The sequence below is a fragment of the Eulemur rufifrons genome, chromosome 6, assembly GCF_041146395.1.
Source record: "Eulemur rufifrons isolate Redbay chromosome 6, OSU_ERuf_1, whole genome shotgun sequence".
NCBI classification, from domain to species: domain Eukaryota; kingdom Metazoa; phylum Chordata; class Mammalia; order Primates; family Lemuridae; genus Eulemur; species Eulemur rufifrons.
The window spans coordinates 45,707,063-45,851,241 of NC_090988.1; the positions used below are offsets into that span (position 1 = coordinate 45,707,063).

The 144,179-nt window shown below is 39.6% G+C and overlaps 2 protein-coding genes across 2 annotated transcripts; both read left to right on the forward strand.

Annotated features, from left to right (window-relative positions):
- Window positions 1-1,221: 1,221 nt before the first annotated feature.
- On the forward strand, window positions 1,222-63,131 carry PRCP (prolylcarboxypeptidase). The gene is made up of 9 exons (XM_069469154.1): window positions 1,222-1,409; window positions 35,741-35,881; window positions 39,308-39,409; window positions 42,218-42,399; window positions 42,642-42,799; window positions 43,512-43,681; window positions 52,840-53,004; window positions 53,601-53,788; window positions 62,389-63,131. Exons 1-9 carry the CDS (start codon window positions 1,242-1,244, stop codon window positions 62,603-62,605), a joined length of 1,491 nt encoding a protein of 496 aa, XP_069325255.1. The 5' UTR covers window positions 1,222-1,241; the 3' UTR covers window positions 62,606-63,131.
- A 66,344-nt stretch (window positions 63,132-129,475) lies between these two features.
- On the forward strand, window positions 129,476-130,756 carry FAM181B (family with sequence similarity 181 member B). The gene has a single exon (XM_069470681.1). It carries the CDS (start codon window positions 129,476-129,478, stop codon window positions 130,754-130,756), a length of 1,281 nt encoding a protein of 426 aa, XP_069326782.1.
- Window positions 130,757-144,179: the final 13,423 nt, after the last annotated feature.

Below are 144,179 nucleotides of genomic sequence, written 5' to 3' on the forward strand. Positions count from 1 at the left end.
CAGCCCTGTTTGTGAAACTGGGGGCAGAGGCAGGGTTTGGGAGATTTTCTTCTTCGACTAGTGGAGCAGTAGTACAGTCTGTAAAGCTGGTTTGGGGGCGGCTCTGAGCCACTTGGGCGTAGGGATGGAGGGAAGGCGTGGGAGCGGGCCGGAGCATCCCTCTGACTGGGTTCTGGCGGCGTCACTGGGAGGGGAAGCGGGGTCGTCAGGGTTGGCGGAGCCGTGAAGGCAGGAGAGGGCGCTGCCGTGGCGGGGCAGGGAGTGGCAGGACCCCGGGCAGAGCGGAGACGAGGACCGCCGCAGGCGGTCCTGGGCAGGAGGGGGGCGGGGCTTGAAGTGGGTTGCTAGGTGCCAGGAGAGGAAAGGGGCGTAACCTAGAAGAAGAGGCTGGGAACGGGCGGGATTCGGGGGCGATCTGTGAGCTCCCGGCAACCTCTGTAAGGGAGGAGTTGTGCAGGCGACACGGAGGTTTGGTAATTCAGAGCATAGCACCATAGGGGTGGTTGGGCTGGCATACTGGAGTCAGGGTGCAAGGAGTGTAGCCTTTGCAGCCGGACAGAACAGTCTGCGAAGTCGTGTTGCACTTCCTGTTATCTGAGTGACTCAGTGCAAGTCCCCGCAAGTCTCCGAGCCTCAGTTTCCTCATCGGTAATTGAGAATAACAATCATACAGGAGGCACAAGATTGCTATCATGATTGAGTTAAATGAGATGATGTGTGTGCCATCATGCCTCGTGATATACTGGCATGTAGTGAACCGTCAATAAATCGTCGTGGTAGCGATTTTTATTACCATTATGTGAGATTTGCGGAGCAGATGTCGCCTTGGAATTGAGGTGGCCAGGGTCGGTTTTGACGGTGATGATGAAGATAGGGAGACAGGGCGACTCAGAGAAGAGATGGGCTTGGGGGGAAGCTTACAGATAGGGATGGGATACCGCAATGAGGTAGAAGGCGGCCCTGGCATGATAAGGGCAGACTTGGGGTGTGAGCTCAATGAAGATGAGCTCTAAGGAGCGGATGGCACGAGAGGGAAGTGGAGTGGAGGCAGTGCCCTCGGGGATGGGGGCAGTATGGCTGGGGTTTGGGCGGCGTCGTTGAGGAGCAGGCTGGCTTTGCGTTTCCACGGGGAGGAGCCTGTAGTGGCGGGCGGAGCTGGGGGCTGGGCCGGGCTTAAGGTTGGCTTTTGTGCCCGTCTCCCTACCGCCTTCCCACCCGCACTGCAGCTGCCAGCCTGAGCCATGGGCCGCCGAGTCCTCTTGTTCCTGCTCCTGGCATTCCTAGCGCCTGGGGCCACCATAACCCTCCGACCGGCCTTAAAGACCCTCGGCAGTCTGCATTTGCCAACTAGTTCTACATCCCGCCCAGCTGTAGCCAAGAACTACTCGGTTCTCTACTTCCAACAGAAGGTAAGGGGGGAAGGGGGCTTAGGGGTCCCGGGCCCAACCGCCGGGACCTCCGCCCCGCGGAGTCTGGGCAGCAGAACCCACGCCAAAACTCAGGCCCCCAAATGCCTAGGACCTCTTTGGTCTTTGGCTCACACTTCCCAGAGGGTAGCCCCAAGTCCCAGTTCCGTTTCAAGTTTCTCTTCTCATTACCAATAATTTGATGTTAGTCCTGGCTCCATACTCTTGATTCAGATTCTTTTGTAATCAGTCACTTCAACTCTCCCTGCTCCCAGAGGATCAAATCCCTTGACTTTCCCCCAAATTCAAATTATTGAATGCAACTCTGGCCCCTAGTATGTGGTGACAGTCATCTTTTGCCCCAAAGCAGCCCCTAAATACAAATTTTCATATCTTTACCTGTTAAATGATGCCGGATATTTATCCAGCCTAAAAGCCAGCGTGTCATCTTAGGATCAGCTCACAGTTGATTTTGTAGCCCTGTTATTAAAAATTTTTGACACTTCTACTTCTCCTTCCACTTCTCGTCTAGCTGATCTGGAAGTTCCTTCTCTGTCCATGTCTTTCCCAGGTGGATACTGCAGGACAAGAGTAACAATGTCTAATAATTGTCCCTTAAAAACTGTCCTTTAAAACTGGAAATAACTCTGGTGAAAAAGCTAATGCATTATATTCCAAAGTTTGTTTCTACTCCAGAGAACACTAATACGTGTAAAATGTTTTTTTAAATTTATGTACAAATAAATTTAGAAAATATTAAGCTAAAAAAAAGAATTTTTGACAGACCCTGTTCCCCATAAGACTGAACACATGTAGCCTATACTTGTAAAGGAGTATGTCAAAATTTGGGATGAAAGTGAGGGTTAGCCTCTTTATGGTGTGTAACTTGAGTTTAGAGATTTAAAACAGGCTTGATGCTTTTGTGCTTGGCTGCAGCGTGGGACCTTCCCCACAGGTCTGGATGGAAAAGTACATCCTACGTGAAATGACAAGGAACTCTTATAGTTCTGCATTTCTGGAAACCTGTATAAGGATAGGCAAAGATTTGGAAAAGGTTGGGATTAGAAACCAGTGCAAGAGTCTGAATCTTGGCTTTAGGGAGTCAGAACAGGATTCCACTTTGCTATCTCTGTGACTTTGGACAGGTAACAGTACCTCTCTGAACTTAGTTTCTTGATCTCCTGGGGCTGTGGTGATGGTTAAAAGAGAGCAGATGACATGTCCCTAGCAGAGTATCTGGCCTCAGGCACTTATTGTGTGGTTACAGACCTGTGTGAATCTTGAATAGGAATTTGGGATAGAGAGATGTCATGAACTTGTGAAATAACTTATAAGAAACAATTTTTAACCTAGAAATTTGAATCTATGAGGAAGAGAAAGCATTTTAGTTTTAGCAGAGATGCCAGGAAATAGAAGTGTTTTTCTTAGGTAACTCCTTTAAATTAACTCTCTAGGGCATAGTCTCCTCATTTGTAAATTGAGAGGATGGGACAATGACCATTGTGTTTTATACTTTACTGAGAAAAATTAAAGACTTTGGGGAGCTATCTCAGAGAAGGTACATGTAGGCTGAAATGGAGGCCAAATTAGTTAAAATTGGTTCAGTAGCCTCTCTCTCCCTGACCTGTTTCAACTGGAGCTCTCTGCTTTTATCTGTTTTATATACTGGGGTATTAGATATAACTATTCTCAGAGTTCTGTTGCTAAAATAAAATTGAGGGGAATCTATGGGAATAGAAGATCTCTAAAATCCCATTGGGAATGATGAAAAAGAGAAATTATCAGCAGAAAAGAGGGGAATGAAAGGATGGAAGGGAATGAATGATCTGTTAGTTCCTGTTTTATATTATTTTGTTGTAGATTCTTTTTTTGGCCACTTTGCTCTTTAGAAATATAATTTAAGGCTGTTTCTTTTTCCATTTTTCGGTGATTTGCAAAATCTGTTTGGCTTTACTCAGCCACCTTTTACCCACTGGTTTATAATTAGTTTATATTTTAGGACACAGATTGCACATATGTATTTATTACCATAATAATTTCATTACATCAACTCCAATTAGTTTGATCTAATTTTTTTGAGAAAAATTTTCACATATATACTTATTACTTAATCATAGGAGTTGCCAATTACTGGACCATAGTTTTTCATAGTTGGGGCTAACTGTGTGTAAATTCAACCTTAATGTTTTTAGTTAGACATATAATTTTATGTCTTTTAATAATAAACTTGCTAAAACTATAAGGCTCAGTTTTTATTCAAGGTTTAATTTTATCAAACTTCATAATGATTTCTTTATCAGTGGTTATATCTGTCCACATGACCAAGCTGGTCCCAGTTGTAATTATATGCACATAGCGGATATGGTTTTATGGAGTGGTCTCTGTAAAAAGGCTTAGGCTTTGGCCTTGTCCCTCCCCTGCTTAGAAATCCTTCATAATTCTGATTCCTTGCAGGATAAAGGCCAAATTCCTTGTCATGGAATCCACTGTTCCTTACCATATAACCCCAATTGGTCTTGCCAGCTTTTATATCCTCCCCACTCCCACACACTTACACTTTTAGCAACCTAGAACACAAATTCAAGTGAAGTTTACTGTGTCAGAAATTCTCTCTAGAATACCATTTCTCCTCTCTACTAGTTAAATTTATACTTCTGTTCCAGCGGAAATACCACTTCTTCCGTGAAACTTTGACTTCTTTAGGGACATTTAGTCTTTTTTCATCCTATACAATTACTACTATACTATAAAAAAGTATAAAGTACAAAATGTAGTTGTTGAGGGAGTGAATGCATGGCTGTCCAAAGGGAACCTAAACAAAGCAAAGACTAATATCATTTAATTGACATAAATCATTTTTAATTTTTGTTATTTTACATTCATTCTTTACCAATTATTTTTCTTCCTTCTTCAGAGTCTTCAAATATTGTTGATTTAGTAGGAATACGTAATTTCTTTTACATGAAACAACTGAATCAGAAAAAGGATAGTATATCGATTGGGCACATTAAGGCTCTGGGAACCTGTGTGATCCCAGTGTCCTAAAGGACTCCTTTTGTGGTTAGTGTTGTACTGCTTATTACCGTTACCTTTCACCTCCTGCCGGAGTCCCTCAGGGTAGAATGGGAGTCCAGAGTCACATTTTACTGAGTGATATAGTGGAGAAGGAGAATGGGTCCTGTCAGGCTGTCATTATTCTCAGTGGTAAAATAGGGAACAATATCTATTCTATTATTAATAGTCAGTCAGGGTTCTCTAGAGAAACAGAACCAATAGGATGTGTGTATGTATTTCTCTCTCAGGGAGCAGGAGGAGGAGGAGGAGAGAGAGAGATTGACTGGGAGATTTATATTTAGGTATTGGCTCATATAGTTGTGGAAGCTTGGTAAGTCCAAAATCTGCAGGGTCAGCTGTCAGGCTGGAGACCCCGGAAAGAGTTGCAGTTTGACTCCACAAGCAGTCTGCTGACAGAATTCTTTCTTGCTCTGGGTGGTCAGTCTTTGTTCCACTAAGGCCTTAAACTGATTTGATGAGGCCCACCCCAATCATGGAGAGTGATCTGCTTAACTCAAAGTCCACTGAATTAAATGTTAATCTCGTTCAAAAAAATACCATCTAGATTAATACTTCTAGACTAATGATTGACCAAATAATCTGAGTGCCATGGCCTGGCCAAATTGACACTTAAAGTTAACCATCACATCTACCAAGGTTGTTGTCAGGGTTAAGTGTGGTAACATATGAAAGCCACGTGCACAGTTCCTGGAACATCGTAGGAGTTTAAGGGACTTAGAGTAAATGCTAGTTCCTTCCCCTCTCTGTCCTAAAATGACACTCTCCATAGTGGTTATGCATTTCAGATTGTTCCAAATGCTTGACAGTTGTGGTAATGCCTCGTCTGGAAACAGGTGGTCAGTCATTTGTACCAAACTGTTCCTCTTTAACTGCTGATCAGTGTTTCTGTAAGAAGTCTGCATCTTGACCGAGAATTGAGCTCATTGCCACTGACTCCTACAGGGCCTTCTACAACGCCTTCCTTGTCTGCTGTGAGGTGGACTAAGCTGTTTCAATTTATGTACATCCCTTAGAGTTCTGCTTTCAATTCCTGTTCTAGGTTTCCCTTCCCACTTTTGTCTCAGTGGCCCTGGTGTCTAGTAAAATGTAGCTGTGTTAGGCCCCTTGGAAAGGCATGTTGATACTGATCTTTCTCTTCCTCCTCCTCCTCTTATTGGTTCATCTATTGATGGCTTTCCCCTTAGGTCTGGAGTATACTGTCACAAATATTGTGTGAATTCTGAACTGATTCTATGTTTGGTGACACAGTATTATTTTTGGAAGGAGTCCAAGAGATAATGTAGCCCAAGTAGCTGGGGCTACAGGCATGCACTAATTTTTCTATTTTTTGTAGAGATGGAGTCTTGCTATGTTACTCAGGCTGGTCTCAAACTCCTGGCCTCAAGTAATCCTCCCACCTTGGCCTCCCAAAGTGCTGGGATTACAGGTGTGAGCCACTGTACCCGGCCCAGGATATACTTCTTAATAAAGATACTATGAATTGAAAAAATTGACCATAAATTAAAATGATTAAGGAGTAAGACGTGGGAGAGTAAACTGTGCTTAAATGTCTAATGCATTAGTAATGATAATACTCTACTACCATTTATTTATTTTTAATTTAATTTTTTTTAGAGACAGGGTTTCGCTCTGTCACCCAGGCTAGAGTGCAATGGTACGATCATAGCTCGCTGCAACCTCGTATTTCTGGGCTCAAGCGATCCTCTTGCCTTGGCCTACTGAGTAGCTGGGACTACAGGCATGCACCTCAACACCCAGCTAATTAAGAAAAAAATTTTTTTTGGTAGAGTCAGGGTCTCGCTATGTTGCCCAGGCTGGTCTTGAACCCCTGATCTTAAGTGATCCTCCCACCTGAGCCTCCCAAAGTGCTGAGATTGTAGGTGTGAACCACCATGCCTGGCCGATTTGTTGAAAGCTTTAAATGCCCTAGACACTATGCTAAGTACTTAATAGACATTTACTTATTTAATTCCTATAACTGTCCTATGAAGTAGATGCTATTATTATCCTACTTTATAGGCAAGAAAACTGTCAGAGAGGTTAAGTTACATGTCTGAGCTATACCACTTATCTGTACCATTTTGTTTTTCTGAAAATAAATAATGAATTTCTAGTTCTAAAATGGATGTCATTACCTTGCTTGTTGTACTAGTCAGAATAGGCTAGTTTATGCTGCTTTAAGAAAACTTCTAAGTTTCAGTCACTTAACCCAACAAAATTTCTGACTTTTACTGTATTTCCAATGGAGCGAGCAGGGGCTTTGATGGTTACATTCACTCAGAGACTGAGTGGCTGGTGGAGGCTTCCTCTCAACATATGCTTATCACTGTAGCAGCGGGAAAAGAACATGGAAGGTCTTATATAAATGCTCCAACCTGGAAATGACTCATGTTACTTCCTCTCATAATTCCTTGGCCAGAACTGGTTAAATGACTACACCCAACCATAGGCCAGGGAGACAAAAAAGTATTGGCTTTGTAGTGCCTAGAAGGACAGACAGCACTAATGACTGCCATACTCAATCAGTCACCAACCTACCCACCCGCCTACTCAGTGCTCATTTAATGCCTTTTATATGTCAGACACTGGGCTAAGTCCTGAGGAGGCAGAGATGACATCATACTGAAGGATCTCAGATTGTACCTGTTGACCATTCCAATTGCACATGCTCAAACCTGTATCTGAAAAACATGGAAAAGCACTGAAACCTTTGTAATGACTTAGCATTCATATGATTGCAACTCGCAGGTTGCTTCAGAAAATATCCCTGAAGTACGGCAGGTTTATTTAATTTTTTCTTGTTTAACTTGTCATCATTATAATAGTTCACTGACTTGATGTATATACATTGAAACACATGATAAAAAAGGAACTTATTTATTTATTTATTCATTCATACCATTGTTCAGGAATCAAAAATAATTGTTTGGCTATCTTTATTATAAGAAACAAAATTGATAGAGGGATTTATATAAAAAAATCTTAAATGTACTTTATTGTTTGGTATTTTTTCATTCAAAAAATATCATTATGCACTGATAATTTTTATCACCTATTTAGAAAATATGTAATGGGAGAATTTATAAAAATCTTTTTTTTTCTGGTTCACAATTCAAGAAAAATCCTAGTTATTGCTTATGAGCAGTGAATGAATGAACATTTATTATCTACTCTGGGCCAAGTATTATGCTAAACTGTTTTACAGATCTGTTTTAATTCATACAATCACTTTTGACATAGATTTTTAAATTGAGGCTTATAAAGGTTAAGTTTCTTGATGAAGCTATTATCAATGGAAAAAAAGCCAAACTCTGTAAAATAATTTTAAAGAGATTTATTCTCAGCCAAATTTGAGGACCATGACCCGGAGCCACGCCCAAGAGGCCTTGAGCAAGTGGACTCTCTGTGGCTGGGTTACAGTTTGGTTTTATATATTTCAGGGAGACAGGGGTTACAGGTAAAGTCATAAATCAATACATGGGAGGCATACATTGGTTTGGCCCGAAAGGGTGGGCCATCTTGAAGGAGGGGCTTACAGCTTATAGGTGGGTTTAAAGATTCTTTGGCTTGTAATTGGTTAAAGACATGAAGCTTTGTCTAAAGGCTTGGAATGTTTTAACATGTGAGCTGTTTATCAGAGATAAGCCACCTGACATATATTTGTTGTGTAAACTGAGGACCTATAGGTTTGTCTTACATACCCTTAGGCTTGTTAATGGGTTACAAAGGATGTCCCCAAGAAGGGGGGGGGGGGGAGGATGATAAGGCATGTCTGAGCTCCTTCCTCCTGGCAGGCAATTTAGTTTTAGGATATTCCTTTGGCCAGGAGGGGGTCCATTTGGTCAGCCGGTTGGGGGGTGGGGTGGTGAGCCTTAAAATTTTACTTTAGTTCACACTATTCAAGGACGACATTGTGAGTCACATTTTAATCTGTTGCCTTTAAGATCTATGATCTCTCACTGACATAATGATACCTCTATCTTCTAAGCAGTAGTAACAAAACTGAAGTGTCTGTTCTTTTTATGTTCCATATTCAGTCTTTACAACAATCCTGTGAGGTAGATATTATTCTCCTTTTTTTTTTTTTTTTTTGAGACAGAGTCTCACTCTGTTGCCCAGGTTAGTGTGAGTGCCGTGGCATCAGCCTAGCTCACAAGCAACCTCAAACTCCTGGGCTCAAGCAATCCTCCTGCCTCAGCCTCCCGAGTAGCTGGGACTACAGGCATGTGCCACCATGCCCGGCTAATTTTTTCTATATATATATTTAGCTGTCTAAATTATTTCTTTCTATTTTTAGTAGAGATGGGGTCTCGCTCTTGCTCAGGCTGGTCTCGAACTCCTGAGCTCAAACGATCTGCCCACCTCGGCCTCCCAGAGTGCTAGGATTACAGGCGTGAGCCACCGTGCCCGGCCTATTCTCCTTTTTAGAAATGAAACTACTGAAGTTCAGAGAGATCAAAGGAGGAAACATCCAAAATATCCTCATTTGTAAATCTCCTGTTTTTTCAATCCCAAATTGTAAATAATTTTTGGTATAGCCATAAAATGGAATATTATTGGTCCTTAAAAATTATGGTCTTGAAATATATCTGACAGTGTAAGAAAATGTTCATGCATTAATGGGAAATGAAAAAAGCAAAATAGAAAACTGAATGTACAATGTGTTTCCAAGTTCATTTACTCAATTTTATATTAAGCACCTACCATATGCTAGTTATTACTCTAGGCACTGGGGAATAGCATTCTAGGCATGAGGAAAAACATTCTTTGCACGGGGAATGTCTGGACCAGTAAGATCAAGTAAAAAAATCCTGAGGTAGGTGTGTGCCTGGCAGGAGCAACCATAAGGAGGCTAGTATGGCTGGAGGGACATGCCCAAGGGAAAGAGGAGTAGGGCAGGAAGCTGGGGAGGAGGCCAGAGAGGAGGTAGGGAGCCAGATAATGGGGAGATATGTGGGCCATTGTAAAGCATTTGGCCTTAAGTCTGAATGAGATAAGAAGCCTTTGGAGCTTTAGGGCAGAAGATTGCCATATTCTCACTAATGGTTTAATAGAAACACTCTGTATATTGTGTTAAAAATAGACTATAGAGAAGAAAGGGGGAAAACAGGAAGTCCAGGCTATTGCAAGAGTTCCATTAGAGACAATGGTGGCTTGAATTACTGTGGTAGCAATGGAGATGTGAGAAGTGCTCAGATTCTAGATATCTTTGAAGGTATAGCTGAGAGGTACAGCTGATGGATTAGATGTGGGGTGTGAGATAAAGAAAAGAGTCAAAGATGACTCCAAGGGTTTTGGCCTGAGCAGCTGGAAGGATGGAGTAATCATTTACTAAGATGGGGAAGGTTGCAGGAGGAGTAGGTTTGGGGAAGGAAGGAGATAGACATGATATTTAGTTTCAGACATGATATTTGAGTCAGGAGTTTAGAAGAAAGGTAGGGCAAGTATTAAAAATTTGAAGCTGACAGTGTACAGATGGTATATAAAACTATGAGACTGCAAGAGATCACCAAAGAGTTAGCTAAGGTGGTCTTTTCTTCTAAAAATGGTCTTCCTAACACCGCAGTATTTATTTATTTAGTTTGTTTTTATGAGACCAGATCTCACTCTGTTGCCCATGCTAGGGTGCAGTGGCATCATCATAGCTCACTGCAACCTCAAACTACTGGGCTTAGCTGATCCTGCTGCCTCAGCCTCCTGAGTAGCTGGCACTACAGGCGCACACCACCATGCATGGGTAATTTTTTAATTTTTTCTAGAGACAGGGTCTTGATATGTTGCTCAGGCTGGTCTCAAACCCCTGGGCTTATGCAGTCCTCCTGCCTTTATCTCCCAAAGTGCTGGGATTACAGGAGTGAGCCACTGCACCTGGCCCAACATTGCACTATTTAGAAGTCAGGAAAATGAGGAGCCGGTAAAGGAGACTGGGAATGAATACTTGGAGGAAAACCAGGAGATTGTGATACCATGGCTGCTTAGTGAATAAAGCATTTCAAGGAGAAGAGGGTAACCAACGGTGCCAAAATAAGATAAGGACTGGGAATTGGCCATTGGATTCAGTAATGTGGAGGTTATGGTAACCCTGACAGGAGCAATTTCTGTGGAAGTGTGGTGGGGGTGGGGGGTGGGGTGAAAGCCTAATTGTATTAAATGCCAGAGAGAATGAGAGAAGCTGAATGAATCAAGACCATGAGTATAGCCAATCTTTTGAGAATTTTGCTGTAAACGGGAGCAGAGATATGGTATGATAGATAGAGGGGGAAGTGGAAGAAGATGGAAGAAATCATAGAATGCATGTTAAAGAAAATGAGCCGAGAGCATGAGAAAGTGATGGAGCAGGAAAGAAATAGGAGAATTGCTAGTGGGATATCCTTGAGTAGGCAAGAGGAAATGGGATCTGGTGAAAAAACAAGAGGCGAACAGTAATATTCCCATAGTAATATACGGGCAGGCACATTATATAGGCATAGATGAAGATAAGAAGGGGATGTGGTGGTGGGAGCTTGTGTACTGGTTTTCAGAATGCCTCTATTTCCACAGTGAAATGAGATGGAAGGTCATTAGCCAAGAGTGAGGAGGAGAGGAAACATAAATACTCCTCTAACAGAAAAGGAAAGTAAATAAACTAGGGAAATAGAGTTTGATTGCAGGGCAGCTTTGAAGTCTCAAGCAGGTTAGTAAGACCACTTAACTTGGCTGTGTGTTTCTCTGGTTGCATTCAGTTTCTTGGGTATGGTTATGGAGTTGGTGGAGAGTTTTTTTTAACCAAAATTGCCCTTTTGCCAAATGAGACCATCAAAGTGAGAGAGACGGGGGTGTGGGGGTGTGTTGAGGGGTGTATGCAAGGAAGTGATTATACCCATCAGCCAGGGGATTTACAGCGTGAGGGGGGTGAGAGACAGTGAAAAGTTGGATTATAGGTCACAGTGAGGCTTCAGGATTTGGGGAATCACAGTAGAGGGGGTGAACTGGAAAGGTAGGAGGAAATGGAATGCTTGAAATACACAGTACAATGGGATTATAGTTAATGGCAGTGACAAGATCTAGGGTTTGACCATGGGTTAGTTACCAAGGTAGGTGGAGGACAAGATCATTGGAGGAGAGTGGAAGAAGAAACTAAGGGACCAGGATAATGAAATCACCAAAATTTTGAAAGAATTTTTTGAGTCATGGTAGAGTGACAGTGAGCAAGGAGCTAAAACTGTCAAGGGATAAGGAGAAGTGAACAGTAGCCAGTAGATGATTATAGCAAGAGGGGTGGTGGGGTCATATTGCTTGATGACAGTATTTTAAGGGACGTGGGGCGGAGAGTTAGGAACAAGGAGAATACTTACCCTGTCTCCAGTGTTGGGGGGGATTTGAGAGAGAGATCATTCACCACTTGAGAGGGTCAGATATCTTTATATGTTTGTTTATAGCTGCACAGAGAAAGAGTAGAAGAAAATAAACTAAAATATTAACAGTGGGGAAAAGGTATGGGTGATGTTTCATTTTATACTTTTTCCTTTTCAGTATCTTTCAAATTATCTATAATGAACCTGCATTGTTTTATAATCCATTAAAAAAGTATTATTGAAAAAAAACAGCAGTTGACCTGTCCTGGCTGACACAGGCAGTGTGTGGCAGGGTCAGAGCCCAGGCCCTCGGACTCCAGTCTCTGTGCCCCACCCAGCACCGCACCTCTGGGGAAAGACCTGGACTACTCTTGTTCCTCTGTCGCTGCCTAGCCATGGCTGCTTTTGCCGTCTTTCCCTTACAGCATCTTACATCTTCATCTTCTGTATACAGCTAGGACAAGGATGAACTCGTTTGAGTGGAAATGGAGGGGAAAAAAAAAAGAACAATGTCCCTTTCGACCCTATTTCAACCTAAGGTTTTACTGAATGTTAGAGGAGAAGAAGGGGAGAGAAAAGAAAATAAAGATTTTCAGAGGAGCTTATACCTGTGTGAAAGATAGGGAGAAGAACTGAGGCCACCTAAATAGGACCGGCATTTATTTTCTCTAACTCTGCAACCCCTCCTGTCTGTCTGCTTTTAGTCCCTTGTTCTACCTGCAGCAGATAGGAGCTCATAAACTTACTTCCATGGTTTCCTGTAGGACTACTTTGCAGATCATTTCCAAATCCATAGTTGTTGATCTGTCTCTCTCTTTTGACCCATTTCTCTAAGGATAATCATAGTAGTAATAATAGATAATATTTATTGAGCTCTTATTACGTGCTGGCAGTGTTCTAAGCACTTTACACATACTAGCTCATTAATTCTCACAGTGACCCTGTGAGGTTTGGTATTACTGTCCCCAATTTATAGATGGGGAAACTGAGGAACAGAGTGTTATGTTTTAATCACTACCTCAATCTGCCTTTCAAAATTTCTACTTGGAGGTTCTGTAGGTCTGACTCAGAACCAGGCTCATCTGGGTTAGATGACTTGGTCTGACTTTCCTCTGGTGACACAATTATTATTATGACTCAATATTATTGAAAAATAGTATGCCAGGCATGGTTCTGTAGACAACAGATGGACTGCTCATGTGGAGCTCACTGTCTGGTTGTGAAATAAAAAGATAATTGGCAAATAGATATTAAATAAGATTATAAATTGGAATGATTGCCTTAAAAGATATAAGCAGGGTGATATGTGTGTGAATATGGGGTACAGGGATGGAAAAGCCTTTATATCAGGAAGGTTTCTCTGAGGAAGATACATTGGACCTGAGAGGGAACAGAAAGTATGAGGTCCCTAAAGCATTAAAATGTCACAGTTGTTTTTGGCTCTTCTTTCTCCTGTACTCCTAGTAATTACCAAGTTGGGTTAATTCCATCCTCAGGATGTATCTGTCTGTTACCTTCACTTGTGTGGCCCTTATCCTCATTGCAGCCCCTGTGGCTGCCTCTCCTGACCACTAAAAGACTAGACCAGCTGATCCTCTTCACTACCTGCAGTTTTCCTCTACTGCCACCCCATGGGTTGTCACATGAATCACCTCTCCTCCAGTAGAATCACTCTTCTGCTCAGAACCTGCCATGACTCCTTATTGTTTGCTTTATTAAGAACAAACTCCTGTAGCTTTCAAGGCTTTTCACTCTATGGCCCCAACCCACCTTTCCAGCTTGTTAATCTAGTCTCCACACATGCCTGTCCCTTTCCTGTCCCTATGCCTTAGTCCACATTGTTCCCTTTGCCCGGAATGTCTCTCTCCCATGGCCCTTACCCCTCTTATCAATCCCATCCGTCTTTTAAGCCCCATCCCAGACGCTGCCTCCTCCAGGAGCCATTTTTAAAAATATCCTGGAGAGTGTGTGATTGGTCGCATCTTTCTTTGTACTTCTCTTATGATACATGTCTCATTCTAGCCTTGTGTTATAATCTTTTGTACCCTCCTTGCACTTTTAAAGCAGAAACACTGTCTTACAAATATCCATACTCCTCCATGCATACGTTGTTTTACCTGAGTATTATCTTCACAAATCTGATGAATCTGCATCCTTTCCCCTCCCTCTGTCCCACTTCCCTACACATTGAGGTAAGGAAGGTGTGTGTAGATGGAGGAGAGGGAGGGCACAGAAACTTGGATCCCAACTGTCTCATTCTTTTGGAGAGCACAGTAGAATGTCAGACAAAAACAGGCCTGCTTGCTTTCATTCTCTTATTTTGGTGGTCTGGAAGCTGTGACTAGAAGTTTGTGCTGACCCTTTTCCCAACATATCTACAGAGAAAAGTTATAGTAAGGAATGCTCATTTCTTGTTTCTTTGGTGTATAGGTGAGGGCTGGGGGAAGGGTAAAGAATGAACCCATCGAGAAAAATGTCTTCTTACGGGCTACTTCTGTGGTGATTGTGCACCGCACATGTTTATTAAAGATTTTGGTTTTTCATTTGCAAGTGGAAGCCAATTAACTGTGCAGTTTATAAATCCTTACTTCCTGTTGCACACATGTCAGTTCGCCTCGCCCTGCGGTGCTGCTACTGAAGAGAGGTGGCAGCGTGTCTCTGTCAAGCCTGTGACGCTATCTGTCTTGCTGCTTGTGTCATGTGGATCGGCCAAATGGGGGAGGAAAAAGCAGATTTGTCAAAGTCAGGTTTCTTTAGGAGCTTTCTCTGAGCAGCCCTGCAGTTTGGTTTTACGATATGTAGGGGTGGAAAGGTGTGATACCTTCTCTTACCCATCATAAAAGTCATGGCTGACACTTCCCTAGTAAAAGACAGGTTAACAAGAGAAAAGCATAACAAGTTTATTTAATCAAAATTTTATGTGACACAGGAGTCTTCAGAAATGAAGATCCAAAGACCCAGGGAAAAACTTCATTTTTATGCTTAGGTTCGATGAAGAATGGACAGCCGTGTAGAAATGTGATTGGACAAAAAGGGAATGATCTACTGGTAATAGACTGAGTGAGGAAACTCAGCAAGGTCTGTTCTGATTCTTCTTGGTCTCCCTGTGTGGCATTTCTTCTTCCTGGATATAGGGCAGGACCCCCTCTGAAATGAAGGTCTTAGAACCTACTTTCAGACAAGGTAGGTCACAGAATTTCTTTTTGGTCAGCCTCTACACAGAAAGGTGGGGGGGCAGGTTAGGTTTAGTATTTCTAGGTTTTATGGCTAGCTTTTGGAGATAAGAGTTTAGTTTCTGTGACCTGCCTTGGGGGAGACAGGGGAGCACGAAAAGGAAGTGCAGGAAAAGATCAGAAAGTCTTTGCTTCTGAGGCCCTTCCAGTGTCCTTCAGTTCAAAGTACTTAGCAGGCCAAAGGACCATACTTTGGGGTGTCATTTTCTGAGCCCCAAAAGATACAATGAAGTATCACTCTATTATAGCAGATGCAAGATCTAACAGTTACATAGTAAAACAGCACAGTCATATATTCAGTCAACAAATATTTATTTAACTCTTCCTATGTGCTATACACTATATTAATAGCTAAGGACAAGGGGAAAGCGCAGACAGACCTCATGAAGCTTATAGTTTAGTGGGAAGGAAGATAGAGGAACACATTATGTTCCTTCCCTGTAGCTCATTGACTTTAAGAACATAACTTGGTGTTGCGAATAGTGTGGGAAAGAACACAGTTGATCAGAGTATGGTGGTTTTGTATATTTACCTTGTGACAGGCACTGAATAGATGCATATTTACCTCTTTACCCTGCAGAGAGGTATACTACTCCTATTTTATAGAGGAATAAAGGGCTCAGAGGTAAAGTGATTTATGCATGATCACATAGCTGATAAGTAATAGAGTCAGGATTTAAACCCAGCTCAGTTGACATCAGAGCCCTTGTAACATGTTGTCTCTGTACTGGCTGTATTTCTGAAATAGAAGGTTTTGTGGTTCATGGCTTACATTTAATTCATATAGTTCATGGCTGATTTAGAGATAGTAATCCATGTTAGACAGTAATATAGTTGAGTGCGATTTTAATTCTTCTTATACCAAGTTGGGTAATTTTGGAGAGCAAAAAAATCATAATGTAGGTTTCAGTGATACAGAACTTTCTTCTGATCTTGGCTTTGTGTTATGGAAAGAAGAGCTTTAACTTAATGGGAACTATATTAGCAGCAGCAAAAGGGGACCATGAAACCTTCTAAGACAAAACTGTGAAATATTTTGCGTAGCTCTATGCATTCATAGAGTAAAGGCTGTCAAGAGGCTTCCATTGACAATCGCAAAAAAGGAACTATCCAGGGGAATAAAGGAGGAGACGAAATAGGTGAGGCAGGAGTGAAGTCACTGCTACAGAACTTTGTCTCTGAAGCTTGGTGCTCAGTATAAGCTTACCCTAATTCCACCAGCAAATCCTCCATTTTAAGCTTTCTCAACAGTCTGTGTACAAAATTTGGCTTGGAAGAAGTTAATAAGAGTTCATGTAAGTGTCTCTAATCTATGCTGCATGGACTAATCACTACCATATATTCATCTTCCACTCCACTTGGAGAAGTCCTTGCATGTCCCCCTCTTGCATTCTGCTTTTGAATGTCTACCAGCCCCTAGATTAGAGAGTCAAGTCCAGTAAACTATACCTAGACATTTGGTTTTCTTTAAAAGCCGGGGTGGGGACTGTTCTCGTCTTTAAACGTGATGTTTAGAATAATAGCACTATTCTTCTGTTTAATAAAGTGTTATAATTTAAAAGGATATTAGACTGAAAATTTAAGCTAGTCTCCATAACCACTTTTATGAGAAGCTTGGCTATTTGACCCATGATTGTAGTTACATTACTCTGCCACTTAAGCAGACATAAATAATCCCTTGAGATATATGGATTTATAATCTTTAGCATATGAAGTGATGAATGTGATGTAAACAGATTATTTAAAAAAGTTTTTTATAAAATGAAATATCCAAATCACTCATGTTTTATTTCTGCAATATGTACCATTCCTTTAAGTTCTGTAATTTATATAGTGATGAATATATACTTAAGGTATATTGTACATGTCACAGACTTGGTGACTGGTAACTGGACAAAAAGTCATATTACATATCAGGCCGTATGTATTACCTATGTACTATATACATATTTGGTATGTAAGAGGCTCTCACTGCCACCAAGATTCTACCCTGTTGCTGTCATTGATTCCAAGTTAGCTGCAATTTGTTTTTTTTTTTTTTTAATTTTACTTTGCAAGTCATGGTTTTTTCAGTGAACACTCAGAACAAATTGCTGAAGTTTTATATCATAATTTCTTCTCTTGCATGGCAATATTAAACACTGGTACAATATATTGTTGTATATGTTTGTGTACGTGTTTGGCAGTGGTTTCGGACTTGGGAGGTCCGTGCTAATAATGCTTTACAAAATATGTTCATAACACATCAAGGCTTCACTTCCTGCAGGTCCTTGCTGGGCACTAGCTCATGTGTATTATCCAACTCAATCATCGCAAGATCCCTCTGGGATAAATATTAAAACAAGCCCAAAGACACGAAATAGCTTTTTCAAGTTGAAATAGCTAATAAATGTCAGAGTTGGCACTCAAACTCAGGTCTGTCTTCAAATTCCTTTCTCTTTTCTATAACATCCCAGAGCATTTGTGATCTTCAGAAGGAGGAAAAAAATTTTTTAAAGGTGCTCTATGTACTGATTGGATTTTATTAGTGCAAAAGTGTTTGTGTCTGTGTGTTTAAGCCTTGACACAACTAGCATTTTTTGATAAGTTTTCCTGATGGCATATGACTAGCATGTTTGGCCAGCATCACTGTGATTTAATAATGTAATTTAAACAAAGAACTACAACCCAAACAATGGCTCTGATTCAGCAGATAGGAAAGTAAGGAAGTACTTGTTATGGTTTGTCAGTGAATTTTTATTTTTATGCAGTTTGAACCGTGGGTCACGCTGCAGACACTGTCCTTTAAAACTGTCGGAAACCTCTGCTACTTCCTGAGCACTGATGGCCTCTTCCTTTGAGGGAGCAGCTCGTACAACAATTTCGGAAAGCAGTGCTGATGACTTCCTTCTCCTTGGCGTTGAATGCTTCCTTTCTCTTGAACAATTGGCTTTAGGTGACAATGACCAGTGCAGACTAAAACAGGCTTTTGGTTTGCCTTTTTATGTAGTCTAATTTCTAAAAAAATGACCACCCTTTAAAAGAGAAGGGAATTTATATTTACAACCACCTCTTTGTGATCTCCTCAAGGGCCGCAACCTTGGGTCCCACTCATCTGTGGATCTGAGAGTCCTGCAGCAGCACTAAGGCTCATCCTTGCTTGCCCACATCTAACTAGTGCAGGCAATGCTAACTGATGTTGTGAGTTCGTGTGTTTCATTTTTAAATTCCAAACTGACCTCTGCTCCCCAGGATATCTTGAGTACCAACTCCTTTCTCAGCTAATATAGACTTAGACAATGCAAATAAGTTTTAAGATCAACCTTTAAAAACATAACCAAAGAGATAAATCTGCCAGAAAAAAATCTCTAATGTTTATTATTTATTGTTATTTATTATTGACACTATCTCATTGTTTTCTGCACAGTGTGCGGGATGTGGCTTATACAGTGCTGGTGTCTCTATGCTTGGAATAGTTTGTCTTCCTCCTCTCTCTGCCTGTCAAGCTCCTGTTCATCTCTCACTGCTCAGGTCTTATATTCCTTTCCTGTGAAACTTTCCGGAGCTACTTTGCTTCCCTCCCACAGGCCATGTAATCAACTACTCTTCTCGTTGTGCCTCCTATGGAACTTTATAGATACTTCTTCTATACTACTACTATGGATTGCAATGATTTATTTACATATTGGTGTCTCCATTAGATACCAGCCTAAGTTGCAGCCTGAATGCTGGGACCACATCCATCAGTGGATCCTCAGTGTATGTCCTCAACAGCTGTTTGGATGAAAAACTGGCTCAAGCTGAAGTTACTCTTCTGAATACTACTGGCACTTGTTTTTATCATATTCTAGCTAGTATTGTACTACCAATATGGCACAGACACTGCCCAATCAGAACAGAAGCTGGTTATAGAGCTGAGGCCTTTTGCAGTACCTTGGTTCTTTGGGTTCTTTAGTTTTTTAGGACTGGAGATCTGGAGAAGGGACTGGGGCAGCAGGGCAGGTGTGTGTATGGGAACCGGTGTGCATCACTCAAGGTGCTCTGGTAGTTTTTTGCCAACTATTATGGAAATATTTCAATATTTTAAGAATTGACTGAATATCATCTTTGGTCCTCCCAGGTAGTGAGCACCTAAAGAATTAGGATACTGCTTACACTGCTTAGTGTCCCTTATGTGGATACCTCAGTGCAACTCAGAGGTATAGGTGTCCGTAACAGGATAAACGTTTATAGCAAATATTGTTATTACATAACACTTCTTTCTAAAAATCTTCTGTTTTTTTTCACGTTACTGTCAGTGGCACTACAGCTGACCTTTAGACAACATGGGTTTGAACTGTGCATGTCCACTTATACGCAGATTTTTTTCCTGCCTCTCTTTTTACCTCCTCTGTCTCTTCTACCTCTGCCACCCCTGAGATAGCAAGACCAACCCCTCGGCTTCCTCCTCCCCCCTCAGCCTACTCAACGTGAAGATGATGATGAGGATGAAGACCTTTATGATGATCCACTTGCACTTAGTGAATAGTAAATATATTTTCTCTTCCTTATGATTTTCTTAATAAGATTTTCCTTAGTTTTATTATAAGAATATAGTATATAATACATATTACATACAAAATATGTATAATTGTTTATGTTATTAGTAAGGCTTCCAATCAACAGTAGGCTATTAGTAGTTAAGTTTTTGGAAGTCAAAAGTTTTACACAGATTTTTGTACTTATTGTCTGTAGCATTCATTGGCTGTTAACTGTGCTCTACTTTGTGAGATTGCATGAACTGTAATTGCATCTTGGAATGTGGTTTAACAGGTAGTTGTCCCTCAAGTAGAGAGCACACATGCCCTAGTTTTGATACATTCATGGGGACATAATGGTTCAGACCACTTAGATTTTTAAAATGTCTTGATAGAAATAATAATAATAATTTCAAATTCTGTAGCTTGCTTGCTGAACAGCATCAATTTTGTTAAAGAAAAATGCTGTGACTCACTAAATTGAATTTCTAACCCACTAATGAATCACAACCTCCATTTTATGAAACACTGATCTAGACCATACAGGCCTTACAAAGATGAATGTGTCTCTCATAATGGAAAAGTAAGGCCTGGAAGCAAAAATCTTTACTATAGGATGAGTGTGAAGTATTACAAGAGAGGTATGAAACATGAGAGTTCAGAGGAGGGAACATTGCATGGTGAAAATGACTTCCTATTATGGGAAGATGGTTTTGTTTGGTGGAGAAGGGACTTAGCTATCTCTTAGCAGTCTATAGATATTCTCTTAATAATTAAATCATTCCTTACAGAGGTTTTTTTTTTTTTTTTTTTATCTTCCCAACAACAGCAAGTGGGAATAATACACATTCATTTTCTCCTTTCTAGTTTTCCTTAGGCTTTTATTTATTCACCATCTTGTTTTCCTTCTCCGTGTTTATGTTCTTGCATAATATCAGGGCTTCTTGTTGAGGTCTTCTGACTTGGACTGTGTTTTTAAACACTAACAAGAGCAGAGCAGGATACCATAAGAGATAAGATTTATCTCTTAATACCCATCCATTTGGGGGATGATCAAAGAAGACCATTTTAAAAATAGGGAGCTCTACAAGCTGCTAGATTATAGGATGGGAACACCATCACTTGCAAATAGTTGTAATTACCTTCCCATTGTAGGCTGCTAACATTACAGTTTTAAAGGAAGGGAATGTCCTGTAGTAAGTAGCAGTGACAAACTGTAATTATTACCCATGAGTCAGTTTCCCTCCAAATGTGCTGTTTTGTTTTCCATTGATTTTTGTTTATTTATTCATTTATTTTTAAACAAAATGAGCCTTTGTGGTAAAGCTTTTCTTGGTCCTATTCTTTGTGGCAGCTCTTTTATCTTGTAGGAGATCTTATTTAGAGGATACCCTAAATTATTTTTATTTCCTAATGAGGACAGAATTCAACCTGGGGAAAATGTATCCTCACACAGCTTTTCAGGTTCTTCAGGGTCACATACCAAATGTAAAAAATCATATGGTTGTAATGTACTTTTGTGTGTGTTTTGTTTAATACCACAATATAAAATTATGATGGCTTCCATCATGGGGGGTATTTGCTATAATTCAAGTTTTGAGCCTTTACTGTGGTCAGGGACTTACACACACACACACACACACACACACACACACTACTTTGAATCCTTGCAACCTTATAAGGAAGATAGTAGTAGCCTCTTTTATAGATGAGGCAATTGAGATACAGAGATGTGAAAATGTTTTCTGGAAGTCACTTAGTTGGAAAGTGGCACAATCAGCTTTTCAACTCAGGACTTGCAGGCTATGACGCTGGGCTCTTTCCATTGTACTGAGCAGACATTCAGTGACAGCACAATGTGGGGGCTACTGTACTGGAAGCTGTGATAAGATCCGAGAAGGAACATTCTCCTTTAGGCCCAAGGCTGTCCTAGAAAGCTTTGCAGAGGGGACAGCACTTGAGTGAACACTTGGAGGATGAGGTAGGAGTTTTTCGTAATGACCTGAGAGAGGAAGGCATTCCAGGCAAGAGGAGATTCATGTGCAGAAGCCCAGAGACTTGAGAAAGCATATTACGTGCAGAGGATTTCTGAAATGTGAAGTGGGAGAGGGGCAAGTGGTAGAGGTTGAGGCCAGAAAAGAGGTGGGCAGAATCCCAGGACAGGCATTATCAGCTCCTCTGAATTTGCCTCCACTGCAGCCTTGTGTGCCGCTGGCTGGTTGGATTGTGTCTCCTTTTTGCTGCCATCACAAAACCCTGTTCTTACCCACATTCACAATGTGCATTCCTTGTGTAGAAATGATTTCTTTGCTTGCTTGTCTCCTCTGCTAGATTGTGGCCTGCTTAAGGGCAAAGAGTGTGCCCTTTATCCTTGTATCCATTATAGCCAGGCACATAAAGTAGGCACTCAGAAAATGGTGAGAGGATGAAAGGGCCTTTCCTTGCTCAAGGAGGATCGGTATGAATCATAGTCACCTGTGTGACTCTACCTTTTCAAGGTTGAGTGGGTTTTAATTGGATAATTTTAGGATCTGTTCACATTTCCTGAGGCCAACACACTTCTGATAGAAAAATAACATAGTGTCACTGTTGGCCCCAGGGGGCCTAGAACAGGGTTAACTGGTATAGCTTAAGTCCAGCCTAAGTCACCTGGTCTTCTAGTGTCACATCACACTTCTTACTTCTGCCAAGTCATTGATGGAGCAAGGCCTGTGTGTACCGTGCTTTGTGCTGTTGGGGGTGTAGAGATGAACAAGATGGGGAGGCAGTATGGCATGGTGGGAAAAATGTAGCCTCTTCATACTGTTCCTCCGAAGAACTAACAAGATTGTATACATATAGCCCTAGTACAGCCCTTAACTTACATTATTCATAGGGACAGGCAGGAATAATACACATGGTGTGATCAATACATTCCAACTGTGATTAAATAGGGTTTTTCTAGTCTTGCAGTTTATGATAGCACAGCAGATACGAGACATGCATGTATAAATAACTACAGTGTAAGACTACATTTGAAAAGCTTTAGAATAGAGCTGAAATGACTATGGAAGCCCAAAGAAGGCAGGAATGCTTCATATAGGAAGTGGCATTGAATAGAATCCCTGGGACCTTTTGCAGAGTGAAGGGCTGTGGGGATTAAAGGTTTAATTAAATGTTGCCTGCTGTAAAACCCCTTCTCTGACTACCCTTTTCAAATGAGGTCTGTCTGGTATTCTCCATCAGAATATAACCTGGACAATTACAGTTTCTAAGCACTTTGTTGTCTGTTCCTTGTTTGTATGTTCACTAGGCACCCAAGAAATACTTGGTAAATGAATGTAATCACCGTCATTTCTCAGTACATCCTATTAGCTCTGGGCAGTGGTTATACAAGCTAGTGATATAGTGGCAGAAGCACCTGAAAGTAATCAAAGGAAGCAACTTGGTTGCATTTGAACTTGCTGTTATTGTTCTGAGCTTTTTGGTTTCAGCTAAGGATATCCTTTTCCCTTCCTTTATCTTTTTTACAGTGCCATTATCATTTAGACCGGATGAATACACAAAACAATGAGTAGTCTGTAGAGTGTATTTTTAAGATGATGATAAGAAGTCCCTCGAGGCCATTTTATAGTAAAATCAGGACTGAAAATTTGACATTGGAGTTTCCCAGGAGGAAAAAACTTAGGCATTGCTTTCTTCAGCTGCTTCCTTTTGTGGGTGTTATTCATGTGGGTATTTTGTAAAGTTTAATTTTCCAGAGTTCTTTAAAATCATGTATTTTTCAATGTAATAGAAATAATTTTAACGCAATCTCTAAAAAGAGAACGTTGTAGGTTTGTTTCAGTGGTTCTCATAGTGTGATTCAAAGAAGATTATGGAGGAGGAGGAGTTGTATTTTAGCATTATGATGTAATATATATGCTTGTATGTGCTTTTTCTTTTAAAAATTAATAAAAGGTAGTTTATTAATTCATCAGAGGTTAACAGGTGAAGATTGTGGGTCCTGATGTCCTTGGTCTCACCAGAGTGGAATAGGGACTGAAAAGTTTGAGAACAATTAGTTTATCACTTTCTATCAATTTCTTTAAATAGTTTTTAGAGAAAAAGAGTGGAAGTAGAACATGTATTATTGACTTCTATTAATATTAAGTGCTGGGGGGAGCCTGGTGGCCTTGGAACTCTTTTACCAATTTAGTGGGGTGCTTAGTGTTTAGAATGCCCACAGTCAGGGCCTGTGCAGACTCAGTTGTCAATGGGCAGTAGTGGTGGCTACAGCTGTTCGAAAGACTTCCTTTTGTTGATTGTTGTTAAATGAATACTGCTGATGTCATACACTGGGCCCTTTTTCACTGTGATCTTTCTTGGGTGTATGATGATGATTGTTATATATGTTATATATGTAGCAATTGAAGAGATACCATTGTTTGAAACCTGGGTTGTTCTTATAATCATCTCTCATGTGGACCTTTCAATAGCCTTCTATCTACTCTTCTTCCTTTCTTTTATCACTTCCAGGCCATCTTCCACAGAGTAGCCAGAGTGATCTTTTAAAAACAGATCAGAATAAGTCTTAAAACTCTTGAAGGCTTCCCATCTCCCTTGTTTACCACTGCTTTCATTTCTGTTTCTACAACAAGTTCTTTCTAGCCCCTGGCCCTTTGTATTTTCTGTTCCTTCTTTCTAGAGTTCTTTCCTGGGCTGGCTCCTTCAGGCTTCAGTTCCAATACCACCTCCATGGAGAGGCCTTCTGCATTTGTTTCTTATGCCTGCAAAGTGCCACATGCTGGGAGGCTTAAAATAACAGAAATGTATTCTGTCACTTCTGGAGGCCTGAAGTCCAAAATCAGGGTTTTGGATTGGTTCCTTCCTAGGGGTTCAGTGGAGAATCTGGTCCCTGCCTCTCTCCAGACTTCTGGTGGTTGTTGGTAATCCTTGGTGTTCCTTGGCTTGCAGCTGCATGACTCCAGTCTCTGTCACATGGCTGTCTTCTTTTTGTGCATCTGTATCTTGACATGGCATTCTCCTCTCTGTGCTTGTCTCTGTGTCTCCTGTCTTCTTATAAGAACATCAGGCCGGGCGCGGTGGCTCACGCCTATAATCCTAGCACTCTGGGAGGCCGAGGTGGGCGGATCGTTTGAGCTCAGGAGTTCGAGACCAGCCTGAGCAAGAGTGAGACCCCATCTCTACTAAAAATAGAAAGAAATTATATGGACAGCTAAAAATATATATAGAAAAAATTAGCCGGGCATGGTGGCACATGCCTGTAGTCCCAGCTACTCGGGAGGCTGAGGCAGTAGGATCGCTTGAGCCCAGGAGTTTGAGGTTGCTGTGAGCTAGGTTGACGCCACGGCACTCACTCTAGCTGGGGCAACAGAGTGAGACTCTGTCTCAAAAAAAAAAAAAAAAAAAAAAAAGAACATCAGTCATATTGGATTAAGCACTGACCCTACTCCAGCATGACCTTATCTTTACTAATTATATCTGCAGTGACCCTATTTCTACGTAAAGTCACATTCTGAAGATTCAGGAAGGACATGAATTTTGGGGGGATGCTATTCAATCCAGTACATCTTTCCTGATTCTCAATTTAAAGTAGTCTGCATTAGTGGATACAGTAGGCCTCACTTATCTGTGGGGGATACATTCTAAGGTCCCCAGTGGATGCCTGAAACCTAAGGTCCCCCAGGATGCCCAGTGGATGCCTGAAACCTCAGATAGTACCGAACCCTGTATATACTATGTTTTGTCCTATACCTACGTACCTATGATGAAGTTTAATAAATTAGGCTCAGTAAGGGACTAACAACAATAATGAATAATAAAATACAATAATATACTATAATATAGTATAATATACGATAATAAAAGTTATGTTAATGTGGGGATTTCTCTTTCAAAATATCTCATTATACTGTACTCATGTATTTTCTTAGCAGGGTGAGTTACTGAAACTGCAGAAAGCAAAACTGTGGACAATTGGCAGGTGGGGGAGGAAGGGGGAAAACTACTGTATCTGTAAACATACTCAACAGTTATTTATTCCTGGCCAGTGATGAGCAAGGCACTTCATTAGACCACATGACACATATTTTATGCAATTTTGGGCACACCGTCAATAAAAAGGAACATTAATCGAACGAAGGTGTGAGTAGGTTTATGAGGATTTTAGAAATAGTGAGTGTTATACGGGAACTAGTAAGAACAGGGATTGCTCTGTCGGAGAAGAGATTTGGGAAGTCATTACAGCCCTTGGCAGGAGGAGAGGTAGTATGCAAGACTGGATTGTTAAGTTACATAGATCTCAGGTCTGAACTCCTGTGTGTGAGACCCACAGTCCCCACCATGCCTTCTGTCTGTATTATTTGTAGTTACCTCCCCGTTTCTCCCCCCAGCAGAGGACATGTAGTTCCCGCTTGGTCAGCAGCCTGGGAAGATTGAAACTGTTATGGGTTGGTCTTAGATTTTGGACTTGTGTTCTCCATTAAGGCATGTGATTTGTCACTGGGCAAAAAGCACCTTCAGCTACAGCATTGTGCAACTACTCTTCCAAAGCCAGTAACAGACCCACCCAATAAACACACCCACACAAACTTGATCATCTTGGGAACTTTGCTGTCCATTCTCATTGCTTTGGGTCGTGCTGTTCTGTGAAGTCATGTTTGGTCTGTTTTTATACCAACTGCAGGGTCATGACGCATGCATGTATTCATTTATTCTCTATATATTCACTGATCTTCTAGTGTATGCTAGGCATTGTTCTAGTGACTGGACTTAGCAGTGGACAAAACAGACAAAGTCCCTGCCTCATTAAGTCTCTATTTTCAGCAGACCTGTTTCATTCACTGTTGGTTTATAGAAACAATTCAGATTTAAGCTAGGTTTGTTTTTATAGGAAGATTTTCATCTAAATCTGTGGCAGCCCAATGAATCTAATCTTATCTCCCATGTCTTCCCCTCATAAACCATATACCTCCTGCCATAAAACAGTAACAGCTCTTGAATTTATGCTTGTTCTGGACAGTTCATCAGACCTTGACACAGGCTTTTGCTCTCTTTGCTTGAAATGTTCTTATGTCTCCTCTGTACCTGAAAAAATTCTTGTTATGCTTCTAGGTTCAGCTCAGAAGTCACTTCCTTGGTAAATTAGGCCTTCCATGATTCCCTCAGGCAGGATGGTAACTTTGTTTCTGAGCTCCCACAGTACTCTGTGTGTAGAACTGAACCAAACCATTGTGTGATTGTTTACTAGTAAGTTCATCACTTTTGTTACATTTAGAACTTGAGAAGGATGGGATTATATTTTAGTTCTTTCCTTAATGCTTGTCGTTTAGTGAGTACTCAATGAATATTTTTAAATGAAGGAAAAGTTTAATATTGATGGGATTTAGTGCTATATAATTTATATATTATATGGTGAAATGGAAATGTAAACAGCATATATGATAATATATCTTAAACGAAATTTCAAATGTTTGCAAATCTGTTAATTATATTATTACTCTACATACAGAAAAATGCACCATCCTAACTTCAGAATCCCCTCATTGTCTTTTGGAGTCACTTTCCCCCTGCATTGGTAACTACTGTCCTGACTTCTAACAGCATAAAATTTGACCCTTGACTTTAAAAAGAAGGGAGATGATTGCCATAGTTCAGTTATTTAGAAAAGAAATATTTAAAATAATTGGCATCTGGGTCTCAGTTTTTTATCTAAGCCTTTGGACTTGAGATCTAAGATCTCTTCCTGTCCTAAAGTTTTATGAATCTAATTTAAAACTTTTAAGGTCTCTCCCACTTTACTACTTATACAAGAGCGCCCTCTGATGGTTTAACATTTTCTAAAATTTATGTACAGTATTTACTGCAGCAGCACTTTGTTACTAATCTGAGAGCTTAAGCTGTGGCCAGGCAATTCTGGTGGTACCAAACTTCCTGAAGCCATCTGAACTAACTGATCATGTGGTGCCTCCACTGAGCTGTTTGGCCAACAGATGATTTCAGAATGCTCCTCTGATGAAACACTTCACTGTTGTTTCACAAAACATGTTATTTCTTGATTACCAGAACACTCTAGGTGTCCTCAAGGGCAGGATACCACCACCTCTGTTTTTGCAGTAGAGCAGAGAGTATTTTATTTCATACCATTTTGGTAGTTTAGAATGTGATTCCCCCTCTGGGGCCCAGTGTTCTTGGTCAGGGGAAAGAGAAGTTACTGAACATTGGAGTTTTTGGAGAGGGTGTTGGAATCCATTTTTCTACCAAGCATATACTATTTTTTTCAAATGTAATTAGATGCTGTTGTGATATTCATTTATAATACTATTGAATTTATAATAGCTTCTCATATACTTTCTCAAGCACTGGCTACTAAAATATAACACATGTATTATAGTTTTAACATTAACAAGGCGGGCCTCATACTCAGAAACATGGAAAACCACTGATTTAGATTTGAACTGACTTCATTTAACAATTATTTATAAAGTATCTGTCTTGTCTAAGAGCACTATGGTAGCTATCATGTTCTTGCCTTTCAAACTATCCATTTATAAGTATAGGAGGCTGGATTGCCAACTTTTTCCATGACGGACTCTCCCATTTTTAGTTTTTTTCCATTCCCCATTTGCCATCTTCTCTTTAAATCATTTTTTTCCTAAGAGTCTCCTTTTTAAGATTGGGGCATGTTACAAAAAGGTATAGAAGGAAGGGAATGCAGTTCTCTCTCTTAGTTAATATGGATAGAAGAATGTGTAAAGAAGAGCAGTGTCTTATTGCATGCAGAGATGATTTCATTTGAAAAATGTCTCTGGGGAAACTTGCACCTTCCTTATTAAAATGTAAGCTAGACCCTGTAAGGTTGGCAAGGAAGACAGCATCCCTGTAAGAAGGGAAGGACAATTCCTGTTTCTTAGACTCATCTTCCTCTTGAGGGGACTCGCAATCATTTCCCTTGCCATCACCACATTATTTTCAAGGGATACTACTTCCTCTTTAATTATTTAAGTCAAATTTAGTCTCCGATACTTCCTGGTATTCCCATTGTACAGATGAATAAACACAGAACTTTTAAGCAGGGGTTTTGAAAGGTCCAGACATAATAAAATGGAAATAAACAGGGAGTCCCCTAACAGCCAGTGATCTGACTGGTAAGATGTGGCAGGCTCTCTGATCTTGTCCTAGCTCTGGGGCTACCCCTGTGCAAGGATAACTTAGCAGGACCTCACTACCCAACATCCAACTATAGATCTAGGGCCTGCCCACACTCCACCTGCCTTCCAGGTTTTGGTTCCTTCTTTGAGAACTTGTGTCTTTCTAAAGTGAAGGTGTCCACCCCTTCAGGGGAGACGAAGCTTGCTGAGAAACATCTTCAGTCTCCATTTAAGAACTCTAACAGCATATAATGACACAATCCTCAAATTAATACAGGACACACACATCAAATGGGAGAAAGAGGGTCTTTTTTCATTTTAGCGTCTCTGGATTAGAGTAGGAAATCAGAGAGACCTCCTTCATGGTGCTTTGATTTATTGGAGTTGTGAGTACATTTTTTTGGTCTTGCATATCTTTGAGTATGTTTTTTGTATCTTTAGTAAAATTTCAGTGAGCTATTATTAAATATCTGGATGCCTAAATAAAACCAACTATATACTGATTTTTCTAAAACTAAAGGCTTTTGAGAAGGAGTCAATGTGATTTTATTTTTATCAGTGGCCTAATTAAGTGAGTTAAAAATAGTATACTAATAATGATTATTGAGTCAGGTTGGTGAAAAGATCAATAATCCACATGTTCTGCAATATAACTGTTAGTAAATGGCTGGAGGATTTGTCCTTCATTTTGTAAATTTAGGAAAAAGACACTCACTCTACTGTCTGCCTGCTGAGGATCGAAGTTTGTAGTCAGCCCTATCTGCAGGAGTGTTATAATGAAAAGAGCAGACAGATCTGGGTTTTGTCAGAGGCAGGATTGGGTAGGTGTTAAAAACACGTGAGAAGAATCATATTTGATTTCTACTTACTAGTTATGTTACCTTGGGCAAGTTATCTGACCTGAGTGTCAGCCCCCTTACTGTAAGACTGGTAAAATGGAAGTGCCCCGAGGGTGACTGGGGGGAGGGTGAGGAGATCTGCATAAAGCACCAGCACAGTGCCGGGCACCTAGTAGGTTCTGTGTCCTTCTCTCTCATCCCTCCTCTTCCCACCTCCACTGCCCCCAAATTGCCACCAAAACTGTGTCTAACAGATGTAATGTTCTTACTGGTTTTTGTCAATGTGAACTTTATTCCCGAGCAATTTTAAAGTCCAAATAATTATTTTTGCCACAATGAACTTTATTTAAATGATGTTCTTTTTGTTTCTTCTTGCCTACCCATTCTCACAGATACAGCTCTATACTACATAGCAAAGGGGGAAACATCTTTTGAAATTTCTTGGTCCACATTCAAGAAAGAACTGTTGTGCATGACTAGAGGTGTCTTTCCTTTTTGAAGTCCTGCTTGTATTGTTGTTAAAGCACTATTATTTATTTCAGTTGATTCAATAAACCAAATTGCAAAAATAATTTCAAGCGTCAGCTCTGCCTCTGATTTGTGACCTTGGCCAAGTCACTTGACCTTTCTGAGCCCATTTTCTTCAGTTGAACTATACAGATTGTGTTGTGATTTATAAAATCGCTCTTGATTCAGGAGCCCAGAGCTGGAAGTGGCATGTGGGCCCACTTCTCAACAGCAGAGGGCATACTGTCCCCAGTGTGCCTGGCCATTAGGCATTGAAAACTACACTTAAGTAGCTGGAAGTTGATATCCATGATGATGGGGAGGAGCAAGAAAATTCTGTAAATTCTAGTGTGTAAAGAACATTTTCCTGCATATTTCCAGTTGTTTAATATTTAGGTAAAGTACTCACAAAATAGGGGATTTTGACAATCAAAGAGTACTTCCTATAATTCTGTAAACATCATCATCTCTCTCCCATCTAAGTAGTCCATGCTTAGGATTGTATGCAAATGGGATTGAGAGGAGAACTAGCATTTATTGAGCACTTATTATATAATCAGGAACTATACCTAGTACTTTAGGTATATTTTCTCTATCCTCACAGCAATCTTTCCAGTTATATGTATTATTCTTATTTTATATAGGAAGACACCAAGGCTCAGAGAGATTAAGTGATTTGCCTGAGGCCTCACAACTAGTAGAGATTCAAGTTCAGGTGTGTTAACTCCCAAACCTACTTGCTTTCTACCATACCAGGGTGCTTCCTTCTTTTCCCCAATCTTAACACTTAAGGCTGATTACTAGGAACAGGAGTGCCCTGGGTGTGGCCACACAAGGGAATTTGGCTTTCTCTGTCTCTGAAGTTGTCATGGCCCTTGTAATTCTAAGATGGAAGCCAGAAGTTGAGATCAGCCTGGGCAACATAGGAAGACCTCCGTCTCTACAGAAAAAAAATTTTAGCGTGTCGTGGCGTGCACCTGTAGTCCAAGCTGCTGGGGAGATTGAGGTAGGAGGATGGCTTAAACCCAGGAGTTCAAGATTATAGTGAGCTATGATCACACCACTGCACTCCAGCCTGGATGACAGAGCAAGACTCTGTCTCTTAAAAAAATAAAAATCCCATGGGAAGGCATCTAGTTAGAGAGCCATGTACTTGCTTTCTTAAAGTCCAACACAGCCAGTCTTTCCTCCCTTGTTGAAACCTGTTGAGCTTCAAATGATTGTTGGCTTGTATTTGGGGGCTTTGTTGGGTGATAATTCAAATCTTTAGACACCAGAGTCTCATTCAGCATGATGGGGAGCTTACACCATTAGTGGTATTCTGAAACCTGGATCAAGAGAAGGAATAGAAAATTCATGTCTTATTTTGGTGCTTATTCTAACTCAGTGGTTTTCAAAACTTTAGCTGTATATCAAAATCACCTGGAAGCCTTGTTAAAGCACAGATTACTGTGTTCTACCTCCACAGTTTCTGATTGTTCAGGTCTGGGATTTGGCCAGAGGGATTGCATTCTAACAAGTTTCCAGGTGACGCTGATGCTGCTGGTCCAGGGACCGCACGTGGACTAATTGAATGACAGCAGGTGGAATCACTTGTTTATCTTTCCTTCACTATCTGTTTCTCTTGCTCTCTTTTATTTTTAGGCTGAGTGGATGGAGTTGTATTAGTTTAAGAAATGCGGAGGTTGTAGCTCAGCCAACTCTTTATCCCATTGCTAAACTCAATACTTGGCCAAGAATAGGAGTTCAATAGATGCTTGTTGAATGAATGATTGAGTAAATTAACATATAGAATAGGAGGGGTTTATAGCACATGGATATCATAATTATATGTCTAGTCCATACAAACTGCTCATTTTCCTGAAAAGTAGGCACTGTGTAGATTAGAATAGCTTATATTATAGGACTACATATAATGATGATGATGGATATCAGGAAGTATGCAGTTAGGTGCAGTTTTGTAACACTTGCATTTTGGAACCTGTGGTATGAATGTGAAGTAAGAGTGTGTGTGTGTATGTGTGTGTGTGTGTGTGTGTGTGTTGATAGAACTGGGTGGAGGGAGTCCCATCTGTTTTATTTACTTGATTTTATTTTTAGAGACAGGATCTCACTCTGTCACCCAGATTGGAGTGCGGTGACATGATCATAGCTCACTGCAGCTTCAAACTTCTGGGCTCAAGCATCCTTCTGCCTCAGCCTCCTGAGTAGCTGGGACGGCAGGCACACTACCATGCCTGGCTAACCCATCTGTTTTAGAATGAACTAGAACCAACCCCTAGTCCAGGGAGGCTAGAGCAGCACTGGAACTGCCTGTGTCTGCCCCAGACCAGATGCTGGATTCTCACTCCTGTCCCTCCAATGCGCTGAGGAATTCAGCCCCCATCATCCTAAAGGCTCAGGCAGGCTCTGTACTGTGGGGTAACTCTGTAGGCTGAGATAGTTAGTTGTACATAAATCTTACCATGTTATAGGATTTGGTGGTTATATTTTAAATGGTGAGTTAAACAAATCTCAAAGGATTAAAAATTTTCAAAATATATTTAAAGTTCAATTTAAGCTTAAAATTATTTTGTCATTCTTATTTTTTGATATATTTTGTATTATCTGTCTTGCACAGTCTCAGTATCCTGTGTGTTTTGTCTCTTTCAGTGTAGACTAAACTTTTCTTCCTTTGAATTCACTTTGCTTTTTTACACTGAAGTATTTCAAATAAATCACAGACAGTATAACATTCTATCGCTGAAGTCTTCAGTATACAGATGTAAAAAATAAAAACATTTTCTTATGTAGCCAAAATAATATGATCACTCCTAACAAAAAAATAACAAGTCTTTAGTACGGTTGAGTATCCCTTATCTGAAATGTTTGGGACCAGAAGTGTTTCAGATTTGGGAATTTTTTTTGGTGGGGGGAGATTTTTGAATATTTGTATTACAGTTACTGGTTGAGCATCCCTAATCTAAAAATCCAAAATTTGAAATGAGCATTTCCTTTGAGCATTGTGTTGGCATTCAAGAAGTTTTGGATTTGAGAGCATTTCTGGTTTCCATTTTTTGGATTAGGGATGTTCTACCTGTATTATTTAATGACTAGTCTATATTAAAATTAATCCAGTTGTCCCTAGTGTCATTTATATCTTTGTTCAAACTAGGAGCCAGTCCAGGATCATGCATTACATTTGATTATGTTCTTTAAAATTCATTTAATCTAAAACAGTCCTTTTTTAATGATATTACCTTGCCTTTGTCTTGTAAAATGTCCCACCTTCAGATTTACCTCTTCAGTGTGTTTTCAACTTGCTCTTCTATCCTTTGTATTTCCTAGAACCTGGAAATTAGATATAAGTTGAAAATTTTTGGCAAGAATACATCATAGGTGATATGTGCTTCATGCTGTGCCACATGGGGAGATACATAGTCCCAGCCTGCCCCACCATTAATGATGCTAACACTGATCACTAGATTAAGGTGATGGCAGCCTGATCTGTCCGTTGTAAAGTTGTTTTCCCCTTGTGACAAGAGTATTTCTTATGGTTTTACTTTGACACTGTATGTGTGTTCCTCTTCCTATCATCCATTCTCCTAATGCTTTTCACACCAATTGATAATTCTTGCTTGAGTAGTAACTTTAAAGCACTATCATTTTTCTGATTTTGGCATTCCTTCTGCATTAGGTAACATTTGACTAGATCAAGCTCTTCTTAATCAAATCTGAGACTATTTGGTACCCTCAAATACAATTCTGTTGGAAAGGCAGGTTAAAAATGTTGAATTTTTTACTTTTTAATTCCCAGTTTAAAAGTAAGGAGTTCATTTAATGCAGGGGTCCCCACTGTATAATTATTTCATTATATATTACAATGTAATAATAATAGAAATAAAGTACACAATAATTGTAATGCACTTGAATCATCCTGAAACCATCCCGAAACTACCTCCCTGGTCCATGAAAACATTGTCTTCCATGAAAATGGTCCCTGGTGCCAAAAAGGTTGGGGACTGCTGATTTAATGGACTCTTTGAATAAATTTTTTTCTTGCTTTTTTTAAATTAATACTTTCATGGACTAATGGGATTTTCAAGAATTGAATGTTTTAGTTAACTACAATCATTATTCTTTTTGCATTCAATTTGTTTTATGTTCAGTTTACCAAAATGTTAGCCAGTTGATAGTCTCTTATAGTTGTCTGTTAAATATAACTCCATTTTTGAGTACTTCCTTGCTTCCTTGCATGGCAAGATGTGTAGGCTTATCTTTTAGCTTCCTTGTCCCACATATCAATCAGCCACTTCATTAACAAGTCCTAGTTTCTTTTAGGGGGAATGGTATTAGATATCAAAATCACTTGACACTTGAAGTATCTATTGTGCCCTGGGGGACAGTGTTTATAGACCTTTTCTATGGTCTATTTAGTTCTCAAATTTTTCATATTCAAAGTTTATATAATGAAAATTCAGATACTAAGGGATATCTGTAGTTTGAAAAATAATGGAATGTACTGTATACTTGAAAATCACTGAGTAGATTATGTATTCTCACCACAAAAAATGATAAGCATGTGAAGTAATGCTTATTTTAATAAGCTCGATTTAGCTATTCCACAATGTATACATATTTCAAAATATCATGTTGTATACCATAAATATATATAATTTTTGTCAATTTAAAAATAAAAAAATGAGAAAATAATGGGTTCATATTTCTATTATCAATTCAATTTTAACATTATGTTTTTAAAGTAGCTACTTGATTTTATAATTGTATCTTTTCTTTTACATTGAAAATCTTTTTTTTTTTTTTTTTAATAAACTCTTTCTTTCTTTCTTTCTTTCTTTTTTTTTTTTTTTTGAGACAGAGTCTCACTCTGTTGCCCGGGCTAGAATGCCGTGGCATCGGCCTAGCTCACAGCAACCTCAAACTCCTGGGCTCAAGCAATCCTCCTGCCTCAGCCTCCCGAGTAGCTGGGACTACAGGCATGCGCCACCATGCCCGGCTAATTTTTTCTATATATATTTTTAGTTGTCCATATAATTTCTTTCTATTTTTAGTAGAGGCGGGGTCTCGCTCTTGCTCAGGCTGGTCTCGAACTCCTGAGCTCAAACGATCCGCCCACCTCGGCCTCCCAGAGTGCTAGGATTACAGGCGTGAGCCACCACGCCCAGCCTACATTGAAAATCTTAACCACCCATAACAAACATTGCTTTCTCTTACAATATAAAGAAAATAGGACCAGGCATGGTGGCTCATGCTCGTCATCCTAGCACTTTGGGAGGCTAAGGCAGGTGGGAAAATCACTTGAGGCCAGGAGTTTGAGACTAACCTGGGCAGCATAGTGAGACCCTGTCTCTACAGAAAAGTTTTAAAAAATTAGATGGGCATGGTGTTGTGTGCCTATAGCCTTAATTAGTTGGAAGGTTGAAATGGAAGGATCACTTGAGCCCAGAAGTTCAAGGTTGCAGTGAGCTATGATTGTGCCACTGTACACTAGCCTGGGCAACAGAGCAAGACCCTGTCTCAAAAAAAAAAAAAGAAAGAGAAAATAATTTTAAAATATGATATATCAATATTAGTATTAATAATAAAATCAATAATATTTAAAATTTCTTGTGATTATTTTTGTAATTTAGGTAGATTTTACTGGAAGAAGTAATTACTTTTATGTTGATATCATTTAATTACTTTCCTTTGAAATATGTTTTGTCTGTTTTTATCATAGGTTGATCATTTTGGATTTAATACTGTGAAAACTTTTAAACAGCGTTATCTAATAGCTGATGAATACTGGAAGAAAGATGGGGGATCAATACTTTTCTACACTGGTAATGAAGGGGACATTATCTGGTTTTGCAATAATACGGTATGTGCAGATTTGTGAAATTCCAGTGCTCAATTTGCCTTTTATTATGATAACGTGGAAAAAACCTGTTCATAATTGTAAAGTTTTTTAAAAATAACAAAAAGATAAACAGCAAAAGTACATGAATAGTCAGTTCACAGAAGAATAAATACAGATATCCAATAAGTCTGCATGTTCAGCGTGAAAGAATTACAAATGAAAAAAAATACTATTTTTGAAAAGTTGAATTTAAAAAATTAAAAAAAAAAAATCCCAGCTTATTTCTAGAGTGAACAAAGATATAAGGGAAATAGGCATAGGAATGTTATTGCATATAGTTTGTTTTGATTATGGTCACTAGAAGGTAAACACAAGGGCAGGAATTTTTATATGTTTGTTCAGTGATGTGTTCTCAGAGTCTAGGACTGTATTAGGCACATAGTAATATTTGTTATTCAACAAATCATAAATACTTCTTGAATGAATGAATAAAACCTAAACCAAGCCAATGCAAATTAAAAATATATAAGTTTGTCAAATAAGGATGGGAAAATGTACAGTTGTAACTATATTTTAGTTTAGTTTTCTTGTTCTACCATTTTTCTTGTATTTGTGAGTATTAAAAATAGTATAGCCTGTTAGCTTACCTCTTTGAATATAGTTTCTATCACCTTTTATAATAATACTTAAATCTATTAACAAAACTTAATTTATAAGGACACATGAAAGGAAGAAATTCTCCTTTTCAATGTATCAGTGCTATGACTAGAAAATGTCAACTTTCTACCAAAAAGCCAGTCTGTGAATTATCTTAAAGTGAGGACTAATCATATTATTTCCAATGCCAATGCTGGCATGGTACCTAGTGTTCAAGAGGTCTTAGTCAATGTTTGTTGAACTGATATAATTGAAAGTAAGGATATGAATCCAATTACACTGTTATTGCATTCCTCATTCCTGACCTGTTTTTTTAGGAATATTAAGAATCTGGCCGGGCTCGGTGGCTCACGCCTGTAATCCTAGAACTCTGGGAGGCCGAGGCAGGTGGATTGCTTGAGGTCAGGAGTTCGAGACCAGCCTGAGCAAGAGCGAGACCCCCGTCTCTACTAAAAAATAGAAAGAAATTATCTGGCCAACTGAAAAAAATACATATAGGAAAAAAAAAATTAGCCAGGCGTGGTTGCGCATGCCTGTATTCCCAGCTACCCGGGAGGCTGAGGCAGAAGGATCGCTTGAGCCCAGGAGTTTGAGGTTGCTGTGAGCTAGGCTGACGCCACAGCACTCGCTCTAGCCTGGGCAACAAAGCGAGACTCTGTCTCAAAACAAAAAAAAAAAAGAATCTAAATATTTTACTTGAAGATAAAATAATTCCTGGAGAAATGAGATCCTAGGATGTCTGTTTCTTTTAGATCAGTAACAAATGACATCAGAACTTCCTTTCCATTAGATTTCTGCTCTTTTCTTCTGTGAAACAATAGAGGCTGCCTTGTCTCTTTTCTTTTTTGTGCGACTTTCCTTTAATGCCAGGGCCACAGGGCAGCTTCTCCTGTCCAGCTATTTTCCCAGTTCCTTTTCTCCTTGATCGTAGGCAGGTAGCTGTTCCTCCTTCCATCGCCTCACTGTTCTGAAAGGCACTGTGGCAGAACTTAAGGCTTGCTGGGGACTCTCTGTCCTCAGAAGTGGTAGAAAGGAACAGATACTCAATGTAGGAACAGTTCGAGGGAACTGACTAGAGCAGATCCTAGAAGGGCAGATCCTGGCACTTCCACAGCCCCAGATACCTTTCTTTAGGTACCAAAATGTTCTAGCACACTTTTGGACTTTCATTTATTGAGAGGCAGTGTAGTACGGTGGTCAAGAGTGAAGACTTCAACCAGACGGACAAGATTTGAATTGTGATTTTGCCACTTTTGCTTTGTGACTTTGGGAACATTTCTTTGCCTCAGTTTTCTCATCTGTTAAATTGGTATAGGAATAATATCTAGTTCACAGAGTAGTTGTAAAGACTAAGATTAAGGGACTTGTAAGCACATAATGTTCACAAATGTTAATATCTTACATGAACCTCTTTTGAAAAATAAAAATACCCCTGAAATAGATGCAGGCAAATCATCACTTATTATGTTGTGAACAAGTTCAATGAAATTGCTTTCTCTCAAAGCCTGAGGTCAACTCCACAGAGGTCTGGATATTTTGATGGATGGTCTTTACCCTTAAGATACTCACAATCTGGTAGAGTAAGACACACATGTAAGCAAATATTGCAGCACAGTAATGGTGATCTATACCTAGTACAGTGGTGTGGAGAGGAGGGAGTGATCAGCATTGCCAGGGTCAGCAGACAGAGGCGGGTGTGCTTGAGGTGGATGTTGCAGGATCTGTAGATGAATGGGCAGGCAACGAGAGAAAGTGGGAGTTATGAAACCATCACAGATAACAGGTTAAATTGCTTATCCTCATATACATACAGCTCTTCTAATTGTACATTTTTTGATCACAACAAACAAAAACATTTTGAGATTCTTAGTCCTTGCCAAAGAGTAGCAATTCATTAAAAAGCGACAAGGTACACTAGGAATGACAAATAGTTTTAATCTGTGTTAAATCTAAATCTAATCGACTGATATTGGTTGCCTACAATGTTTTGTTGAGAAAGCATTCCGAGGCCACAACTGAGGTAAATGAAAAAAATGCAGCGATTGATTAATGACTAGCCATTGGTATTGGAGGAAGGAGGTCAAACAGCACTTGGCGAATGGTGCTCTGGAGCCAGGCAGCCTATGTTTGAATCTTGGCTCTGCCACTTACTAGCTAAGTGAATGTCAAAGGTTATATAAACTCTTGTGTCTCAGTGTCCTTATCTGTAAAATGGGGATCATCAAAAAGTACCTGTTTCTTAGATAGTTAATGACAATTAAGTGAATTAATACATATAAAGTATTTATAACAGTGCCTCAGTTAATATTAGCTCTTGTAAGCAACTATTTATTTTCCAATAAATAAGATTAATAGAAAACCCCAAGGGAGTTTAATATGCTTATTTGTAGTGTTTTCTCTTTTATTTTGTAAATGCTTATGAGTAGGCAGCTTACTTAGGTAAATTTAACTCTTTCCTAGAAGATTTGGCACACAGTGCAATTTGAAGACCATTGTGGACATAATGTTGATTCTAGGGCTAGAGTGTCAGGTTAAAAGGAGTTGGAATGACCAGAAGATGAGTAACCTGGGATTATTTTTGATTGTTTCACTCTAATACACTGTAAGATTGATGTGCAACAATGAAACAGCAAGTATGTCATTAATCTGTAGAACAAACCTAAATCGTACAACTTTTCAGAGATCTCTTTTTGTTCTGGTTTAACATCCGTTTCATACAGTGTGCAAAAAGGTGCGTTGACTTTTTTTCACATCTTGATTTTATCCTATGAATTTGTAAATTCTTCCTAGGGGTTCATGTGGGATGTGGCTGAGGAACTGAAAGCTATGTTGGTGTTTGCTGAACATCGATACTATGGAGAGTCCCTACCCTTTGGTCACAGCTCATACAAGGTAAGTATACTTGTACTTGTAAGTTTAAAAGTTTTTTTTTAAGTTTATAATATTTTCTAATTAATATGCCATTGTGAGATAACTTGGACTTGAACTGCCTGAAATCTCAATAATTTGTATTTAATCTTTCCTTTTTTTATACAATTTGAACAGATTGAGGCTTTTTTAGCCACATTATTATCATTTCTAATGTTAATCAGTTTTTAACTCAGTGTTCCTAGGTTAGCCTCTGCCGGTAAATCTTACTTTATGGCTGCAGAGACCATGTAGGGAGCTTTTCATTAGTTCAAAAATATCAGTGAACAGTTCTGCTGTATAAATTATACACACATTATTGGGCTTTCCATTGGAAAAAAAATATAATGAGTATGCAAATATTTATCTACTAAGGTGTTTTTCAATCAATAAGGTAAGGATAAATAGGCTCTATGATTCAATGGGGCCAGCTGGCCACTTGGATTCCCTGTTGGCCTTTCCTGTACCCACAGGAGCTTTGACATCTGCTGCAGACTCTATACCTAATAAATCAGGACAGTTTTTCCTCAACTGAGTCACTCATGTACTATCCTTGTCATTCTAGCTGTATTAGTTTGCCACTTGTACTGTTGTTATTTTCTTAATATTTTTGTTTATTCAACTTACTTTTTAAACTTAGCATTATCTTAACCAAGGGCTTCATGTACTGTTTTTTTTTCAACTTACATTAAAGTAAAACAATAAATGTTACATTAAAAATGTTTGTGCATTACCTAGCACCACCAGTGTGTGTGTGTGTGTGTGTGTGTGTGTACACACACAGACACATACACATATGATATATATATTTTTTATATATATATATATATATATATATCTCATGCTTTTGGGAACTCTCAGCTAGAAGAAATTGGGGTCAGTTATTTTCTAGGCTGTCTATTTTGAAAGGAGTTTTTATTTTTAAAAAGTAGGTTTTATTACCTTTTATTATAAATAAAATAAATAAATAATAAGTTAAAACTGTCCTTGTGTTATCAATAGAAAGCAGAATGATTTGTTGATATTTGCTGGGTTGCATGGGACACTCTGTTCCTTAGCTTAGTATTTTTCATAAATATCTGACTATGGGAGTAGACAGGTCCTAAAACCATGGGGAAGCAGTCACCTTGTTCCAGATAGAAATATAACTCCCTCTCCAAGTCCCTGTGATTGATACTCTGTTAGCAAAATGGAGCTAGGGGCTCTTTTTGGTATGCTTCTTTCCCTTTGTCTGCTCACAGAATTTGTCAGTAGCATGATAAATGTTACAGATATTATGAGAGGATTGTAAATAAAAATTGCACTGAACTATACATAGGGCCATAAAAACTGGAAGTAAAGAATAGGAACAGTAAGAGAGGAGATAAGAAGTTAAAAAGCTTACATCTTGGATGAAGGGGAAGGCTAAAAGGGTAGGTGACATTAGTAGGAAAGAGGAAAGATGGGAGTTATGTGATTCAGTAATATGCCAAATGATGGAAGGAATCAGAGTGCTGAGACCAAAGCCTGAAGGTCGAACAGGTTAGCCTAATATAGGTATGTAGCTGTATTATCATCTATTAGTATGTAAAAGACTACCTCAAACCTTAGTGGCCTAAAATAGCAATAAACATTTATTACCTTACAGTTTCTGTGAGTGAGGAGTTAGGGGTGGCTTAGTTCGGTGGTTCTGTTTCAGGAGGTCTCCCTAGGTTTAAGATGTCAGTTGGTGCTGCAGTCATCTGAAGGCTTGACTGGGGCTGGAAGATCCCTTCACTCATAGGGAGGACCATTCTCCTGGGTGATAAACTGGTGCTGGATGTTGACAAGAGGCTTCGGTTAAGGGCCTACTTTAGTTCAAGACTTGGCAGCTATTTTCCCTCAAAGTTGGCAGTCCAGGAGAGCAAGGTGGAAACTGCAGGGCTTGTTTATGATCTAGCCCTGGTAGTTATGTGTCATTACTTCTGCCACATTCTGTTCATTAGAGCCAAGTCACTAAGTGTAGCCCAAGTTCAAAGGGAGTGGAATTAGGCTTCACCTTTTAAAGGAAGGAGTGTCATGAATTTGCAGACATATTTTAAAAATACCTTGTTAGCCTCCTCAGTTCAGCAGGACTCTAAGCTTCACCTTCCTATACTGCAGTAGGGAAATTGTTCCCACACAGACAGCTAGACAATCATGGAACATTATGAATTTCTCTCAGGGATCAATGTCTTGTGTTGCCGGTTTTCTAATGCCTAAAAATAGTTTTTTTTTCTTTCCAATTTTATAGTAGTTTACAATTGGAAGGCTAGTTTTATCCACTTGTTGGTATGGCCTATATAATATATAATCTTTCTGATGAAGAAGGATGAGTTTTATTTTTACTGATGATTCTTATCTCAGTTGTCCACAGGATTTAGTTTATCTTTGCCTATGTGGTAGACATTTTAGATGTGTCAAAATTTGAAATAAAATTTATAATAGTTGTCTGTTATGCTTCCTTTATATTCCATCACATTTGTTGTTAAATGTTATTTATAGTTTGTTTCTATTATTTCTACAACCTCAATAAGGTCTTTGGTAAATAGCATTTAACAGACATTACATTTGAATGCAAAATACAGTATAGTCTTCCACAAATTTATAATCATTTTTCCATGAGTTATCTAAATTAGCACAGCTATTGCTTTGACTGGGCATTTTAGCTCAATTGCCTAGAAATTCTATTTGGAGAAAAGCTTATCTGAGTCTGGCTCTTTTCTGGATCTGTGCTATGCCTAAGCTGCTATTATGTGCACATTTATACACATGTTCTTTGTTATTTTTCTTTAGGATTCCAGACACTTGAATTTTCTGACATCAGAACAAGCTCTGGCTGATTTTGCAGAGTTAATCAAACACTTGAAAAGAACAATCCCAGGAGCTGAAAATCAACCTGTCATTGCTTTAGGGGGCTCCTATGGTGGCATGCTCTCGGCCTGGTTCAGAATGAAATATCCTCATATTGTAGTTGGGTAAGTACATTTGTCTTGGACATGCGTGCTTCCTAATGATTTTCAAGGCAAACTTAAAGACTCGTTATGGGTAAAACATGTTCCATTCTATTGTACTGAGATTTCTAGTTTCTGTTTCATTAATGGGTATGTTATTTTTCTCACCATTTTTGTTTAGTATCAGTTTCAATTTTAAAACTTGATTTAGAGATGTTATATATATATTTTTTCTTTGCTCCTTCCTTGTTTTTCTTGCCTTTTAGAGCTCTTGCAGCTTCTGCCCCTATCTGGCAGTTTGAGGATTTGGTACCTTGTGGTGTATTTATGAAGATTGTAACTACGGATTTTAGGAAAAGCGGTCCATATTGTTCAGAGAGCATCCGCAGGTCGTGGGATGCCATTAATCGACTCTCAACTACAAGTAAGCTTTTATTAAGAGAATGGGATTGTGGGTTTTTTTTAACCCTTGCATTTATTAAATTCAACACTTCTCACTTTTTAAGTAAACATTTTATTAAAGTATAACATACATTCAGAAGAGTACACAAATCAAAATTCATAGCTTGATGAATTTTCACAAAGTGATAATAGAGTGTAATTAGCATCCTCATCAAGAAAGAACATCATCAGCATCTTAAAAATCCCCTTATGCTTTTTCAGCCACTGCCTCCACACCTGCCCAGCTAAATCTCTATCCTCACTTCTAGAACCACAGATTAATTCTGCTTGTTCTTGAATTTTTTAGTAATTGGAATTGCATAGTATGTATTATTTTTGTGTTCACTGTCTTGCTCAACGCTGTCTGTTAGATACATTATTTGTTTTACTTAGTTGTAGCTTATGCATTTTCATTGTTCTAGAGAGTTTCTATGTATTTATTTATTTCAACAAATAGATAAAACTGAAGAATAATACAGAATATTAATTCTGGTAAACTCCATGAGGGTAGGTAACTTGTCTATCATGGTGTTCTCCAGTTGCTCTAAAAATACTTTATTGAGTTGAAAAAACATTCTTGGAGAAGTGCTATATAAGATTTGCTTTTCTAAAGTACTATATGAAGAATAAATGATCTGTAAAGCCTTCTCTTGACCAGTACATTTTAGATGCCAACAGTGTGATTCTATTTGCAGGCAGAGGTATACAGTGGCTTACTGAAGCCCTTCACTTATGCAGCCCATTAGCTTCTGAGAAGATCCAACATTTGAAAGACTGGATTGCTGAAACCTGGCTGAATCTGGCTATGATAGACTACCCTTATGCGTCTAACTTTTTACAGCCTTTGCCTGCTTGGCCTATTAAGGTAGGAAAATGTCCCCTCATTGTTTTTAATAACATAGTTCTCATTTGTGTGTGTGTGTGTGTGTGTGTGTGTGCGCGCGCGCATGTACATTCTCTGACTTTCAGCATCAGAGAAAATTTCAGTGGCTCTGGAGTTGGTCAAACCTGGGCTGGAATCCTGGGTTCTGGCACTTTCTGGTTACAGGACTTGGATATGTTCCTTTACTTTTCCGAGCCTCAGTTTCCTCATTTGAAAAATGGAGATAAAATGCATCTATTATAAATTTGTATGAATTAGAAATAAAAGCAGAGTTGCTGCTAATGGAGTAATTAATATGTGCCAAATCCTGGGCTGTGCACTTTGCATACATAATTTACTCAATCTTTATGCTGTACACAGGCAGTCCCCGGGTTACGGACGATCCAACTTACAGTGTTTCATACTTACAAAAGAGTTCCCAAGGCTCCTCTTAAGGATAATTTATAATTAAATAATTGAATTACTAATTCTAGAACTAGTTTCTCCCATGTGTGTAAACAAACCCACATGGCATAAGTGGTTCCTCGGTTCAGCATCCCTATGCTAGCGGCTTGTCTTTATTTTTTACATTGTTACTTAGGCACAGCATCACTTTCATCTTAACTTTTTTATTTGATATTGTGAGTCTGTGTTTACCCTTATGACCATGCATCCAAAGTGAAAGTTCACTGCAAGGCTGGGTGAGCCTACAGCAAAGAGAAAGATGATTACAATGGAAATGAAAGTAGAAATAATTAAGTGTTCAGAGAAAGGCCAGATGCCATCATTCACTGGGAAAGCATAGGCTTCAGTTGCTCTGCTATCAGAACAATTTATAAAGGATAAAGTGAGAATAATAGAACATGAAGAAGGCAGTGCTCCAATGAAAGCAGCATAGTGGGTTAATTATTGAAATGGAAAGGTTATTATTGATTTGGAAGATCAAAACACACTTGTAACATTCCTGTTAAACTAGTGTTGATGCAACATTAGGTGTCAACCTTTAATATTCTTTTTTGAAATTTCTCCTATCTCCTACATAAACTTTTTGAATGAGTTTTTGTGTTTTATTTGTTTGAATGAAAAGAAAGAGCACAATAGTTTCTGTAACTTATTGTTACAGTACAGGAATATTAACATTATTACACTGTATTATTACTACCACAACGACCCATTGTAGTATTGTTATGAGCATTATTGTATCTGTGCTGTTCATCAGACATCCAAGTTACGTATAAATCCAACCTAAAGACGTTCTCAGGAATGTATCTCACTGTAACCCCGGGACTGCCTTTATATATATAATGCCTGGATCTATGTAATACATGGTTGATGCTTAATAAATGGCAGCTATTATCATAGTACTATGATCCAGTCAGCTGCTGAAGCATTCTGAGTGCTACAAGCATTGTGAAGGAATGATCGCCACACAGGATGGTAGAGTGGAAAGAACATTGACTTAGATCCTGAAGGTTTGATCCAGAACTTCCACTTACCAGCTGTATGATGTTGGGCAAAGTGCTTTTCTACCCCAACCTTCTGTGTCTTCCTTTGCAAAATGGGATAACAATACTTACATGCTAAATAGGGTTGTGGTGAGAATCAAATAAAACATTGGAAGTAAAAACACTTTGGAAAGTGTAAAGACACATTACAGTATAAATTTTAAGGTTTTTTCATGTCAAAATTCTTTATTGTATATGCTCTTTTTAAGCATTCCTTTGTAAAGAAATTTCCTCTTAGTTTTAAAAACAAATGCTGGTCGAGTTGATGGTAAAGTTTGGAGAATATAACTGACTCTACAGCTAGAATGGGTGCTGGAAATGAAAATAGAATTGGTAATATGAGAACCAGGTTGCAAAAGCACTTTTAATTTAACTGTCCCTTTGAACTATTACATATGCACCTTACTTAAAACTGTAACTAAAATGGAACAAGTCCATTTGTTATTAGAGTTATTTTTCTTCATGTAAAAAGTAGAATGATGAGTGAGTGTCTTACACATAGCAGGCTGGAGGTAAATATGTACTGAATTGAATTTTGACAATGCAGAGTTATTAAAAAGAGCAAATCTCTCTCATGTTAAGAAAATCTGGATCAAAATAATAAAGGGAAACTAAATCTAGACCACTTAGTCTCCATAAATGTCTATGTGCTAATAATGCCTTATCCATCTATATATCATTTTACTGTTTACAAAGCATTTTCATATATGCTGTCTCATTTAATCCTTACAAAAATCTGTGGGGAAAAAGAGGTATAATCTCAGATTTGGGGAGAAGAAATTAAAGCTCAACTAAGAGGTGCTGGAAGTGGGATTTGAACTTGTTTTTGCCACTGTTCAGAGCCTATGATCTTCTACCATATTGCACTGAATTAGCAGGAGACTTGACCGAAGGTTTGAGCAGATCGCTGCTCACAGTGTGACAACTATCAGATTTAACTCAGTACTTACTGTATCTGTGTACTAAGTGAGAATTATATTTGCATCTTTATTCTCACTTGAAGAACAAATGAGTTGTCAGATGATAAAAACATATGGGGAATGCCCTTATTATTTAGAACAGAGGTTGGCAAACTTTTTCTGTAAAGGGCTATGTTTTAGGCTTTGCTGGCCATATGGTTTCTGTCACAATTACTCAACTCTGCAGCTGTAGCATGAAAGTAGCCATAGACAATATGTAAATGAATGAGGATGGATGTATCCAATAATACTTTATTTACAAAAACAGGCAATGGGCTGGATTTGGCCTGGTGATTGTCAGTTTGTTTACCCCTGATCTAGAAAAAGAGCCAGCAGAGGAATATAGCTGTTTAGTGTCAGTTGGTTTACTGTGATTTGGAACAGTAAGCAAAAAAAAAAAAAAAAAAAAACCTTTGATCTTCTTCCCACTTCTTTAATGTTCCTTTTGAGATATTTTGCTGTTGAGTCTTAAATATAAATAAATATTTTGTCCTTTGCTCCTAAATAATTACTCAAAACCAGTGGAATGCACCTTAAATATTTTGTTGTCTATTTTTGATTTAGTACAACCCTTCTTTTATCTTTTGTACATATATATAATAAAAGTTTATTTTTAAGGTAACATAACTTTGTGTCTTTCCCCCACTATCACCTTTTACTTCTTTTATCCAGGATTAATACTTGTCATTCTTTTCAGTTATTTCTTACTGACATTATCCTTTCTCTTGACAAACCAAAGAATTCTTGATTGCTTATATTATATTTATGATTCTGTTTCCTGCCTGCATAGCACCAGAAGTAATCTTCTCTCTTGCTTCTTGCCTGAGAAACTTCCATTGCTTCTGTCTGTCTCCAGTTTCATCCAATAGTTAGTTCCGCATCTGATTTTCAGAATTTTTCCACTACATGTCTTTCTCCCAAACTTGTAGCTTCGGATCACTTTCTTTCACTGTTCATTCTATTTCTCCTTTCTTGACCCCCCTCTCTGTTCTCCCAACCCACTAATCCCTGAAACACTACCCAGTTGGGGACCGCTCTTTCACTTGGATAGTTCCATTTAACCAGGACTCCCCCTCCCTCTGATACACTTCCTCCTTTTTAAAGGGCTGACAAACAGCCGCCCTTTTCTGAGTCTGTAACTCAGGCTTAGGGTGGTGAGATAATATGTAACAGTTGGGTTATGAAAAAAAGCAGGTGATTTCCAATTCTGTCTGGATCTTGTACAGTTCTGAAGGATCCATGGGCAGCGACTAAATGCCATTTTCCGTGTCAATTCAAGTATCGTTCTTTTTAATTTGTCTTTGGGCTTTGCACACTCAGACTCCATTTGCTTTTGTTTACTGTTAACAGAAGCTGCAACATTCATGCAGAAATAATCATGGACTTGGCCAGTAGAACACAAGGAAGAAGAGAAAAGGGAAATAGAAAACCCCTCTGTCATTTGACTGTTCTGTCAGCATAAAAACTACTAGGTCTCTTCTCAGCTTAAAGAGCGGTTTTAAAGGATACTGTAGTATTTTAATTTTGAAATCAGTTTTTAGCTGGTAACTCATCACACATGCAGTATATCATGCAATAGATATAGTGAAATAATAAGACATAAGATGGAAAATCTCTTCCGTTTGTCTTGGTGTTTGGTAATATATGCGACCTCTCTGGGTGGTTTAAGCGGTTTAGGTGCATTCTATGAAAAGAGAGCTTTTAATGACAAAACTAATGTGATTATCTGAGTGAGTGTGAGAGGGGTATTGAAGCCTTAGAGAAAGAAAATCTGTTAGAAAAGCTGAATGTATCTGCTTAATCCTTTCTCTAATGTGGATGCACTATCCTCTCTGAGAGGAGATTGGTCTTTTTTTTTTTTTAAACCTATCTTCTTTCCTTCCTCTTTTAAAAAATTTTCTTTCTGCCCCCTTTTTCTTTCTCTTATTCAAATGCTTATCTTCATTGGTAGCAACACTTAAAGCTTTTAAACAAATCATTATCTTTACTTTCTCTGGTGTATGTGGGGTCAAAGGGCAAAACCTAAATATTTGGGTGTAGATCTGATTAGTTTGGTACTAAGATTGCATGAATGCTCTGCTTTCTCCACTATTTCTATACGCTTTAAACCCAGAATTATTAAAATGGGCATCTAATGTTCTTATTAAGGGTTTCCTGAATAGAAAGTGAATTAAGTCTGTCCATTTCAAGTGCTTATTCTTGAGCCTCACATTAGTCTATTTTACAGTTTTCTTTTTACTATTAATCATTTAAAAAGTTTTATGACTTCATATTGCCACAGAATTTGTTCTGATTTTTTGCCTAAAATAAATAAACTTAGAAAAATATAAAGACAACCTAAGAGTAAAACCAAATTTGTTTAAAAAGTTAAGCATGATACTGCATGTATATGTAGGCACTGTTTCTATTATTTTTCTCTTAACTTTTTCTAAAAGTTAATTTTCTATAATGTTCAAAGTTAGGTATGTGTAGTATAGTGGTTATATATGGAAGCTCCAGAGAGTCTGCATTTGAATTCCAGCTCTGCCACTTCCTTGCTATGTGGCTTTGGGCAAGTTTCTTAACCTCTCTGTGCTTTTATTTCCTTGTTTGCAAATTGGAAATAATAGCAACTGTAATGCTTCTTAGGGTTGTTATGAATATTTCATAGGATCTTGTATATAGTAGCACTAAATTAATGCTAATTATATAATAATAATAGCTATTATTGTTACTAATATAATATCAGGAAGGCAGATTATTATACTAAGACTTTTTTTTCTTTCTTTTTTTTTTTTTTGGAGACAGAGTCTCACTTTGTTGCCCGGGCTAGAGTGAGTGCCATGGCGTCAGCCTAGCTCACAGCAACCTCAAACTCCTGGGTTCAAGCGATCCTACTGCCTCAGCCTCCCGAGTAGCTGGGACTACAGGCACGCGCCACCATGCCCGGCTAATTTTTTCTATATATATATTTTAGTTGTCCATATAATTTCTTTCTATTTTTAGTAGAGACGGGGTCTCACTCTTGCTCAGGCTGGTCTCGAACTCCTGACCTTGAGCAATCCACCCGCCTCGGCCTCCCAGAGTGCTAGGATTACAGGCGTGAGCCACCGCGCCCGGCCTATACTAAGACTTTTTGATGAAAGTCTAAGTTCAGATCTATTTTCATAGTTGTTTTTTTTCCACATCAGGTGGGCAATGTGCCAACAGTGGAACAAGGTGAACGTGAATACTCAATCATCACTCTTCCTGTATTCATAGTTTTTAAACTGTGTATCTATAGCCAGACATCTCTAGCTTGTTTTCTCCTCTGTGAAATGGGAATGGTCATTATATAATATGCTGCTTCCTGAGTCACTGTGGGGAAAGAACCTGGCCTCAAGGAATATTCAATAGTTGTACTGGCAACGTCGGCCCCAGCCGTGCCCATTTCAGGGCATTTATGGCATAAGTAGGAATGATATGCCTCATGGAGAGATTGTTTAGAAGAGGCTGTTTGCTAGTGCTCACAAAATAAATAGAAAGTACAGTTACCCAGGTGTTGAGTATTTGGACAGAGGTGGTTGGCAGGGATTCTTTCCTTGTCTGATTAGATCAGAGTCTATGTAAATAATCAATGGGTCAAGTGCTTGCTCTCATCAAGTGGGTGGTAATCTGCAAATTGTGAAGTTTAAGCTGAAGTATTATATGAGGTTGAACCAATATTGCTAATATTTGACTGTGTTAGACTTATAAATGTGGGAATTTCATATGGTTTAACTTAATATTTATGTGTTTTATGCATCCTATAGATCTTTGATGAAAGTATGTGAATATCTCCTTTTGAATTTCTATAGTCCTTGAATAAGCATGAGAATAAGGCTGGTCTTACTAGTATGACTTCAGCATTTTTTTGAAATTTCATTCATTCTGCTACCAAAATTGTTAAGGAGGTGCGTGGAGATATTAGTGATTGTGTTCTTTATGCTAGAGAATTATGCTCAGATTCACAGAATCTTTGAGTTAGAAAAGAACTTTAAAACCACCTAAAATAAAATTCCCATAGTAAATTTGCAAATATTTTTGCAAAAAAGTTTTTAAGTGACATTTTTTCAGGCCACCTATCAAGCAGACTGGTAGAATTATAAATTGATAAACTTCCTTTCTAGAATTAATTATAAAATTATAAAATCTAGAATTATAAACTTCCTTTCTATAAGGCAGTTTGACAGGATGTACCAAGGGCTTTAAAAATGTTTATGTCCTTTGAACCAGTAATTCCTCTACGAATTTATCTCAAGAAAACAATTAAGTATATATGTATAAAGATTTAGCCCTAAATATATTTACTATAGCCTTATTTGTAATAGTGAAAGGTTGGGAATGATGCAAATGACCAATTTTAGGGTTGCTTCAACTATTCTTCAACTACCCATCCTGACTGCTCCCCTTGGGATTTTCTAACATTGGTCCGAGTCCTTGTTAAGGTATGGTGCTCAGAACTGGATCCAGTACCCCAAGGGTGATCTGACCTCACAGAGGACAGTGGGCCCAGGATTGCCCTTAATCTGGACATGGAATTTCTATCAGCGGAGGCCAAGTTTCTGACCACGATGTTCTCTCTGTGTAACTGGGGCTGCCAAAACCCAATTATTGTCAGCCAGTGCCAGTCTCCCGCCATGCTTGTGTCTTTTAAAGAGTGACAGTAACTGCTATTTGTGGAGATGGCTATTCATAGGGACTCCTTTTCTTTGCTTGACAGAGGCTCAGTGTTCTAAGCTGTAAGAGGGGCTCTGATGCCAGCATGTGAGTCACACTCACTTGCTACTGTTCTTTTCCAGAGTTTTGGGCCACTTGTTGCTGCATATCAGTACCTCCTTTCCCCCTGCCCAGCTTGCATTTTCCCCCTGCCTCATCTACTATGCTGTGCTTGAACATAATGCTCTTCTCTGCATTCCACGTGTCCACTCTGTGGTTTTGTGCTGCATTTTGAAAGAGCTGAATCTGCTGTTGGTGTCCAGATTCAGGAAAGAATGCTGATCAACTGTTGGCAGTAGATAGTTGGCAATCTTGTGATTGGTTCTTGATTTTTATATTGTCTTGCGAATTTCTTACTGGCATATTTCTTAGGAACATTTTCTGAGAAAAGTGCTATGCAAATGTTAGGTATTTTTTGACTTACCATGAATAATTGAGAGTTGTCAAAATAGTAAAATACTGTTTTGACTTTTAATTTTTCTTTAATTTGCATTTCCTTATTGCTTTAGGCTTGATAGGTTTGTGAAGCTCTCAGTTAAGCTCAATTCTGTTTCTTCTTGTACATCCTAAACCCTGGTATACCTTATTCTTAGGACCTCACAGCTACTTTTTAAATGTATATCCTATTATTTGGACATCTTAATTTCTGACTTTTCTCACACTCAGTATTCCTGGAAACTTACTGGGAATGGTACACATTCTGTTTTCCTTTTGGCAAGTCCATTGCAGTTGAGCATGTTAAAGGCTGTGAGAAATCCTGCAGTTAAGAAAATTGTTCACATTTGCTAATACAACATTTCTTAAAATTATTTGACTAAGAAACCTTTTTTCACAAAGTGCCAATTAACATTTTATAGAAATATTGTTGTACAGAATACATTTGGGGAGAGAGAGTGAATTTTCCCTACAAGTCATTTCTCTGTCTTTTCAAGTTTCCCTTTTTTTCAGGAAAGTGTTGCAGGCAGCTGGCAGCAGGTAGAATTGTGATGAGGGGCCCGGTTTGCTTGTAGCTTCTTATATCCTTTCTTATACCTTCCTTTCCTGACTGGGAGCATGTCCCCAGCCCAGGCCCTGTTGTTACTCCTCCCGGGCTCCTTCCTTCCTGGTTCCTTCTCTGGATTTGTCTCTTTTTTGTCAGAACTTGCCTATTATATATATTTTTTCCATATGAAATGGGAAAGGACCAGATCACTTGTCAATGTGTTGATAGAGGATGTGAGCTTAATGTGTTTCCTTGCCACAGGGGCTATTTGCCATTTTACAAGGGGATATTTCCTAAGCTGGGTAGCATAATGGATAAGATGTATATTTCACAACCAGAGACATGTGGGGACAAATTTGCATTTTCATAAAAATATCATTCATTCAGCAAACATTTAGTTATCAGATATTAATATATTGCTAAGTGTGGAAGGAGACATTCTGGAATCAGGTGAGCACAATAGAGCATTACAGGGGCTCTGACAGAAATAGGTACAGGCTATAGTGGAGGCACCAAGAAGGGATTGGTTTGGTTCTTCCCAACTGGGACATATAGGCAAGGATGGCCTCAGAGAGGAGGTGATATTTGAGCTGAATATTGTAAAAGATAAGTTGGTGTTTGCCAGGCAACAGTGGAGTAGGAGAGTGGGAAAAGCGCATGAGCAAGGGCAAAAAGGAAGGAAGGAGTGTGGTGTGGTGGAGAGTGGTTTTGCTAGGCTGGAGCAAAGGCAGCAAAGATGAAGCTAGAGTGGTAGGTGGAGAAGACTTTGCATACCATGCAAATGGCTTTGATTTATTTCTGTAGCCTGGGGAGAAATTTAAGAGGTTTATTATAAAAGGTTTTATACTCAAGAGATAGAAATTGTCAAGCGTTTAGGCAGATGCTTGAAAATATTTTATGACCAAATCAAAATCGTATTTCTTCTTTGTGTTATTAAACTGTCACTCATTTTATATTTATGTTCTAACTCTTCCCCTGTTTATCTCTCTAAAATGATAGGTAGTGTGCCAGTATTTGAGAAATCCCAATGTATCTGATTCACTGCTGCTGCAGAATATTTTCCAGGCTCTGAATGTATATTATAATTATTCCGGCCAGGCGAAATGCCTGAATATTTCAGAGACAACAACTAGCAGTCTGGGATCCCTGGGTTGGAGCTATCAGGTAAGTGATATAATTTCCCCAAAAGGAACTCACTTTTCACTGGTACAGTTGTGCTGCAACAGGGTACACAAGGTTTTGTCACCTAATCCGGATCCAGTTCTGGCTCTGTTATCTTACATTGTGAGACCCTGGACAAGTTTCCTTGTTCATTGATTCATTTATTCATCGCCACATGTATATTTAGTGCTTACCATGTGTCAGGCACTCTTCTAGGCTTCATAAATCCTATAAAGCATAAAAGAGAGGGAGTCTAATTTGACTTTCTCTGAGCCACCATTCCTTCATCTGCACAATGAGCCTAATAATGATATTTTCCTTCCAGAGTTGTTTTGAGGATTAAATATGATAAATGATGTTAAAGAAAGCAGTTTACAAAGAAAGGATACGTAGTCCTAACTTCTGTGACTTCTCAGCCAAGCTGTTTTATGTATAACGAGAGGTTGGATGGCATAGAAGTAAAGAGCAGGGACTCTGAAGCTGGCTTGCCTGAGTTCAAACCTGGCTCTGCTATTTACCAGCCATATGACTTCGGATATTTTATTTAACCTCTTTTTGCCTTATTTTCTCATTGGATCCTCTCTTGGTTTGCTTCTTAGGCTTGCACAGAAATGGTCATGCCTTTTTGTACTAATGGTATCGATGACATGTTTGAACCTCACTTGTGGAACTTGAAGGAATTTTCTGATGACTGTTTTAACCAGTGGGGTGTGAGACCGAGGCCTTCCTGGATCACTACCCTGTATGGAGGCAAAAACATCAGTTCACATACGAACATAGTTTTCAGGTGAGTTTTAGCTGGTCCAAAGAAAAACTCTGGTTGATGGAAACATCTGTAGAATAGCTAAGGAAATAGAACTAGGGAAATGGTGGACACTAAAACTACAAAGAATACAACAGTGGTACCCATCATGTTTTCCTACTCCTTCAAAGACAGAGGATACTGAGAAGAGTTATGATGTTATGCCCTATTACCAGTGTACTTTATTAAAGGCTTAAAAAACTATAGCAACACAATTTTTAAATATTAAAAAAAAACCTCTCCAGCACAAAATGAAGCATCACCTGTTGTTCTCAATTTGTCTTATTGTTGTTAGTGATCATAAAAAATTTTCAGTATTTATTTGACAAACTTTTGAAATGCCCATACTGTTTTGTTCCAAATACTGTATGAGGCACTTTAAATAAATTACCTAGATAAATCCTCACAACATCCTTGTGAATTAGTTGTTACAGTCACTTTTTTACTAAGGAGGAAACTGAAGGTCACTGTGTTCAGTCACTTGCCAAAGCTCATTCAGCTTTGTTTTAGTTACTAAGTGATAAAGCCAGATTTCTACCTTGGCCTGTCTGACTACAAAACCCACGTTTGTTCTTCTATGTTACATTGGCCCTTAAGAAGTAACATAGTTGCAATTGGTTCATATTAGAATTAACTGAGTAGACTCTGTGTATCTGACTATGACTTCAAAATTTCCGTGTTCTATAATAGCTTGAACACTAGGTTGTCAGCTCATAAGATAGCAACTAGTTAATCAAACATTTCTCCAAATCTATATGAAAAAAGGAGAGAGATACCACTACATACCTCTTAACCAGAGCTATTGCTTAAATTGTTAATGTCATTTTTTTATAAGCTCTTTTAAACAAGAGTCAGATTTGGTCTTTGGTACATAGCCAGTAGCTTTTAGGAGTGAGGAGTGCAGCTTGCCTGGAGCTTGACTTTCTGAGTTTAGGCTGGTGGCACTTTCAACTTTGTAAAAAAGCCTCTGACTTATTGGACTCTTGCTATTTTCTAACCCAGCAGGATACCTGTCTTCAAATAAAAGATGAGACACTTTAGTGGCAAACTTAAAGATTCTTTTTGTTTAATTTCCTTAAATCATGTTCCTTGTCCTCTATACAATTCTTCAAAACTATATCCTTCAACTTAATCTTATAAAATTATAGTTGAATAAATTAATCTACTTAGGGTATTTAAGGAAGCTGTGACAAATTTAGGGTGTTTGAATCAGGAATACTTGAAAGGACTGAGAGGACTAAAAAAGACCAAAGTATAAGCCTTTGGATCTGTCTTAGTGCACTAGTGCTGCTATAACAAAAATACCTGAGAGTGAGTAATTTATAAACAGCATAAATTTATTGCTCACAGTTATGGAGGCTGGGAAGTCCAAGATCAAGGCCCTGGCAGGTTCAGTGTCTGGTGAGGGCCTGGTCTCTGCTTCCAAGATGGTACCTTGAGGGCAGCATCTCACAGGGCAGAAGGCTGAAGGGCAAAAAGGGGCCTGAGCCTGTTTCCTCTAGCCCTTTTTCTAAAGCACTAATCCATTCAAATGGGTGGAGCCCTCCTCACTTAATCACTTCCCCAAAGGCCCCACCTCTTAATACTACCACAGTGGGGATGAAGTTTCAACACATGAATTTTGGGGGACAGTCGGACCATAGCTTATGTCTCCAAGCTCATCTTTATTCCATCAGAGGAGGAAGTACTTTGTCAATTTCTTGTTTTTCTTTAGGAGCTTATCTTCATGGAGTATTTACACAGATTTTTCTAGCATTCTAAACTTTAAGCTCATCCATCCTTGCTTTGACCCTACAAAGCTGAAGTTCAAGTTGAATTGTTAAGTGGAATCTTTAATTTTTGTATGAGGTTTTAACATATGAGTTTTGGTCAAATACATTGTCCTTTTTTATTGGTTTTCACCATTACAGATAAGTATTTTAGTTATTCATTTGTTCTTTTATATTATTTTTCTCAAGCTATTAAAATCATCATCATTATCATTATCATTAGAGGAGGTTGCTTATTTCATGAGAAAAGCTTGGGGAATAGAAGAGAAGTCAGTAAACAGAAATTATAGCTCAGTGTAAGGAAGGACTTTCAAAAAAAGCTACGCAGAGGTAGAATGAGCTGTCTAAAATAAAATTACTTGTTCTTTGATTCTCAGTTTTATCTTCTGTAAAATGAGAATAATAATACCACTCACCCCATGAGGTTGTTTTGATGCTTAAAAGAGTTAACCTAGCAAAGTATTTGACCCAGATCTTGCAAATAGATGTGCTCAAGAAATATTTGATGAATGAATAAATGAATGTACACTCTCCACCTTGCACCTTATGTTCTAGCCACAGGGAACTGAATATTTGGCCCTGAATGTCTTTTCCCTTCCTCTTTTTCCTCTTTTCTTAAGACTCAGGCCTCTTCCAAGAAATCTTCCCTGACTCCTCCAGGGAGGATAGGTTTCTGCTACCTCCTTAGCTCCCCTAGCACCTGTGAATACCACTTATCACTCTGTGTGGAAATTATCTGTTTGTGTTTCTATCTGCCCAATGAGATTATGATCTTCTCAGTGTCAGGAGCCTCATCTTAATCTCTGTGCCTTTAGCACCTGCTACAGTGACTGGCACATAATGGTTGCCCATTAATTGTGTGTGTTGGTAAGGGTGAATAGTGAAACATACAGCTCAGGAAGGCTTTAGAAGCATGTGAAAATTTAAAGGCGAGACTGTGTGAAGTTGCTGGTTTATCTTTCTGCAGTGGCAAGTCTACTTTTATAAAAAAATCTTTTTCTATAGGCTGCTAGGTATGAAAAATCCAGTGTAAAATTTTCAAGTTATCACAAAATTGAAAATTATCCTGCTTTTCTGAATAAAGAACATTCCCAAAGTAAAGGAGCAGCCTAAGGAGTCTCTGTTCTGTGTACTTAGTGGCTACCAGCTATAAAACGTTTCTGGTTGATAAATAAGAAAATGTCCAAGGAACCCTGTAGAAAGTATCTTTGTGACCAGGCTTCTCTCCTTAGGTTGTCTCATACAAATCCAATTGTGACTGCTTTTCTGGGTGGAAGGTTCAATCAGTGATTGTTGGATTAGAGATTTGCCAGTGAAGGATTTGAAGTCAGATAGACTTTGATGCCATTCTGCTCCTTCCCTGAATTAACTGCATGGCCTTGGGCAAACTGCCAGTTTATATAAGTTAAAAATAATAATGATTATCTAACAGGGTTATTTCAAGGGGTAAATAGATTATTGTAGAAGTAAACACCTGAAAGTAGGGATTTTGTCAGTTTTGTTCACTGTTGAATCCCTTGTGCCCAATCAGTGCCTGATATATAGTAGGTACTCAGTAAGCGTTTATTGAATGAATGAGGCCTTAGTATTAACAGTAGCTGTTAATAGTCTCATTTCAGCAATTTTTTTTTTAATTTCACAGTAGTTTTATCAGGAGGATTTATTTTCTTTCTCGGCCCATAGACATTATTTTATCAACAGTCATTCTCAGTTACTTAAATATAAATCCAAAAGAGTATCCCTGAGGAGCTGGTTAGTTTAACATCGTTTCTCAGGCAAATTAATTGTTGCCAGCGAAGAAGTGAGGCTCCCTGTTGGGAATTTTACCCAGGCATCTAGATCCTCTCCTGAAAGCAATTTTTTTTTTTTTTTTTGTAGATTTCCCAATGATTGGTTTAGCTTTCACATGTCTAGGACCAAGAAATTCAAGTCCATGTGCATCTTAGGTCTCTCAGCAACTCCAAACACTGTTGCTAAGCCACTAGGCTATTTCAGATGACCTTTTAAATCAAATGCAGTTTGCTTATTATGTGGCTGTTGGGATAGCTTTTTTGTTTTGCAAATAATGGAGAGTTTCCTATCTGGGTTGGGCCTGTCAAATTGGAATAATGATAAAGGCTATTTGTTCACTTAAGAGAATCCAACTCCCTGTATAGTTTACTTTAAAAATTTATCTGGTAGTTGAAAACTAAGGCTTCTGTTCTGCATGGGAGTTTTCCTTTTTGTTTTTAATAAAACCAAAAAAGTACATTTTTGAAGCTTTTTTTAAAATTTTTAATTTTTTTTTTTTTTTTTTTTTTGGGAGATGAAGTCTCACTGTGTCACCCAGGCTGTAGTGCAGTGGCTATTCACAGGTGCAATCATAGTGCACTGCAGAATGGACTGATACTTTTTGAAGAAAAATGTTATTAAGTTGCAATTGAATGGAACATGGAATTTCAATGTATTTCTTTTATTTTTTATTTTTAGTTTTTTATTTTGGAAACAGAGTCTCGCTCTGTTGCCCAAGCTGGAGCGCAGTGTGGTGTCTCATCATAGCTCACTGCAACCTGGAGTTTCTGGGCTCAAGTGATCTTCCTGTTTCAGCCTCCCAAGTATCTGGGACTACAGCCTGTGCCACCACACCTGGCTAATTTTTCTATTTTTTGTAGAGATAGGATCTCACTCTTGCTCAGGTTGGTCTACAACTCCTGGACTCAAGCAATCCTCCTGCCTGCACCTCCCAAAGTTCTGGGATTACAGGTGTGAGCCACCACACCTGGCTAATAGTGTATTTCAAACACCCATATAGGTGATGTACCTAAGTGTTTATTTTCTCATTTAATTTGTACATTTACCTAGAAGACGTCGATCAAATTAGTATTCTGAGCAAATTTTTATGAGAAACACTTTCACATCCGTTTTCATGATTCATTTAACTCTCAGAGGTGTTAATACTATCATGCTTACAGAATATGATAATAATTATAATTATACTGCATGTTTGTGTATTTTATGGTTTATACCTATTTCCGCATTTATTACTTAATTTGAGCCTCACAATATCTTTGTGAGAAAGGGGCATTATCTTTCTTTAAAAAAATTTTTTTCTATAATACTCGTGGGAATCAAGGTTCACAGGGGTCAGTTAACTTACCCAGGGTCATGCAGCTTGTAAGGATATAAAACTTAGATCTGATGACTTAATTTATTGCTCTTTTCATTACTGTACACAGCTGAAGGTCAGTCTCTGTATATTTGTATTAATCATTTATGTCAACTCTGTTTTCTCATGTAAAAAGTACTGAAGTGACTTACAACACGTTCATGAACTTGTATATTTATGGATCTCCATGTAAGGTATCCAGTACAAGGCAACAGACAACTAGACACCTAAATTCTTTTTTCATTCACTCAGCAAATATTTGTTTGGCTCCTACTGTGAGCCAGTTCTGGTTCCAGAAACTGGGAGGATATAGAAATAAACAAAACAGACAAAAGTCCCTGCCCTGCCCTCATGGAGTTCTAGTTTGAGAGATAAGATAGATAATAAAATAAGATAGCACCTATAAACATGTTATGAGGGTATACGTGCTAAGAAGAAAAAGATAAACCAGGAAAAGGGGCTATGAAATGTCAGGGGGAAGAAAAACAGTTGAAATTTTAGATCAGAGTGATGGGGAAGACGTCACCCAGGAGTAACTTTTGAAAAATGACCTGGAGGAAGTACAGGAGTTAGCTATTAGGTTGGTGGGGTGAGAGGAATAAGCAAGGGCGAAGCATTGAGAGGTAAATGCCCCCAGCATGTTCTTCTTCAGCTGGAGGAAGGAGAGGTCAGTGTGGCTGGAGTGGAGTAAGGGAGAGAGTAGCTGTAGATGATATCAAAGAGGCAGAGAGCAGAGGGCCTGGGTCAGTAGAGACTTGTTGGTTCTAATAAGGACTTAGATTTCTACTGTGAACAAGATGGGAAAACTTACAGTGTTTTGAGCAGAAGAGTGACATAATCTGGTTCAGGTTTTAACAGGAATCGTGTTGGCTGCTCTATTTGATACTAAATTGTAGGGGACAAGAGTAGAAACAGGAAAATCAGTTAAAAGGCTATTGCAGTAATTCAGGGTAGAAAGAATGGTGACTTCGATTGGGGTGGCAGCAGTGGAGGTGGTGAAGTTAGATTCTGGGTGTATTTGAAGATACAGCTGACAGGATTTGTTGTCAGGCTGTGTGTTAAACAAAGAGAAGATTAAAGGTGACACCACACTTTTTGGCCTGAGCAACTAAAAGGATAGAGTTGCCATTAATAGAGATTGGGAAGATGGTGGGCGAGGTTGGCTGGCAATTGGGGAGTATCAGGAACTCAGTTTTGGACCTGATAAGTTTGAGACGTCTAATTTGACTTCCATGTAAAAATATCAAGTAGACAGTTGAATTTTGGTTCTGAAGTTTACGGGAAAAGTCCTGGCTAGAGATATTATTTGGTAGTCTTCTGTGTATAGATTGTACTTATAACTGAGAGATTTTTTTTATGATTATGCAATTTATGGGAATAATTTTATATATGTGAAGATTTTTTCATTTCAAGCTTTGTAAACAATACCAGCAAAATGGACTGCGCATTAAACAAATGTCAGAACACACATAACAATGTTCTGTAAATGATTTTAAGTGGTATGTAGATAAGATATGCCAGAGGTGTCATGTGAGGGGAAAGTGCCATGGGGCAAGTACTTAGATCCAGGTATTTCAGTGCCAATTTTATTCTGAGGAATCTGAGTTTCCATGAGATAAAGTAGATGAGAGGCAAACTTGGGACTGGAATACAGGTGTGTCTGATCCTGAAACTCACATTCTTCTTACTCTGCACACAAGTCAAGAACGTATGAGCTGTTGACTTCCAACAGCAATCATGTGTCTATGAAATGCATTGTATAATAGTATACAATTGCACATTGAACTAGGGTCATAAGACCTGAGTTTGAATCAGACTTGCCAAGCTGAATGATTTGCGCAAGCCTTTTGACCTCTTTGGGCATTAATTTTCTCATCTATAAAAGGGTTGTAATTAAACCTACTTCCTAGGGTTGTTATAATGATCAAATATGAAAGGCTTTGTAAACTCTAAACCACTGTGGCATGTGTGGAGTTAATACTACTAGGGAGCAATTTGATTTATAGTAGCATCAAGAATAAAACATTTAGGGATAATCTTAACAAAAGAGGTGTAAGATGTATACATTGAAAACTATAAAACATTGTTGGAAGAAATTAAAAATCACTTTAAATGAAAAGACATCTCATGTTCATGTATTGGAAGAGATAATACTATTTAGATGGCAATACTCAAATTGATTGAGCTACAGATTCAATGCAATCAATCTCTATCAAATTCCTAGCTGGCTTTTTTGCAGAAATTGACAAGCTGATCCTAAAATTCACAGAAATACGAGGAAGCCAAAATAGCCAAAACAATCTTGAAAAGGAAGGACAAATTTGAAGAACACATACTTCCTGATTTCAAACGTATTACAAAAGTACAGTAGTCAATACAATATGATACTGGGATAAGGATAGACATATAGATAAATAGAAGAGAATTGAGAGTACAGAAGTCAACCCTCATATGTATGGTCAATTGATTTTCAACAAGAGTGCCAGGGCAGTTCATTATGAAAAGAATATGATTTTCAACAAATGATGCTGATAAAACTGGACATCCACGTGCAAAAGAATGAAGTTGGATTCCTATTTTGTACCATACAAAAAATTAACTCAAACCAAAAATTTAAATCTAAAAGCTAAAACTATAAAATTCTTAGGAGAAAACATAAGAACAAATTTTCATGACTGTGGGTTAGATAGTAGTTTCTTAAATATAATACCAAAAACACAAACAACAAAAAAATAGATAAATTGAACTTCATGAAAATGAAAAATGTCTCTGCTACAAGTGATACTATCAAGAAAGTTAAAAGATAGCATACAGAATGGGAGAAAATATTTGCAAATCATGTATTTGATAAGAGACTTGTAACCAGAATATATAATGAAGTCTTACAACTCAAAAATAAAAAGATACATAACCCAGTTAAAAAATGGGCAAGGATCTGAGTAGACAGTTTTCCAAAGAAGATGTACAAATGGCCAATCAGCATGTGAAAAGATGTTCAATACCATCAGTCTCTTGGGAAATGCTAATCAAAACCACAATGGATTACCATTTCACACTACTAGAAGGCTGTAATCAAAAAGGCAGTTAATAATAAGTGTTGGCAAGGTTATAGAGAAATTGGATGTTGCTAGTGGGAATGTAAAATGGTGCAGCCACTTTGGAAAACAGCCTGGCAGTTCATCAAAAGATTAAGTTACCATATGTCTCAGAAGTTCCTAGGTATATGCCCAAGAGAAATTAAAGCATACATCCACACAAAGACTTGTATGTGAATGTTCAAAGGAGCAATATTCATAGTAGCCAAAAAATGGAAACAATACAAATGTGTATCAACTAATTAATGGATAAATAAAATGTGATATGGAATATTATTTGGCAATAAAAAGAAATGATGTACTGATTCATGCTACAACATGAATGAAACTTGAAAACATTATGCCAGGTGAAAGAAGCCAGTCACAAAAGACCATCTATTGTAGTCTTTTTATGTGAAATGTCCAGAACAGGCAAATGAAGTACCTTTCTATATGACAGATTAGTTCCTCAGATCAAATCTCCCAAGCTATAAGTTTATAATTTTAGGTGTTAAGCATGTATTAATAAGAGGTTTCTCTTATCTGAGTACAAACATGAAAACCTAATCTTAATTTTTTTCTTGTTCTCACTTGCAGTAATGGTGAACTAGACCCCTGGTCAGGAGGTGGAGTAACCAAGGACATCACAGACACCTTGGTTGCCATCACCATCCCAGAGGGAGCTCATCATTTAGATCTCCGAGCCAGCAATGCCTTAGATCCCAGGTCTGTGCTGTTAGCCCGCACCTTGGAAGTTAAACACATGAAGAAATGGATCAGAGATTTCTATAACAGTGCGGGAAAGCAGAAGTGAGAGACTTTGGATCATTTTCACTTTCTTCTTTTATGTTCACACCACCCACATTCCCTTTGGTTTTCTACATGTAATTACTTTCCCTCATTTATCATTAGATTTGGTGGGGCTGAGGTTAAAACAGAAGAGAGGATGATGGTGGTGAGAGCAGCCATCCCCCAAGTTTGATTCCTGAGTCCTTGCTGTCTTTGTACCACCTCCAGGAAGAATCTCTTCATGATAGCTCTCCCACACCATTGGTGGCCCTCATAAATGGAACAGAGTTCCTGACCGCCTTTTATAAGAGAGAGAGTCACTTCCTTTGTTGCTCTGCAAATGGAGATTTCTCCTTGGTTTTGAGGTTGAAGTCTCTTTGGCCCATTTGTAAATGCCCACCCCTACCCTCCAAAAAGAAAAAGCAGAAGATACATAAAAATGATGTAATTGCAGCTGGTAGGAAGGATGTCTAATGCCAGTCCAGGAAATGGGAGCCATTTCTTTTGTACTTGATTTAATGACTTTGAACTGTGCTGTAAATAAAGAATAAGGCTGGGACCTTATACCTGTGTGTTGCTTCTGAAGCTCACTCCAGCTGTTGGGAATGCTGTGTGCACTGGGGTTGGCTGTTTTTGGAAAGTCCTTTAATTTTCTCTCTTCTACTTGGCAGCTTTTCTTAGTTCTGGGATATTTGCCACCGCGGTACTTCCAGTAAGAAATGTGGCCTCTTTCTACTTCATTTCTCTTTGTTTCAAAGGTCAGTTTTGTGGTAATTTGGTTAAATTCTGCCAGTCTAAGAAAATGATTCTGTTTTGCCTTTCACTTTAAATCTGAACAAGTTTTATGCTATGGTCACTGATGATACTTCAATAAGAAGCCTTTAAAAATTGATAAATCAGCTATTCCAAAAGTAGAATACAGTTATTTTCAGCTTTTTAATTTTTTAAATTTTATTTTCTAGTGTTTGTTACTTCTGTCATTAAAGCCAGAAGTGTCAGGATACTAAGAGGCAGGTGCACAAGAACTTTTCTGTATGGCTTCCAAAAGACAAGCTGACTAATTCATGCAGGCAGCATATTTGACATTAATAAATGGCCAAGTCTTTCCTATTTCCAAGGGGTTGGCTTCTTTCAAGCAGTTCTTACACTGAGACCTTTCTTCAGAAGAGCTTTTCTAGGATAACAAATAGAGTTGGATCAAAACCTTTCAGGGACACACAGAGAGACAGTTTCTACTCTGTTGAAAGGTTTCTTCCTCCTTGTTTCTTTTTATTTTCTCTCAATCATTTTTTTTTCTTCATCTTGCTTGGGAACATTTTCTCCTTTTTAAAAATTGTACCTCGAGCTGGATCATTTCTAAAGCACTTATGTTTTTGAAGTGCAGATATAGAGTTCATTCTTGGGTGGGAGATTGAAATATTTCCCTTACTTTTTCTGGCATCGGGGAGATACAGGAAAATCTTTGTCTTGTTTTGGAAGCCTTCAGTTCTCATTGCAATGAGTTATCTATCAAAGCATTTGGTCACTATTTTTGTTTCAGCATCAAAGAATAGTCTACTGGGGTGGGAATTTAACGATCAAAACAATACTAGTTTTTATTCTTTGTCAACTAAGAAGTTATATAATGCAGGGTTATGGGCTTAATAGAGGATATTCTTATAATTTATTTTAAGAATTTAGGATGAAGTATTTTGCTTTTTTAAAATCTTTAAAATACTTTGCCATTTCATTTAATACTGATTGTTTAGATAAGTTACATTTTTCTGAAGAAACAAATTCCCCAAAAAAAGACTATATTTTTTTTGCAAGCATAATTTGGTCCTATTAATATATACGTCTCATATACATAGACGAAGCCTTAACTGAAGTTAGCCTAATTATAATTTGCTAAAATTTAATTTTAAAATGAAAAAGAAACAGATATTAGAAGATGTTGTCACTTATCAAAACTATGACACTGATTTTGGAATAATTCCTTAACATATATTTTTATTGAAAAGGTAGCTTTGCAATCCCTTTTCTGGTTTTATTTTAAAGTTGAAAAAATTTAGGTGCAAAGCTGTTGTGAGAATCATGCAAGCTCACACATCTAATTATTGGTGGAAATAAATCTAAAAACCTAGAACAATAGAACTGATTTCCTAAGTGCCCTGAGTACACCAAAATTAGCTATTAATACATTTACTTATCTCATAGTGATTAAGTGCTGTTTTTAATGACACTTGGAATGGCACTATCAATTAGATCTATCAATAATTACAACTTGATTCTAGCAGATGTATTTCTTGATCCTATTGAAAGAATGCAGACCCCAAGGCATTCTATCCAGTAAAGCACCCTAGAATATAGAGGCTTAAAGCAACAACCATTTATTTAGCTCATGATTTTATGAGTTGGTGATTTGGTCTGGGCTCCCTCATTTATGCTGATGGCCCTACTTCTTTATCTATCTATCTATCTATTTATTTATTTATTTTTTGAGACAGAGTCTCACTCTGTTGCCCAGTCTAGAATGCCATGGTGTCAGGCTTGCTCACAGCAACCTCAAACTCCTGGACTCAAGCAATCCTCCTACCTCAGCCTCCGGAGTAGCTGGGACTACAGGCATGCACCACCCATGCCTAGCTAATTTTTTTGTCTATATATTCTTAGTTGTCCATATAATTTCTTTCTATTTTTAGTAGAGACGGGGTCTCGCTCTTGCTCAGGCTGGTCTCGAACTCCTGAGCTCAAACGATCCACCTGCCTCGGCCTCCCAGAGTGCTAGGATTACAGGGGTGAAGCCACCGTGCCTGGCCCTGATGGCCCTACTTCTGAGGGTTAATGCGCCATTGGTTTCTGGGGTACTCATCTGGGCACATGGTTTCTTTTCTTGTACAGGTTAGCCTGGGCTTGTTCACATCATAGTTGCAGGTGCTAAGAGACTGAGTAGAGGTAATCAAAGTTTCTTGACACCTAGGCTTCAAATTGGCACACCTTTATTTCCATGCCATTGTATTGCCAAATCACAAGATCAGACAGATTCAAGGGGGAGAGGGAATAGCCTCTGTCTATTGATGCAAGGAGTTGAAAAGTCACAGTGCAAAGTCAAAGTGACATGGATACAGAGACAATTAGAGAATTGCAGTTATTTTTGCAATCCACCATACTGCCTAACTCTTATTATTGAGAACACTGTGTTCTCCATGAATCAATGGTGGTAATACTTTTGGATTTCATGAACCAGTAAAAAAATAAAATAATGTGAGAAGTTCACACAAGTATTTGAATATTGGCAATTTTTGATTGTAATAAATAACATTAAAAAAATAAAATGAAAAAGAATTGGAACATCAAATAAGCCTTATTATTTAAAGCATCCCTCTAATTAACAGACTTGAGTTTTTGCAGACAGGGGAAGAGAGACTTGGAGAATTGGGATGTTTTTTATTTTCTGTTTGTTACTTTAACTGCCTGGAGTCAATGACTAGAACTAAAGAAACTTAGACAACTTTCTTAGGTGATCTGTAGAGCTAAAAGATTATCCAGAGAAGCCAATGTCTAAACCATTATATTAGAGAGTGAAGGCAACTCAGACATCCAGCCCAGCTCCATCAGTTTGTAAGTGATGGAACTGTGGCCCAGAGAGAAGGGATTTGTCTCAGGCCTCACAGCTCATGTTTGGCAGGACAAGAGCTTAAATCCAGGTTTTGTTTGTTAGTTTGTTTCACCTTACTGGTGTAGTTTAATCTCTGTTTGGATTCAAGCAACAAAAAACCATGAAACCAGCTTGAGCAAAAGAGGGAATTATTGAAACCATGCAAGAATAGCTAAAAAAACTTGGGTTACTAGGAATCATGAGAGGATGGAACTGGAGTCTGGAAAATCATTAAAAGTCAAGACTGCTACGTTCTGTTTCACTTTCAACAGAGGAGGTCACCAGTTGTGAGACGGTGGGTTCAATTGGTTCCTCAGGAGTTTACAGTTTGGCAGACAGTGTGTGCATCAGAATTACCTAAAGAGCTGATAAAAACACTGATTGCTAAGCTTCATTCCGGAGTTTCTAATATGTCTTGGCGTGGATCTTGGGAAGTTGTATTACTAACACATTCCCAGATGATGCTGGGAGATCACACTTTTTTTTTATTTCAGGATATTATGGGGGTACAAAAGTTTAGGTTACGTACATTGCCCTTGTCCCCCACCTCCCCCCCCCCCCCGAATCAGAGCTTCAAGCGTGTCCATCCCCTAGATGGTGCGCATTGCACTCATTATGTATGTATACACCCATCTCCTCCCCCACCCACATCTGCCCGACACCCGATTGATGTTATCCTTAAATGTGCTCTTAGGTGATGATCAGTGAAACCAATTTGATGGTGAGTACATGTGGTGCTTATTTTTCCATTCTTGGGATACTGCACTTAGTAGAATGGGTTCCAGCTCTATGCAGGAAAATACAAGAGGTGCTATATCCCCATTGTTTCTTACAGCTGAGTAGTACTCCATGGTATACATATACCACGTTTTATTAATCCACTCATGTATTGATGGGCACTTGGGTTGTTTCCACATCTTTGCAATTGTGAATTGTACTGCTATAAACATTCGGGTGCAGATGTCTTTTTTATAGAATGTCTTTTGTTCTTTTGGGTAGATGCCCAATTATGGGATTGCTGGATCAAATGGTAGGTGTACTTGTATCTGTTTAAGATATCTCCATATTGCTTTCCACAGGGGTTGCACTAGTTTGCAGTCCGACCAGCAGTGTATGAGTGTTCCTATCTCTCCGCATTCACGCCAACATTTATTGTTTTGGGACTTTTTGATAAAGGCCATTCTCACTGGAGATAAGTGATATCTCATTGTGGTTTTGATTTGCATTTCCATGATGATTAGAGATGTTGAGCATTTTTTCATATGTTTGTTGGCCATACTTCTGTCTTCTTTTGAAAAATTTCTATTCATGTCCTTTGCCCACTTTTTGATAGGGTTGTTTGATTTTTTTCTTGCTGATTTTCCTGAGTTCTAAATAGATTCTAGTTATCAGCCCTTTATTGGATGTGTAGCATGCAAAAATTTTTTCCCATTCTGTAGGTTGTGTGTTTGCTCTTGTGACAGTTTCTTTGGCTGTGCAGAAGCTTTTTAATTTAATCAGGTCCCATTTATATATTTTTGTTGTTGCTATGATTGCCTTTGGGGTCTTCTTCATAAATTCTTTGCCTAGGCCAGTGTCTATAAGAGTCTTTCCCACATTTTCTTCTAGAATTTTAATAGTTTCACACCTTAGGTTTAAGTCTGTTATCCACCATGATTTGACTTTTGTGAGAGGTGAAAGGTGCGGGTCTTGTTTCAGTCTTCTACATGTGGCTATCCAGTTTCCCCAGCACCATTTATTGAATAGGGAATCTTTTCCCCAGTATATGTTTTTGTCTGCTTTGTCAAAGATTAGATGGCTATATGAAGATAGTTTTATATCTGGATTCTCAGTTCTGTGTCTCTGTTCTTGTGCCAATACCAAGCTGATTTAATAACCACAGCCTTGTAGTATAGTTTGAAGTCTGGTAAATTAATACCTCCCATTTTGTTCTTATTGCCTAAAATTGCTTTTGCTAAACGGGGTCTTCTCTGGTTCCATACAAAGTGTAAAATTATTTTTTCTATATCTGTGAAAAATGATGTTGGTAATTTAATAGGGATTACATTGAATCTGTAGATCACTTTGGGTAGTATAGACATTTTAACAATGTTAATTCTTCTGGGGGGATCACACTTTGAGAACTACTAATCCAAAGAATCCTGAATTTGAATTCCTTCACACACAGCGTGCTCCTTCAGTTCACCTCCTCTTGTCCTGCCTGACCCATCTGAGTATGGGAGCCCTGCCTAAAGCTTCTCTTCCCATGACTGCTTCATTCTCCCTCTGCAGACCAGCTTCCCCTTCTCTACTCACACAGGCCCATGATGACCTCCCAGAAGGGTGTCCTCAGCCCCCTGAGCCTGCATTGCCCCGCAAGCCCTAACCCTAACCCTCAGGTGGTTAGGGAAGGGCAGGGCCACGAAAACTTTGTTACAGAGATACACTTCTTAGGATAGGGGAGGGGGCAACAGTTCAGGCCACACAATCACAGGGCATCTATCACACAGTGTTTCTTGGTACATGGGTGTCCAACAAAATGCCGATTGCTTATGTAGTAGAAAGATCCATAGTTGAGCAAGTATGGAAAATGATGGGATAAACCAAGTTAAATAGTTGTTTTATCTGTAAATGTGCATGTGGCTCTTCAAAATGGTAATCAAGAACACAACTTTTTCCTACATTTACTTAGCATCAGCTGCGCCTAAGGCGTTGGTCTAAACCCTGGAAAATACAATGATGGGAAAGCAAACGTGGTATCTGTTCTGATAAGGTTTGCATTCTAGTGGGAGAAAAACATGAAATGTCAAGTTACACAATGAATTGGTAAAATTACAAGTGTTATGAAGAGTTGGGACTATTAGGACATTTAGCAGGGAATCTGAGTTAGTCTCGGACAATAACAATGCTTTTTTGGAATGTCACATTTTAGCTGTGATGTAAATGATGAATGGGAGCTCTACTAGGAAGAGGAGTAGAGAAATGACATGTGCAATATCTCTGAGTGTAGCATATTCAAGGAACTAAAAGGAGGCCACTGCAATGGGATAGCAGATGACCACAGAGAAATTGGTATGTGAATCTGGAGACATGGGCAGGAGGAATGCTCATTCAAACAGACTATGATAAGGAGTCATTATAATGATGGAAAACCATTGATGGGCCTTAATCAGGGGAGTGACGTGAACAGATGTTCATTTAAAAGGATCACTCTGGCTATAGGGTATGCATTGTAGGGGGCAAGCAAGTAACGTAGGAGACCACTGTTGCAGTTGTCCAGGCAAGAGAAGAGAGTAGCTTTAACTAAAGTAGTAGAGATGGAGATGAGGAGAAGTGGATGAATTAGATTTAGTAAGGACAGTCAGTGGGATTTGGTGATAGGTCATATATGAGATATGAGTTGGGCAAGTGTCAAGGATGATGATTTCTAGTTTGTGCACTTGAATAGATGGTGGTGCCATACACTGGAGAGGCAGCATTGGAGGGTAACCGGGTTTGGCAGAAAGATTATGAGCCAGTTCAGTTTTGTCATGCTGAGTTGTTGGCAAGTAGGATTATTGAATATAAAGATCTGGAACTCAGTCTTTATATTCTGAGGGCTGGAGGACTGCAGGCCTGGAGAGTCATGGTGAGTAGATAGTAATCAAAGCATGGACTCAAGGAGCTAGTGTTTGAGAAACATACTTCGGAAGCTGGTACTGTACTGTCCCTACCACGATACTTTTTAAAGAAACCCCAGACATCCTAACTCCCTTACAGATGACTCAACTGATCCAACCCTCCTCTTGAGTCCTGGTACAGCCTTTGCTTACATTGGAATCTACCTCTCTGAACCCATTTCCCATCTGAAATGGATACATTTCAGAGTTGAAAGATAAGCTTTCTATCAATGTCTTTCTATAGCCAAGTACCTTTCACAGCTCTGATGTGCTCACATGACCTCATGTCCTTGGCTTCCCTGGATTTGGAAAGGGGATATCCTAGTACTCAGTATCTCTGGAACTTGGACTTCCTGATTTATTCTCACCTCAACTGCCTGTGCCCTGGCTCCCTCTCCCACTCTGTCAGCCTAATACTCTTTGTCAAAGGAGCTGAATGTATGTAACTCTGCCTTGATGTTGGGTGGGCACAGAACATTGACCAGAAACAGAGCCATTTACAGGTTTAAGGAACGGCTTGGTTCCAATAGATTTTGCTGCCTTGGAACGGAAGATAGGAGCTTACAACAGCAGAGCTAGAAAGCAATCTTGGCATCATTTAGCTGTATGTGATTGCTTAACACGGCTAACATCTTTAACAAGAAATTCAGGCTTAAGTGTGAAAACTGTTGGCCCAAAGTCATAACAGCTCAACATGTTTACTTAATATTCATTTATTTTTGTCACACCTGGTTCTGAAAGGATTTCAGGTGATCTGAAGATATACATTAAACATAGCACAAGTGGAATAGAAGAGATTTAAATGGGTTAGGGATGTAAAATGGATCTAGGAATGCAATCCATAAAGCAACATTTATCAAGTAAGTTCCACAGAATGTTAGTAAGCCCAGATGTTAATATGTGTTACATAAAAAAGGGTTTCTAGCAGAAAACAGATGAAAACAGCTAAACAGTTTACACTGTGCGTAAAATAAAAACAGATCAATCAATCTGGAAAAGCCTATGCAGGAACTTCCTGGAGGAGCCTCAGAAAGGGGAAAAGTGTAATGAATGAGAGCTTCAATTTTTCTGCATATATTAACAAGTTTCATTGCATTCATCCTAATACAATCTTTCAGTATAGATGAAAGTCATAACACCAAAGTATAATAATGATTCTGCAACAAACTAGTGAAATATACTACAGGTAAACTTTTTTGCTGATATGGTTTCAACTAGAAATAGATTTTACGGTATCTGGAGGTGCATTCTGAGCCAAAATTTTGCTAGATAGATGTTTCTTGGATAGTTTAAATGCCTTAGTAGATAGTTGAACAGGGGGAAAGAATGATGTTTTATAACACAAGTGAAGTAGTTTTTTTAAAAAATGAACTCAGACACCTGAATGTACTGTCACCCTTCTTGGCTCACAGGTGAACTAGGGGCCAACAGAAGCTCACCAGCCATGTGGAGGCAGAGTCAAGGCAGGTGCTTTGTCCACCACAGAGGTGTTGGCATCTGTCACCAAACTTCCTCTATGGCTTTGGGGGAGTGATTTTATTAATAACTGCTTTTCTTTGTTTTGTAACTCCTGAAATATAGAGGTACATAGCCAAAGAAAGATTTACACAAAACCAGCAATCAATAACTATGAGATATTAAACTCAAAATGAAAATTTGTGCTAAGGTGCTATATAAAATGTTATGACACTAAGAGTATACAGTAGGTGTCCTTGAATAAAGTTCACTGAAGGGAAAGAAGACTCATGATTTGATAAATGACTTTCCTTCTCTCATCATCAAAAGGCCATCAGATTATTCCTGTTTCAGAAATCTCCTTTACAATTGACAAGACATTTCATGTGTTATCATAATGTCGGTTCATTTGGTCCATCCACCTGCCTTCAGAATGGAAGGTACAATATAAGCCAGTAAAACATCCAGCCATCTGCTTTATCTTTAAAGAACTTACAGTCAGAGTTCTACCATCTCTTCTGTTTCCTTTTCTGATGCCATAAAACCCTCACCTGCAGGAGTTTGTTCTTTAGGTCTAAACCTGTGGTTCTCAACTGGTGGCAATTTTGCCCCCCTAGAGGACAGTTGGTAATGCTGGAGATGGTTTTGGTTGTCACAGTCAGGGTGGGGTGTGCCACTGACATCCCTGATGCAGACCAGCGCTGCTGCTAAACATCTTACAATGCACAGGACAGCCCCATAACAAAGAATTATCTGGCCCAAATGGCAATACTGTTGATGTTAACTGAGTCTAACCTAAATCTTCTCCATCATAATTTAAGACCATTTCCTAAGTTTTACCCTGCAAAGGAGATGAAAAACTGATTGTTAATTCAACAGCGTTACACTCTATCCTCTATACAGCACAAGAGCACACATGTCTAGTACAGACACCCTCTGCTCTAAAATTCAATAACCTTTATTTTGGAGACTGATTCTCTTTTTTTTTATTGCCTGTCAGATGTGGAATTTTTTTTTTCTTTTTGGAGACTGATTCTTAAGATACTTCCTCTTCTTTGGGCCAGATAACCCCAATTCTTTGGTTTGTTTGTTTACTTATTCTTTCATTCAAACATTTATTCAGCAGCAACTCTGTGTAGGGATAGTGTTAAGGAATAAGAGTTCAAAGCTAAAGCTCAGTGTTCTCAAGGACCTCAAGGTTAATGGGGAGAGAGGGTCACAACGTCAGATGATGAAATACATTCAGCTAAGAACTTGTGTTGCATTCAGGATGCTGTGGGAGCATAAAAGCAGATGTGATGAATTCATCCCAGAGGTCTGAGGAAAGCTTTAAAGGAGAAGTAACATTCAAACGGGGAGTTGAGGGATAGGAGTTTGCAGCGTGGCTGCAAACTGGGGAGAAAGGTGGCAAAACATTATTCATTGAGAAAACATTGTTAAGCACCCATTCTGTGTCAGTAGTTAGGCACCAATCATATTGCTGTGGGGAAAAAACCAGACAGCTTCTATCATTATGGGATCTTGAAAAAGAGAACCAGAGAAAACCTCGCCTTTAATGCTTGGATCATACTTTATAGATCTTGGAACTCTTCTGCCTACTTTTTGTCATTTGAGCCCTTCAACATCCTGGGTGGGAAGAAAAAGATATTAGGTTGTTAAGTATGAAATGTCTGATTTCCTTAAGTACTAAGTTTGACACGATATCTCTCACATTTCACTTTGACACTTCTTGTTTTACTTTTATTGTGAAGGTACATGCTCAGTCTTTCAAGCGCACATTTTGGCTTGTGATTATCTTTCAGATTTTTTTTAGAGCAATTTTTGTGAAATCATGAATAAGTCAAAAATTTGTGTTGTTTTCAAATACGCATTCATTAGTGGAACCAATGCAGTGCAGACAGCTCGAAATATCAACGAAGTATTGGGGAAGGATGTGGCTAATGAATGCACAGTATGTCAGTGGTTTGAGAAGTTCCATTTTGGTGATTTTAGTCTTGAAAATGAGCCATGTGGGTAACCGGGAGACCAAGGTGGATAATGATGAGTTGAAAGCTGTAGTGGAAGTGAATCCATCTCAACCTACACGTGAATTAGCAGCAAGGTTTGATATTATTATTTCGACAATATTGGACCATTGGAAACAAACTGGCAAGGTAAAGAAGCTGGATAGATGGGTTCCACATGAATTAAACCAGTGTCAGAAGAGAAATCATCTCGAAGCTTGACTTTCTCTGCTGTCACAACATAAAGGCGAACAATTTCTACACCGTATTATTACGTGTGATGAAAAATGGATTCCTTCTGACAATCGCAAGCATTTGGCATATTGGTTGTATAAAGATGAAGTGCTCAAACTCAGTCCAAAACAGAATATTCATCAAAAAAGCTAATGGTCCAGCACTGGTATTATCCACTACAGCTTCATGAGACCTGGTCAATCGATTACAGCAGATGTCTACCGCAACCAATTGGATGAAATGATGAGGATGCTTGTGATTAAGCAGCCGAGATTGGTCAATAGAGACAGGCCAATTCTCTTGCAAGACAATACTCAGCTACATGTCACACAAACAACGCTGCTCAAACTACAGAGGCTGGACTTGGAAACTCTCTGTCATCCACCGTATTTACCAGACCTTGCACCAGCTGACTACTACTTCTTCCAGGCTTTGGACCACTTCTTGCAAGAAAAAATATTTAATTCTCAACAAGCTGTGGAAAACGCTTTTCACAATTTCATCGCCACTTGCTCTCCAGGCTTCTTCGCTGCTGCTTAACAAGCTACCATTAAGATGGCAAAACTACATTGATAGTTTAGGTGCATACTTTGATTAATTGTACTGCTTCTTGTTTAAGATACAATAAACTACACTTTAGATTCAAAATTGGACATTTCATATTTAATGACCTAATATTATCTCCACTTTATAAAGGAGGACCATGAGGCTAAGAGAAATGAAATGACTCCCTTCTCCCCACAACCACAACCACAGACTTAGTAAGTGGCAGTTGTCTGAGTCCAAATCCTGTGCTTTTCTACTATTCCTTGGTTTTCCTTGGTTGCAAATGCAATTTCCTGTGGCAGAGAGGCAAGCACACCTCTTTCTACCCGCTCCTTGTCCTGCTGTTTTCATCTCTGTCTTTACTTCTGTTTCCTGCCAGCCTCAGTGCTGAAGCAGTTTTCCAGCCTTCCCTGTTCCGAGTGCAGAGGGACTGCCCAGGGAAGGAAGGGGAGAGTGTTGCTGTTCAGCCACTGACCATTTGCAAAAACATTTCTACCATGATTTACTAATTTTTTTGAGGCTTAAGGAAAACTGAGATGTGGGACAGAAAATCCCTTTTGTTTGTCTTGGTGTTTGATAATGTATGCAACCTCTCTGGGTGGTTTAAGCGGTTTAGGTACTTTCTATAAAAGGGATCTTTTAATGACAAAACTAATGTGATTATCTGAGTGAGTGTAAGAGGCGTATTCAAGGCTTAAAGAAAATCTGTTAGAATAGCTGAATGTATCTGGTTAATCCTTTCTCTAATGTGGCTGAACAATGCTCTGGGAAGCCATTGGTCCGTTCTTTCTTCTGGTAAATGCCTGTCTCCAGAGGTAGGGACTGTTTGCAGCTTTTGATACCCTTATGCTTCACCTTTTCAGCTGCACAAAAGCACAGGAAAAGCCTGGAGGATTCCGAAGCAGTTACAGAAAGCAATGTCTCCTCTAAATGCTGAGGGCAAAACGTACAGCACATGGCATGCTTTCTTCAGGGCATCCTGAGAAATAAGAACTTTTTTTCCTTTTACTGTTTTTATTTAGAATCAATATCTCAATGAAATCACACACATATGATGTCATAGCACTAATATTGTATAGAATATTTGAAATAAATTTCATACATTTATAAATCATGGAAATATTTGAATTAAAACTGCTATACAGGACAAATATGCTTTTGTTTAACTACAGATGAAACATAATGCATTTTTTTTGTTACATGTATCGATTTTGTTATGCTTGAATCAGGGCTATAAGTGTGCCCATCACCCAGATAGTGTTCATTGTACCCATTAGGTAGGTTTTTGCCCATCCCCTCCTGCTTTCTGCCCCCTCCCCTCTGCTTGATTTTCACTGAGTTTTACTTCCCTCTATGCAAATGAGTGCTCATCAGTTAGTTCCAATTTAATAGTGATTACATGTGGTGTTTGTTTTTCCATTATTTATATACTTCATTTAGGGTAATAGTCTCCAGTTCCATTCAAATTATTGCAAAGGCTTAATTCATCCTTCTTCACGGCTGAGTAGTATTCCATGGTATACATATGCCACATTTTGTTGATCTATTCATGAATTGATGAGCACTTGGGTTGATTCCACATCTTTGAAATTGTGAATTGTGCTGCAGTAAACATTAGAGTGCACGTATCTTTTTGATAAAATGACTCCTTTTCCTTTGGGTAAATACCCAGTAGTGGGATTGCTGGATCAAATGGTAGGTCTACTTTTAGTTCTTTGAGGAATCTCCATACTGTTTCCCATTGAGGTTGTACTAATTTGCAGTCCCACCAAGAGTGTCTCAGGTTACAAAATCAATGTACACAAATCAGTAGCATTCCTATACACCAATTACAGCCAACCTGAGAGTATAAACAAAGACTCAATACTATTCACAATATCTATAAAGAAAATGAAATACCTACGAATATACTTAAACAAGGAGATGAAAGATCGCTACAAAGAGAACTATGAAATACTGAGGAAAGAAATCACATATGACACAAACAAATGGAAAAACATATCATGCTCATGGATCAGTAGAATCAACATTGTTTAAATGTCCATACTACCCAGAGTGATTTACAGATTCAATGCAATCCCCATCAAAATACCAACATCCTATTTCATAGATCTGAAAAAATAATTCTATGCTTTGTTTGGAACCAGAAAAGAGCCCGAATAGTCAAAGCAATCTTAAGCAAAAGGAACAAATCTGGAGGCATCACATTACCAGACTTCAAACTATACTACAAGGTTACAGCAACCAAAACAGCATGGTGTTGGCACAATAATAGAGACATAGACTAATGGAACAGAATAGAAAACCCAGATATAAAAACACATATACCTACAGCCAACTGATCTTTCATAATAGATGCTGGCAGGAATGCAGAGAGAAAGAAATGAGAACTTTGGTCACCATCAGGAATGGCATTTCAGAGATGGGTCTCCTTCCCAATACCTGCTTTCATTAGATGTTTGGTGTCAGATGACATGTCACTGTTTAAAATCTTACACCTGAGCTTTGGGAGTGGCTTAGCTCTTCCTTTTTGGAGGGGTGAGTAGGCAAGGGAAGCATAGGAGGGGAGAAAAGTGACACAGGTTTGAGTTCTGCAACCTGCTTTATGAGTTTGGGCCAAAATCAAATCCCCTGGAGCATCTGGTCTCTCATTTGTGAACTGGAGATAGTAATACTTGCCATATTAATTCATCGTGAGAATCAAAATGAAATGGGAACATGAACTCAGAATTATCGCAGCCAATCTGGAATATTTCCCAATAACACGTTGTACACTTTCATTTTATTTTACTTTAAAGTTTAAAATTCTTGTTCTTTTAAGAATACTCTTCTTTTCTAGATGTATAATTTAATTTAACTCAACAAAGCACTTGTTGGCTACTTGTGCATTGGGTGTAATGCACAGTTCTGGGGATAAAGATAGGAATAAATCTCCAACCTTTAAGGAGGTACAATCTTATAGGGAGGCAGACATGTGAAATGCAGATTGAAAAATATATATCAGAAGTGATTAATTCTAACTTGGGATAATTCATAACAATATCTAAACCTAGTACAGTGCTTATTGTTTGCCAGAAGCTGAGCCAAATGCTCTCCTTGAGTTACCTCATTCAATCCCTACAGCCCTAGGAAGTAGGAACTATTATCATCCTATTTCACAAATAAGCAAGTTGAGGCTCAGTCTGATCAAGTAAGTTACTTTCCTACAGTATGAGAGTTGGTATAGGGTGGGCCAAATTGGAGTCCCATATCTGTTTGACTTCCCAGTCCAAACTCTTACCATTGTGCAGTGCTGAGTCCCAACTTAAGAAAGACTTCCCAGAGGAGGTGATCACAGGAGGAAGTTTGCCAGGTATACAGAGGGGAAAGGGCATTCCACGCAGAGGGAACAGCACAGGTAAAAGCACATTGGCCAGGAAAGTGTGCAGAGAGGAACTGGAAGCAATCTGTGGTTAGCTACGGAGTGGGGCAGGTTAGGGAAGTGATCTCCCTCACCACACCTTTGTGAAAAAAATTAGCAAATTATTTATTTTAATTCATTACTTTGTTTGTATTCTGTTTGTTAAGAAGGGTTTTGCAGCAAAGTGGGAACAGTTGCCACCTTTATGGTGCAGAATCACAGAATATACTTCAAATTTTAGAATCAGAAACCTTTGAGAATGGAAGGCACTTAAGAGATCATGAACCCATTCTATACAAGAGGAAACCAAGGCTGAATGCATGTAAATGTCTTAATCAACATTATAAAACAGTTTAAGCGGCCAAACCAGGAATATTTGTATTTTTTAGATGAATTATGGAGTTAAAGTAAACAGTAAATGAGAATTATAGAATTATCTTCAGATGCATTTATAGAAATCAGTGAACTGAACACAGAGGGATGCAGCTGATGATTCCAGGGAATGGGAATGAAGTCCTCTGCTGAAGCTGTAGGTTTCCCATTGAGAACCCTTGTGACAACTGTCTTTGGAGAATGGTGTTGGGTGTGGAAGTGGGTGTCTTGGCTGAGCTAAAACTGGGAATCAAATTTGCCCAAAAGATAGACTTTGGAGATATCTTCCTATATCTATTTATTAATTTTCATTGGCTCATTTAAATGGGAGCCTGGTAAGGATGTAGGGTAGTTCTTGTTCTCACCAAGCTCACAGTCTGAAAGACACAACAGACAAGAAATCAGGTATTCAAACAAACTGAAATGAGTCATATATCATGGAATAGTATGCTATGGCAACCCAGAGGGGAGCGAGTAACTGGGATAGGAAAAGCTTCCTGGGGAGAGTCACATCTAAGGGAAGACCTGAAAGGTGAGTAAGGGTACAGTAAAGAGGAAGGCAAAGAGTACTTTCGGTAAAGGGAACAGTTTGTGCCAATGCCCCCAAAAGAGAGACCACTGCATTTGGGAAAATTAACTTGAATGTGCTATCCCCGTTAGTTGGGAATGACAGCAGAGTTTTTCTCTGTTCTTTTCTTCTCCAATATGCAAGTTTACATATATGGGCAGTTTACTACTGAGTGTTACAACTCTGACAAAAAAGATTGAAATACATTTGGGAGCATCACAGAGAGCAGGTGCTGACGTACTGGGGCACACTAAGTGATCGCATAGAACAAAAACTCCAATACACTCCAATATTCCCGCTTCCCATGTCACTACAGCCATCCCACTGACCTGAGAACCAGTCTCCCCAAAGGGGCTACTTCTTACCCTAAGATGGAAAACAAAAAGGCATGAAATCAGTGCTCTGAATGTAAACTAGACAGATAAATATCAGTGCAGCAGGAGGGGAGAGCAATAAAGCGAGCAGGCCTGAGTGATGGTAGTAACCTGCTGGATTCCCAGGTCACAGAGTAATTTACTGACTGGTCCTAGGCCACTGGATAATTACCCAGACAGCCCTGATTCTGGTGCGAAGCCTCCTGCTGCTCACGTTATTAATATCAGCAGAAACCAGCGGGCGCTGGTGGGAGCAGAGAGGAGCGGAGGCCCCAGGCCGCTGAGTGAATGTGGAGGCACCCACACTGGACCTCACCAGGAAAACCTTCCAGCTCCAGCATTCGGCTCTTGGCCCAGCCCTGCGTGGGCCCCAGGGAGACGCACCCCAAGGATGGCCAAGGCTCAGGCAAAGAAGGCAAAGAAGGCACCAAGTTCTGGAGTTTGACCAGCTTGTATCAAAGAACCTCTGCCCTCTTCCCCCTTGGAGCTGACTGGAAAGTGATTTTGAGGCCTCCCCAGAATAACTTAAATTAGTATCCATGGAGCAATGTCAAACACTCCTCTTTGACATAGCGTGGGAATTAGACTTCACTGCACTCAAACGGGGCCAGGGAAAGTGATGGTGTCTGGTTTAGGATTTAATCATTTGGGAGCTTGATCTCAGGTAACCCTGACGGGATTTCAGGGGGCAGTTGGGATGGGAGTGGGCTCTCTTATCCCATACCCCTCTTTAAAATGGGATAACACAAGTAAAGTATCCAGTACATAGCAGACACTTTCAATCAATGTGAGTGCACTTCTTTCTTTCTCCTATACCATTATCTGGTGAATGGCCTCCTGATTAATCTTTCATCTTTTTTTCCTCTAGGACAGTAGTTCTCAACCAGGGGAAATTCTTCTTCACATGGGACATTGGCAATGCCTGGAGATGTTTTTGGTTGTCATAATTGGGGGCAAGGGGGATGCTACTGGCATTCAGTGGTAGAGGCCAAGGATGCTGTTAAATATCCTACAATACACAGAACAGCTCCCCACAACAGAGAATTACCCAGCCCAAATGTCAGTTGTGCTGAGGCTGAGAAACTCTGTGCTAGGAGACTCTGCACACTGTAGTCAGAGTAATCCTTTTAAACACAAATCTTAAGTCATTTGCCTGCTTTTTGAAAATTATTTCATTTATTACTTATTTATTAGAGACAAGGTCTCACTCTGTTGCCCAGCCTGGAGTGCAGTGGCATGATTATAGCTCCCTGCAGCCTTGAACTACTGGCCCCAAGTGATCCTCCTGCCTCAACCTCCCAAGTATCTGGGCCTACAGGTGCATGCTGCCACACCTGGCTAATTTTTCTTATTTTTTTTTTTTTTTTTTGTAGCGATGGGGTCTTCCTATGTTGCCCAGGCTGGTCTTCAACTACTGGCCTCAAGTGATCCTTGTGTCTTGGCTTCCCAAAGTGCTGGAATTATAGGCATGAGCCACCATGTCCAGCCAACTTGCTTGCTTAAAAATAACTCAAATGATTTAGTCATCATAAATATATTCCTGTGGCAGGCACTGTGTGAGGGTGTGAGATTGCACAGGTATAACTACATAGACCCTGACATAGAAGAGTTGATTACAAAACACCAGCTTCCTGTCACCTCCAGGGTAAAGTCCAATCAACTGTGGGTAGAGAGGTGTGTAGGAGAATGGAAAATGAGAACTTGGTTTTAGGACTTGAGGTGCAAGTTTGCTGGTGAGTCATCCAGGCAGAAACAGCAAGCTAGATGTGGCAGGACTTTCTACACCAAGAAAGGTGGGGGGGATATATGTGTTTCTCGTTTCAGTAAATAAATTCCCAGCTTCTTAAGTTCTAAGGCAGGAACCCGTGGTTTCTTCCTGACCCTTTCCTCTTCCTCAGGCTCTTTATTCAAGCCCTTCTCGGGCATCCCATGAAGAAATTACGCCCCAGTGGTGTAAAGTATCCATTGTGTGTAACAAATAACTTCTCACTATTACATTTAGAAACGGCACTAGCTATGTACTATTGTTGAAAGAATTTTTTAAAAAATTATTCAAAATATTTTTTGTAGGATTTAATTTTCTCAGAGGATCCTTATTGAGAAAGATTGCCAAACATTATGTCTCTATGGCTTGTGTTTTAATTGAACTCTTAATGTTATGATCTGTAAAATATTTTTGCTTTTTAAACATAACAATCTGGCCGGGCAAGGTGGCTCATGCCTGTAATCCTAGCACTCTGGGAGGATCTCTCGAGGTCAGGAGTTCGAGATCAGCCTGAGCAAGAGCAAGACCCCATCTCTACTAAAAATAGAAAGAAATTATCTGGACAACTAAAAATATATAGAAAAAATTAACTGGGCATGGTGGTGCATGCCTGTAGTCCCAGCTACTCAGGAGGCTGAGGCAGAAGGATCCCTTGAGCCCAGGAGTTTGAGGTTGCTGTGAGCTAGGCTGACACCACGGCACTCTAGCCAGGGCAAAAGAGTGAGACTCTGTCTCAAAAAAAAACAAAAAACAATCCATCACCATTAGCATTTCTTATTTAATAATTTTTTATTTTAAGCCAAAACATAAAAGTGCAAACCATTAGCATTTCTTGAGGCACATTACCTAGGCATTTTTTAGACATTACAGGATTATTTTCAAAAAGGTCATAGCAATTCACCCACACATAAGTCACATCAAAGGAGGCCCATGTTCTCACCTCCTCACCAGCTCTGGATTTTATTGGTCTTTGAAATTTTGGCCAATGTGATAGTATCTCAGTGTTGCTTTGATTTATATTTTATTGACCACTAGTGAAGTTGAAAAGATTTTTATTTATTTATCGACCTCCTGCATTCCTCTTCTGTTCATCACTTTGTCCATTTTTTGTTTGTCTTTTTCTTACCACTATGTAAGATATAGAAATGTTTATTATATATCCTGTAGTTTTCCCAGTTTGCTATTTGTCTTTTGACTTTACACATGGCATCTCTTTTGGTATAATATTTTAAATCTTTACATTAGTCAAATTAATCCTCTTAACATGCTAATTATCCCCACAGAGTTTCCCTGAATAGACTAAATTTTGCCTTGAAATGCTACCATTATTATACACCAGCAACTTCCCCCATATTACAATTGATCTATTTCTGGACTTTATTCTATTCCATTTATTTATTAATGTCCATCGAACAGAGAATGATCGAATAATTTTTGGTACATCTGTATGATGGACAATTATATTTTGGGAACTTGATTCATACTTAGAAAACTCCTAAGTTTTCTTATAGTACAGCTGTGGTTGTATTTTTACTTTTAAATATTTGATCCCATGGCTTCAGTTCTGGTCAAGAATGAAGTAAGAATTCAACTTTTTATTTTCTAGATTGCCATCTAGTTTATCATTTGCCTTGGTTATGATATAATTTGCCATATGAAATATTCAATTTATCATAATAAAACCTGTCTATTTTCCTTTATTGCTTCTTGTTCTGTATTTGTGTAATTTCTCCTCTACACAAATATTCTCTGAAAATTCCTCCTAACTTTTCTATTGGTTTATTTTTCATATTTAAAAAACCTTTAAAATATCAGGATATTTTTGTATATGGTGTGAGGTAGGGCTCTTTGCTTTTTCCCAGTTAGACAATTAAGCTGGCACCATTTACTGATTTAACTTCTTTTGTCAACAAACTGAAATGCTATCTTTGGTCATTTTAAGTTTGCAATATACTTTGATCTATTTTTGGACTCTCCGTTCTGTTCCCACATGGGTTCCTGCTCTGCCTGCAGATTTTTAAATAACAGACTCCCTTTTGTCATTTGACTTTCAGCTCAAAGCCATTTGCTCAGGGAGGATTTGCTGGCCACCCCATCTCCAGCCACTGTCTGTCCTTTAACATGTGCTATTATCTTTGCAGTCCCTTTCTTTGTTTGAAGTGTCTTATTTGTTTACTTGTTTATTTATTTATTTTTGTCTGCTTCCCCAGATTGGAGTATAAGTTTCACAAAAGCAGGGACTTTTTTTGCTCATTATGCTTTCCCCTAGAATGATGCCTGGCTCGTGGCAGGTGCTAATAAATGTTTACTTAATGCTGAGTGGATGATTGCTCCATGAATCTATTTTTTGCTTTTACCACATATCACACCATTTTATTTTTCATTATGGTAGCTTTACAGTATAGCTATAATTTTAGTGAAGCTTCACTAAAAAAATTTGAAAGTTACAAACTTCCAGAAAAATTACAGATGCAGATATTTTTTAACTTAAACCACTTGAGAGTAAGTTGCTGGCATAATACCCCTTCGTCCCCAAATACTTTAGTACATATTTCTAACAAATGATGACATTCTCCTCCATAACAGTACATTATCAAGATCAGGAAATTAATGTTGGCCCATTATTACTATCTAACCCTCAGATCCCATTCAAGTTTACCTCAATTGTCCCAATAATGTGCCATATAGTAAAAAGTTATAGCTCAGAATCAAGCCTCACATTTAGTTGTCATTACTACTTCAATGTGAACCAGTTCCTCAGTCTTTGATTTTCATGACCTTAAATTTTTTGAAAATTACCGGCCAATTATTTTTTGGAATGTCTTTCTGTTTGGGTCTGCTTGACGTTTCCTCACGGTTAGATTCAAGTTATGCATCTCTGGCATCTTAGATAGTGCATGATTTCAATTTGTCCTGCTACTAATGATTAATCATTTGACTAAAGTGGTCTCTGCCAGGACTGTATGGTTACATTTATTCTTTTTTACTTTGTAATAAAAAATATTTTGTGGGTAGGTACTTTAGAAATATGTAAATAACCAGTTTCCCTTTGAACTTCTAATGTATTCATTGATTTATTCAATGGGTTATACTTTGTTACTATATTTATTTTGCTGCTCAAATTGTCCTTGTTTTGGCCAGTGGGAACCCATTTAAGCTGGATTCTGTGTCCTTTTCACATGTCCCCATCATTCTTTGAGCGCTTCTTTGTTTTCTAACATAAGATGTTCTAGGCTCATCTTTTATTTGCTCTATCCCAGCCCTGAAATCAACCATTTCTCTAAGGAGCCCTAATTTCTTTTAGTGGACAGTGGTATTTTAGAAATCAAACACTGATACAACTTGTGCTCATTGCTAGTGAGGTGTTGCTGGTCCCAGGCCCTCTCAGTGGACAGAGTTAAGGAAGATATATATCTTCCCATAATAATATATATAATTTCCATATATATTTATTTCTATATCTGTCATTATGTCTTGAAAACCATGATGCCTCCATTTTCAGTCCAGTATCACAGGATTCCTGCTAGTTTTTTCTCTTTCCATAATTGTAACTCTGTTCTCTGACAGTGAGAAATCTGGCTCCCAGTATTTTTAATATATTTACTTATTTAATCAGTTTCCACTGATAACTAATCTCCCATCAATGACACTGTCCTTTCTGATCACATATTACTTCTCACCCTGCTTTGGTGGAAGCCCCGTATTAATCTGTTCAGCCCACTATAACAAAATACCGCAGACTGGGTAGCTCATAAACTACAGACATTTATTTCTCATAGTACTGGAGACTTGGCATTCCAAGATCAAGACACCAGCGGATTTGATGTTTGGTGAGGACCCTGCTTTCTGGTACATAAATGGTGACTTCTAGCTGTGTCCTCACATGGTGGGAGGGAACAGCAAGCTCTCTGGGGCCTCTCTGGGCACTAATCCCAGTCCCCAAAGACCCCACCTCTTAATGCCATCACAATGGGGGTTAGGATTTCAACATATGAATTTTGGGGGGACACAAACATTGAGACCATCACACCCTCTCCTCCAGTGGACTCTCTTTCCACCCTGCTAGGGCGCTGACACCTCCGACAGGATCGACCTCCACCCCACACCACATGGATACTCTCTTCACTCTGGTCAGGCTCCAATACCCCATGCCAGCTTGCATGGATGTCCCCCTCACTCATTTTAGTCCTTAACCCTCTGGACCCAGCAGCTCTCCTCTGCAGCCAGACCCCTTCTCACTCTGCTTAACCTCTGACACTCAGCCTGGGCCCACTCCTCCATGGAAGCCCTTCTCGTCCTGCTTGGAGCCCACCCATCTGACACTCCACACTAGGCCTTCCTCTGTAAGGATGTCCTCCTCACCCTGCTCTGACTCTGACATCTCGAGCCAGTGGTTCCCACATGTGGATGTCCTCCTCATCCCCCATGGGCTCACTTTTCCCATGCTGGCTCTTCCTGCTGTGTAGACATCGCTTTCCGCTGCTTGGGCCCCGACATACCCCTTTGTGTCCCGACATACCCCTTTGTGTCACCATGGTTCTCCTCCCCCACTACAGGCCTGGCTTAGCCTCACCTAATGTCTTGGCACTGAATTGTTAGGGAAGGAAAGATAGGAGGAAAAGAAGGCTATAAGAAATTTTAAAATCTGTAAGGCAAGTTCCTCTTACTATTCTCACTTAAAATTTTTTTTCATTTTTTTTTCTATATACTTTTAAATCATTTCTGGAGACAAAAACCCATTGAAATTCTGGTTGAAATTGCATTGGGTAGGACTGAAATTGTTATATTATGAATGAAATCTTCTTATATAGGCACTTGGTAGGTTTCTCTACTTGTTTAGGTCTTGTTTTATATTTTTCTATGAGAAATATGGTTTTTCATTATATAGATTTTATACTTGTTAAATTTATTCCTAGGTGTTTTATAGATGTGAGTGGGAATTTTCTCCTATTTTCCTTTCTGATGGATTACAGTCACAAGGAGCAAAGGTATTGATTTTGTGTGTACACCTCCCTCTTTACTGAGAATCTCTCCTGATTGTCTTGACCTTTTGATACCGATGTATGCCAGGACTCAGTCCTTGTACATTTTAGTCTATACTCAGTCCCTGTATTATTCATCACTCTCCTGGCCTTAATATCATATATTACTGACAGAATCCTGGCAGCTGTACATTAAAATATATCTCACTACCTTCTCTGTTGTCACCTCTCCCTGTATATTTTTTTCCTTCCAGGTCTTATCAACTAATAATCAATATATTTTACTTATTTATTTTATTTATTGTTTGTTTCTCACCATCAATGGAGTGAAAGCTCTATGAGGAGAGGGATATATTTCTGTTTTTATTGTATGTCTGTGTCTTAAGCTCCTGAAACAATTCTTGGAACATAGTAGGTATTCATTAAATATTTGTTGAATAAGTGAATGGTTATCTTGTATTCTACTGTCTTGAGAAAGGCTAATAACATATTTGGAAGAGTCCCTTGGGTTTTTAAAGTATAAAATCATGTCATTTATAAATAATGATAGCATTGCCTCTACTTTTCAAACATTATACCAATTTTATATTTCTAGTCTCTTTGCATTAGCTCAAAGCCTTCCAAAGCAATGCTGAGTTATGGTGATGATAATAGTCAACCTTTTCTGTTCTTTATTATAATGGAAATGTCTTTAATATTTATCTGTTTAATGGAATATATGCTTTGGTTTTTTGGTTACTTTATCAAATTTATGCAGTTAATTTCTCAGAGTAAAAAAAATGTGAATGACTCCTGATTACCAAATACCTGTTCAGCATTCCGAGAATACTTGTGTGTGTGTGTTGGTGGAGGTGGGTGGTTATTTTCCTCTTTCCCTACTATCACATGGACTTAGTTGTCAACCTTTTTTTCTTGCCTGTATCATCTCACGTGTGCTATATATCATTTCTTTTTTCTTAATTTCCCTCAAAGCATTATTAAGAACAGTTGTATCTATCTGGCATGGCAAAAAGGGTTATAGCATAGAACACTACTGGTAACAACTTACAGCTGTCACTGATCTAAATATCTACTAACCATTTCTTGCTCCATGGATTTCTCGCTAGAAATATTTTCCAGCTTACTGCCTTGTTTTCTGGCATCTAGTTTCTCCTTAAACTCTCCTCCTAACCTCCTAGTTTTCAGCTTCCATCTGGCATATTCCTGCCCCTTACGCACAGCAATTCAATCCTTTCTGTAATTTTACCCTGTTCTTTCTGACACGACTTGTATTTGAATGTATAATTGTAGATTTATCCAGCATCTAGATGTTTTTTTTAAAGTACCTACTCTATCAGACTGTCAGTAATTTATGTCTCTGTGTTTCTATTTTTTATGTTTTTGGAATACTGCTTTATTGACATATAAATTACATTCAGTAAAATGCACAAATCTTAAGTGAATAGATCAGTACATTTGTTACATAGATATAAACTCATGTGACCATCACCAGGAAAAAGATTAGAACATTTCCATGACCCTAGAAAGTTTCTTCCTGTCTCTTTCTGGTTGACACCAACCCGCTTCCAGAGGTAACCACTATATTGACTTCTGTTAACATAGATTTGTTTTGCCAGTTATTGAACTTCACATAAATGGAATTATACAGAATACACTGTTGTTTCTAGTTTATTTTGCTCAACATAAGTGTTTTGAGATCCATTCATGTTGTTGTGTATGTTAGTAGTTCATATCTTTATATTATTGAGTAATTCATATCTTTATATTTCATTGTATAAACACAAAACAATTTCTTCTTTGTCCATTCTATACATAGACATTAGGGTTATTTCAAGTTTGGGCTATTATGAATAAAGCATCTATGGATATTAGTATACAAAACTTTTTGTGGGTTATGTATTAATACTTGTTTCTTTTATGTACATACCTAAGAGTGGAATTGCTTGGTAGACATATGTTTGTCTTTATCATAAATTGCTAGACCAATTTCCAAAACAGGTTTAACATTTATAGAGTTCCACTTGCAATGCATGAGAGTTCAAATCGCTCTACCTCCTTTGCTTACTCTATATTGGCCGACCTTTTTAATTTTAATCATTCTGGTGGGTGTGTAATGGTATCTCATTTTATTCTTATTTTGTATTTTTTTGAAAAGCAGATGTTTTTAATTTTGCTGAAGTCTGATTTGTCAATTTTTTTCCCTCTTATGGCTACTGCCTTTTGTGTCCTAACTAAAAAACTTTTGCCTACCCCAAGGTCATGAAGATACTCTCTCATGTTTTCTTCTAGGAACTGTATAGTCTTAGCTTTCTCATTTAGGTCTGTGATACAGATTAAATTACTTTTTTATATAGTGTGAGGTGGGGCTCAAAGTTAATTTTTTTACCTTAAAAAATTTCAAACATATGAAAAAGTAGAATAGCATGATGAGCCCCCAAGTACCCATCATCCTGCTTTAATAATTATCATGGCCAATATTGTTTGATAAGTATTGTCATCCACTTTCCCTACCCCAGACTGGATCACTTGTATGAAAATTCCTGATATCAGATAGTTTCATCTATAATTTCAGTATATATCTCTAAGAGACAGGGCTTATTTTAAAAAGCACACCATGATACTGTTATTATACCTACACAATTAACCATAATTCCCCAATATCATCAAATATGCAATTATTGCCCACATTTCTATGATTGTCTTAGGAATTTAAAAAATTAATTTATTTGAATCAGGATCCAGACAAGGTGTTTACATTGATTTGGTTGTAGAGTCTTACAAGTATACTTTAATTTAATTTAATAAATGTATCCCTACCCAGCCCCCCTTTTTAAAAAAATATTTGTTGAAGAAATACAGACTTTTTTCCCTATAGTTTCCCACACTCCAGATTTTGCTATTTGAATCTCTTTGGTATGGTTTAAAATGTTCCCTCTCTCTGCAATTACTGATGGTAAGATCAGCATTCCCCAAAGGGCTCCAAGACACATGCAAATTACTCAGGGCCTAAGACTGGCTGGGAGATATTGGCAACAGGTTGATCTCCTCTAAACTGATTCTCCCAATTTTTCTTCTTCCTGTTTGATGGAGCACAAAGGGGAGGCACCTTTCTCCTTCTGAGTAGCCCCATTCTTTCCCCGCTGGTCTCCCCACTGGGTCAAATATTCACTTGTGTCTTCCTTCATCTAGTGTCTCAAAGTACATGGAGAACATGAGACAAAGAAGAGGGGATACAATTCTAAGAAGCTGCATTGCATAATGTTAGCTAACTCTTGGGTTCTGTAGCCTTGCTGCCTGGGTTCAAATACAAGCTCTGCCACTTTGTAACTATGAGACATTGGGGAATTTACTAAATGTCTCTGAGCTTCTGTTTCCTCCTTTAAGAAAATGGGGATACTAGAGTTTACCTAGTAATGTTATGAGAATCAAAGTAGTTAATTTATGTAACATGCCTAGAACAGTGCCTGGGACATAAACATATAAAAAAATCTGTAATTCACTAAGACAAATGTCAACAATCAGAGTATATAATAGAAAATACATATGCTGCTATTAAGTATATGAAAAAACAATGAACCTCATTTATAATAAGACATAATTTTTACCTCTCAGATTGAAAAAGACGGAAATATTTGCTGACATGTTGCATCAGTGAGAGTGAGAGAAATCAGGCACTTTAAGAATCTGCTAATGAGAGTGTTAACCAGAGAGTAATTTGGCAATAACTAAGAAAAGTAAAAATGCACATATCCTTTTCCCCTGCAATTCTACTACTTAATCTTTATTCTATAAACTGTAAAGTGACCTATGTACCAGAATATTTCATAAAGCACTTTTTGGGCTAATGGCAAAATGGTGAAAAAGAAAGTGATAAAAAGAATATAAATAGCTCTATCTAAACTGATATGGAACAATGATTAATTGCTAAGTGGAAACAAAACAAGTACAAACTGTCAGTATATGATTTGTGTAAATAAAAGGAATTATGCAAACAAGTTTTTATTAGTTCTTGTATAAAAATAAACAAGAAAGTGGTAACTTCATGCCTTTAAAATGTTTACCATGTGCGTGCATTTTCTTTTTTTTTTTTTTTTTTTTTTTTTTGAGACAGAGTCTCACTCTGTTGCCCAGGCTAGAGTGAGTGCCGTGGCATCAGCCTAGCTCACAAGCAACCTCAAACTCCTGAGCTCAAGGGATCCTCCTGTCTCAGCCTCCCGAGTAGCTGGGACTACAGGCATGCACCACCATGCCCAGCTAATTTTTTCTATATATATTTTTAGCTGTCCATATAATTTCTTTCTATTTTTAGTAGAGATGGGGTCTCGCTCTTGCTCAGGCTGGTCTCGAACTCCTGAGCTCAAACGATCCGCCCACCTCGGCCTCCCAGAGTGCTAGGATTACAGGCGTGAGCCACCGCGCCTGGCCAGCGTGTATTTTCTAATTGAAAAGTTAGTGATATGACTGATGAAAAATACAACTGATAAAAGAATTATCTGTAAAAAAGTAATTTAACTTCATATAGACTTGATTTATCATTGGAAAACAATTTAACGTACTAACTTCAGGTGCTTTTGCAAAATTCAACAAACTGAATCCCTGGATTCTAACTCAAGTGCAATCAGTTAAGTGAATTAAGTTAATCAATGGACCTGAATTGTTTCAGTTAAGAGCAACCCATTGTTCCTGCCTTCTCATCTTTTGAGCTGATGGTAAGTATGCTCACCTGCTTTGCAGAATTGCCAGAGAAGTGTCTGATGTGGTTTTTCAACAGCAATTCACAAAGGCGATGGAATTACAGAAGTTGGTCTGTTACAATCCGAGACCACCAGGCCAAAGTTAGTGGGGTGTCCTCCTTCTAGCTCATCACTTCCGGAAGTATATGAGCATCTAAATTACCCCATTGGTTTGGACTTATGGATCCAGTCAACCTGCTCTTTCATCCTTGCCCCGAATGGGCACCTCTGCCTTGCTCCTTGTAAGATGAATTTGGAGAATCACTGTCTTCCCACCACCACGCCCACCTCAGCCATCTTTGACTTCTTCCTCTGCCGTCTCCCCATGTCCAATCCAGTGCCAAGTTCGATTGCTGCTGTCATCCCAACGTCTCCCCTCTCTGCCACTGAGTCTCCACCCTGACAGCCTATCATAGGTGCAGCTTGATGTGCCTTCGCTTGGCCCTCTGCTTGTGTCATCCTTCCACTTTCCTTTACTAGTAAATTGTTACTCAGTTTTCAACACTCAGATTAAATTTTTCTTCTTTGTGAAACCTGCATTGAAATTTCCCCTTGAGGGTTACTATACTTCATACTTCCATTTTGTGCCCTCTACTTTGTGCACACCTCTTGTAGGCTTTATAACATCACAGCGTAATTATGTGTTTTTCATGTGTTGTTCTCACCTGGCAGGGAGGGCCTCCAGGGCAGGAACGATTCCCACCACCTTTCTAAACTCTCATTTATGGATCATTTTCTATGTGCTAGGTACTGCATAAGAATTTTATCTAAGCTATCTTATTTCATCACTTCTTCAGCAATCCGTGGGAATAGGTATTATTATAATATGATCTTTATTTTAGAGGTGAGGATTCAGAGAGCAGAGAGTTTAAGTAACTTGCTGAATTATGCTTTGGACTTTTCCTCTTTATACTCTGCTGCATCATCTAGCCATGGGACCAGGCACGTGGCAGGTGTTCAATGCTGAGTTACCAACCAATATTGTTGAATGTAAACATCAGTGTCGATGCCACCTATTCTAGGAATCCTTTGTAACCTATTTCTGCCAATATTGCCTTCTCTGTGTTGCACATGAGTCTGGAAGAATCCTCTGTTTTCACACTTTCCATGCTGACTTTGATCAGGTCGGTTTTCTAAGTCTGACAGGTGGACTTTGTGGATTTCAAATATACGCACCTTTTGGCAGGAATGAGCAGGCAGGAGTGGGAGGCAGGACTGCTGAGCCGGCTCTGGAAGAAATGCTCCCAGAGTACCCAGGGTCGAGGCAGTTAATTTGCCCCAGTGGTGAGGAGGAAATTTCTTGTAAAAGCTAGCTCCCCTCAGAACAATGTGGCCTTTTATTTTTTAGCTTTGGAATGGAGCCTAGCTGTCCGTGGAAACAAAGAGAAGAGAGAATCACTGAACCAGTCTTGCACATAAAAAACTGACCATGTCTGTCTTTGAAGTCTCCTTTATGTCGTTTAGAAAACTTTGGATTATAGGGGTGTTTTTTCCTCCTTTTCTTCCTTAGTTCCTCACCCCACCCAAATTTTTTTTTTTTTTTTTTTTTTTTGCAAAGAAAAGAGAGAACTGGATATAAGGGAACCTTTCTTTGAAACGGGGCAGAAGTCATTAATTAAGGTTCCCATTCATTCCTGCTGACACTTGCTCATCAATCAGATTTCCTCTTCGCATTCTGATGACCTTGCTGACCTGGGTCCTCCATACTGTCTGCCAGACAGAAGTGAGACTCAGACCACACACCAGAAAAGAGGGAGTGGGCTCTGACTCTCGGCTTCCTGAGATTCAGGAGAAGGTGTCCGGGGACAAAGCTGGCTGGTCCGGACCTCTTCTGGGTTGAGGTGAAGGTGAATAAAGAAGACATTTTCTTTGCGGAAGCGAGTGTTGCTCACTTCATACAAGCAGTGATCTATAGCAGCCCTTCCCTCTTCGCCCAGAACCCAGATCTAGCCACGGAGCTCGAGCCCAGCCAACCGAGCCCAGGAAACGAAGCTAGCAATTCCTCTCTGCCAACTCGGCACTGCTGAAAGAAGTTAACAGCTCTACTCTTCTCTCAGAAAAGTGCAGGGAAACTGTTCTGGACGTGGGGGTGGCATCTGGGGGGGGGTAGTCAGCCTGAGGTGTGGGACTTTTATTCCATTAGCCATTTGTGCATTCATTCAGTAGACATTTACCTGGTAGCCACTATGTACTAGGCAAGTTTTGTTATGTATATCTTATTATACTTTTAAAAAATAGGATTAAAAATTATGTGTATGGACAAAAAACTTGGAAACAAAAGACACTTGTGGGGGATGGTGAAAAAGGTGAAATCTATAGATTGTAGGTCTCTGTGGGGTTGAAGACTTGCTGGAACTGGGATAATAAAACTGGAAAGATAAGAGGCGGTGATGATCAGAGAGTGGGATGCTTGAAACTGAAATTAAAGTTTCAATTATTGGTAATAACAAGGTATAGGGTATGAGCACGGGACTGAGTGGCAAGGATAGGGTGGGACAAAATCACTGGAGGAGATGAGGTCAAGAAACGCATAAGCTAGGATATAGGGCAGACTACATGACTATTGACATTATATTTCAGTGAAATTGTTAAGTTATAACTAAATGCAAGTAAAAGTGAGATATAATCTTCAAGAAATGAGGGAGCATGACTTAGACGTCAGTAGATGACAGCAACGAAGAGATGGTAGTGGGTCATGTAGTCTGGTGTTGTGATTAAAAGTGGAGAACTTTAGGGAGGAGGGGTGAGGATGGTCAACAGGCACCCCGTTTACCCCACCTGGGCTCTAAGGGCTGAGGAGTTTGGAGTTAAAACAGCAGCCACTTGAGAGGGTTTCTGGGCAAGTCCTCCCGGGAGAGTCAGATTTCTGTTAGAACAAGGTGGCCAAGGGAAAGTACACGATTACAGACATATGGGATTTGCTGATGACTGGCTCTGATGTCCAGGAGGATGTGGTAGAAGGGTTTCCTCAGACATCTCCTGAGGTAGGTGGCATCAGAAAAGTGGATAGAGAGCGAGCCAAGTGGGGAAGAGAGCCCAGAGGATGAGGATGCCTCAGACTCCTTTCAGTGTCTGCTTTAAGCAGATATAAAGGGCACGTGAGAGTAACCCTGATGGTCTGTCTGAAGGCTGGTGGGGGGAAAAGCTGTGCGTGTTGATGGATGGGGAGGAGGGACAGCAAGGTTCCCGTCAGGAGCACAGGGGTTTGGGAGGGGTGGTCTTCTCTGCATCAACCCAAACTCCGAGGCACTCTTCTCACTTGCATAACACAAGGTGATCTGAGGCTTTCTCCTGACTCTGTTGATGGATTTTTTTCCTGGTGAAATTGGGGTGCAGTCACTAGTTTAAAACCATCTGTTGACATTATATGGTCCAGACCTGCTTTGGCTCCCCTTATAAATGGAGGCATTGGGAAGTCTCCTGGCTGGCTCACTCCTAAATTTGGCTCTAAAAGTACTGAATAACTCAGTTTGGTTGAAGATAATCACTAGATTACTAATGGACCATTTATGATAGGATATAAGTCAGGACATCTTTGATTCTGAGGTGTCTGGCAAAACATCAGGGAGTAACGGGTCATTGGATCTTAGTGTGTTCTTTGGGTCAGCTCTGCTAGTTGTGTACACACTTTTCTAAATGGTGCACTGGGGATCATACCTTTTGGACTATTCAGATGAATTATAATGTATTATAAATCTTGCTGCTTTGTAGGTCTTCACTCATCGTCATTATCTTTCGTTGAAAGGGAAGATACCACCAGAGCAAAGTGTCTCTTATTCAGAATTCAGTGTCAGACTTGAATTCTTTGATGAATCCTTGGTAAGACAATAGTTTTGGCCGGGCACGGTGGCTCACACCTGTAATCCTAGCACTCTGCAAGGCGGGCGGATGGTTTGAGCTTGGGAGTTCGAGACCAGCCTGAGCAAGAGCCAGACCCCGTCTCTACTAAAAAATAGAAAGAAATTATCTGGACAACTAAAAATACATAGAAAAAATTAGCCGGGCATGGTGGCACATGCCTGTAGTCCCAGCTACTCGGGAGGCTGAGGCAGAAGGATCACTTGCACCCAGGAGTTTGAGGTTGCTGTGAGCTAGGCTGACGCCACGGCACTCTAGCCTGGGCAACAGAGTGAGACTGTGTCTCAAAAAAAAAAAAAAAAAAAAAAAGACAATAGTTAGGCATTTTTGACAAAAAAGATTGATTCCCCCCTCCCAGCCTTTTTAAGAGTTGGGAATCTTGCTATGTTGCCCAGGCTGGCCTTGAACTCCTGGGCTCAAGCAACCCTCCCATCTCAGCCTTCTGAATAGCTGGGACTAGAGGCATGTGTCATTGAGCCTGGCCTAGATTGATTTTTTAAAGTCTTAAGCTGCCTTTCTATATCAAAAGCAAAGCTTGGCTTTCTTAATATGGATATTTAACTTTAGCCAGTGGTTTTTAAACTTTCTTTTTTTTTTTTTTCTGAGACACAGTCTCACTCTGTTGCCCGGGCTAGAGTGCTGTGGCGTCAGCCTAGCTCACAGCAACCTCAAACTCCTGGGGTTGAGATAAAGAAAAGACTACATAGGAATAGGAATTTTGCAAACCAGGCAAATGACCAATACCAAGAATTTTAGCAGCAGTAATTATAGTACAATAACCCCCAAAAGATCTGATGGAATCAGCAACATCTCATTGTGTGCCAGTTTAGAGGCCAGACGAGAGTACAGCATAAGGGACTTCCTGAAGAAATGTGAGGCCTTCCTTCCTCCCCAGCTGCTGCAAGTCCAGGGAAGCCCCTCCTCACTGACCCGAAAGCTGTTTCTGGGTGGATCAGAGGGAGACAAAGTCAAAAGCCTAAGCATTGGCCCACAGCCCACCAACATACATAAAAGAGACTGTTAACCTAAAGAGAAAGAGATACCATTAATGGAAAAATTTAAGTCTTCTCCCTCCTATAACTTTTGAGGAGAATTGGAACAATTAAAGAAAATATGAAATGGCAGTTTGTTAAATTTGCATCCCCATTACAAGAGTGCTAATTTCTGGATGTTTTGTCTTAGTGACCTGGACAGGCATGGTCAGGCTTATCTTTACCTAACAGCTGGGAAGGGTAGGCAGCTCACACATTTCTCTAACTCAGAAGGTGCATGCTATTAGCCTGATGTTACAGATAAGAACATACAATCAGAGACATTAAGTAATGTGCCCAAATTCACATAGCTGGTAAGAGCTTATCGTGCCTGCAGGCCTGTGTGCTTTCCTTTGTACTGTGGTCTTCTGTGGTGATCTGATCAGACCGTTGTCCTCGGCAGCAATCACTGATTCCTTCACTTTGGATGAACTCGGCCCTCCATAGGATGGGTCAGAGACAAGGGGATGGTAGGATGATAAACACACTCAGAACCAAACTCCAGAGAGTCTTTGGCTACTCTTAATAACCACTCTTATGTATATAGTGCTTTATAGTTCATAAAACTTGTCATACTTCTTAGCTGACCTCACAAAAGTCTTGAAGCAGGTGTTCGTATTATTCTCTCGCTACAGATGAAGGAACCGGGTCTCACAAGAGTCAAGTAAGTTTCTGGAAGACACACAGTGAAGGGGTGGAATTGAGACCCTCAGCCAGATCTTTTTATTCTTAGAGAAACACACATCCACACACTCTGCTGCCCTATTTAGGTTAAGGACGGGACGATACTGGCAAAATGTTCTGTGACGTCCCTGTCTTCTTTCCTGTGAGTGGGAGGTATGCCCCTCGGCTCTCCTTCGCCTCCCTCTTCTTGTCCCCGGGCTGGTGGTGTCTTTGTGTGTCTGGCCACACTGTTCAGGACAAGTGGAGTCTGAATTTTTGACAGGTGATAAATGGCAGTGGTCTCCTTCCCTCCCTCTGTCCGAGGTTGGCAAGCACTGCAGCTGGGAAGCAGCCGCCCAGAGCTGGGCCGTGGTGGGAGTGGGGCCTCCGGCTGACGTGTCACACAGACTCCCAGCCTGCACAGCCTTTGGAAGGAAGTCCCGTGTGAACTCGGACCTGTCTTATCGTCTGGTTTGGCCACCTTTTCCTCTCTAGTTTTGAGTCAAGCAGTAGCTGAGGGATAAGGGACAAATGCCCCCTCAGTGACTAGATACCTAGCTTGAAAGCCTGAATAATTTGGCTTCCATATAAATGAAAAGACAAAAAAAAAAAAAAAGCTCTAAATGAATTGTGAACAGACGAACTGATGTCTCTTATCAGTCTGCTGCCTGTAGACTTTGGCTTGCAGATAATCACCATGGTTAACAAGGATCCTGGCAGCCAGTTATTATTCATTCCTGGCTCTTCTCTCCCACCATTGTTTTGGCACATAAAACCCTGAAAGAATATCAAATCCCCAGTGTTCTGCAGCATTGTGGCTTCTCTTTATGAACCATAACCTCCTCATCCTTTTCCCGGCTCTCCCTGCCTACCCACATTGCCCCGCCCTTACTCCGCGCAAGGCCCAAGGAGGGGCCCGAGCAGGTGGCATTCCAGACCTCACATCTTCATTTGCACCAGAGCAGCTCTGCTCCCATCTGCTTTACGTAATCACCTGCTGGGCGCCGCTTACTCTGAAGCGTTGTTCTGTGAAACAGGTGAAAATCACATGCTGTCAGCCGTTCACAGTCTCCAGCTGCAGAACAGACAGGAGTGGGGAAGAGGGTGAGGTGGGTGCATTCAAGCTTCCTGTTCTCCACTTGTTATATAAGTAAGCACAAAGCATTGTTGGGCTTGTCATCTGTTTTTTTTCCCTCCAACTATGACACCAGAAGGAAGGTGAAGAAGGTCTGGAAAATGCTGTTTGTACCGGCGTCTGACAGGTACTTTTTCTTGATCAGCCCTGAGTCTCTGGAGGCACCCCTAATTTTCCTGTCCACCCTGAAATTTACTCAGAGACCACGGTTTTTTTTTTGTCTCCTAGGAAGGTTGGAAGTTCTACAGCTTAACAGTGTCCATGAAGTTGTGTTCTTTTAACTAACCTGGGCCCACTTATACAAATCCATTGTCTGGAGTATACAAAAGTAGTGGTGGGATTGGCTCCCTGCCTCAAGAATTAATTTGAGCCTTTCCACAAGTTTGCTTCAACCCCCTGTTCCTAACTCTCTGGGGCCCTGTTTAACTCTCACTGATCACTTGGCTCTCTTGGGTTGATATTCTATTTTGAACTAATTTTTATGTCACAACACCAGAATTTTCCTTTAATTTGTTTTATTTTTTCAGTTTTATTAAGGTTTAATTGACAAATAAAAAATCATATGTATTTATAATGTATAACATAACGTTGTAGTATATGTATACATCCTTTAAGATACTTTAAAAAATTTACTTTCTGGATCCACAAACTGCAACTGGTATAAGTGTGTCCCTAACAAAATCCTCCATTCCTGCCAGATCTTGATGGGTAAATTCTAGGGCAGCCACATGCCTGAATTTCTTGTTAGGTGGAGATGAATGGGGATGTGAACACTTAAGGAAAACAGAAAGGAGATAACAAAATCTCTTTTAAGATTGAGATGTTTGGCTAGTGCACAAAGTCATTAGCAGATGCTGGGCCAAGTGCTAGAACACGGAGGTGAACAAGACCCAGTCTTTGCCTTCATGGTGCTCACAGGCCAGTGGACGAGGCAGCTTCCAAAGCAAACAGTTCCAATACAGTTTGCACAGTGTTATAATAGATTGCATGTAAAAATCTATAGGAAGGAGAGAGTAATTGCTGGACTATAAGGTACATGAGGGCAAGAATCCTGAATGTTATTCAGTGCTATTTACCTAGAACCTAGCAGAGTGCCTAGGACATAATGGGTATTTAATATACATTTATTTAATTGAATTGATTAATTTACTGCAGGTCTATCCAATTTATTTAGTCATTTATTAATTCCTTAAATGGTGTTAGCTCTCCACAGGTGATAAATAACCTATCATCATTTAATTTGAATATAAAGTTACTCTTAACTAATAATAGGGGGAATTTTGATTAAATACGTGTAAAAGAGTTATGACCTCGAACTGACCTTGGGGGATAGCTGACAAATGATGAGAATACCTACCCTTTATTGTACAACCATAGTGCACCAGCTTCCTCATAAGGTAAATAGAATTCTCTTTCATATGCAGATTAAAAAATAGAAGTTTATAGATAGAGCTGAAATAACTTGCCCAACTCATATACTGGAATTCAAACCTGGGTCTCTGACTAACTCCGAATCCTATGGTCATTCTCTCCCCCACTCTGCCTCTGCTAGAGGCTGTGTCCAGTCAGGCTGTGGAGAGTGAACGGAGCTAGGCTCAGGGAGGGCCCACGCTGGAGGAACTAAGCTGTCTGTAGGTCTGATCCCTGAGGAGGATGGCTGAGAACTTGATTAGATCCAGGCTGGTGTCAGGTGGCCAGGATTTTTGTCTGGAAAACAGGGCAGGGCATGAAATAGCAGCAAGCCTTCTCGGCAGTGAAGGTACTTAGATAACAGGGAGTGTGGGTAAGGCAGAGACAGGATTTGAGTGAAGTAGGATTAGAGCTAGCAGTAGGTTGGGAGGTGTTCATGAGAGAGATGGAATGGAATCTATTCCATTGAGAAAGGAGGCTCCTCAGAAAAGGTTGGGAGGACCTGGAGCCCATGTCAGGTAGACCAAAGTAAACCAGGAACTTGCTGAGTTGCATTAAAAGTTGCTTTTTAGGGTACACCTTTCATTTCATCCTTTTGCTGATATGTTAGCAACACAGCAGCAGGGAGGTACAGTATAAGGAATCTTAGACTTCGGGCTCCTTTTTTTTCCGATTGTAGCTTTGAATGTTTCAGCAAGTGACTTCATCTCCCTGGATTTTGTTTTTTTCCTCTTAAATATCTTTAATTATTTTTAACACTTGCCTCACTCTGTGATGAGGAGGATCATATGAGAGAGAATTTGTGAAGTATCACACTGTTTGGCTGCTGAGGCTCTGTAACTACTGAAGTCTCATTCTCATGTGCCACGTCTCCGATAGAACCGGGCTTGAAACTGTGTGAGTGGAGGTGGTCTGGAAAGCAGAAGCTGGTGGGATGGTGCAGGTCAGTGACTGCACAGCAATGGAGCATCGATTAAAAATGGGCCTTCTTTGGGGGAAGTGGTGGGGCCTAGTTGAAAGTAACAAGAAATTCTCATAAAACAGCTCTTTATACAGAGAGGAGCCAGTTTTTGCCTTGTTGCTAGGGTCCCGATTGTTTCCTGGCTGTGTTTTGTGTGTCTGTGTCAGGTCATTCTGTGGGCTCCTTTCAGGAACTTGGTGATACTGGCCTGCAGATAATTATATCAGTGTCATCACTTTCACTGTCCCCCTTTTTATTCCTCTGGGACCATTTGCATGAAAATAGAAATGGGTGATATTCCTTTCCCATTAATAAGGCTCAGCTTCTTACTTGGGGGGCCATCCACATATAAGGGCTTTGGGAAAAGTTCCGAGTCACGGTATGAGTGAGCCTTTTTTAGCGGGACTTAAAGACCCAAATGTTCAGCCAAGACATCCACTTCCCAAACTGGCCTTTCAAAAACGTGCGCTCCTGATATAGAAGATGTTCATCTGGGTTGCAGCTTGTTCAAAAGAAACTTTTAGGAGGCCTGCATTCTGTAGTAAAATTGCTTCTGATGTTAACAGACATAAATATGTTTTTATAGCTCTTCCCTCAGCTTAGAGCTTATCAAAGAGCTAGACCTATTAAAAACCTCACTTTGTGACAATGAAGTTTAGGAGGAAGATTCACATATTTATCATTAATTTGCTATAAATCAATGGAGGTGCAGTAAAAAGCATAGGTTTAGGCATCAATCAGAACTAGATTTAAATATTAGCTCCATTATCTACTGGTGGTGGGAACTCAAAAATCCCATTTGCTCATTCAAACAGGGTTATTGAGGTTATTTATATCCATAAAATGGGGATAACAAACCTACCTTTCTGCTATCATCCTCATTTATAAAAATGTTAATTGTATAGAAATGGCCTAACAAGGCAAGAGACACCTGTTAATTGCTTGTTGGGCTTATTTTTGTATTCCTTTCCTTTGTAATCTTCCCTCCCTCATATTTCTTAGTAATTAATGAAGAGATAATGTATAATTTCTGCACATTTTTACACATTTAACTGCTTCCAGCACATGTGAAATCCATGACATGAAGTGACTTGTTTCTGATGTAGATCCTGGCTTTGTCTTCTGCCTGTTAAATGTAAAAGATTTGCCTCCCCAAAATGCTCCCACCCTGAAAATTTTATGGGCAATGTTTTTTTGATGATTACTCTTCCAGTACTAATGGAAGGAAGAAAAATAAAATTTTTCTGAATCATTTATGAAGCTAGATTTATTTTATTTATTTATTTATTTATTTTTTTGAGACAGAGTCTTGCTCTGTTGCCCTGGCTAGAGTGAGTGCTGTGGCATCAGCCTAGCTCACAGCAACCTCAAACTCCTGGGCTTAAGCGATTCTACTGCCTCAGCCTCCTGAGCAGCTGGGACTACAGGTATGTGCCACCATGCCCTGCTAATTTTTTCTCTATATATATTTTAGATGGCCAGATAATTTCTTTCTATTTTTAGTAGAGATGGGGTCTCGCTCTTGCTCAGGCTGTGAAGCTGGGTTTATGCTTCAGCCAGGATAGATATTTGAGATATTAATTTATGGTTTTTCCTCTATCTTTTTCCCCATTTCCTTCCCCCTTTTGAGCAGATAGTCAGTCTCTGTTCTCCTTTGCCTCAGGATTTGTGCTAAGATAGAGAGCAGGCTATCCACATCTTCCTTTCCTGGATTTCCGCCCCCCTAAAAGTCTAAGCCTGCTGAAGGAATCTTGCTAGGTGGCCTGAGAGGTAGGAGTGAGGGATAGGACTCTTTGAGAAGCATCAAATCCCGTAGAGGAGAGGCTCCAGAGACTGGGTAGGGGATAAAGATTTGTGGGTCCCTTGATCAATGAGGAATCTCTGCTTATTGGCAGCACTACCCAAGAGAAGCAAAACTTGAGTGGAGTTCTTAGCTTTGCCCAAGGTTCCCATGCTATAATTGATTTTTAAAAAATAGCTATCACTTATAACTGTTATATTTTGATAGGTACTGTTAAAAATTTCACATGTTGTAATTAATTTATTTCTCACATCAACTCTATAGGTTAAGTATTATCATTCTCTTCATTTTATAGATTAGGAAACCAAGGCTCAGGATTTAAACTTGGGGTGATTAGCTTCTAAGCCCATTTTTTTTCTGACCATTTTTCTGTAATTCTGTACGTCTGGGCCTGAATGGGTCTGCAGATTATGTGAGACTGTGTATCAGCAAGAATAACTTATGGCTGAGCATGTCCCAGTGTTAATGCTATGTAAGACCCCAGAACCTTGCAACATCTGGGGAAGGAATAACCCTAAGGATGACTGAGGTGAAATTTCCTATGGGTAGAGCTTAGTGTCGAAGTTAAAATGATTTAAAAAAATAAAGAAATATGTATGTGTGTTTTTTGGGGGGTGTGTATGTGTGTTTGTACTTTGAGATTCTTATCTGCTAAACTCTGATACCAAAATCTGGAGTATAAAAAAGTATTTATATTATAATAATATCACCTAAAATATTAACATCCATAATAACTTTCATTTATTGAATGCTTACCATGTGCCATGAGATATAATATATTTTTTAATCCTACAGCCTAATGTGGAAGGTATTAAGATCTTAGGGAAACTAAATAACTGGTCTAAGCACAGTCATTAAGTTGTGGAGTTAGGATGCAGATCCAGGATGATCTGATTTCAAAGCCTTTGCTCTTTTCCAATATGAAGTACTCTAATGCTTCCACACTGCCACCATTAGATAAAAACATCCTGAATGAAATAATTCAGGTTTAGTTTATGATCATATTGAAAGATGAATACACCATACAATATGCAGTTTAATTGAAGAAATACTAGGAAAATCCAATATTAGTAAATGTAATAATAAATTTATCAAATGTAAATTATCTTAATAAAAGTTAAAAAAGTCATTTAAAAAGAATGATACACGATGGTTAAGTGAGTTTATTCCAGATATGCAAGGCGGGTTCAACACTCAAAAGTGCATTAATGTAATTCATCACATCAACAGACTAATGAAGAAAACTTATATGGTTTTTCAAATACAGAGAAAGCATTTGACAAAGTCCAATACCTATTCATGATATAAACTCTCAGCAAACTAGGAATAAAGGAGAACTTCAAGTCTGAGAACAAGATAAGAATATCCCCCTTATCACTTCTATTCAATATCACACTGGAAGTATTAGCTAACATAATAGAATGAGACAAGAATTTAAAAGGTATACAGACTGGGAAAGAAGAAAAAAAAACTCTTTTTTTTTTTTTTTTAGATGATATGATTTTCTATTTAGGTAATCCTAAAGAATCAACAAAAATACTCTTGGAACCAATACGTGATTATAGCAAGTTTGCAGGGTAAAAGATTAACATACAAAAATCAATTGCTTTTCTATATACTAGCAATGAACAATTAAAATTTTAAATTAAAAACACAACACCCTTTATATTAATACCAAAAAAATGACATAGTTATAAACTTAACAACATATGTATAAGGTCTATATGAGGAAAGCTATAAAACTCTAATGAAAGAAATCAAAGAAGATATACATAAATGGAAAGATACTCCATGCTCACAGAAGGAAGACTTAATATTAAAATGTCTGTTCTTCCTGACTCAATCTATAGATTCAACACAATCCAAGTCAAAATCCCAGCAATTTGTTTTGTGGATATTCATAAACAGATTCTAAAGTTTACATGGAAAGGCAAAAGAACCAGAATAGCCAACACAAAACAGAAAAAAGAAAAAACCAAAGTCAAAGACTTGACACTATATGACTTCAAGATTTATTAACAAGTCATAGTGATCAAGACACTGGCAAAAGAATAGATAAATAGATCAATGGAACATAATAGAGAAATAAGAAATAGACCTATGCAAATATAGTCAACTGATCCCTTGACAAAGGAGCAAAGGCAATTTGATGGAGAAAAAGTAGTCTTTTCAAAAAATGATGCTGGAACAACTGGGCATCCACATGCCAAAAAGAAAAAAAAAAAAAAAAAAGAATGTAGACCCAGACCTTATACCTTTCACAAAAATTAACTCAAAATGGATCATAGACATAAACATGATACACAAAACTATACAACTTCCAGAAGATAACATGGGAGAAAATCTAGGTGACTTTCAGTTTAACAATGACTTTTTATTTTTATTTTTATTATTTATTTATTTATTTATTTTAGACAGAGTCTTGCTCTGTTGCTCCGGCTAGAGTGAGTGCCGTGGTGTCAGCCTAGCTCACAGCAACCTCAAACTCCTGGGCTTACGCGATCCTCCTGCCTCAGCCTCCTGAGTAGCTAGGACTACAGGCATGCGTCACCATGTCCGGCTGATTTTTTCTATGTATATTTTTAGTTGGCCAGATAATTTCTTTCTATTTTTAGGAGAGACAGGGTCTCGCTCTTGCTCAGGCTGGTCTCCTGACCTCGAGTGATCCACCTGCTTCGGCCTCCCAAACAATGACTTTTTAGATACAACACTAAAAGCACAATCCATGAAAGAAAAAGTTGATAATCTGGACTTATTAAACTTAATAACTTCTACTCTATGAAAAATACTGTTAAGAGAATCAAAAGACAAGTTGCAGACTGGGAGAAGATATTTGCAAAACACATATCTGATAAAGGATTTGTGTCCAAAATGTACAAAGCACTCTGAAAAATCAACAATGAACAAACAATTGGGTTAAAACAAACAACCCAATTACAAAATGCACAAAAGATTTGAACAGAAGCATCTCCAAAGAGGATGTGCAAATTCTAATAAGCATATGAAAAAAATGCTCAACATCATAAGTTATTGGGTAACTGCAAATTAAAACGAGATACTACTGTACATACTTGTTAGAATGGTTAAAAGCCCAAACACTGACAACACAAAATGGCAAAAATATGTAACAACAGAAATTTTCATTCATTGTTGGTAGGAATGCAAAATAGTACAGTTATTTTCGAAGATAGTCTGGCCATTTATAACAAAGCTAAACATAGGCTTACCATGATTCAGTAATTACACTTCTTGGTATTTACCCAAATCAGTTGAAAATTTAGGTACACACAAAAACCTATACATGAATGTTTGTACTAGCTTTATTCTTAATTGCCAAAAATTGGAAGCAACTAACATATCCTTTAATAGGTGAATGGATAAACACACTGTGTACAATGGAATATTATTCAGTGATAAAAGAAATGAGCTATCAATCTGTGAAAAGAAACGGAGGAATCTTAAACTTATAGTGCTAAGTGAAAGAAGTCAATCTAAAAAACCTACATACTGTATGATTCCAATTATATGACATTCTGGGAAAGGCAAAATTATAGAGACAGTAAAAATATCAGTTGTTGCTAGGAGTTTGGAGGAAAGGGATGAATAACTGAAATATGGCATTTTTAGGTCAGTGAAAATATTCTGTGTAATACTGAATGTCAGATGCAAGGCATTAAACCTTTGTCAAAGCCAGTAGAACTGTGCAACATAAAGAATGAGCCCTAATGTAAACTATAAACTTTAGTTAATAATGTATAAATATTGACAAATTGGTTTATCAATTATAACAAATAAACCACACAAATGCAAGATGTTATTATAATAATAGGAGAAACTGTATTTATGGGGGAGGGGTTATATGGGACTCTCAGTACTTTCTGCATAATTTTTCTGTAAATGTAAAACTGCTGTAAAAAATAAAGTCTATTAAGATAAAAATAATCATTGATAAAATCCAATGTCTATTCTTGTTAAAATTTCTTAATTTTCCCAATGAAAGGATATATTTTGAATGTGATAAATAATATCTACCTTTAGCTATCAGTCAATAACTACTCTCTCATTTCTCCCCTTTGCTATAAATTTTTTTGGAAGTATTGACTAACTCACTCTCCTCACTCTGTCATCTTCTAGTCTATCCTAACTCTTCACCATTGAAATGAAACTACTCTTGTATAACAGGTAACAATTGCTATCACACTGCCAAAAACTTTCTGGTTGATCTCAGCCATCATCTTTCATAATCTCTCAACAGAATTCAACACTGGTCTCCATGACACTACATTCTTCTCATTTTCTCCTACCTCATTGACTACTCATGACTGGTTTCCTTTGCTGGTTCTTTCTGCTGGAGTGCTGTTAGACTTAGTCTTCCTCCCTGTTTTCTTTCTATGTATGCTCCTTTCCTAGATGATAACATCTAGAATGTTATTCTAAGGGAAATAAGGCAGTCACAGAAGAACAAATACTGCATGATTTTCCTTATATGAAGTATCTAAAGTAGCCAAACTCATAGGAGCAAAAGGTAGAATGGTGGTTGTCAGAAGCTGGGAGAGGGGGAAATAGGAAGTTTCTGTTTAATAGATACGTAATTTCAGTTATGCAAGATGATTAAGTTCTAGAGTTATGAAAAATATATATAACTTATCAATTAAAATTAATTAATTATTAAGATTAATATTATTTAAAAAAATAAATCCTTTGAGACTTGTTTCTGTGCATACATTGCAGAGACTGGAAATTCCCTGAAATAACTTCAAGAAATGCAATTTTTCTCAAATTAGCCAACAAGGGCTCTTGAAGCATATGACATCTGTCTAGAAAAACACAGAAAAAAAAAAAGGTAGTTATAGAGCTTGTAAAAGAAGAAATAATGCCAGAAAACAAATATTTGAAAACATCTTCAGCTTAAGTAGTAACTATACATGCTAAGACTATGAGTACGTCATTAGATAAGAATATACAGTGCTTTCACAGGTAGGAATGAAACACTCCAAACATATCCTGTGAGATTATAAATGGGTACAGTCATTTTGGAAATCATTTGGTAATGTCAATTTATTTATTTATTTATTTATTTTTATTTTTTTATTTTTTTTTGAGACAGAGTCTCACTCTGTTGCCCAGGCTAGAGTGAGTGCCGTGGCGTCAGCCTAGCTCACAGCAACCTCAAACTGGTAATGTCAATTTAAAAGTTAAATCCATCATCAAGCATTCACAGAGGTTTAGGCTGTGTGTGAAAACGTAGCTAGGAGAGACTGGTAAGAAATATTAAATGCTAACCAAGTCTTTAAAAAATACATGTAAATGTAAGCAATTCTTTTTAACCACTCTAAAAACTGACACCTAGGATTGTACCATTAGCTGGAAAGAAAAGCTGTTCTGAACGGTGGAAGCAGTAGAAATTATATTATATAGGATAGTAAAGCTGATTGCTTTCAATGCAATTGGAATGTTTATTGAGACTGCCAAAATTTTCAAACTACAATGAATCAAGTCCATGGTTAGGTTTTTCACGATTGCTTTCTGATTTAGTATATATTATTTAATAAGGTAGTTAAAAGTTATTTTATCAAATTATATCCTAAAATATTTATTTTAACTATAGCTAATTCTGTTCCTATTTCCTCTTATAAAAGTTTATTATTTTCTATATCCTTTGTATAAAAAACATTTTAAAATTCAAGATGCTGAAACTTCATTTTAGAGGGTACACCTGCACTTTTCAATATGGTAGCAACTAGCCACATGTAGCTACTGAGAGCTTGAAATGTGGCTTGTCTGAACTGAGATGTGTTGTAAGTGTAAAATACACATTATACTTTGAAAAATTAGGATAAAAAGTAACAATTTCATTAACATTTAAAAAATTGATTGCACGCTAAAGTAATAATATTTTCAGTATATTAGTTTAAATAATGTCATTATAAAATTTTTTTTTCCTGTTTCTGTTTACTTTTTAAAATGTGGCTAGAAAACTTAAAACTACATATGTGTCTTACATTTGTGGCTTGTATCGTATTTCTTTTTTTTTAAGTTGTCAAGATTTTTAAATTTGTTTTTTCCCCTTCTCATGTCCGATCTTTATTTTTTTAAACTTTTAACTATTATAGGTACATAATAGTTATATTTCTTTATAGGGAACATGTGATGTTTTGATGTAGGCATACAATGTGAATTAATCAAATCAGGGTAATTGGTGTATCACCTCATGCATTTATCATTTCTTTGTATTAAGAATATTCCAATGCTACTCTTTTAGTTCTTTTAAAGTATACCCTATCTCGGGGTGGCGAACCTTTTCATGTTGGAAGCCTGCATTAATTTAACTATAATCAAATAAGGCTGCATTCAAGAAACTGCAATTAGATATACTTAAAAATTTACATTATTTTGTAAAAATATAACTACTATGTACTTAATAATTTCAAAAAATAAAAGCTATTTGTTAATTTTAAAGTTAATTAACCTTTTAATGACTTTGTCGTGTCTGCCTTTTGTTGGAAAGCATTTGAATATTTGGTTCCAGCATGGAGGTCCACAGTTTCAGCTGATCCTCTAGTTGGGTGTCAGTCATTTGTGACCTTAAGAGCATCTTGATTTAGGTTAGGTAGGAGAATGTAGATTCGCAGCAACAAGTGGTTGAAAAGCAAGAAGACTTTTTTTGGGCATGTTGCTGAAGGTGTGGGTATTCTACTACCTTTTTCCATATTTCAGTTGGATCTTTCTTAGCACTGAACAATGACTTTAAAATATCATCTACTGAAAGCTCAATCAATTCCATCTGCAGTTCTTCAGGTGCTTTGGTGACATCAACTATGTGAGTCTAAAATGCTAATTTGAGTGTGATGTCATGATTCTCAAAGTCAGTGAACTTTTCATTGTATTCTCTAATTAGTAGGTCTATAAGAGCTGCGTATTCTTCAAATTATTCACATATATCATCCTGCTCATCAGTGACCTTTGCTAACTGGGGAAAATGTTTGTCTGAAATTTCCTTTTGAAGAGGAAGTCTTTTGAAAAAAGATAGCTTCTTTTGAAATGCTTGGATTGTTTGCCACATAGCATATATACAGTTAGTTTTACCTTGCAAAGAAATATTCAAGTCATTTTGATTTGACATGATATCACACAGAAATGCTGCAATCCTATAGAAATCTTCTTTCAATAATTCACATTGCAGATTCTGTTCTTAATAAAATCTAACTGTTCTCACAGAGATAAAAATTTGGCTAACACCTGTCCCTGCAATAGCCAACCCACTTTAGAATGATATGGCAAATTCACACTGAATATCCTTCAACGTTAGCATGTTATGAAACTGAGCATGCCGTGTTGCATTTGCATGAATATAGTTAACAATACTTATAACTATTGCAAAATGTCACTTATAATAAAATAGTAGGTTTAGCACAGAGATTTTGCTGATGCAAGGAAAAGAAATGATAGCGTCTAGATCTGTTAATACTTTCTTTTTTAAAAAAAATTTATTTCAGAGTATTATGGGGGTACAAATGCTTTGGTTACATGAATTGCCTTTGCACCACCCTACAAGCATGTCCATCCTCCAGAGAGTGCACACCGCATTCGTTAGGTGTGGATTTACCCATCCCTCCTCCCCATTCCCACCTGCCCGACACCCTATCAATGTCACTTCCCATGTGTGGATATTAGTGTTGATCAATTAGTACAAATTTAATGATGAGTACATGTGGTGTTTGTTTTTCCATTCTTGTGATACTTCACTTAGAAGAATGGGCTTCAGCACTACCCAGGATAATACAATAAGTAGTTCATCTTTTTTTATGGCTGAGAAGTACTCCATGGTATACATACACCACATTTTATTAATCCACCCATGTACTGGTGGACACTTGGGTTGTTTCCACATCTTTGCAATTGTGAATTGTGCTGCTGAAACATTCTAGTGCAGATGTCTTTTTTTTATAGAATTTCTTTTTTTCCTTTGGGTAGATACCCAATAGTGGGATTGCTGGATCAAATTGTAGTTCTACTTTTAGTTCTTTGTGGTATCTGCATACTACTTTCCATAGAGGTTGTACTAGTTTGCAGTCCCACCAGTAGTGTATGTTTCTATCTCTACACACCCTTGCTAACATTTGTTGTTTTGGGACTTTTTGATGAAAGCCATTCTCACTGGAGATTAAGTGATATCTCATTGTGGTTTTGATTTGCATGTCCCTGATGATTAGAGATGTTGAGCATTTTTCATGTTTCTTGGCCATTAGTTTATCTTCTTTTGAAAAGTTTCTGTTCATATCTCTTGCCCACTTTTTGATGGGGTTGTTTGATTTTTTCATTCTGATTTTTCCTGAGTTTTACATAGATTCTAGTTATCAGCCTTGTATTGGATGTGTAGCATGCGAATATTTTCTCCCATGCTGTAGGTTGTCTGCTTGCTCTTGTGATAGTTTCCTTAGCTGTGCAGAAGCTTTTTAATTTGATCAGGTCCCATTTACATATTTTTGTGGATGCTGTGATTGCCTTTGGGGTCTTCCTCATAAGTTCTTTGCTCAGGCCAATGTCTGTAACAGGTTTGTCAATGTTTTCTTCAAGAATTATAATTTCATGCCTTACATTTAAGTCTGTTATCCACCGTGAGTTTATTTTTGTGAGAGGCGGCACAGATCCTGTTTCAGTCTTCTACATATGGCTATCCAATTTTCCCAGCACCATTTATTGAACAGGGATTCTTTTCCCCAGTGTATGTTTTTGTCTGTTTTGTCAAAGATCAGATGGCTATATGAAGATGGTTTTATTTCCATTGGTCTATGTCTCTGTTCTTGGCCAGTACCATGCTTTTTTGGTTACTATAGCCTTGCAATATAGCTTAAAGTCTGATAAATTGATGCCTCCCAATTTGTTCTTTTTGCTTAAGGTTGCTTTAGCCATATGGGGTCTTCTCTGGTTCCATACAAAGCATAGAATTATTTTTACTAGATCGGTGAAAAATGATGTTGGTATTTTAATAGGGATTGCACTGAATCTGTAGATCACTTTGGGCAGTATAGACATTTTAACAATGTTGATTCTGCCATTCCATGAGCATGGTATGATTTTCCATCTGTTTACATCCTCTGCTATTTCCTTCCTCAGTGTTTCTAGTTCTCCCTATAGATGTCTTTCAGCTCCTTGAATGTATTCCTAGGCATTTTATTTTCTTTGTTGCTATTGTGAAAGGTATTGAGTCTTTGGTTTTGTTCTCAGTTTGACTGTTGGCATATATGAATGCTACTGATTTATGTATATTGATTTTGTAACGAGACTTTGCTGAACTTATTTATCATTTCCAGTAGTCTCTTGGCAGAATCTTTGGGTTTTTCTAGATATTATGGTCATATCATCAGCAAAGAGTGATAGTTGGACCACTTGTGCCCCCATTTGGATGCCCTTGATTTCCTTCTCTTGTCTGATTGCTCTGGCTAGCACTTCCAGCACTATGTTAAATAGAAGTGGTGACAGAGGGCAACGTTGTCTGGCTCCAGTTTTAAGTGGGAAAGCTTTCAATTTTTACCTGTTCAGTATGATGTTGGCTGTGGGTTTGTCATAAGTGGCTTTTATCATTTTGAGGTAAGTCCCATCTATGCTTATTTTGGTAAGCATTCTTATCATAAAAGGGTGCTCAAATGCTTTTGGTGCATCTATTGAAAGGATCATGTGGTCTTTGTTTTTATTTCTATTTATGTGGTGAAGTACGTTTATAGATTTTCATATGTTGAACCATCCTTGCATCCCACTTGGTTGTGATGGATTTTTTTTTTTATATGCACCTGAATTTGTTTTGCTAGGATTTTACTGAGAATTTTTTCATGTATATTCATAAGGGATATTGGTCCATAGTTTTCTTTTTTTGTTGAGTCCTTTCCTGGCTTTGGTATCAGAGTGACATTTTTTCAACTTCAGAGTATGTTCAAGGTGACTTTAAATTGCCTGATGCCACATCCTACATGTTAAATCAGTGGCTTAGAATTCAAAGTGAAAAATGAAGCGGGTTCTAGAAAGAGAACTTAAAACTTACTAGAAAGTAAGTTTTGCCTTTCCTCTACAGCTTTGCAACTGAAAATTTGTGTTGGGATTCCAGTGACCCTGAACAATGAGGGTGGAAGTGGGCCTTTATTTTTTTCACACTGTTTTTTGGGTTTTTCTTTAAATTCCCTGTGATGAGTGACTGTCATTTTTGATGCTAAAAAGAAGCTTAAACTTGAAAATTAGAAAAGGCCTTCACTAGGGTAATAAAATCTGTACTATACCCAGAAGCAGACTAAATAAAGATTTAAAAACAGATGAAGGATAGAGGGGCATGTTAAGAAGAATTCTCAGCTCATAGCAGCTTAGCAGCGAAAAGCTCAGATCACCATATGGTTATTTTATTTGCCAAAGCACTGTGGCTTTTGCTTCTTGCACATGAGAGTTACTGGAAGCCACAACATTCCAACATATGCTAATAAAAGTTCTATCTCACCATGCTAAGAAGTTATAGAATTTAGAAGACAAAGTTAAAAAGAAAATTCTTTGGAGCACTGACATATACTTGTGAAAACCTCACCTCTAAAAAGGAGGCTACTGAGTCACATTTCAGAGGAAAATACTCAGACCAAGCACAGGTTCAAGCTGTAGTGTGAGAAGAAACAATTGGATTTCCTCTGAGAGAGATTTCTTATCCCTGAAATAGCAGAAAAACTGAAAAGAATGGCTCTTGGTCCTTCAAGTGTTGAAAGAATGAAAGAGAAAGCCTAGTCTTACACAAAATTGTTCTTCCTCTTCTTCTTCTTTTTTTTTTTTTTTTACATATACTCCTTGTGGCGCATTGCAGAGTCCCCTCATATTTCCTTCTCAAAATTAGATCATTCCTCATTGATACGCTCTAAGAGCCTAAGACTCACTTTGGGACGACTCTGGTGAACAAAAAGCAAGCACCATCTGAAGCCTGCATTTTGAGCTTTTATGTCTCATTGCCTGTCACAAGGAAGCTTCCTGGACATTTTAGACTTTTTAAAAAACTGCAATTCAATAAAAATGAAGATTTTCCTTTTAGGTCACCATTTCTTCTGGCAGACTGAGCCTAAAGTGCACTTTATTTCCCTTTAATTTAACAGCTCCAGCAGCTTTTCCAGTTAAATCGACTGTTCATTATTGAGCTCCATTTAGGAAGGGGCTGTGCAGTGCAGTTTAATGAATCCTTGGCACAAAGCTCCCTTTCAGGACTGGGAAAGAATGGGGGCTGTTCAGGCCCTGTAGGGCTGTATGTCAAAGCCAGCCCATAATGCCTGTCAGCCAAGGGCAGAAATTCCCACTGATATAAGAATGTGCAAGAAATCAACTTTCACCACCGGCTAGCAGATTAAGACACGATCAGGAAATGAGACTGTAGGTTTAGAACAGTGACACCTGTTTGAACAGAGCGATTTTCCCATCCCTTGATCACTGTGTGTCTGAAGCGGGGGCTGGGGGGAGTTGCAGCACAGCCCAGGCCTCAAAGCCCTCCAGGTCCTCTGAGAAGGGAAGGAAAGGCTTTGTGGGTGTGGGCATCTGTGGGCTAGGCCCTGTGCTAAGTGCCTTCACATACTTTTTCCACTTTAATCTTTATAACAAGCCTATGAGGATTATTTGCATATGACAGGGAAGGCAGCTGAAATTCAGGTGCTTTCATTTCTGTTTCAAGGTTACACTGCTTAATTGGCCACGAGAGGGCAAAGACAGAATGGAGCATAGACCTGTGTGGCTCCAGGATGTCTGTCTTTTCCAGTGCTCTGTACTGAGGTTCATCAAATAGATTTGGTCCTTTGGAAATATCTAAACTCTAGTCACTAGGAACACTTTAAAATTTTTAATTATATAGGATATACATTCGGTGTCTATGTGCTGGGTACATGTGATATGGGTTGGGAATACAGGCACATGAGACACAGTGTGATGGTATGAGGAGGGGTAGTTAGGGTCCTGCCTTTAGTGCTAGACAGGTCTGAGTTTGAATCTCAGCTCTGACGATATAACTTCTATGCCTTTAAGACCTTGGGAAACATTGAGAAAGCCCCTCTCACTAAGCTTTACCTATGCTGCTCTTTCTCCTGGCTTTACCTCAGCCACACAGACATCAAGGATGGTGATTATGGTTACTATGTTATTGCTGACTACTCTCTGAAGGTCAAAATGGCACAGGGGATTTCTACATAAAGGAGTCCTTGATGCCTTTGTGTTACACTAATACCATGAGATTCTGAATTCTCAAGATGAGTGTGTGGATTTTTTTCTTCCAATATCATGGAGTAGATCAAGCCTGTTGAAGTATAATTCCAAAAAAGGTAAAATTATGACTCTTAGGCAATTATAACATGAACCATGTGTAAAAGATTCTATTTAGTAAGAGAACCACTAAAATGTTAAGACTGGTTCAAAGAGTGTTTAAGAAGCCAGGTATATATATGCAATGTTAGGATAAGTTTATTAAGTTACATAAAAACTGGGTTATAAATCTTTGTGGTTATCTTTCCCATGGAAAAAAATTATTTGCCTATCTATTGGATAAAACTTTACCAGGCAACAAGTAATTTTACTAAATGTAGGATCTTCAATCAATAGCAAATAGTGAGAAGCATTAAATACATTCCTCTGGCAATCTCTGGCTGGTCTTTTTTTTCCTGCATAACATTGAAAGAATATGGCACTAAACTCTCTGCCTTATTTCCAAATTTTGGATGATTTTTCTAATAATCCCCCTATTTTATAAGTAAATTTGGACACACCTAGAGAAAGGAAATAATTTGTCCACATCATAGTATCAGTGGCAAAGGCAGAACTAAAACCCAGATCCACTGTCTCCCTGAAGGTGTTTGCTCTACTTTACTGCTGTGGGATCATGCAGCAATCTTATTTCTTTTACTTGATGTTTCTACTAGAAACCAGAGATGGAGAGGGCTTGGATTTTTCTGATTATAAAGAGTAAATAGGCATGCATTTTCTAAGGCAGTTTTAAACTAATTTCAATTAAATGTGGGATCAAGAAATATTAATATATGTTAATTGACTCATATTGCTAAGATAGAAATCAGCAAATTAACCTCAGGGTTTACTTCCTGCTAATAGCACAGAGCTAATTTATTTCCTTAGATAGGGCTCCTTGGAAACAGATCCTGCGATGGAGAGTTGTGTGCAGAAGTTTCCTTAAGGAGGACTCTTGGGAAGTGAGGAAGTCAAGATTGGACAGAAGGAGAAGCTGACCTGTCATCAGCCTCAGCTAATCCCATGGGAATCTCTGGAACTGGGATGGTGTTTCATACTTAACCCAAGTTGAGGCAAAAGTGGTCTGGCTTTCGTACCCCTGCACCAGCCAATCATTGGTGTCTGGTGAACCTGGGAGGGCCTGTGAACTTGGGCTAGCTGGTTTCCTTCAGCTGAGGTCAATGCTTGGTGAGAGGTCCAGGTGAGCCATCAGTAACCAGTAGGCTCGGCAGCTGGGGGATGGGTTCATTAGCCCCTAGGTGAGATCTGGAAAGAGCATCATGGTATCTGCTACATTTGGCTTCTATTACAAGGCTAACTGTAATAAAAGTATTTCAACTCAAGGGTCAACACTAATGCCTTAGTAGTGAATGTCAGGAACACTATGTTGAGAAGGGTTCTAGGCTCACCTGGGCTTGGTGGAAAGAGTGGGGATTGATAAGTGATGTCTGTATGAGAGAGTAGAAGGTGAGGCCACATTTCTTCTTGAATTTATTGGGGATGAAGTTTGCTGGGGACCATCTGGTTTATGCCTGTGCTTCCAGAGTAATTATTAATAATGTTATATTTTATTCTTAAAATGTTCCTTCTCCAGAAAATTGATTTTGGTCCATGATCATCCTAACTAAGAGGTTCTTCTCAATCTTGCTACTCCTGCCTCTCTCTTCTGAAAGGTGCTCCCTTCTCTCAGGACCCCAGTGGGACAAGTAGCCTAGAATCCTCAGTGCATTTAGGATTTCAAAGAAGACTGGCAGAGAGGGTTTCCTTTAGCAACTTCTGCTTTCAGCTTAGCAACACAAAACTCCCTTGAGGCAGAGGTACAAACATTTCTGGCAACCTTCCTAGGTTGGGCAAGGAGGAAGTGGAATGTGGAGATGTGGGGCAAAGTAGAGGGAGAATAAAACACAGATTATAACCACAAAAAATTATCCTGGCACATGGTAAAGCATAACTTTTCAGATATAGCCATTTCCTGGCCTGGCTGAAGGCATGTTGACCCTGCACTTAAAATCAGAGATGCTTAAGGTTGAAAGAGAATGTAGGAACCATCTACCCATTCTATAGATGGGACACAAGCCAAGTTTATACTCTATGTTCTTGTAGAGTGAGGATTAGGACCCTGGTTCCCTAAGCCTCCCAGGCTAGTACTTCTTCCACTGGATCAGAACTTATTTCACTTCTGTTCTCCAACGAAAAATTAGCGGGATCTGTAGCAGTGACAACAACATGAAGGCAGCGCTTTGGCCTCAGTTAAAACAGAAAAATTGCTCACAGACCTAGGAGGACTTGGCAGAGGGACTGGCAAGGAAATTGCTGTATGCAAGAGCATGGGGAATTATTTTTTTCCTGTATAAACAGAACATGGCATCAGGTTGGGGGTCAGAGTCCTGCCTTGTGCCAGGAAAGTGACAAATGCTAAAAAGTTTTACCAAGAACAAAGCAGTGTGTCACACGCCATGGAATACAAAGATAAATAAGCTCCTCTGTTTGGAAATCTTCAATGGTTCCCCATTTTCATGAGATCCAATCTAAGCTCCTTTGCATTGAGCATTCAAGGCACCTTTTCCAGTATTATATCCCTTTACTCCCTGCCTCACACCTCACATTCCAGCCAGCCATACAGTACTAGTTAAACTACCCTGATGCTACTGCAATTTTTAAAAAAGACTATTTTATTTTTAGATAACTTTTAGGTTTATAGCACAATTAAGAAGAAGGTACAGAGATTTCCCATATACTCCCACACAAGCACAGTCTCTCCCATTATCAACATACCCCACCAGGGTGGTACATTTGTTACAACTGATGAACCTACGGTGACACATCATAATCACTCAAAGTCCACAGTTTACATTAGGGTTCATTCTTGGTGGTATACATTTTATGGGTTCAAACAAATTAATGACATGTACCTATCATTACGGTACCATACAGAATATTTTTACTGCCCTAAAAATCTTCTATGGTTCACATTTTCATCTCTCCCTGCCCCTCAATGTCTAGCAATCACTGATACACTGCTGTTTCTACTGTTTCCATAGTTTTGCCTTTTCCAGAGTGTCATATGGTTGGAATCATATAGTATACAGCCTTTTCAGATTGGCTTCTTTCACTTAGTAATGTGTATTTAAAATTCCTTCATGTCTTTTCATGGCTTGATAGCTCGTTTCTTTTTAGCACTGAATAATATTCCATTGTCTGGACATATCATGGTACCATCCTTAGTATGTACCATCAATTTATCTACTAATGAACATCTTGGTAGCTTGTAAGTTTGGCAATTATAAATAAAGCTGATATAGGCATCCATGTGTAGGTCTTTGTGTGGAAATAAGTTTTCAACTTCTTTGGGTACATACCAAGGAGAGTGATTGCTCCATCATATGGTAAGATTATGTTTAATTTTGAAAGAAATCTCCAAACTATCTTCCAAACTGGCTGTGACATTTTGCATTTCCACTAGCAATGAATGAGTTCTGGCTGCTCCACATCCTCATCAGCATTTGTGATGTCAGTGTTCTGGATTTTGGCCATTCTAATGGGTGTGTAGTGGTATCTCGTTGTTTTAATTTGCGTTTCCCTGATGATATATGATGTTTAACATCTTTTCATAGGCTTATTTACTATCTACATATCTTCTTTGGTGAGATGTCTGTCCAAGTCTTTTGCTCATTTTTAAAATTGGGTCATTCATCTTTTTACTATTGATTTTTAAGAGTTCTTTGTATATTTTGGATAACAGTCCTTCATCAGACGTGTCTTTTGCAATGTTTTCTCCCAATCTGTGACTTGTCTTCTCATTCTTTTGACATTGTATTTCACAGAACAGAAGTTTTTAATTTTAATTAGCCCAGTTTATCAATTATTTCCCTCATGGATTATACCTTTAGTATTGTATCTAAAAAGTCATCTTCATACCCAAGGTCATCTAGATTTTTTCCCATGTTATCTTTTAGAGTCTTATACTTTTGCATTTAGTTCTATGATCTATTTTGAGTTAATTTTTGTGAAGGGTGTGAGATCTGTGTCTAGATTCATTTTTCTGCATGTGCACGTCCAGTTGTTCCTGCATTATTTATTGAAAAGACCATCTTTGCTCCACTGTATTGCCTTTGCTCCTTTGTCCAAGACCAGTTGACTAATTTGCATAGGTCTATTTCTGAGTCTCTCTTCTATTCCATTGAATTGTCTATTCTTTTACTAATACCACACTATCTTGATGACTGTAGCTTTATAGTAAGTGTTGAAGTTGGGTAGTGTCAATCTTTCAACTTTGTTCTTCTATTTCAATACTGTGTTGCTTCTCTGCAATTTCAAATCTATATATCGTGGCTCATGAGTATGCCTTCTAGGATGAACTTTTTCCTTTTTTAATCTATAAAAACTCTCTTTATCCTTTTAAGCCTAACTTAATGGTGTCTTCTTATGAAGCCTTCTCTAAATTTCCCACACACAGTGAATTACTCCTTCTTGTGTGCTCCAGTGACAATTTGCTTCTACCTGTATAAAACACTTTCCTGAGGACAGAAAGCCTGTCTATACCTTTTCTTCCATGTCAAGTACATGGTGTACCTAGGGTGTGTAGGTGCTCAGCAAATGTCTGTTGAGTGAATAAATAAACCACATGACAAATAGACCATTGGGAAGATATCTATCTTCTTAGGACCAGGACTTAATCATGTATGTATACTTGATTCTTAGGATGTTGCCTGGCATGTAGTAGGCCTCCAGTAGATATTTAGTAAGGAGATAGACAAGTACATGAATAGCTGGTACAAAGCAAACTGGGCCTGGGGATAGAAGATTTGGGTTTGAACCTACACACTGTTGCTACCAGCCATTTGGCCTTTGGCAAGCTGCCAGTAGGCAGTTTAGTTTCTTCAGTAAAATGGGTTGATATTTCTTACATGAAAGAGTTATTAAGAGGATTAAATGAATAATACATGCAAATGCTCAGCACTGCTTCAAATTTAAGGTGGGAAATTAATAAATGCTTGAATGACTGAATGGGTGAATAAAGAAGTGGTATAAAAGAAAAAGGTAGCACTCTAGTCCAGGCTACAGAGTGAGACTCTGTCTCAAAAAAAAAAAAAAAAAAAAAAAAAAAGAAGAAGAGGAAGAAGAAAAGAAAAAGGTAAAATATCAAGGAAGCAAGGAAGTATGAGGGAGGGAGATATGACAGCCTGAATTGGTGAAAATGAGGATTTGGGAGGATATTCTGAAAAAAGTTAACATTTAATGTGAGTTTTAAAAGCAGGATAGGATCCTGAGATAATGCAGTGGATTAGTGATTCCCTGGTTCAGCTTTATGGAAATATAATCTAATATATGCTGTTCCCAAACGCTATGTCCAGTGTAAGTCAATTTAATAATGATGAGGAAAGATGAAAAATAGTATTACAAAATTAGCCACAGACAAGGGAGTCTAAATTCAGATTCTCTTTCCATAAAAGTGATTTTTGAGGGCGGGAGGAGGGGGATTGAAATATAGGTGTGGTGTCCTAAGACTTGAAAGCACCCTCTTAACTCATTTCCTCCCTTGATGTGGCCAGGAAGTACTTTCCGGAAAGAACAGGCAGGTTTAATGCAATTATGCGGTGCTGGCCCTCCCCAGCTTGGGGATGTGCTGGGCAACTCCAGCTGGCCTCACACAAGAAAAAGCGAACTTCAGCTGCCCCTCAGGCCATTGTTTTAGCACTCTGCAGAGAAGTGTTCCAGCGGCTGATCGGAGCTGCTTAAGCTGTTTAATTGAATGAATTCAACCTCATATAATAGGATCTAGGTCTTTAAGCATTTCTGTCTGGTGCACCGGATATTGGGCTGTTGGGCTGCTCAAGTTACCCGGCTTCCCTTAGTGAAGCTCAGGGTCTCTCTGGTGTCCACACTTGTCACATTTTGGTGTAAACCTCTGTGGGCTCAGAGCAGCCTTATGGTGTGCTCTGATACTTGATTCACACATGGATTCAACTTGAGTCTAGTGTTTCCAAAAGGGGTGAGCTATCAGGTTATTTGAATGAAGTCTGAACATAAAAAGATTCCGTGCAGGGAAACTTCTGTAATTTTTCTCATTTACAGGAAAAGGAGGGGGCATAATCACTAGTTGGAAATCAAATCCTTCAGCTCCATCCTGGCCTCATCTACTTGGGCCTGCAGCAGACTGGCCACATGATGGAGCAGGCCCTGAATGAATTATAACAGAAGAGAAAACAACAGCAGCAACAACAACTGAAAGGCAGGGTGCTCTTCAGTCTTGCTCTCTGTAAATCCATCCTTTATACTGATATCCAAATGAGATTCCTTTCTTTTTGTTTTTTTTTCCAATGTATAATTTACAAAAACAGACATGACAGATCTTAAGCATATAGTTGCATGAGTTTCGACGAATGCACACCCCTCAGCACCCCAGTGAAATACACATTTCCAGCAGCACAGAAAGTTCCCTTGTTCCCCCTTCAGTCAATCCCACCCCCTACAGGCAACCACTATTCTGATTCCCAGCACCATAAATTAGTTCCTTATCCAGAATTTCATATAAATGGAGTCATACAGTATGTAGTCTTTTATGTCTAGCTTATTTTGTCCAATACTGTGTTTTCAAGATTTATTCGTCTCATTGCATCAGTAGTTTGTACCTTTTTTAAACTGAATAGTATTCCATTGCATATATCTACTAAGCAGAATGCTCTTCCTAAAATAATGATCATTCTCTGTACTTAAAATCCTTCATCATTCCCCCATTGTTTATATAATAATCCAAAAATTTTTAGTATGGCATTTAAGCCCTTTCTCATCTGACCATGGTCTCTCCTCTCCTGCCACTTCCAGATGTGGCAACCGTGTTCCAGGTGAGCATCTCGCTGTTCTGCTAATGTATTCTGTCTCCTACCCTTGTGTCTTCTGGCCTGGCTGTTTCCTCACCTAAAATGCTCTTTTTCCCTTTCCCCGCATGGCACCTTCCTCCCCAGTCTTTAAGGCTGTGCAAAGTCTTCCCTTACTTGTTAGCCAGGCATTCTTCTGTTGTCTGTGTTGCCACAACTCCTCATACTTCTTCAGTAACAGAATGCACATAGAGCCCTTGAGAATGGGATAATGCCTGACTTCTCTTGGCTGTTGCAGCATCAGGACAGTGGTGCACTCTGTGAACAGAGGATTTAAAGATAGCAAATTGATAATTGCATTGGTTGAATGAACGAATTGGTGGTTCAGCATTATGTAGGACAGCTTTAACAGCTCCCATGAATCAGGGACTCTTCACAGTCCAGAGAGAATGCGGGCATTTGAGGGTTTTTACCACATTGCTGGCTCCTAGGAGATCTAGTGTCCATCTCTGATCATGTAGCGGGCTCTAACTCAAACTATTGACTTCTAGGAACCTCTTAATGGGAATTCAGCAGACATGTGAGTCACCTTTTTTTCTTTCCACATACCGTAAGATTCACCGTTTTAAAGTATGCAGTGGTTTTTTTAGTACTTTCATGAAAATGTGCAATCATACCACTAATTCCAGAACATTTTTCATCATCCCAAAAGAAACCCCAAATCTGTTAATACAGACCCCTAATTTTAGGCAAATGAAATAAAATTTTAAAAAGTAATCAGAATATACCAAGAAAAAAAAGCTTTAAAAGCAATAAAAATATTTCATATCACACAGAGGGATGAAATTATATGCAGTCTTTTACTAAGGTGAGTGTATACAGATCAAAACAGATTACTTCAGCTATATAGATCAGATTCCATAACTAGGCAATTTTTCTTACTCTGAATGCTTCCTATTTGTACTAAATTAATTCTAATTCTCAATTACAGGTTGTTGAAAATGACAGCAAATGTTTACTGGTTATGTTAAACAGTTCTAGATATTTGGATCAAACAAAGTATCTTGTCCATTATTGAAAAACACATCTTTTAACTGATGATCACTTAATTAATTAATTTATTTGTTTGAGACAGGGTCTGTCTATGTTGCCCAGGTTGGAGTGCAGTGGCTACTCACAGGTGGGATCATAGAGCACTTGGGTCTCAAATTCTCGGCCTCAAGCTATCCTTTCTTCTCAGCCTCCTGGGTAACTGGGACTATAGGTACATGCCACTGAACCCAGCTGGTCACACCATTTAGCTAGAACAAACATATTCAGTCCTTGTAATACATGTAGAACCATCAGGATGTGATTATTAAGAACAAATTGTGATTTCTGTGAAAGCTATAATTAATTTTCATTTCAAATTTATGAAATATATGTATATAAAATTGTTTCAGCCCTTTTTCCTTTGAAAACACCAAGCTATATGGGGGATCACCTGAGTGATCATTGGTGACAACCAGAGAGTGGGGGGCACAGTTCAGGAAACTCTCTGACTTGGGGATTGTTCAGAGTAAAGAGAATACAGTGATTTTGGTTTTGGTTTTGGTTTTGGGTTTTTGTTTGTTTGTTTGTTTGTTTAGAGATAAGGTCTTGCTGTGTCTCCCAGGCTGGAGTGCAGTGGCTTGATCATCGCTCACTGTAACCTCAAACTCCTGGGCTCAAATGATCCTCTCACCTTAACTTCCTGAACAGCTGGGATTATAGCACATAGCATCATGCCCAGCTAATTTTTTTTTTTTAATTTTGTAGAGACAAGGTCTTGCTATGTTGCCCCAGCTGGTCCCAAACTTCTGGCTTCAAGTGATCCTCCAGCTTTGGCCTCCCAAAGTGCTGGGGTTATAGGTATGAGCCACCACACCTGGCTACAGTGTTGTCTTTATGCATGCGCTGCTTGCTGTCCTGGCTTAGCAATATCCTGAAAAGCCCATAGCATTCTTTAAAAAACAACTGAACTAACAGCAATTGGTAGGATGTTTTCCATTTTGCTTTCATATCCATTATCTCATTTGAAGTGGGCAAGGCAGAGATTATCTTGCTCCAGAGATATTTCCAAGGTGTTCAGTTAGAATGAAGGCTTTCTGTTCACTTGTTTTGATGGATTTATTGGAGTGTGGGGCTATTCTATAGTGAAGGCTATTATTTTAAAAATAGCCCTATGAAACTTCTTGCATAACAAACCACGTCAAACTTATTGGCTTAAAACAAAAATTTATCATTTCACATGATTCCATGAGTTGGCAATCTGAGTGGTAATTCTGCTGGTCTTGCCAGAGACCATTCATGTAGCTACAGTTATCTGATGATCTGACTGGATCTAGAGGGTCCAAAATAACCGTCCTGGCATGTGTGGCAGTTGGTGCTGGCTCTGTGTAGGGGCACCTTGGTTTCACTTCCCACATGACCTCACATTCTCTAATAGGCTAGACAGGGAGTATTCGTAGGATGCAGTCCCAGTGTTGCAAGAGTGTAAAAGTGAAAGCTCAAAGCCTTGAATGCACAGTTGCAAAGGGTTGGAACGTTTGCACCGCCTCTAGCATAGATTCAAACATACGGAGAAATAGACTCCAGTTCTTGGTGGGAGGAGTGGCAATGTCATATTGCAAAGAAGCTCAGACCCAGGGAGCAGTGATTCATTGGAGATCATTATTGTAATGATCGATCACAGCTGTTGTATATAAAGGTTGTTTGCTCCATTTTATATTTTCTTCTTCATGAGGACCCTTGAGAGAACTACCCAACTAGCTCTATTACCAAGGATCTTTGTATTTATGCTAAGCAATTAGTCTCATATTATCTTTTGGGTGATTACAGAAACTTATCAGATTTAATTTTTCCCATTGGCTTTTAGGAAGATTAGAGCCAAATTTGGGATTCTTTAACAAGGATATATTGTATATATATTTATATATGTTTGTTATATTTAATCTCATTTTAGGTCCCAGTCCCATTTTATGCTATAACTTATTTTTTTGTTGTTGTTTTTTTGAGACAAAATCTCACTCTGTTGCCCAGGCTAGAGTGCTTGTGGCATCAGCCTAGCTCACAGCAACCTTAAACTCCTGGGCTCAAGCAATCCTTCTGCCTCAGCCTCCTGAGTAGCTGGGACTACAGGCATGCGCCACCATGCCTGGCTAATTTTTTCTATATATTTTTAGTTGTCCAGATAATTTCTTTCTATTTTTTTTAGGAGAAACAGGGTCTTGCTCTCGCTCAGGCTGGTCTCGAACTCCTGAGCTCAAACAATCCTCCCACCTCGGCCTCCCAGAGTGCTAGGATTACAGGCACGAGCCACCATGCCTGGCCTATAACTTATTTTTAAAAAATTTCTTCATGAAATTCTACCTTTTTTTCCTTTTTAAATAACATTTTTATTTTAGAATAGTTTTACATTTATAGAAAAATTGCAAAGATAATATAGAAATTTCCTATATGCCCTGCACCCAGTTTCCTGTTGTTAACATCTTACATTACTACATTTGTCACAAATAATGAACCAATATTAATACATTATTACTAACTAAAGTTCATGCTTTATTCAGATTTCCTTAGTTTCACCTAATGCCAGTTTTCTGCTCCAAGATCCCATCAAGGATATTACATTATATTTAGTCATTGCGTCTTCTTAGGCTTCTCTTAGCTGTGAGTGTTTCTCAGACTTCCTTGTTTTTGATGATCTTGGTAGCATTGAGGAAGATTGGTTGGCTATTTTGTGTAATGTCCCTCAAATGGGATTTGTCTGATATTTCTCTCATGGTTAGACAAGGGTAATGGGTTTTGGCAAAGACCACCAAAATAAAATGCCATCTCATCATATACTATCCAAGGTACATATTAATACTATCCACATAACATCACTGTTGATGTTAATCTTGGTCACCTGGCTGAATGGTGCTTGTCAGGTCTCTCCACTGTAAAGTCGCTCTTTTTTCCCCCTTTTTGTACTGTACTCTTGGAAGGAAGTTACCATGCACAGCTCACATTTAGGGAGTGAGGAGTTATGCTTCACTTCCTTGAGAGCAGACTATCTACAAAAATTACCTGGGATTTGTCTGGTCTATTCTCCCTCACTTATTCAATCATTTGTTTATATTAGTATGGACAAATGAATATTTATTTCATTTTTGGTTTATAACTCAGTAACCCGTTGTTATTCAAATTGTCCTAGATTTTTTGGTCATTAGGAGCTCTTTCAGTTGGCTCTTATATCCCTTTGACATATTCTTGTTGTTTTGTTTTGAGCATTTTGTTACTTTCTGGAACCATAAGATGCTCCAGGCTCGTCTTGTATATTCCCTGCCCCAGTTCTAAAGTCAGCCAGTTCTCCAAAGAACTCTAGTTCTTTTTATTGGAGAATGTTATTATAAAACAATATTTGGGCATTGAGTTGTCATCCTGCTTTTAATTTGTGTTATCTTATTGCATTTTATGTACCATTGTAAGTGGCCTAAGATTTCTGCCGAAAAAAGCAGAATAAAATAAATAAATAAGAAGCCTTGCAGGTGCCACATGGGCCTCTTACAACGCTGTCTCTGGGATTCCTGAGGCTCCACATAAGTCTGAGCACTCTTAGGCCAACATGTTGGAGAGGCCAGCACGAGTAGGCACAGGAGCAGTGGCAAGAATGGTGCCATTCTGGATCCTGCAGGCCAGCAACTGTCAACATCACATGGACCAGAAGCTGTTGCTTAAATTACTGACCCATAATATTGTGAGATATAATAAAATGGTTGTGGATTTAAGCCATTAAGTTTTGGAGTAATTTGTTATATAACTTTAGATAACCAGACTAACGTCTAATGTTTTCAGTTGGAAATTAAGATCTTGTGTTAGTAGAATCTGGTTTGCAGGGGGAAAGGATGAGAAAAAAAAAACAAGAAACACATTTTTGGGGGTAAGCAATTTGTAAGGTAACATTTTATTATGATGATAATGATACTTTATAAGTTGTGTGGCAAAATTGAGGAATTAATTTCCTTTATTTGAGATTTCAAAAATAATGAATGACAGGAAATTGGTTTGGGAAGAGAGCGAGAGAGAAAAAAAGATGCATAATTATTTCTTTCATTATGAATGTGCATTCCTGACATCTCTGAGGGCTAAGATTGTCCTGCAGGGAATATGATTAAAGTTACAAAAGAGGAAAACAAAATAAATAAGTCAGCTTTTGATCCTGCTGCTATATTTACCCACAAGAAAGGAGGCAGCTCTCAGGTGGGCTTTTGTCTCAGTAATGTCCTGAAATCCAAGTGTAAAAGAATAATATGAAATCTCAATTCTCCCAAATGGTTTGGGGCGAGTTCAGTCCTTGAGCCCCTGGGGGACTTGGTTCCCAAGGAGACTAATCCCACTTGCACAGCATTAGGCATCACTGGGGCGAGAGAGCTCTAGTTTGGAGTTCTGCAGAGCCCCTACTGCAGGCTGGAGCCAGGTCCCTCTGCACCATAGAAAGTGAAATGTATTGATGTCAAAGCCACTCAAATGAACGTGCTCACTCAGGATGTAGGAGGAGGGACTGATGGGCCTGGCAGGAGCTGGCTACTAACTTTACTGAAATCACTTCCATCCCAGATAGAGCTCTTCCTCCAAGGAAAGGTTATCAAGGGGAAAAGCAACTGAGGCCATGAGGCAGGGTAGGGTCTATACATACAATTCAAGGGGAGAGTAAAAACTCTAAGGATTTATTTGGTCTCAGGTATAGAATTATTTCAAGCAGAAGTTGTTCTTTGTTGCATTATTGCCTAAATTTTTCCATAAACACCATTGCTTTCATTCAGCCATGCCTGTGCCCAGGCAGTTCTCTCTGCCAGAGATAGTACTTGTTTGCCTGGCAAACTCAAAGGTATCATTTAAGTTTTAGCTCAAATGCTACCTGTCTATTCAGGCTTCTTCAACTCCTCTGGCAAACTTGAGGGTCCTTTTATTTCATCAACTATTGTACCTTTAATTTACTTCCATTGAGACATGTATCGAAGTATATTATAATGGCTTGTTTGGATGTCTATCTTTCTACCACAAAGGGTAGACAGAATTCATGGCTTGTGGTCTCTGTAGCCCCAGTACTAGTAAGTACTGAGCACATGGTGGATGTCAATATTTACTGTTGAATGAACAAGTGACTGGATGAATATTTATGTGCAAGGATCAATTTTGTGAATTGCACTATAAAACTTCTAAGCCATGAATATCTTATATTTGTATATAGAGCTTTAGGGTTGACAAAAAACTTCAATTTCCATTATCTTACTGATTTTCACAATAGCCCTATCAAATAGGCTCACATTATTATTCCCTCTTTGTAGATGGGAACATCAAGGTCCACAGGGTTAAGAGACTTTTCTATAGTCAATCAGGTAATAAAAGGCAGGATTGGACTGCAGTCTCACTCAGTTTCTGGCTCCAGTTTTAGTACTCTCTCTAGTATGTTACACTGTCCTTTTTCTATGTTTCTACAACCCTAAGTATAGGTACTCCTTTGCATTTGAAAATAGTTGCTCATTTTGTTGAAGGAAAGGATAAATGATGCTGATTTTATAGGGTGATGTGTTGGTAAAAAAATGGGTAGGGCCTAAGGAATTAAGAACATGGACATTTGTTGAACTGCTATTTTGTGCCAGGTGCTTTTATATATACCATCTCACAACAACCTGAGAAGTTGAGATTACCTCCATTGTACAGATAAGTAAAGTAAGACTCAGAGGTATTATTTGCCTATTATGTCATGTAATTCTCACAAAAACCCCAAGAATAGTTATGACCATTCTCATTTTGCAGACAAGGAATCTGAGCCTTAGGAAGATGAACTGACTTGTCCAATGACACTGCCCTAGCAATAGAAAGGGCCAGAATTTGAAGCTGGCCTCATCTCCAAATCAACTCTGAGGCTTAGAACTCCAATTATCCAGAAATGAAGAAAGACTTTTACACATCAAGCTTTTCATATGACATTTATTTTGAATATAATTATGTTGGGGTTTAGGTAACTCTCTGGGTATTAAGAGATTTTTCAGACTAAGATGTCAATTAAATGTAGAGTCCTATGCACTCTGTGTCTGGCAAGTTGTAAGAGCTGCTCATTTGAAAGAAGGTGGGAAAAAAAAAGACTCAGTGCTCTTGGCTACCAGACCTGGAGGCCTATGGAATGAACCTGTTCAAAAGGGGAAAGGCAATGCTAACATCCACATTTGGGGGCTAAGAACCACAAATCAGTGACAGGTCCACACAATTTTCTGAAAGCAATGTTACCAAGAGTAAAATAAATAGATAGTCTGGTCATGGAGGGCAAAATCTTGTGTGTAACTCAAATAAAAGGTACATGATAATTGAGCCAACTTGAATTAAAAAATAAATTTTGATACAGCTATGTGGGTTTGGGAATGGCTACTTCATCTCCTAAATGAAGAGTGTTCCTCTGGCCTTTCTTCTTTGGTAAGGCTATGCCTTCAGGGTGCTCAAAAATGGTTTTGCTACATCTAAAAAGCGAGGCTTAAAGAAAAGAGTTTTGAAAGAGATAGTGTATATCTCCCCCATGAAGACTCTGCATCTAAACTACAATAACTTAGAGGACACTTTATCATGCATAGAGTATTTTTATATACCGATGGTAAACAACTTACAATGGTTCGACTTTAGGATTTTTTTTACTTTATGATGGGTTGATTGGGAAATGACATGCATTTTGACCTACAATATTTTTGACTTATGATAGGTTTATTAGGACACAGCCTCATGGTAAGTCAAGGAGCATTTGTATGTGATTTCATTTAATTCTCACGAACACCCTGTGACCGAGAAGACACATGAGGGAATACAGTCACCTTTGTGTGTTTCAGAGAAGTAAGGGCAAATACTCATCCAGATTATGGAACAGCCAACAGATAAGGATTTTCACACAATATTTCCTTTATATATCACAAGTGCCCTGTGACGAGGGCCACCTTATCTGCATTAACTTGAGTAAGCTAAGCAGAGAGAGGTCAGCTGGTTTGTCCAAAGCCATGCACTCAGCAGAGCAAGAATTTCAACCTAAGTCAGAGCGCTATTGAGTGGACCAGAACCCACCCAAGTCTTTTCTGAACCTCTTCTGAAAATGATCGTCTTACTCATTTTCTCTATCCCAGGAGGACTGCCCAGGTGAAACTGTGTTTAAGTGAACATAAGGTGATCCCTGAAATGAAACACAAGTTCCAGAAGGACAACCTAAATGGGGTGGCAGGTAGGGGAGGGGTTCTAATCTATCTTTTGTTCTAATATGCCCAGAGTTTTACACTCAAGTGGGCTCTCTCTCAAGTCCCAGCTGGCTGAGTGAGAGTGCCTCCTTACGCCATTGCCTCCTGCTGACTATGTGCTATAATGACATGGCCCAAGTGCTGGCCTCAATTTACCCTTGGCTAATTGTTACTTCTAACAATCAAGTGGCAGAAGAGTGAGCAGCGGACTTGAGAGTTCTGGGGAAACTCAGCTCAGAATCTTAGGACCACACTAGTTTTCTTCCTCCATCTTATAGATGAGAAAAGCGAGGCCAAGAGAGAACAGTTTTGCCAAGAGCTTAGAAATGGCTTTGGAATCAGACTGGACTGGATCTAGTCTTGGCCAACTCACTGAACCTCTGTGAGGTGCAGTTTCCACATTTGTTGAAGGGTGACAATAATATGTAATCCACAGGGCTGTTATAAAAGGATTAAATAAAATAACGTATGGACAGTGCCTGGAAGAAGCAAGGGCCCAGTAGCTGGCGGCTATTATTGTTATCAGAGCCGGACTGAAATCCTCATCTCTAGACTTCTGTCTACTCTGCCTCAGGGACGGTCTTCGGTGCCAGGACTTGGTTGTACAGGAGGTGAGCTTGAGTTTGAGTATGGGCCATTCTCTTCATTACCCCTTGAGGTTGGAGGTGGCCACGAGAAATGCCGTGGAGCAAAGGGAAACGAAGGGGTTAAGGCGAGCTTGAGAAAGCACAGAAAACTAAAGCGACCCCCGCCCCACCAAGCCAGGCTAAGTAAGCCCCTCCCCTCCACCACCGGGGCGGTCGCCGCGCGCTCCCTCCCTCCGCCCCTTGCTTACAAGACCTAATGAGCTCCCCCGGGAGGCCGAGCAGCCAGCCCGGCCCGGAGCTAGCAGGCTGTGTCGCGCGCGCCGCGCCGGGGCGGGAGCCGGGCCTGGGCCGCGGGTGGGAGCCGGCCGGGGGCGCACGGGCCGCGCTGCGGACCGCCTGGGAGCCGCGGCGATGGCGGTGCAGGCGGCACTCCTCAGCACGCACCCCTTCGTGCCCTTCGGCTTCGGGGGCTCCCCGGACGGGCTAGGGGGCGCCTTCGGAGCCCTGGACAAGGGCTGCTGTTTCGAGGACGATGAAACCGGAGCGCCGGCGGGCGCGCTGCTGTCGGGAGCCGAGGGCGGCGACGTGCGCGAGGCCACCCGTGACCTACTCAGCTTCATTGACTCGGCGTCCAGCAACATCAAGCTGGCGCTGGACAAGCCGGGCAAGTCTAAGCGAAAGGTGAACCACCGCAAGTACCTGCAGAAGCAGATCAAGCGCTGCAGCGGCCTCATGGGCGCCGCGGCCCCGGGCCCGCCCTCTCCAAGCGCTGCAGACACGCCCGCCAAGCGGCCGCTCGTCGCCCCCAGCGCCTCGACCGTCGCGGTCCCGGCCCAGGGCAAGGCCGCCCCCCGGCGGGAGGCGTCTCAGGCCGCGGCGGCCGCCAGCCTGCAAAGCCGGAGTCTGGCCGCACTCTTCGACTCGCTGCGCCACATTCCCGGGGGTGCCGAGCCGGCGGGGGCTGCGGTGGCTGCGCCAGCGGCTGGGCTCGGCGGAGCGGGAGCTGGCGGCTCCGGAGGGGATGGGGCCGGCCCCTCGGGGGGTACGGCGGTCCCGGGCGCCAGGAAGGTCCCGCTCCGGGCCCGCAACCTGCCCCCGTCCTTCTTCACTGAACCGTCCCGGGCGGGAGGCGCTGGGTGCAGCCCGTCGGGGCCAGGCGTGAGCTTGGGTGACCTGGAGAAAGGCGCGGAGGCCGTGGAATTCTTCGAGCTGCTGGGGCCCGACTACAGCGCGGGCACAGAGGCGGCCGTCTTGCTCGCCGCCGAGCCTCTCGACGTGTTCCCCGCCGGAGCTGCTGTACTGCGGGGACCCCCGGAGCTGGAGCCCAGCTTCTTTGAGCCGCCGCCGGCGGTAGTGGGAAACCTACTGTACCCCGAGCCCTGGAGCGTCCCGGGCTGCCCCGCGACCAAGAAGCCACCCCTGACTGCCCCCCGCGGCGGCTTGACCTTGAACGAGCCCTTGCGCCCCTTGTACCCCGCCGCCGGGGACTCTCCGGGAGGGGAAGACGGGCCTGGCCATTTGGCCTCTTTCGCCCCCTTCTTCCCAGACTGCGCCCTGCCCCCGCCGCCGCCGCCGTCCCAAGTGTCCTACGATTACAGCGCTGGCTACAGCCGCACGGCCTACTCCAGCCTTTGGAGACCCGACGGGGTTTGGGAAGGGCCGCCGGGGGAGGAGGGGGCGCACCGGGACTGACTCCGAGGCACCCTTCCCATTAGAGACTACTGTGGGAGCGCCACGCCTCCGCGGTTCTCTCTTAAGTCTAAAGAACGATGGGAAAATGCAAGTGAAGCTGAAACAGGATTAAAAAAAATCAATTAATAAATTTAAGAGTAAGAGATGAAGAGTTGGGGATTGTTTTAATTGCAGTCTCGAGTATTAAAAAAAAAAAAATTGGTAGGTTCTTACTGGACCAGAACGAGCCACAAAACCAAGATGGTTTGGGGGGGGGGGGGATGGCAGAGGGGCAGAGGTGGCTTCTGTAGCTACCTGTCCCTTTCCAACTCTTCCGCAAAGGTCAGTGTATTTAGTGTAATTGCCCCTTTTAAACAGTGCCCTGGTCCCTCCCCTGCTCTCCCCTTGAGTACATTTTGAATTAAAGCCTATATTGAAAAGAATGGAGCGGAGACATGTTGTTATTGATTTGGGTGTTTTCTTACAGGATGTTTTTCCGTGTGGTCCCAGCCTTGCTAGGTGAGCTTGTTGCTGAGGATGGAGGCCCGTGGTCCACTGCTGACTCCCTGTGCTTGTCCTTGGGTAGGGTTCTCTTCTGTCACTCACTTTTCTTCTGCTCCCTTCCTCTTTCCACCTCTTTCCACTCATTTCAGTGCCATTGCTTACTTTCCTTCTCTTTCTCTCTCTGGCCTCACATTGTTCTCTCTGATGTTTCTTTCTGTCAGCTCTTCTGCAAATCTCTGATGTAGGAGACTTAATTTGGCAAACCGGGGTCCATGTCTCTCCTTTCCTTTTCCCATTTTCCGACCACCTTGGGAGGGGGAGACTGGGCAAGTTGTAACCTTTGCATCTAAGTTGTAAACTTTGCATCTAAGTTTCCTCATCTAAGAGGGTAGGGATGATAATGTTCCTCCTCTCTGACTTCTTCACAGCTTCTTGGTAGCTCAGAGGGAAATGTATAAAATGCCTAGAGGCTGCTGCAGTGCTTGATTGGTTCTGCATATATGTATGTATATTTTATATATACATACATGCATATTTATATACATAGATAAATGGTTTCTACCCGTGGGTGCAATTAAGATTGTGAGTCCCATGGTTTTTTTGGCCCATCTATTTGCCTGGTGATTGCCCTTTCCCTTACAAGCTACACTGACTCTTTACCACCTGTCCTTCTGTTCCATTCCCCTCTTCCACTTCTGTTGGTTTCTGCCTCCCTGTGCTTCCTCACTCCCTGTCCCCACCCCCTTCCATGGAAGGGAATGGTGAAGGGTGTGAATTACCAAAGGAGTCTCTCTGTTCCCTGAATAGCAGGTTTGATGAATGGAATCTGAAGGGGCTCTGGAGGTAGGGACCTGATCTGTTGTCCTAGGGAGACTTGAGGAAAAAAGTCAGAGAAATATTTTAACCAGCCCAGAATGTGGCAGAGAGGACACATGGCACCATGAAACTGGTTGAGAGGCAGAGGAGGAAAGACCGGTGGGAAGTAATCAGCTAGGTGGAAAAGAGGGATCCCCTCTGCTGTAGACCAGGTGGTGAAAATGCATGAAGAGAGCAACACCCAGAAAATATGAGGGAGATGCTGCCTACTGATTGTGCTGCAAAGGAGAGCTGCTTCTGTTCAAGGCAGCCCACGTAGGTTGTAGGAATACCTAGATGTGAGAAAGTTGAAAATCCAGTGTCACTGCAATAGATTTAAAAATCTAGGTTAATGTTTGCACAAATCAAAAGTACTATACTTTCAGAAAGGAATTTGTGAAAAAATGGGTATCAAACAATGGTAGATGTGACTTCAAATGCTATCACTAAATCACTTTATTTGGAATAAAACTTTTCTTAAGAAAGCACCATGGGAAAGATAGCAATGAATCTTGTTAATGATGAAAAGAACCATTGCAACTCCAGAAAGTTGGTGTCTATTGAATTTCTTTCAAAATGGTTAAAAGTGATTAATTCCATCATGCTAACAGAATATTACTTAATAATTATTTAATTTATCTAAACTATTTATGGTGAGTACAATCCAGGATAGAATTGCACTGTAGGAAAACATTAATAACTCTGTGACTATTGCCAAGGCTATAGTGTCATTGTAATGGTTCTTTCTTAATTTTCCTTTTCCTTCTTAACATAGTTTAGTAAAACAAGTTATCTCTCTCCCAGTGTCTTGCTCGCCATGCCTTTCATTAATAATAATAATACCAACCCTGTGTGTTTCCACATGCCAGACATTGAGCTAAGCACCAGGCTTGTAACAGTCCCATGAGATCGATGCTGTAATTATCCCCATTTGAAAACTGAGGCTCAGACAGGTTAAATAACTTGTTGAAAGCAAGTTAAGGATCCGAGATCCACATCTACTAGTGTTCTAATGGTATTAGGACCTGCCTGTTACTTGCCAGGCTGTGCCGTGCTTTATAAATGTGTATGTTTTCAGTCCCCCACGTTCTGCTACTAACAGGGTTCTCAACCTCAGCGCTATTGACATTTTGGGCTATGGGGGCTATCCTGTGCATAGTAGAATGTTTAGCAGCATCCGTGGCCTCTACCCATTAGATGCCAGTAGCACTCCCCTAGTTGTGACAATCGAAAGTATCCCCATTATTGCATGTCCCCAAGGAAGCAAAATTATTGCCAGTTGAGAACCACTATGGTAGAGAAATATATAATGCCATGTCTGTGGGTGCCTGGTGCTTTCACATACATTATTTCATTTATTTCTTACGGAGGCCTGTGCTTAGATGTTATTATCTTCATTGTCATACGTGACAAATAAGAAAGGCTGAGGGGAGAGGCTAAATCAATCAACTTAGGTACATCTCATCTCTGCTAATTTAGCAGCATGGACCAGTAAGTTAACCAAATTGAAATGTAGTTTTCCACTGGAAGAATTGCATAACAATCTATCTCAAAGCATTATTGTGGGGATTTGGCATAGGGGCAGTACTTAGTACTAGGCAGCCAAGGCTTGGCATTCTGTCAAGATTCCAAACCATCCTGTTATCTAGGATGCTAAGAATGTGTGCCAGGCCCCTATGTAGCCCCTAAATTGCCCCATTTCTGATTCCTCTTCTCCCCATTTTGCCTTCCAGTTTGAGAACAACTGTGTCCGACCATGCCACCTACTGTAGTAGCTGCCCATTAATAATAGTTCTGCCAAGGATTGAACATGTTTCCTCTCCTGTGTCATTTTCTACTGAAACCTGTTAGAATCTATCTCTTGCTTAACCACATCATTGCCTAGAGAGAATTCTTTTGAAGTGCAATGGGTAGATATTTTTTAAGACTAGAAATATGTTATAATATGCTTGTAATTGTATGACTTTGGATAGGCTGAGGATCCTAGCCTAGTCAGTAATAATAAATAATTATACTTGTATGCCACATATTCATGATTTCCCATCTCAGCTATGCATTCCTTGGTGCCTGGCATGTGTTTTAGTGTCTTCCTGAATCTTCTGAATATCCCAAGCTTTTGCCCATCTCACTTCAAACCTCCTCCCCACCCCTCCGCTCATTTCCAGGTCCTGACCAGACGAGACCACCTGCTGTAACCCCCTCCATTTCCCACCCTACTTTCAGTCTCTCTCTGGCAGGCAGGACCCTCCCTTGCCCTCATGGCTCAGATCCTGCCCTTCCTGCTTCATGAGGATGAGATATTGCTCCATTGATTATCCTTATTATCCTATATCGTCAGCCTCACCCTCTTTCCTCACTTTTTTCTCTCATTCTAGAAATAAACCTTTAGCATGATTTAAAAAATTAAGAGTGAGGGGGAATAAAAAAATAAAAAACATTCACAACCCTGTGTTCCTAAGTGTTCCTCTCTCTTTTTCTCTTTAGAGTCAAGCTTCAGAAAAAGAATCTACACTTTCTGCTTCTACCTCACCTGCTATTGACAACTTAACTATTTTGAGTCCTGGGATGACCAACCATTCCAGTTTGCCTGGGACTGTCCCAGTTTTAGCATTGAAAGTTCCACACACCAAGGAATCCCTCAGTCCTGGGAAAACTACTTCTGCCCCACCATTTCTCTCCTGGAAGCCCCAATTACCAAACATGATGGTGTCAGGCTTCAGTTTTCTTCCCCTCTGTGCTGCATTTGAACAGCTGGGCTCCATCTTCCTAAAACTCTCCTCCTTGGGTTTTTGGGATCTTAACTTTCCAGGCATGCCTTATGTCTCTCTTTGCTGGAACCTTCTTCTTCTACATTGGTGTGTCCCAGGTTCCCTCACTTCTGCCCTTTGCTCTTGTTCCCCCACACATTCTTTCTGGGTGTTAGTGTCTCTTCCCAAGGCTTCAGTTATTCTTAACGTAACAGTGACCTTCAAATCTATACGTGCAGCCTTGGCTTCTTTCCTCTGTGCTAAACCCATTACCGACCTACTTCCTAGACAGCGTCTCCTGGTCATAGTGGTGGTGATGGGTTGTAAACTCCTCAAACTTTGTGTCTAAAATTGAACACACATGTGCAAACTGAGTAGCCACAGTCAACTTAGCCACATTCTTTCTTGTAGTTGCTCTCATCCTGTCCAAGTGGTTGGCAAGGCCTATTCCATACTACCTTCTAAGTCAGTATGTCTCAAATGTTCTTATCCAGGACCTTCAGAAAAACTTCATTAGATATTATGTCCCAATATATCTATATCCACATTATATAAATCTATATTCATACAAACATCCCCATATTTCATAGTGGAAATATTATTAGATTATTATTTATTTTAATATTCAATCATCTCTTTTGAATATGTAATTAAAACAAAATTTTTTTGTTTTTACAAAGCCCCAGTTCTTTCTGAGGAGCTATGGGATACACTGATATTGTCTATTCTGTCTCTTAATAAAACCTGGCTATTGGCCGGGCACGGTGGCTCACGCCTGTAATCCTAGCACTCTGGGAGGCTGAGGCGGGTGGATCGCTCAAGGTCAGGAGTTCGAGACCAGCCTGAGCAAGAGCGAGACCCCGTCTCTACTAAAAATAGAAAGAAATTATATGGACAACTAAAATATATATAGAAAAAATTAGCCGGGCATAGTGGTGCGTGCCTGTAGTCCCAGCTACTTGGGAGGCTGAGGCAGTAGGATCGCTTGAGCCCAGGAGTTTGAGGTTGCTGTGAGCTAGGAGGATGCCACAGGAGGAGTGCCTAGGAGGCACTCACTCTAGCCGGGGCAACAAAGTGAGACTGTGTCTCAAAAAAAAAAAAAAATAAATAAATAAATAAAACCTGGCTATTATCCATTAAGTTGATTTCATGACTTACTAAAGGGTTGGGCCTACAGTTTTAAAGACCACTGTTCTAAGCAACTCTTGTCTGCCTCCTCCACTCTTTTGCCAATGCCACCTCCTTAGTTTGAGCCCTCACCACCCCTTGCCTAACCTTGTGCAATGATCTCCTAGTCTCTGGACTCACAATCCTCCAATCCATCCTCCCTACTGCTCACTGAGGTGGTATTTCTAAAAAGCAACTCTGGTGTTGTCACTGCTTTTGCTTAAAATCCTTCAAAGACTCCCTTTACTTCTAGGGCAAAGTTCAAAGTCTTTGCTTAGAGAAGTGACTTCTGCCAGCCTCTGTCGTCTCACCTACTACTCTGCTAATAGTACCTGTGTTTCAGAAAGTTAGTATTAACTGCAGGTGCTTGACTGCTCCATATCCATGTTACCTCCTTGGATTCCCTCCTGCTCTACCTCTGCCTGGACTGCATCCCCGCCCTGCCCCCCCACTTTCTCTGCTTGCTAATTTCTACTAAGCCTGTTATTCTCAGCTTAAGTGTCACCTTTTTTAACCTCCCTGGATCAATTAAGCATCTCTACACTGGAATTTTCTGTGATACTTCAAGGCCCCAGGCTCATCTTATAGCAGTGAATCACAGTTACAGTAGTTGTTCTCTCCAAAGAGTGTGACCAGACTTTCTTCTGTGAGATCACCCATAACTAGAAGCCCTTCCCTTGACGAGTTTAAAATTGAGCTAGGTAGTTAAGATACGGATATAGGAAATGTTTAGTGTCAATATGGGAGTAAAGAAACAGTACAAGAAAATAATCTAAGAGGTGCCACGAAATACCAGAGAGTCTAATTGTTAAATGAATGATATGGGCAGTTTTTTTTTTTTTTACTTTCAAAAGGTAGTGTTCCTAGTTGGGAAAAAATCATACTTATTTTCTTATAGAATGTGATGGGGGGATTGAGAGAGGGAGAAAGAGAGAGAGAATGAATAAATGTGTGGTTAGATTCCTGGCAAAGGACTCAAAGTCCATTTTTTACCTATAATATAGATGTTATGGGTTAAATTGTGTTCTTTCCAAAAGATATGTTGACGTCCTAATTCCCAGTACCTCCAAATATGACCTTTTCTGAAAAATATGGTCTTTACAGAGGTAATTGAGTTAAAATGAAGTAATTAGGGTGGGAGTTAATCCAATATAACTGATGTCATTATAAAAAGGGGAAATCTGGGCACATGCACAAAGGGCGGACAATGTGAAGACACACAGGGAGAAGATGGCCATGTGGTGAGAGGGATGTGTCTATAAGCCAAGGAGCACCAAGGATTGCTGGCAGCCATCTGATGCTAGAAAAGGTAAGGAAGGATTCCCTTCTAGAAAAGTCAGAGACCTGTTGGCTCTGCTGACACCTGGATTTTGGACTTCTAGCTTAAAGAACTAAGAGATAATAAATTTATGTTGTTTTAAGCCACCTAGTTTTTGGTATGTTCTTATAACAATCCTAGGAAACTAAAAATGCAGCAAATAATGAAGAACATGACAAGTAAAAATCCTATTTATTGTGCCTTACAAAGTTTCTTGTGCTTAAAAAAGACCTATGTAACCATACCACTTTTATTTTATATTTTACTATATTTTATTTATTTTATTTCAGAGACTACTAGGAAAGGGGGTCTGTACAAATGTATTAAAACAAAACCTCTAGACGCTGCCTGCAACGTGAAGGATGAGCTTTCAGCAGGGAAGAATGCTAGAGAGTATACTGAGCGGTTCAGTTTGTGCCCAGGTTTAGGTAATAATGAGATACATCTGGCAGAGTTCACAGCCCACTGCTTGTTAAGCCCTCTGAGGCTACTGTCGAGCCTCACCACATCTGGCGCCACTCAGCGGCCAATGCGTAGCACCTGGGCCAGTAAGAGCCCGTCCTGACAGTGCATGAGGAGTCTGCTCCCCACCAAGAGGTGAGTCTAATGCCACCTGGGTGTTCAGCAGTGGTGGTGCCGAAGCTGGCGAGCATCTGTGTACTCGAGATGGTGTAGCCTTTCCCCTGTGCCTGTTGATGTGTCACCTGTGTGGCACAGCTTCTGCGTTGGTTCCCACTCAAGTTCAGCTGGGTCTGAAGCCCCACTGGGACGCCCAGCTCGCTTAGCTGGGGTCTGAGACCCGTTCTCTTCCCTGGACTTCCAGCTTGTGAGTAAAGGCTGCGTGCATCCTGTTCATTGTCGTGCCCCCAGGGACTACCTGTGTCTGACATACAGGGCCTCAGCTATTTGTCATGCGAATGAATTGACAGCCCTCTTTGCTGTGGGCAAGACCCTGTCCTTTCTTGCTACCAAATTCACAGTGAGCTCTGGCTACAGCCTCAAGGGAATCAAAGATGCCTTGGAACTAGAATGCTACCTCTCATGTGACTTCCTGTCATGGAGTCTAACAACTATGAGTGCCTCACCTGCCCCTCCTGCCCCTCTCCCCTGCAAATGCGTATTCCAGTCCAGCTTAAAACAAGCCCAAGTCCCACTTACCTCTAGGACCTTCTGACTAACCTGCTTTTCTGACCCCCAGCCCTAATCATGTCTCTACCTCTGTTTTGGTTTCTTTCTAACATCCACCCCACAAAAAACAGAATTTGTTATTTCTCAGAAGGAGAGATTTTTGTTAAAATCAGAAATCGGTGGAATTGTTAAAAAAAATACACCCCACAAAATTAGCTATGTAAGTCATGGTTCTGTTTGTTTGGCAACAGTGTTACAAACAACTTTATTTTTTCTCAAGGTAGAAAATAGTAACAAAGAACTGTTAGGCTATCTTATGGAAAGACCTCTGAACCAAACTAAATAGTCTACGTGCCCACCTGCCGTTTCCATCTCACCTGTGTGGTCAAGGCGGCAGGGTTCTGATGTGAAAACAGAGTGTGTGGTCGTGTGGGAGCAGGGACTGGAAGGGTGTGTGGGATCCGGTGAACACGTGGGCGGGGGAGGGCAATTCTAGCGAGGGAAACTGCCGAGCAATTTAGTCGCTCATTCTAACACCATTTACAGATCCTCAATTTTTGCTCATTATGTATAAGATGTTACGATACAAAGATGAACATAGCACAGGTCCTAACTTTAAGTGGCCCATAAAGGATTGGGGTAGATGGAGAACCAACACAGAATTACAGCACTGTGTGATAGGTGCTGGAGCCAGGGCAGAGATGAGGTCCAATGGGGACAAAGAATGTCACCGCTTTGCGAGATGTATCACAGAAGGCTCCGACGAGCTGCATCATCTTTCTTTCATTTCACACATTTTTATTAAGCCGCCTGCTGAGGGCTGGTACTGTGTGCTAAGTCCTGGGGATATGATGATGGGAAAGATGGACGAGGCAAGGGGATAACAGTACAAGAGAGTGGGCATATGTGTTATGGGGGAGGGTATAAAAGGCATTTGCAGGAATTTGATGTGCTCCAGGGTTGGCAAAGGTGTGGCAGGAACCACTCCTCACTCCCATAGTCATGCCAGACATTGCTAATTCGACAGGGTGCTCTTGCCTTCTGAGCATGAATTGAGTTCTATTTACTACCCTCTGCATGGGTCAAAACTAATTTTCCATTTGGTATTTATGTAGTCAGTGCCACATACTTGATCCAATTCTGGAGGACTGACTCATACTGTCCAAATTCACAGGAGATTCCAGTTTATAATCTTATGTCCTCTTGCTAATATACGATGAGAAACAAACATAAATCAGTTCATACCTGACCAGGAGAGTCCTTGGGATTTACCTACACAGAAGACAGGCAAACCAGAATAGTGCGCAGTGAGCAAGCAGGGACTTGGAACAAGAGAGGTAGTATCACTTGTGTGAACAACTCCACAATTTGGGAACAGCTATGACTAGGTTTCTTTTATGTTCCAGTAATTGCTCAAGCACCTACCTGCCTTATTTGTGTAAAGCCTTAGTATCTCCCCTCTATAGGCTTCCCCCCTCCCCAGAGTGTACCAGAACACTGGAGGCCTATCCAGTCCTAAAGACTTATAGAGTCCGCATAGGGGACTCAGGCTGCTTTGCCATTCGAGTGAGTCTAGAATGGGGGTCTGATAAATCTGCTCCTGTCATTGTTTGCCATGCAACAGAGGACTGTGCAGATTATATGCTGTGCAGGCGTGCATGGACAGGAGATGAGTGGAAACCAAAATGCAGCTCATACTTACTCTAGTATGTACTTTAGTATGTATTCAAGCTGTGCATCCAAGGAAGGGGACGGCTATTTAGTTTTACAATAAAAATTTGCACAAAGGCACTATAAAGCTAATGGTGGCCCTGAGGGTCATCCCTGAAAACTGGTCCTATCAGGAGAGCAGACTTGCCGGTGCCAGCAGCTCCCATTTGCTGCAGAGGCCCCATGTGCACTGTGGGAGTTTGAGCTCCTTGGGGGCCAGGCCCTAGGAGCACTGGGTCAGGACTGGTTCTGGCACTTGCATCTCTGGGACCCAGCGCCACCAACACTCCTCTTCTTCTCTTTCTGGAATCTACTTAGGTCACCAGCTTTTTCTTTTAAACCCTTTTGCTTGACTATGGGGCTCCTTGACCCTAGTTAGGGGGCCTCATCAGTGTTCAAAGTTTATTTCGTGTTCCTGCCTATCTGAGTCTAGCCGGCAACTTTTCTTACTGAACAAGAGCTCCCTATTCTCTGGTGGTGGCCACTGTGGGTGGGTCTTGGCTGCACTGGTAAGGAGGTATGAATGTTGAAGAGTATCTTTGTAGCCACTGGAGTCAGACAGAGTGGAATGTTAATTCCTGCTTTTCCCTTTTGGCTGCGTGTCCTTGGGCAAGTTATTTAAACCAGAGCTTCAATTTCTTCTTTTGTCAAATGGCAATAATGATACCAGACAGGGTTGTGGCTGCATTAGATGATGTTATAAATCTCCCAGCATTATACATGGACCCTCTTCGAGTAGTAGCTATTATTATTACCATTAGTGCCCAAAGAGGCCCCAGCAGAGAGCTGAAAAAGAGCCTTGCACTTCTTGGTCCCTCCTCTGCAACAGTGAGAAAGATCTCTGGATGCCCTGGGATTTTTGTCTCAGTATTTAAAAAGTCCTGGAAGCTCTGGAACTGAAAACATCCCATCCCTCCACAATGACTCGGAATCCGTGACTAACCGGCCCCTTCAGATGAGCTGGTTTGTAAAGGAGCAATGGCGGAGCGAGTCTTTAGCCCAGAAGACAAAACAAAACACTGCACAAAGGACTTGCGGCTGCTGGGCAGGAATGGCGCATCTTCCCAGCGTGCTTGGAGTGTCTGTCTGGTCCTTCTTCTGGTGGGCAGCAAGCCTCCCTCTGAGGGCCCCACGGTGGGTGGTCCACCGGGCTCAGAGCCCCAAATTCTGGGTGCAGAGTGCTGCTTAAAATCCGATCTCTTAATCAATTCTGCCCATAACAACAGGATTTCAATGCATGGCAGGGGATGAAGTGGCCCAGAGAGACTCAGAACACATTTGAACAGCAGCCCAGAACTCGGACAGAATCTGAATCACATTGGCACAGGCCTGAGTTGTGGGTTGCTGCCAGGACATTGTAAGAAAAGCCATTCTTGTCCACACAATGGCATGAGGAAACAGGAAGCGCTGCAGCATGATGCTAATTATTATCCTCTCTTTCAGCAGGGCCACAATTCAGCTGGGAGGACCTTACCTTTGTCCCTGTAGGTTACCGCACATCCACTGCTGAGAGCAAGTTGGACAGTGGTAAAAGGTGGTAAAATAACAACTACTGCAACAGCTGCAGCCACAGCAGCCCTGGACCTGGAGTTGCCACCCTGTGGTGGTCACAGACCCAGGTTGACCTGGCTTGAATTTCACTTCTGCCTTTTCCTATTGATGCCATTTAGTAGAGTTACTGAACCTTTCTAAGCCTCTGTTTTCTCATCTGGAAAGTGGGGTTAACAATATTCTCTGCTTTTCAGATTTGTTATAAGAATTAGAAATTACGTATGTTGCTACTGCTAAAGGTCTGGCATATAGTAGTCTCACAGGCACTGGTAGATATTGTTATTTCTAAGACCTGCATGTAACCAACTCTGATACTCACTAGCGCTGGATAGGTCAGTCACTTGACCATTTCTGAGAGTCGGTGTTCTCATCTGTAGAGTAGGGATGCATGATGTCTCCACATGGCGGTTGTGAGGATGAATTGAAATATAAACATCCTCCAGCATAGTATTTGCCACATGAGAGCCATTAGTAAGTATCAGTGGGATCTGAAAATCCTACCATTGGAGAATAAAATATCCCATTTTAGCTGTGGATTTATTTCCATTTCATCTGAAGTCTGAGGAAGATCCAAGTCCTATTGTTTATTTAACTGTATTTGACTCTGTGCTCATACATGTAGCTTATTTTTAGGTCACTTTGATATTTCTTCTGAGTGAGATTTTCATCTTTCTTTTTGGCTAAGGTAAAAATTTCAAACATACAAGAACATTCATCATGGACTTTTAGAGCTGGGATCTTACCTTAGAGAGCAGAATCGTCCTCAGTCGCAGCCATGCATGCAAATCTCCTGGAGTGAGGGGAGCTCTCGAAACACAGCCTGATCTCCACCCCAGACTCATTGATCTGGCTGAGGAAGCTGGGCCACGGGTGAGGCACAGTTTGCAAACCGCTGCTCTGTCCCAGATGCTTCCGACAGTGGTGCTGATGATTGGCCGCACATTCTCTTACCTGCTTGTGTCTCAGACTCCGTTAAGGCCTTTGCGTTTCTGTTTTCTTTATTTAGATAGTTGACAACATATATAGCTAGCTAGAGCATGTAAAAGATACAGCTGATCTTGACGTTGGCCAAAATCGTAGGAGTATGTTTAAAGGAAGAGAGGGGAAAAAGTCTTTTCTAAACATTTAAAAAGAATTTAAGTCTTTATACTCTGTGTGTGACTGTAAGTGGAGAGAATCAGCCCTTTTGTCTAATAAAAGTGGTCGGTGTTAAGATTAAAAAGCTAATTTTAAGGGGAAATCTGGAAATGTGAAATACAACCTTAATGCTCCAAATTGGGCAGGTTGCTTAAGCCTCCCTGAATCTTAGTGTTTTTCTTGTATAAAATGAATAGAGTGATCAGAATACTTGTCTTGCTTACATGTGCTGTAGTGAGGAACGAGGATGTCAAAGCATTGGCAGTGTTTTATAGAATGCAAAGCATCGAACAATGAAAAGAATAACTTGCCTTGTGACCTTATTAGCAAGTTATTTGACATTTTAGTCCCTTAGTTTCCCCACCTGCAAAGTGGGACCAATAATGCCTAATGCCCACCTCAGTGGGACGTCATCGGGACAAGAGCAGAGGGTGTTCATGAAAGCTCTTGGAAAAGCAGGAAACCTGTATTCAATTAAAGTTATATTGTAGTCTCCATTTTGTAGCCAATAAAATAGGTAGTGTGAGGTTACAGCCCATTGAGCATTCTGGGCAGAGCTGGGGCTCTGGCCAGGCCTGCTGGGCTCAGTGTCTCTGTTTCCAGTGGACGTCCCCATGCCCTGCTTAACAGCACTGACTTCTCTTTTCTCTTGGTTACCAATCATCCTGAGGTGGAGGCAGGCCCAGACCCATTCTTTCAGTGAGGCCAGGAAGAATAGGGCCATTTATATCTCTGCTCAGATGACTGGAAAATCCTTTTATCCTGCTTCACTGAAAAGCACCTCAGCAAAACTTGGGGAATCCAAAGGCCTAAAGAGCCATCTAGTGGTCGTACATGAAAAATGACTCTAGTTTCACTGAAATGGGGGTATTAGGAATGGATTTGTTTTCGTCTTCTAAATTTGTGCCTTCCCTGACACCCACCAAACACTGTTTGATGTAACTGTCCACTTTCTAGTCTCATAACCTCAGACTTCAGAATGATGCTAGAGGAAGACTGGAAACCTCTGCAGACCTGAGATGCTACAGAGCTATAGTTTCCACTCTCAGCTCTTGGCTTGCAGTTAGATGTGTCCATGCAAGTGAGTTTAGGTGATGAATGTGAGAGGAAGTTAGTTATGTGCATCACTGGTAGGTCTGGCCCATAAAAATTTCCACATATAAGTCTCCAAGCTCTTTCTCCTTTTGTGGTTTGATACAGATGAGCCCGACAGTTTTGGAATTCATGTGTTGAAGGCAGAGCCACAAGATGGAAAGGATCTGGGTCTCCGAGTCTCTACTTGTAGGAGAGCTGCCATTCAGTAAAGAAAACCTCTTTTGAACTTTAC

Excerpts from the sequence above, each read along its gene's own strand:
- PRCP (XM_069469154.1), top strand. The coding sequence starts at position 1,242 with ATGGGCCGCCGAGTCCTCTTGTTCCTGCTCCTGGCATTCCTAGCGCCT. Across the intron at positions 42,800-43,511 it reads TAATCGACTCTCAACTACAA|GCAGAGGTATACAGTGGCTT; the intron begins GTAAGCTTTTAT and ends TTCTATTTGCAG. Across the intron at positions 53,789-62,388 it reads CATACGAACATAGTTTTCAG|TAATGGTGAACTAGACCCCT; the intron begins GTGAGTTTTAGC and ends TCTCACTTGCAG.
- FAM181B (XM_069470681.1), top strand. The coding sequence starts at position 129,476 with ATGGCGGTGCAGGCGGCACTCCTCAGCACGCACCCCTTCGTGCCCTTC.